This window comes from Moschus berezovskii, chromosome 21, assembly GCF_049115385.1.
Source record: "Moschus berezovskii isolate FMDL1 chromosome 21, NW_MosBer_1.0, whole genome shotgun sequence".
NCBI classification, from domain to species: domain Eukaryota; kingdom Metazoa; phylum Chordata; class Mammalia; order Artiodactyla; family Moschidae; genus Moschus; species Moschus berezovskii.
Window position 1 is genome coordinate 35,267,750 of NC_142480.1, and position 141,085 is coordinate 35,408,834.

The window sequence follows — 141,085 nt, forward strand, 5'->3', positions numbered from 1 at the left end:
CCCCAAGACAGCACCAAAATCAAAGGCCAAATTGCTTAGAAGACAAATACCTTTAGATATCCCAGACTTAACTTTTTAAAAACTGAATTGGAAAAACTGAATGCAGTTTCTAACTTGATTGGTATTTCAAGGCTTCCTAAAGCCTGAAATTGCCTCCCTGCCAATCAAGATTTTAAGATTCACTGAGGAAAGCAACAGGTAAAGACAGACAACATGGCTTCTGACCTCATGCTCTTCTTCCTTGACTTCTTGTCTCAGGCTTCCCCTCTGGGACCATCATCCCCCTTCCCTCCTGTATCACGTATGCCTCCTCCATACCCTCAATTCCCCCCACTAATTCTCTTATCGAACCTCCCTTTCCCCTGAAATCATCCCCATTTCCTTTTACTCTGAACTTATCAGAAACTGCCCCTTCAAAATTAAGCCTTCTGAGGAGCCAGAGGCTAAACCCTGAATTTCTTATAGTCCCTGGACTAAAGCTGAACTGTGAGACCAAAAGATTTTCCCAAATCAACCAAAGATCCTTACAGATTCGCTGAGAAATTTAATATAGCCCTTCAAACTTATCAACCTGGTTTCCCTGACTTCTATCAGCTATTTCATATGCTTGTCAGAGAAGGCCAGGCCCAGCACTGTATGAAAGCTGGTACTTGGAAAAATCCTGGAAGGTCTCTGGAATTGTATTAGTAACTATATATAATAGCCCAACAATTTATTATAGGATCAGACTAAGGAAATTGTTAGGTAATTTTGTCAGGCAATTCTTGGGACTTTCCCAAAGCCTGTTGACTGGAATACAATTCAGGCTTCCACACAAAAATCTGATGTGTCTCTCTCAACGGCAATTACTATTGGGTTCAGATTATTTTCTTTTTTTTTTAATTCTGATTTTCCTTCAAATATTGATTCTACCTAGGTAACCTTTAAGTCTATATTGATTCATGGGCTCACTGAGGGCCTTTCCTTTCAAGTAAAAAGAACCAGGATTGAACAGAAAACTATGTCCACTCCAGATTCAGTTAATCTGGCAAAGCATCTCTCTTGCACCCTAGATGAATCACCTAAAAAGAAGAGAACTGAAATTCTTAATCTTCAACCCCAGTAAATGAAGGCCCCGAAATGAAACCAAATCCTCCTAGTTTCTGCTATTATTGCAAAAAGCCAGGATATTGGAAAAGAGATTGTTATGAATTCACTCTGTAAGTCTGTAAGTGCTTCAGACACCTGCAGCCCTCTAAGCAGCATTTCAAATGTTCTCCCAGTTCTCAATGACAAGGCTCTGAGGGACTACAGGAGCTCTTCCCAACCTCGCTCTTCCTCACTTTAGAGAAATATTTCCCTAGTTTGGGGATGAGTCTATTCTAGTCCTAACAGATATCAGAGCCACCCTCTTGGTGCTTGACCCCACTACTAAACAATAGCCCTTGCATCAGAGTACAAAACAATTCAGGTAGTAGGAATCTCTAATGAGCCTCAAAATGTTCCTGTCTCTGAACCTGTTCTATTTTATTTAGGCCCTTTGAGAGATACACACCCCTTTCTCCTTAATTTATCCACTCCCAACCATTTATCAGACTAAGATTTCTTTGAGAAGTATCATGCCAGAATTTCTTTCTACAGAAAGGGGGAAATAATTCTAGATTGTCACAGTAGAATGTGACAATTCACCACTAGATGAATTAAATGGCCCTTGACATCTTTATTTGCTCCATCTCTGATGATACTAGAGCTGATTCTGGAAATGCCTTATCATTTGTCCCTGGTGAATCAGCTACTACCCTTCTTAAGGGGCCAAATTTCCAACTAATGTTGGCAAAATTCACAGCACAGCCCCATCATGATTCAAATAGACTCCTCAAAACCTCCTCCCAGAATTAATCAATACCCCATGAGTAAGGAACCCCTTCAAGGCATAGAGCTCATAATAGAAGATTACAAGCTTCAAGGCCTCATCATCCTTGTACTAGTTCCTATAACTCTCCCATTTTACAGGTGAGAATAAAAAGGGCTGAGTGTGGAGGTCCAGGACCTCCAAGCAAGAAACAACATTGTTCTCCCTTGACACCCGGTTACTCCCAACCCTCATAAGCTCCTAACATCCATTCCCACTAGAAGAAGCAAACCCTTTGCTGTAAGTGATTTATGCAGTGCCTTCTTTAGAATTCCAGTTGATGAAGCTTAGCCAATAATTTTACCTTCATTTGGGAAGAAAAATCAGTTCACCTGGACAGTAATGCCTCAGGGTTTTACTGAAGGTCCTTCTAATTTCTCACAAACCTCGAAGACAGATCTGGGAAAGACAAAGCTCTCTAAAGATTCTACTTTGTTGCAGAAGGTGGACAGTTTGCTGCTTTAACCTCTTACTCAAGCCTCCTCACAACCACAGCAGCCACTTGCTAAAGATTTTAGTCTTAAAGGGACATAAGGTAACCAAGGAAAAAGTATAGTTTGCCTACAACCTTGCTTCTTAGTTCCCTATGAAAGGGCCTAGCAACAAGATACATATATTTTTAACTTTAAAAAGCAATGCCAAGCGGTTTTTTACACACTCAGCAGCAATAAATGAAGAATTCCTGACACTCTACATCTTTGTCAAAGGTTGATACTGACATATTTGGAAATATTTGATTAGCTGTAAGATGGACAGGGAGGCCTGGCGTGCTGTGATTCATGGGGTCGCGGAGAGTTGGACACGACTGAGCGACTGAACTGAACTGAACTGAAGATGTGAAATGTATCTAACTGAGGCTTAGTTTTCACTTTTCTTATTATTAATGCAATCTAGTATCTTTTCATCTTCCTGCACTGGGTTTCCTATTTTCTTGCTGTTTGTTTCTCTTTTTCGGCTGCGCTTCATGGCTTTGAACCTGGGCCATGGCAGTGAAAGAGCCAAGCCTAACCACTGGACTGCCAGGGAATTCCTTTTTTTGTTGTTGTTTTAAATTTTGACCATGCCACACAACTTGCAGGATCTCAGTTCCCCGACCAGGGACAGAACCCAGGCCACAGCAGTGACAGTGCTGAATTCTAACCACCAGATTACCAGGGAATTCCTTCCTATTTTTTCCTCTTTTCCTAATCTTAATATAGTTACATTTACCAATCTTTTATCATTACTGCATTTTGAGTCTCATTACAGATAGCTACCAGTTTATCAAAACTGTGTTTCTTCTTCTTCCTGGGCATACAGCTAGACTACATTTTGCAGCTTGTGTTGTTAAATGGGGCTGGGTGGCTGAGTTCTACAATGAAATGTGAATAAACATGATGAGTGCCATTTCCTGGCTTGTCCCCCAAAGCCCTCTCACATTTCCAAATTCTTTTCTCTCTTCCAGTTGACTGGGTTAGAAAACCCCCAGGGGATTTTGGAAGCCACATTTTAAAGATGGCAGGGCTGCCAACGGATTGACTGCTTGGAGGAGAGCCACCCTGCCAGTCATGTATACCATCCTGAAACTATTACAGGAGTGAAAAATAAACTTCTATAGTGTTCGCAAATCTATATACCTTAGTTGGACCATTTATTAGAGCTGTTACATTAGGCTATCAATACATGTTTAAGATAGTCTTCATTAATCTGAGGTCAGAACAACAACTCCTAAATTTCATTACTAAAAGACTTGAAGAATTTCAATAAGGAACCAGATCAACTATTGGTCAATTAAGTAATTTTGATCCTTGGCTCATTTCCATCTGTTTTGGGCTGCATTGTGTAGTTGTGTCACCTCCCCTCCCCCACCCAGCCCCAGCATTCCGGTGTTAAAGAGTTTTTATCCCCAGTAGCTCAGAATGTGTTTTTGTATGGAGATGGAGTCTTTAGAGAGATGACTGGGTTAAAAAGAGATCATTAGGGTAGGCCCTGATCCATCACTGGTGTCCTTATAAAAGAGAAAACTTGGGTATAGCTCTATATAGAAAAAGGACTCTGAAAGCACAGGGAGAAGACGGCCATCTCCAAGCCAAGGAGAGAGACATTTGAAGGAATCAATCCTCTGGCACAGTCATGTTGGTCCTGTAGCCTACAGGACTGAGAAAATAAATTTCTGTTCCAGCTGATTTTGTTTCTGGTGAGGTTTCTAACTGGCTTATGGACAGCTGCTGTCTTCACATGGCCTTTCCTTGGGGAATGCGTACGGAGAGAAATAGAGAAAAAGTTTCCGGTGCCTCTTCTCCTAAGGATATTAATCCAATTGGATTAGGGCCCCATCCTTATGACTTCATTTAATTTTAGTTGCTGAATTTGTTGCTCATTCGTGTCTGACTTTTTGCGACCCCATGGACTACATTATAGTACACAGAATTCTCTAAGCTGAAATACTGCAGTGGGTAGTCTTTCTCTTCTCCAAGGGACCTTTCCAAACCCAGGTCTCCCTCATTGAGAGCAGATTCTTTACCAGCTGAGCCACAAAGGACGCCCAAGTGTACTGGAGTGAGTAGCCTATCCTGTCTCCAGAGGATCTTCCTGACCCAGGAATCAGATCGGGATCTCCTGCATTGCAGGCTGATTCTTTACCAACTGAGCTATCAGGGAAGCAACAATATGGATACATTTCAAAAATGTAGTTAAATAAACCAGACACAGAGGAATACATACTGAGTGTTTCCATTCGTATAAAGTGCAAACATAGGTACAACTGATCTGGCTTTCTTGAACACAAGTTAATGTTTGGGTTGAGTGACAGTGGACTGGAATGTGCTGCCAAAATCTTGGCTCTCTGAGCACCAATGACAAACAGAAATAGTGGCTTTGTTACTTTGCCAGGGGGAACACAGTAGGCTAGCACCTCAAGAACTGTGCCCCCCTTCCTGGTGGGTAGGGAAGGGTTATATAGCCAGATGGGGGAGTATGTGGTAAGGATCAATCCAGCAACAGTCTTGTATTTTTCTCTCTTCTGCCGTTTTAAAAAGGTGGGGATTGCTGACCAGATCAGGGTGTGTGCAGGGTCCTAAGTGAAAGTGTTAGCTGCACTGTGACCCCAGGCTCATCTGTCTGTGGGATTTCCCAGGCAAGGATACTGGAGTGGGTCGCCATTCCCTTCTCCAGGGGATCTTCCCCACCCAGGGATCAAACCTGGGTTTTCTGCATAGCAGGCAGATTGTTATCTTTACCAGCAGGGTCCTAGGTGGTCCATCTCCTAATGTTGATGAGCCTCTGCCTCAGGTGGTTTATTGGCTGCTCCTCCCTTGATTAGCAACTGCCCTGCCCTTTGGAACTCAGAGAAGATCACGAAGGCTGGAGTCTTGGCTACAAGGAATGGGAGACAAAAAGGCCTCCATGTTCAGGAGGCTCACAGAGCCCTGCTCGGCATCAAATGGAGAGCAAGCTGGTGGGACTTTACGGGGCTGGTAATATTTGGTTTATTGATCTGAATTCTGGCTACATGTGTATGTTCAGTTTATGAAAGTGGACTGATTTCTTTATATTGTAAATTGTACTCTATTGATGAATTTTCTAAAATGTACTGAGATCATGCTCAGAAAGGAAAAAGAAGAAAACAAACACAAATACAACTATGCACACATACACACACAGATATACCTGTACACGTTTATACATGTGTATATGTAACCATATAAAAATGTGTACAGGGGCTTCCCTGGTGGTCTGGTGGATAAGACTCCATGCTTCAAATTCAGGGGACCTAGTTTGGTCCCTGGTCAGAGGCTTCCCTGGTAGGTCAGACGGTAAAGAGTCTGCCTGCTGTGCGGGAGTCCCAAATTCAATCCCTGGGGTCAGTAAGATGCCCTGAAGAAGGAAATGGCAACACACTCCACTATTATTGCCTGGAAAATCCCATGGATGGAGGAACCTGGCTACGGTCCATCAGGTCACAAAGAGTTGGAATGACTAAGCGACATCGCTTTCTTTCAGGGAACTAGATCCCGTAGGCCGCAACAAAAGATCCCACAGCTCAGCAAAGGAGAGTGTCTGACAGGGTTCTTTTGGAATGGCTTCTCAGGTTGGATGGGATGAGATGGTTGGATGGCATCACTGACACGATGGATACAAGTTTGAGCACGTTCCAGGAGTTGGAGATGGACAGGGAAGCCGGGCGTGCTGCAGTCCATGGGGTCACAAAGACTCGGACACAGCTGAGCAACTGAACTAAAACCGAAAGATCCCACACGCCATAAGTAAAAGCATACCACAACTAAAAGATCTGCATGCCACGACTAAGACCCAGCATAGACAAATCAAAAAATAATTTTGAAAGAATAAAATAAAATTTTGAAAAGCGATGTATATAAAACAAAATGTATACACGTGGCTATTTACATAGGTATAAGTGTAGATATAGATATAGATATTTGACTTCAGAAAGCCACCCTGACACATATTTAACCCACCCAAGGAATGGTTGCTATGATTACAGGGTTCCAGAAGCCTTTACTGTAGCTTGATCAGCTTTTGTGAGATACCTACATAAGGCCCAGAGACTGGCAGTTGAGCTACATAACTGAACAGGAGACCAAGGCGCCGAACCCCAAGTCAGGTCTCTTCCTACTAAGAGACAAAGTCTCAGGGCAGCAAAATGTCTTAAAAATTATTGCATGCCCATGTCCACGTTAACCTCCTAGTCCTCCTGACTAAGGTCATTTCCAGCCTCTGTTGCAACAATACCCTGCAGACAAAGCACCTGAGAGGACATTCCAAGAGAACTCTGTCAGAACACTCTCCCTTGCTGAGCTGAAATCTGCCAGCTGTGACTTCCACCGCTTCTAAGATTGATATCGAGGAAAGTTTGCAGCTTACCAGATACATATCCTGTGTGTGTGTGTACACACACTTTCTATAACCATGTAACCTTCAGTTCAGTTCAGTTCAGTCACTCAGTCGTATCCGACTCTTTGTGACCCCATGAATCACAGCACGCCAGGCCTCCCTGTCCATCACCAACCCCCGGAGTTCACTAAAACTCATGTCCTTCGAGTCGGTGATGCCATCCAGCCATCTCATTCTCTGTCGTCCCCTTCTCCTCCTGTCCCCAATCCCTCCCAGCATCAGAGTCTTTTCCAGTAAGTCAACTCATCACATGAGGTGTCCAAAGTATGAGAGTTTCAGCTTTAGCATCAGTCCTTCCAATGAACACCCAGGATTGATCTCCTTTAGAATGGACTGGTTGGATCTCCTTGCAGTCCAAGGGACTCTCAAGAGTCTTCTCCAGCACCACAGTTCAAAAGCATCAATTCTTCGGCGATCAGCTTTCTTCACAGTCCAACTCTCACATCCATACATGACCACGGGAAAAACCATAGCCTTGACTAGACAGACCTTTGTTGGCAAAGTAATGTCTCTGTTTTTTAATAGACTATCTAGGTTGGTCATAACTTTCTTTCCAAGGAGTAAGCGTCTTTTACTTTCATGGCTGCAATCAGCATCTGCAGTGATTTTGGAGCCCAAAAAAATAAAGTCTGACACTGTTTCCACTGTTTTTCCATCTATTTGCCATGAAGTGATGGGACCAGATGCCATGATCTTAGTTTTCTGAATGTTGAGCTTCAAGCCAACATTTTCACTCGCCTCTTTCACTTTCATCAAGAGACTTTTGAGTTCCTCTTCACTTTCTGCCATAAGGGTGGTGTCATCTGCATATCTGAGGTTATTGATATTTCTCCCAGCAATCTTGATTCCAGCTTGTGCTTCTTCCAGCGCAGCATTCCTCATGAGGTACTCTGCATGCAAGTTAAATAAGCAGGGTGACAATATACAACCTTGATGTACTCCTTTTCCTATTTGGAACCAGTCTGTTTGTTCCATGTCCAGTTCTAACTATTGCTTCCTGACCTGCATACAGATATAAGCATCTGAATGCAGAGTTCCAAAGAATAGCAAGGAGAGATAAGAAAGCCTTCCTCAGCGATCAATGCAAAGAAATAGAAGAAAACAACAGAATAGGAAAGACAAGAGATCTCTTCAAGAAAATTAGAGATATCAAGGGAATATTTCATGCAAAGATGGGCTCAATATAGGACAGAAATGGTATTGACCTAACAGAAGCAGAAGATATTAAGAAGAGATGGCAAGAATACACAGAAGAACTGTACAAAAAAGATCTTCATGACCAATATAATCACGATGGCATGATCACTCACCTGGAACCAGACATCTTGGAATGTGAAGTCAAGTGGGCCTTAGAGAGCATCACTACAAACAAAGCTAGTGGAGGTGATGGAATTCCAGTTGAGCTATTTCAAATCCTGAAAGATGATGCTGTGAAAGTGCTGCACTCAATATGCCAGCAAATTTGGAAAACTCAGCAGTGGCCACAGGACTGGAAAAAGTCAGTCTTCATCCCAATCCCAAAGAAAGGCAATGCCAAAGAATGCTCAAACTACTGCACAATTGCACTCATCTCACACGCTAGTAAAGTCATGCTCAAAATTCTCCAAGCCAAACTTCAGCAATATGTGAACCGTGAACTTCCAGATGTTCAAGCAGGTTTTAGAAAAGGCAGAGGCACCAGAGATCAAATTGCCAACATCCGCTGGATCATGGAGAAAGCAAGAGAGTTCCAGAAAAACATCTATTTCTGCTTCATTGACCATGCCAAAGCCTTTGACTGTGTGGATCACAATAAACTGTGGAAAATGTAACCTTCAGTTCAGTTCAGTTGCTCAGTCATGTCCGACTCTCCGCAACCCCGTGAATCACAGCACAATGTAACCTTAGGTACATCATTTAATATCTCTGAGCCAGTTTCATTTTAAAATGTGATTAACAATAACACCCAGGCAGAAGGTGGAGAATTCAATGGGATAACATATATAAATTACATGTGCTTTGGAACATGGTAAGGTGTGGATTGTTATTAATGCTATTTGCTTTCCCTCTCCCTGATTTCCCCTACACTGTACTAATGTTAAATAAAACAAAAACAAAAACACCAGGGCTTTCCTGGTGGCTCAGTGGTAAAGAATCCACCTGTCAATGCAGGAGACATGGGTTCAATCCCTGATCCAGGAAGAGTCCACATGCCGCTGAGCAACCAAGCCCGTGTGCCGCAACTACTGAGCCTGTGCTCTAGAACTTGGGAGCCGCAACTACTGAAGCCCAAACTCCCTAGAGCCAGTGCTCTGCAACAGGAGAAGCCATCACAGTGACAAGCCCATGCACTGCCACTAGAAAGTGGCCCCCACTCATGGCAATTAGAGAAAAGCCTGTGCAGCAACGAAGATCTAGCACAGCCAAAAATGCATACATATATACATAAATTATTTTTAAAGAAACATCAAATAGCTGCAAAATATTTGAAGATCTCTATGATATGCACCCATATCCCAGTCCACTTTTTCTGACATGAGTCAGCTGGGAGTTATCTTCTCAGTGAAGACCCTCTCTTCTGGACCCTGAGCAGAACCCAGGGTGGACACCCTTTTAGGATATGATTTTCCTCCTCTTTTCTCTTTTATCCTCTACAGAGTCAAGAGCAAAGCCTGACCTCCCTGCCCCTGTAAGACAGTAGCAAAGATGAGGTTTCTGAGAGAAAGGGGTCAAGCCACAGGACACAGGCCAATGCTAAATTCACTGATTCTGGTTCCCATTATATTCTCAGAAGTTATCAAGTATCACTTGTGAATACTTCTGTGTAGGTATTTAAGGTGCTCATAGCTGCCTAGCCAAAATCTTAGCAAATGATGCCAAATGGGACTGGAACACCTCAAAGGTGGAGTTCAATGCCTTGATGTATTAAATCCTCCATCTTCAGTTTTAGAAACCTGAAGTATGGGAACATAAAATATATCTAGAGTTTTGTCGTCATATCCTGGAAGTTCTGATGAATGAATGTTAATAGAGAATACAGAGTCTAATATGGTCATTGGGCTTCCCTGTTAGCTCAGCTAGTAAAGATTCTGCCTTCAACGTGGGAGACCTGGGTTCAATCCCCTGGAGGAGGGCATGGCAACCCACTCCAGTATTCTCGCCTGGAGAATCCCATAGACAGAGGAGCCTGGCACGTTACAGTCCATAGAGTTGCAAAGAGTCAGACATGGCTGAGCAGCTACGCACAGCACACAGCACAGCAGTGTGGTGTCACAGGAAGTCATCCTGCCACGGTTCCACTGGTAAAATGTGTTCTCAGCAGTGCAGTAGGTTTCCACAATGCCTCATTTCTCTAGGGCAGACTTTGAAGGGCTGAGTGGAATACTCCACATCTTGCTTGATTCCACTGTTGCTCCCTGGCACTTGGTCATAAAGAGAGAAACATAAGAGTAGGGGGTATCTACAACTAGGAGATGACATCCCGAGACTAAAAGACAGAAGATGTGACGCAAAAATTCTTAGGTGTGAATTAGATTTTCCAAATACAACACTTAGTTGCATGTGCCCTGAACTGTGAGATAGAAAGACTGAACAGTCTTGCAGTCATACACTGGAGGTTCTGGGAAATGATTCAGCAGCAACCCTCTTACCTACCCCTAAACCAAACCATTTGCCACATCCCGTACAGACATGGTAAGAAAACGCATAACCCTAGACCCCGAGTGAGATGGGAGGAGAAAGAGACCATTCACTCTAGAAACTTAAGGTGAGAACTTTAGGTCTTGTGAGAACAAAATGCTTTTGGGGGAAAGGAAATGGTCTGGTGGGCAAAGATACTGGGGAGATAAAGATGCAAGTGGGGAGTAGAGGGTGGGTGGGTGTCTTAAGTGTGTTTCAAGGTCACATCAAAGGCACCATCACAACGCAAAACTCTCTGTCTCATTCCCATTCAGAAACACAAAAACTGGTTTTTTGGGTCCTGAGTTTTCATATTTGCCCCCCAGTTTGCTGGGGGTAGGCACACTGTTCTCACTCAAGACCACTTCTCTCCTTTCCTCTGTAATCTTCTCCCTGCTCGTCACTCCAGATATCTAACCACTCAAGAATTTTACTGAATTATCCCCAATGCAAAATCCAGACCCTACTCTTTGTTGGCTTAACAACGATTTGAGTAGGCAACAAGGAAAACTTAAAGGGTGTTCTAGTGTTTACCCAAACTCTGGAAATCCCATGGAAGTATACCTGCCCTGCTCACATTTTCTCTCCACATCCCTGCCTTCTCAATTCATTATTACTACAGAAACAAAACAGAAGTACCCCCGTCCCCACTCTATCACGTAACTTAGATTCTCCTTCACTGACAGATCTTTCCTTAAAACTGTCTTTGATCTTATACTAGCACCCCAGATATTCTATCTTCCCACACTCCTAATAGAAATGCAGGGATAACTCCTAACTGAGGCAGGAATCCCTTCTCAACAATATGAATGAGACTCATGGTCGATCAGCTGAGGCCAAGTTCTGAACCCTTATGCCTATAGGTTCTTGTTTTAGGTATAACAAGACAATGATCAGGCTCAGAGAAATTGATTTATAGCAACAGACTCAAATGTCATGCATGAATGTGAGAAGGTGATAATGTGGCAATATCATATCATTGTCACTGCCTGCAAGAAATAGCCAGGCCGACTTCCAGTAGGCACTAATTAGGAGAGGTTAAAGTCCAAGGGGATTACCCATTATGAGCCAGGCATGACATTATTTTGTGTGTTGGGGGAAAATACCTGGGTTCAAAGGATAAACTCAAAGAGAATGTATGATCCAAATGAATTCTTCCATCACAATATGGTAGCCACTGAGGTACCTTTAATTTCTAAGAGAACCAAAGTCATACATTACAGATATAGACAGAAACTTTTATTATTCAGCACCCCTTTAACATTTCCCCAGAATATAGAGGGAACAATATAGGAAAAAAACAATATAGGAAGTGGTCAAGTTTGTAGAGCTACAGATAAGTTCACAGACTTTACAATCAGATCTCTCTACTCTTTCAAGTTGAGTGAAGTCAGAAAAGCTCCTTTACTTCTCAGTGCCTTGGCTTTCTGATGTGTGACATGAAAGACACAGCCGTGGCTAGTGCAGAGGGTTGGAGTGAGGACCTATTATCAGTGATCAAAAACATTAGCCAGCATTATAGCATCAGACATTATTTCTTTCATTGGTTCAGTGGACTGAAGCACGCCTTTTCAGAGATTATTTCTTTATTATTACTTATTTTACTTAGACACAGAATCTTAAAGTTTCAAGCCACAGATGGTTTTTACTATCTCTTATTGTGGCTCCCTTTGGTCACATCTAGGAAGAAATTTAGCCTCTCCCCTGAGGCTTTTTCCAGGTAGGGGGTCTTTCTTAGGAAAGTTCCTGTGTCATGCTCTTTTCCACGTGAAAAATATTCTCAAATGGTTCTGTACTTCCAGAGATTGAGCAGCCTTCCCAGCACAACTAAACAGAGATAAGGTAACAGAGATTTCAGTGACAGCGCAAGCTAGGAATATAGTACTTTCAAAAACAGTTTGGAAAAGTCACTAGACAGATGGATGATGGCACCACTCAACAAACAATACAATCCTTGGGGGATGGAGACGATGTAATTCCCAGAGTACAGTACTGTATTCAAAATCTCCAGTTTTAGAGGGGTGGTGGGAGGGAGGCTCAAAGGGAAGGGGATATATATATATATATATATTTATAACTGGTTTGCATTGTTGTATGGCAGAAACCCTCACAACATTGTAAAGCAATTATCTTCCAATTTTTAAAAATCCAGTTTTCAATGAAAATATGCAAAACAAAGAAATAAGAAAGTAAGGTCCATTCACAGAGGAAAAAAAGAATTTGATAGAAGACATCTTTGAGGATAACTAGAAAAAGCAGAGGAACCAAAGATCAAATTGCCAACATTTGCTCTGTCATAGAGAAAGCAAGGGAATTCCAGAAAAACGTCTACTTCTGTTTCACTGACTATGCTAAAGCCTTTGACTGTATGGATCATAACAAACTGTGGAAAAGTCTTAAAGAGATGGGAATATCAGACCATCTAACCTGTCTTCTGAGAAACCTATAAGAGGGTCAAGAAGCAAGAGTTAGAACCTCACATGGAACAATTGACTGGTTCAAAATTGGAAAAAGAATATGACAAGGCTGTTTATTGTCACCTTGCTTATTTAACTTATATGCAGAGTACATCATGTGAAATGCTGGGCTGGATCACAAGCTGGTATCAAGATTGCTAGGAGAAATATCAACAACTTGAAGAAATAATGGCTAAAAATATCCAAATTTGATGAAACATAGGAATATACATAACAAAGAAGCCCAACAAACTCCCAAGTAGTCTCAAAGAGAACCACACTGAGACACACTACAACCAAACTGTCAAAAGCCAAAGACAAAATCTAGAAAGCAGCAAGACAGAAGTGATGACTTACGGACAAGTGATTTTTCCATGAGATTAATGCCCAATTTCTCATCAGCAACCATAGAGGCAGTGGCATGACATATTTAAAGTGCTGAAAGAAAAAGATCTGGCAACAAAAAATTATGTATCTGGTAAAACTGCCCTCCAAAAATGAAGAAATAAAGATGTTCCCAGATAAACAAAAGGTAGGGGAATTAATCGTTGTTACTGCCCTGGAGACCTGCCCTGGGCTTCCCTGGTGGCTCAGCAGTAGAGAATTCACCTGAAATGCAGAAGACACAGGACTTGAAGGTTTGATCCCTGCGTTGGGAAGATCCCCTGGAGGAGGGCATGGCAACCCACTCCAGTATTCTTGCCTAAAAATCCCATGGAAAGAAGAGACTGGGGGCTACAGTCCATAGTGTCACAGAGTCAGACTCAACTGAAGGGACTGAGGACAGCATGCACAGACCTGCCCTACTAGAAATGCTGAGGATCCTTTAAGCTGAAACAAAAAGACACCAGATGGCAACTTGAAGCCAAATGAAGAAAACAACATCTCTGGTCAAAATAACCACATAGCTAAGTATAAAATCTAGTAATATTTGTATTTTTGGCTTCTAATTTCTTTTTGTTTCTCATATGGTTTAAAAGACAAATGCATAAAACAATAATTATAACCTATGTTAATGGACACACATGTATAAAGATATAATTTGTGACAATAACAAGGTGGGCAATGGAACTAAATAGGAACAGAGTTAATGTATAATGTTGAGGCTAAATTGATATGTATTCAAAGTATATTGTTATAAATTTAGGGCATTAACCATGGTAACCATTAAGAAAGTAACTTTAAAAATATACAGAACAGGAAATGAAGAGGGATTCAAAATAGCATGCTAGGGAAAAAAGTGATCAGACACAATAGAAGGCAATTTTGAAGAAACAGAAAATACATAAAACATATAAAAACCAAATAGCAAAATGGCAAAAGTAAGTCCCTCATTATCAGCAATCACTTCAGTTGTAAGTAGATTAAACTAACCAATTAAAAGACAGATTGGAAGAATGAATTTAAAAATATGATCTAACTCTATGTACAGCTTGCAAGAGACTCCCTTTAGACCCAAAGACAAAAATGGTTGAAAAAGAAACAATGGAAGAAGATATGCTATGTAAATAGTAATCAAGAGGAAATTCAAATGGTTATACCAATACTAGATAAAATAGATTTTAAGTGAAAAATTGTTAAAAGAGACAAAGGACATTATATATTGATAAAAGATCAAAAGAAGACTCAACACACCAAACATCAGAACTCCAAAATATATGAAGCAACATTGAGAGAATTGAGGAGAGAAATAGTTTTATAAAAATAGTTGGAGACCTCAATACCTTACTTTCAGTAGTAAATAGTACATCTATAAACCAATTATACTATACCTACGAGTTGACTCACTGGAAAAGACTCTGATGCTGGGAAAGGTTGGGGGCGGGAGGAGAAGGGGACGACGGAGAATGAGATGGCTGGATGGCATCACCGACTCTGTGGACATGAGTTTGAGTGTACTCCGGGAGTTGGTGATGGACAGGGAGGCCTGGCGTGCTGTGATTCATGGGGTCGCGGAGAGTCGGACACGACTGAGCGACTGAACTGAACTGAACTGAACTGAACTCCTCAAGGACATATAAAGAATTCCCTAGGATAGACCATAGGTTAGGCCATAAAACATTTCTCAATACATTTTAAAAGACTGAAATAATACAAATTATCTTTTTTAACCACAATGGAAGGAAGCTAGAAATGAATAACAAAGGAAAACTGGAAAATTCACAAACATGGAAATATATGGAAATTATACAACACAATCTTAAGTAACCAGTGGGCCTAAGAAGAAATTATAAGAAAAGTTAGAAAGTACTTTGAGACAAGTGAAAATGAAAATACAACATACCAAACCTATAAGATGCTGTAAAAGTAATGTTCAGTGGAAAATATATAACTATAAATGAGGACATTAAAGAAGAAGAACTATTCCTAACCAACAACACAACTTTAAGCCTAACAAAACTAACAACAGATCAAACAACTCAAGCCAGCAGATAGAAGGAAATACTAAAGATTAGAGCCAAATAATCAAAATAAAAAGTATCAAAAACCAAAAGTTAGTTCTTTGAAAAGATCAATAGAATTGATAAACTTTTAGCTAGACCAACAAAAAAAGAGAGAGAGAAAATTCACATTACTAAAATCAGAAATTTTAAAAAAAGGACATTACTACCAACCTCAGAGAAATTAAAAGGATTGTTAGAGAATACTATCAATGTTTGCATACCAACAAATTAGACAAAAGCAAGATGAAATGAACAATTCCCTGGAAATACAGAAATAACCAAAGCTGATTCAAAAATAAGTAGGAAATTTAATCAGACTTATGACAATAAAGAGATTGAATCAAAAATCAAAAACCTTCTAACAAAGAAACTCCCAGGCTACCCTGGTGAATTCTATAAAACATTTAAAGAAGAATTAACATGTCTTATCCAGACTTGTTCCAAAAAATTAAAGAAGGGGGAACACTTCTTAATATCATCCCAAGTATTTTAAATGCATTGCCTATGATAATAATCTGTGAGACAGAAGCAAATGAGTAATATTTTTCCTTTCTACTTTTCAAATTTTCTTGATGAACATATACTACACAAAAATAACAAAGCTAATTTTATTTTAAAAGTTTCTACTGGTGGGCAAACTAAGTTCAAAAAACTAGAGGTTCGATAAATGTATTTGGTTTCATAAGGAGGATATTTACCCTGGAATTATGTCTTTTGATGCATAATACTCCCCAGAAAGCTGTAAAGTACAGAATACGTCAAGATGAACACTTAAATCCCCAGACTCTAACCACTCAGGGATTCTCTGTTGTTCCTGAACAGGGTTGGACTTGGACTATTTGGAAAGAACTGTCCTTTCTTTCCATACAGCAAGGTCTTCAGCAGAGTTTGTTCAGCAGTGTGAGCCTCTAATGTGCCTGGCCTGCTAAATCTGAAGTGTGGCCCTCTGGACACAGCACAGACAATACTCAAAGGAGAATTATTGGTCTTTGGTCACCCAGCATGCTTTCCTACTCACATGGCATGGGCAACTTAGTAATCCGAACTTCCTTTGGCTAACCAGCCCTTTCCCTGCCTTAGTTCAGGTGGTTTGGTGGAACCCACCCTAGCCTACCCAAAGGAGGAATGACCTAGGCTTACATCAATCTGTAGATTCACTTTGTAGATTCAGTTTCAACCACTATGTAGGCTCATAGTGATTCATTAGTTTAAGCCAACAAATGTCAAGTGCAGCACATTTGTTTGCAAAACATGGACAAGAGAAACGGACTCTATCACTATGAGTGTTTGTAATTTTTTAAAACGATGCTTAAAATCCCCAGAAAGGAAGTTAAGATGATGACTGGATGACTATATGGACTTAGTAGGTGGCGGTCAAGCTCTGTGCATCCCTGGACCACAGCCCTTCCCATGCTGCACTCTGGTCATGGATGTTTCTTTCTCCTCCAACAGATGGTCAGCTCTCTAAGGGAAGGAGATGCATCTCCAGTGTGTTTGGTCATAATACAGAGAAGAGCTTAAACCCACATCTGTTCAAGAAATTATCCTGTGGACTTAGCAGCATGGAAATGAGGCCCTGGCGGTTCTACCACTGGGGACTCTGGTTTCTGGGCTCCACTACCTCTATGGTCGATACCACACCCGACAGTCCCCACCTTGTACTCTTGGGTTCCTGCTCTGGGCTGGAACAAGTGGTCTGCTCTGAGTCATCATCTGTGGGTACTGGTGTGGTCACTATATGTTTCTCACACAACCGCCCAGAGAACGTCATCAGGCAGATGGAGTGGGGGCGGGGCAAGCTTTCATAGAAAGCCTTTAGGATGAAGCATCACAAAACCAGAGGGGAACACGACATCGCTGATTCCACTGACACTGCGTTTCTCTCCAAGAGGCTGGGGGATCTGAAAGAGAGCCTGGAGGAAGCGCCAGCATCTCCGACCTGGGCAGTCTTTCTAGGAAGATGCAGCCACTCCTGTTCCTGGTGGCCTGTCTCCTGACCCCCAGGGCAAAGGCAGGTGAGTGACCTTCCCCATCCCCCAGGTGGCACAGAGGTCCCACCCATTCTGTACTTCCCTGATCCAGCTATCCACCAGGCGGGAATATTCAGAACACCAGTTTCCATCCCACCTCACACCAGGGAGTATGACGCTGGATAAACCGCCAGCAGGAGCGACAGAGCAAAGCCCGCTCTCAAGAGGAGCCAGTGGGTACCAGCCCCTCCTCCAGCCCTACCTTTGCCATCTGGAAAGTGGAACTTTCCCAGAAGTGATGGCAGATGGTTGCAAACTAGAGAAAAGAAAATACTAAATTGCCCCTGAAAAGGGCAGAGTGGGTCTGGCCTCTGCTTCTAGTTCCCTCAGCATCTGCTTGGCAGACCCTGGAGTTGGTGCCTCTGTGTCTGCTCAATCCCCAGGACCCACAGGCCCTTTACCCAACTCGACTTCCCTTCCCAGACCATCAGGGGCTCCTCTCTTTCAAGGATGAAGCCAGTGTTTGGTAAACCTGAATTGCTCTGCTTCCCAGAAGCCCACCAGCACTGGCCCTACCAACAGCCCTCATCTAGAGGCCCACTGTGAGCAGGGAGGGTGCAGCAGTGGGCATGGTCACTCCTTCATGCATCCAACAAATACTCATTGGGCACTTACCACCAGTCAGGCCCTGGGAAAGAAGTTATGGCGACATCTAGGTCCCTACTCTGAACTCCTGTGCCCTGGAAAACAGGACTATCCTGAATAAAATAGGGTAATGGGCCCTTAGAAACTCACCTGGAATGAAGCACAGGTGGAGAAGGAATTTTCAGAAGCCTCTAGGATTTTGCAATACTTTGGCCACCTCATGCAACGAGTTGACTCACTGGAAAAGACTCTGATGCTGGGAAAGGTTGGGGGCGGGAGGAGAAGGGGACGACCAAGAATGAGATGGCTGGATGGCATCACCGACTCTGTGGACATGAGTTTGAGTGAACTCCGGGAGTTGGTGATGGACAGGGAGGCCTGGCGTGCTGTGATTCATGGGGTCGCGGAGAGTCGGACACGACTGAGCGACTGAACTGAACTGAACTGAGGACAGGTATGAAAAGTGAAAGTGTTAGCCGCTCAGTCCTATCTGACTCTTTGCTACCCCAAAGACTGTAGGCCACCAGTCTCCTCTGTCCATGGAATTCTCCAGGCAAGAATACTGGAGTGGGTTGCCATTCTCTTCTCCAGGGGATCTTCCCAGCCCAGATATAGAACCTGAGTCTCCTGCACTGCAGGCAGATTCTATGCTCACCTCCAATTATGTGTGGGAGACAGATTCGCAGACCCAGACAGCTGCTCTTTTCCAGAGGAGGAAATTGAGCCCCCTTCCCAGCCTCCTCCCGCCCCACCAACTCCAGGCCAGGCTGGACCCCCCCAGTGCCCAGCAGCTCTGAGCATGAAGCCGATGCCAACAAGGTACACTCAGTGGGGGCACACAAGCAGAACAGCCCTTTTCCTTCAGGGGAGATCATCGGAGGCCATGAAGCCAAGCCCCACTCCCGCCCCTACATGGCATATCTTCAGTACTGGAATCAGGATGTCCAGAGTAAGTGTGGTGGGTTCCTGGTTCGACAGGACTTCGTGCTGACAGCTGCTCACTGCTATGGAAGGTGAGGAGCAGCAAGTACCCGGTACCTTGGCAAGGGAGCCCTGCCTTATTCTCCAGGATCAGAGCCAAGAGGGCTCCTGGGAGGGCAAGAAAGAGGGCAGCAGGAGAGTGAGAGGGTGAGAAGGAGGGAAGGCCACTGCCGGAGGCATTGTTGAAGTGAGAGAGACTAGACACAGCGCGCCTGGATATCAGAATGCAAACTAATGCAACTGCACATGTTTTCCTAGGGCTAACTGCCCATGGAGAACAGGTGTGCCCTTCACAATGGCTCCAGAATCTGACCTTGGCTGCCAAGAAACAGACAGCTTGGCCCCCAGGGCCCTCCTGTTGCCTGCATTTCCCCTCAATGGCAGCCTTGCCCTGGAGTCACCTGCCCTTCATGGCTCCAAGGATGTAAACCCTGAGGCTGTGACCCCCATCTCCCGCTCTGGTCTCTGTGTAGCTCAATCAACATCACCCTGGGGGCCCACAATATCAAACAGCAGGAGAAGACCCAGCAGGTCATCAGGGTGAGAAGAGCCATCTGCCACCCAGACTATAATCCTAAGAACTTCTCCAACGACATCATGTTATTAAAGGTAAACCACCCTGCTTATCATGCCCTCCTGGGATCAGCTCGTTTCCCCTCCCAGGACCGCCTACCCCTTTCCTCCTTCCCATCCTGGCCACCTGACCAGTCCCTGTGGCTCAGGAGAGAGGGGAGACACGTCAGCATCATTGCGTGTCCAGGCTTGGGGACCACCGGCTGAGCCAGACTCTTGTCTCTTCCCATCAGCTGGAAAGAAAGGCCAAGCAGACATCAGCTGTGAAGCCCATTCGTCTGCCCAAGGCCAAGGCCCGGGTGAAGCCAGGACAGACGTGCAGTGTGGCCGGCTGGGGGAGGGACTCCACGGGCACCTACCCTGACACACTGCAGGAGGTAAAGCTGACCGTGCAGGAGGATCGAAAGTGTGAGTCCCACTTACGCAACTATTACAACCACGCCATCCAGCTGTGTGTGGGGGACCCAAAGACAAAGAAAACTTCCTTTAAGGTGAGAATCACAGTCTACCTTGCTTGGGTCTGGGGAGAAGGGTGTTGGCAGAAGATCTGGGACCTGGGGACTGCCTCACCCTGTAGACTTAGGGATTTCTCTCCAGGAGTAAAAGGGAGAACAGCCAGAGCTGGGAGTACCTAGAGCCTCTGCAAGCCACACAAGACCTGCAGTGAATCCCAACCTGGCGCTCCTCCAGAAGGGAGAATTTGCCATGCACTGAGGCTCAGGTGTTAGAAAACCACGCTTCCTGAATGGGAGGTGGTTCAGTCCAGGTGCCTGCTCAGAGCTGGAACTCACCTGCTTACTGAGCTCCCCCTCCCTGATGAGTGTCAGCCCTCCCACCTGCTTCCCTGTCCTAACAGCAGCCTGGAGCCAATAGCCCCCAGCATCTAGACAGAGAGGAAACAGAGACCTGGGGGCAGAGAAGGAGCTGCCCCCTGGGGGAAGTGAAGCAGGGACAATGTCCAGGTCAGAGCTTGGCAGCCGGGGGGCCCACAGACCTGCCTTGCTCACTTTTCTCGCACATGGAGGCCTTGCAAAGTGGCCTTCTCAGAGAGGGGTCTTGAAATGGCAGGGTGGGAGAGAGGGCAGGACCAGAAGGAGAGCAGACTCAGTCCTTCCCCTCCTGTGTCCTCAGGGGGACTCCGGGGGTCCTCTCGTGTGTGACAATGTGGCCCAGGGCATTGTCTCTTATGGACAAAAAGATGGATCAACTCCACGGGCCTACACCAAAGTCTCAAGTTTCCTGCCCTGGATAAAGAAAACCATGAAAAGCCTCTGACTGCAGGAACCAGACCGTCTTCCCTGGGGATGATCCAGAATCACACTGTAGGGTTGGGGGTGCCCATAGTTCAATAAATGTCTCTCAGCTGAGCTCAAAGGACTGGTTGCTTATTTATTCTCTGACTCTTATTCATGGGCATCTAGTCTGTGCTTAGAAAGTCAATGACAGGATTCTGCTGTTTTCTGCTTCCTCCTCTCCCCCTCCCACCATCTCTTCCCCTAAACGCCATGCAAAGCTGTCACCCAGGTCTGCTTACCCACACCTGTCCTCCATTGCCGGCCCTCCTGCCAGGGCTGAAGCTGAGCACCATCAGGGGAGAATATGAACCTCTCTGGTCCTGGGTCTCAGGGTGCACTCCTTAGCTCCTTGCTCTGGGTACATGGTAGGGGGGAGTGGGTCATGCCATGGGCCCCTGACACCAAGAGCACAGCCTGGGGCTGCAGCTCCAGGACAGAGACCCTCCTACTGGGGAGGGGGTTGCCTGAGCTGACCTTTAACCCCCACAGCCAGGGGAGCTGGCCCAGAGCTGGGCTGGTCTCCTGAGAAGCCCCTCGTTCTCACCCAGGCTGAGTGTCCTACTCTGCCCTCCTCAGAGCCCAGGACCCAGCTCTGCCTCCAGTCTCCTCTGCCGCCCCTTCTTCTCCGTCCCTGCCCATCACCACGCTTCCTCAGCAGGGACACCAGCTCCTGTCCCCTCCAGACCACACTGATCTCTGCTGACTCCTTGCTCATATCCCTCCCACCCTGCATACCCGAGTCCCATGGGGTTCCAGCAGGGCCTCACCACTGACGTGCCAGTGCAGTTTATGCCTTGGCAGAGAGGGATCAGAGGGACCAGGCCTGTGCTCTACCACTCAGGTCCAGATTGCTGGGCCCCATCTCTCACCTGGGCAGGGCCAGCTCAACCCCTCACGTGCAGCCCAGTGTCCCCCATGTGCTCAGGGTCCTCTGGCTCCTGATGGCTCAGTAGTCTGAGTCCCTGTCAGCCTATCCCTTTAGGTACTACTGGCCTCTGGGCCAAGATTCCCTGCTGGTCACTGGGGACCTTTTGAGTTAGAAAGGGATCCTGTCTTTAGTAGGAAAATCACATTGGTTTTCATCCATCAACACAAATGCTGATGGAACACCTCCTAAGTGCCAGACATTATGGTTGTACAGTGTACACAATACAAGTTCTATCATCTCAGTTCAGCTGTAACTGACAGTGTCAATATCATCCAAATGGGTTCTATCGCTGGGTTGGGAAGATCCCCTGGAGGAGGTCATTGCAACCCACTCCAGTATTCTTGCCTGGAGAATTCCATGGGCAGAGGAGCCTAGTGGGCTACAGTCCATGGGGTTGCAAAGAGTTGGACATGACTGAGTGACTAGGCACTCATACTTGTCTTAGGAGATCCTCTCCTCTCATCCTTTGAAGGCACTGGTGAACTAGCAAAGCAATTGGTTGAGCGGAGGAGGAACCCAGTGTCTCCTTGGGAGAACTCCCTCTGGGGTGAGTTCTCCTCTCATCCTTCTTATAAGCACTGAAAAAACCAACCCTTCCCAAGAGATCTTGGTGCTTACATCCCTCCACATGGCAGCATCAACAGACCAGGCTAATGTTCAAAATTACATCAGACATATATGGCATGTAGGGGAAAGAGAAGGTTCTTTCCGCTTGGTTGTGTTAAGAGATAAGGAAATGCAGGAATAAGGAGCAACTAAAAGGAAGAATCATTATCTGAGAAAACAATGATTCACATCCTGGAGGGCTAAGGGAAGAGTCCTGAGTAGTGTCCCCTTAATTAATTGAAACAACAGATTGGAGAGCATAAAAGAAACCCTTGAAGGCAGGCCCTCAGACTCTGGCCATGCTGACTCAGAGCAAAGTCCTGACTCTATTTCTGGCAGCAACTATTATCCAACAAGCTTCATGGGAGCATGCTGAAAAATAAAAAATAAAGACAGTTGATGCCATACAGCCTTCCTCCTACAGGTAAGAGAAGATCCCCGTGGACAGATTTGATTCTAAGGTACACAGAACTCTCTTTTGCTGCCCTGGCTGATGCTGATTGTTAATAGACTGACAGCACCGCGAGGTTTACTAGAGAAGCACGCCAGACTTAAAGGACTTTACCCAAGCCCATGGGAAAGGGATGGTTTGGACAGTTTCACGTGACTCCTGGACACACAGAGAGGCCGATGAGAGGAGAGGAGACAGGGCGGGGACTGACACAGAGCCAGCTGTCCTCAGGTGCACAGTGAGCCTACCAGAGAAACGAGAAAGGGAAACAAGAAACTCTGGTGCCATCACTCACCCCAGAGGGAGTTCTCCCAAGGAGACACTGGGTTCCTCCTCCGCTCAACCTTTTGCTTTGCTAGTTCACCAGTGCCTTCAAGCACCAGCACAGTAATACATACATACATACATGTGTACATAACTACAGAAAGAAAGGAGAAAGAAAGAAAACATCCTTAGGCATAAGGGAGAGAGCCTAGGAGTCCTATAACTAAGGACTGTAACACAATGGGGCTTCCCAGGTGGCGCTAGTGGTAAAGAACCCACCTGCCAATGCAGGTTAGATGTAAGAGACATGGGTTCAATCCCTGGGTCGGGAAGATCATGGCAACCCACTGGAGGAGGGCATGGCAACCTACTCCAGTATTCTTGCTTGGAGAATCCCATGGACAGAGGAGCCTGGCAGGCTGCAGTCCATAAGGTTGCAAAGAAAAGGCCACGACTGGAGTGACTTAGCATGCATGCATAACACAATGAAGGTCAGAAGCAAAGGGAAACTTTCAAGTGAAGCTAAATATTAGAAAACCACAAATGGGTTCCAGCTAAAGTACAGAAGGAACAAATTATCTATACCTTATTCTCTTCTGTCTCATTGGACATGAAGCAGGCATAAGTGTCTGGTATTCATCTCAGTGGCAAAATGAATTATGTAGACAAAACCAGTGATTTCAGGAAAGGGAATGTTCATTGCATCCTGTAACTGCTAAGAAAGATTTACCATCATGGAAAACTCCAACATGAATGGAAACTTCCAGATCAAGCCTCATTGACCTTCTCCATATTTCCATTCACTAGTCCCCATAAAGAACCCAGAGTTCATTCAGACTCTTCTTAAACATGATCACTATTGACTAACTTATTATTCTCTCAAGCAACCTATCAGCAACCTGCAGAGTGACTACCTCAGGGAAGCCATTACAGATCCTTCAGGCAAGAAAAGACTAACCTCTGAGACTGGAGGGGATGAACTGCTGTTACTGCAAAGGAGCATTGGAAGGATTTTCACGTTCTAGATTCCAGCTTCATCAGATTCTGCCCAGATACACTCCTCTCCCAATTTTCAGAATCCCAAATAATGCCTTACTTTACATAAGAGACCTACCAGGCTGGGAACTCAAAATGTATTGCAAGCCATCACAGGAATAGACATAGGTTTGGTTTTTAGAACTCGGAAGTCTGGGGGACATAGCAGATGTGCTTGAAAACTCGGTTATAATAGTTATGAGTTTTGTTATTTGAATCACATTAATGCGCCTGAGTCTAAACACTACGTGAGTAAAGCAATGGTAATGGTAATTCCCAAGGTTGTGATGGGAAAACAGAGGCAAACCTCAGATCCTGACATCTGTGTATATTCTATTTCAATCAAACGAGCTTGATTCCTCACTTGCGATTAGGAACCCCAGCACCCCTGGAACAACCATTCTTCTACATCTACATTCCCGTTAGTAGGACTCGAAATCTCTGCCTTTGATGGTACAGCAGAAGGGCCCTTCATATGAAATGAGGGAAGTCTAATTCTGAGGCATAAGCTTTGATAGCAAGATTCATAAACTAGAGATAACTCTCCCTACTTCCCAGGATTGTTATAAATGTAATACTGCATCTAAGAGAGTGACAATAATTGATATTCATGAGCTCTTTAAAGTCCTAATTCCAATCCCATTTGCTCTTATGATAATATATGTAAAGTCCAGTCATAGAGTATGACCTCTTCCTCTACCTAATATTCTTTGATCACTTTCTTCTGCCCATGAAACTTTGGTTAGGAGGGAGAGATGAAGATTAACGTTTTTCAAATTGCAGGTAACCGTGCTTGAAGTGCAGTGTAGCTTGCATTTTAATCTGGAGTGGAATAAAATGGGATGGAAAGGGGTGGCAACTCAGACTGCATTACGTGTAATTAAGGATGAGTATTGTTTCCTGAAACTTTGGATTCATTTCTTTGTTTGTGGGTTTGTGCCTTTGTACTCACACATACCTACGGTACGTGTGTTGGGTCTTTTTGCAAATGTATTTCCTACTGTGGTCATTGTCTTAAATGTGCATATGCTTTTGAATTCTCAGAGTAGAGACTCTCCCCCACCCATGTCTCTGATGGGCCTTAACCAGCTGCCCTGCCTGGGAAGGACGTGAGCCCTCCACCTCCACACCGATGAGGAACCATGGAGGGGAGCTCATCCCTGAGGCCAAGACTTGAAGTTCAGGCCTCAGCTACATCCAGACAAAACAGAGGGCATCTCTAGGGGACTTCTGATTAGAAAGACAGCGGGCACAGGATAAGGGAAGAGAAGGTGACCAGTCAGTTCCTGCGGTTACCAGCCTGGCCCTGCCCTCGCTTGTTGGGAGTTAAAAACCCAAGACTGGAAAAGAGAAGCAGCACATGCCCTGGGCAGCCTCTCTGAGAAGATGCATCGTCCTCCTCTCCCGCTGCTGCTGCTCCTCCTCTGTTGCAGAGCCCAGACTGGTGAGTCTCCCGGCCACTCCTGGAAACTGCAGGATCAACCCCTAAAACAAGATTTACTCAGAAGATTGCTGACCCTCAAACAGAACCCCAGGATTTCTCCCCAGCACCCCAGAGTGAAGGTTCCACTTGGACAACACCCACTCTCTGCAGCCTGTGGTCGCTCCCAGGAACAAGGAGCCCACCTTGACTGGGGGAAAGCCCAGAGCAGGGGGCCCCAGGGGTGGTCTTCTCTGGATGGAATGTGTGACACTGTGCTGAAAGTCCTGTGTTCCCCTCACCTTCTGGCCTTGTAACTTGCTGATGTCTGAGCAACATGGGATATGGAGGCAGACGGTGGAGACAGGAACCTGGAGAGCTGGTCATGCAGGCGGACAGTGGAGGGTTGAGTGAGGGCAGAATGGGAGTCGGGGGAAAACTTAGGTGAGCATGACTGTGAGGCGTCCAAGGCCGCCTAGGCTTCTGTGCCTGGAGCAAAGGCAGCAGACACAAGAGCCATCCGAGAGGAAGAGGGCAGATCACGGGGCAAGGGCGGATTCCAAAGACTCCTGTCCCAACCTGAAGCCAGCTGGTGCCCCCTCTGTGTTCAGGCCCTGGGGTTCTGTGTTTAGGCCCTGGGGTTCTGTGTTCCAGGGGAGATCATCTGGGGCACAGAGAGCAAGCCACACTCCCGCCCCTACATGGCCTACCTGGAAATTGTCACCTCACAGGGGAAGCAGGTAGCTTGTGGTGGTTTCCTGATAAGAAGGGGCTTTGACTGACGGCTGTGCAGTGTGCAGGAAGGTGAGACAATGGGGCCTGTTTATCTCCAAATGGGAGCTGAGCAGCAGGGGAGCAGCCAGGGACAGCCCCTGGGGGGCCTGAGGGGGAGCTCCTAGGGCTGGGTCTTTTAGGGAGAGACAACACTTGGCCTTAAGGAAATCATTCTCAGACTGGAACAGCTGTCCTGACCCTCAGCACTGTGAGCTCAGCTCTCCTCAGAGGAAGGGGGACCTCCTCCCAGCGCCCCTCTTCTAAAGCAGCTCCCCCTCCCCAACCCCAACGCAAGAGATGTGGACTCACTCTTCAGGGTCCCACCCGTTTCTTCGACCACTTGCTCTACGCCCTTTTCAAGAACACTGGCCTTTAGTTCCCGGGGACCTGAACCCACCCTTTCCATGGGAGACAGAGAGCAGGGTCCACCTGAGACCCCACCACTCCCTCCTTTCCTCAGAGAGGTGGCCTCATTAGGGCACCTTGATTAGGAAGTACCTACCCTGTCCCCTGGGTCCTCCACGGCCGGCTCACTCCCTGGCAAGTCCCGGGGCCCTGGAAATTATCTCTGTCCCTGGGAAGCTCTTCCTTGAGCAAAGCCTGAGCCCCTCCCATACCAGGAGTAGCTCAGAAAAGGGAGGTGGGAAGAGATCGCTGACCCTGGGAGAGACTACACACCCTTTCTCAGAGTGGGCTCATCTCAGGAGACACCCCGCCACCAGCGCTTCGCCTTGTCCTTCTCCCTCACATGGGTCTGCAACAGTCCCCCTCGGAGCCCAGAGCATAAAACAGAACGAAGGCACATGGTGGAGGCTGGAAGCCATAAAACAGCTCCCTCACCCGAATATGGCGCCCTGTTGGTCTCCACGACCTCATGTACTGAAGGCGCACATTCTTCTTCCCCTACCCGCTCCCTGTTCTCCAGGGCTTCCTTCCCCGCTCCCTGTCCTCCAGGGCTTCCCCTTCAGGTCCCGTTACCCTCACACTCTCCCAACCTGCCTCTCACCAGCACCCCTCAGCTCAGCCTCTGCGACTGGCTCTAAGGTGGAGCAGCTGCCCTGTCCCTCCCTGGTTGCCTCCACCCGTCCCCACGCCCATTTCCATCACTGACAGCCCTCATTTCCTTCACAGCTGAAGGAGAAAGCCAATCTGACCCTTGCTGTGGGAACACTCCCCCTACCACCCCCGTTCACCTTCATCCCTCCCGGGAGAATGTGCTGGGTGGCTGGCTGGGGAAAAACAGATGTGAAGGAACCAGCCTCCAGCACTCTGCAAGAGGTGAAGCTGAGACTCATGGAGCCCCGGGCCTGCAGCCACTTCCCTGCTTTTGAACAATCTCCAGCTGTGTGTGGGCAATCCCCAGAGCACAAAATCTGCATTAAGGTGATTCTCAGACTACAGTCTTCCCCACAAATCACCATCCAGGGAGCAGACACCTTTGGAAGGAGACTGAGTTCACAGCGTCAGCCAGTGACAAAGTGTGAGACCTCAGGTCTGATGACTGGGACTGTCCCTCTGCAGATCCTCCTCCCTCGGCCCCGTGGGGTCTCTGACCAGGGTCCACTCAGGGTCAGGGGTGCCGCCCAGGGTCAGGGGGTGCCAGGAAGGAAAGGGAACTGCATCAGGGACATATCACGTCATGAGGAGCCAGTGTTCCTGAGCCTGATGGCAGGTCTGACCAACTCAGAGCTGGACCACAGGGAGGAGGCGGTGGTTTCCCTGGCTCACCTTCTCTCCCTTTCCTTCTCTGTCCCACAGGGAGACTTGAGGGGCCCTCTCCTGTGTGCTGGGGTGGCCCAGGGCATTGTCTCCTATGGACAGGCCAATGCAAAGCCGCCCGCCGTCTTCACCCGGATCGCCCATTACCGGCCCTGGATCGACGAGGTCCTGACAGAGAATTAACCTGGAACCTGGGCCAGCCTGAGGGGAAACCGGAGCAGGACTCCGGCAGGTTCTCTGTGCCACTCACCCTGGATCTGTCTCTGCTTTTCCTCTTAAAGCCCCGTCATGTCCCTAATCCTCAGGAAGGCCCTTCCAGGTCACAGAATTCCCAATAAATCTCAGTGAATACCTGGCTTCTGGACCTGAGTGTGTGTCTCCTCTCTCTTCTCCCGGCATCAGGCGTTCCAGAAGCCTTGAAAGGGGTGAGTGTGTGTGTGTGTGACAGAGAGAACTCAGCGAAGAACAACAGGGAGAGAGAGAAGAGCAAGGGGCTCCCTGGAGTGGCCGGGCCCCGACGTCCACCCTAAACAAGAGAGCACAGCAGATCCTTCCCTGCCTTCAGCAGCATCTCTGAGTCATCTTTAGGGCTCTTCGGAATCACTGCGAACATGCTGAATCGTAGGGTGTTTAGAGCATCCCTGGCCTCTCCCCATTAGGTGCCAGTATCAACATCCCCCTCTCCCCCAAGTTCTGAACCAAAGATGTCTCCAGGCTTTGCTAAATGTCCCCCATGGGAGATGTCATGTTGGCGTTTTTTGGGGGGGTGGGCAGTGGCGTAGGCAGGGCGTTGTGAAGGAGCTGGGCAGGAGTCAGCCTCAGTTGAAAACCTTGGGTTTAGATGCATTTGGTTCATACTGCCCACCCCTGCCCCACAACCACCTCGATAAGTGAAGATCTACCATCTGTGTGGCTTTGATGTGAGATGCAGAGATGATCTTGTGTCACTGACTTCTGCAAAAGGAATAGGTGGGGCTGATAAGAGGAGGGACAGCATCACAAGTCCTGCACAAACCCCAGCCACAAACGGCTGCTCCCAACCACACTGGCCTCTGTGACCTCCACAACGTCCAGCACTGTGGGCAGCGTGGAGGGAGAGGCTCAGTCCTGTGAGGACAGGGGTCACTAACTCTGTGTCCTTCGCCCAGGAGTCGAACAGCCTTGCTGTGTAGGCTGGAGCCTGCCCCCCAGGTTCAGTGTAATTACCTGCTACTGTGAGGGCACCCTGAACTGGGTCATAGACTCATCCTTCATGCTGAGCCTGAACCCCTGCTTCCGTGTCCTTGGAGACCAGCCCAGAGTCAACAGTCCCGCAGTGTCCTCATGTGGAGCAGAGCAGGGACCTGGGGGAGGAGATGGAGCTGCCCCCTGGGTGCAGTGAAGCGCTGACAATGTCCAGGCTCAGGGCTCGGCAGCTGAGCAGCCCTCAGGGGCCTGCCCTGTGCTCTGATGGAGGCCCTGTAAGGCTCCCATCGCCTAGCGGGGTCATAAGATGGGGGGACAGGACCAGGAGTAGAGCTGGCTCAGTCCTTGCCCTTTCCTGTCCTCAGGGGGACTCTGGGTGTGACAAGGGAGCCCCTGGGCATTGTCTCCTAGGGACAAAATAATGTGTCACCTCCAGGGTCCTGCACCAAAGTCTCAAGTTTCCTGCCCTGGATGAAGAAAACCATGAAAAGCCTCTGACTGCAGGAACCAGACCATCTTCCCTGGAGCTGATCCAGAATCACACTGTAGGGTTGGGGGTGCCTGCAGCTCAGTAAATGTCTCTCAGCTGGGCTCAATGGGCTGGTTGCTTATTTATTCACTGACTCCTAGTCACAAATACTCACTGTGTGCTTAGAAAGGCAATGACAGGATTCTGCTGTTTTCTGCTTCCTCCTCTCCCCCTCCCACCATCTCTTCCCCTAAACACCATGCAAAGCTGTCACCCAGGTCTGCTTTCCCACACCTGTCTTCCATTGCCAGCCCTCCTGCCAGGGCTGAAGCTGAGTACCATCAGGAGAGAACATGAACCTCTCTGGTCCTGGGGCTCAGGGTGAGCTCCTCAGCTCCTTGCTCTGGGTACATGGCAGGGGGGAGTGGGTCATGCCATGGGCCCCTGACACCAAGAGCACAGCCTGGGTCTGCAGCTCCAGAACAGAGACCCTCCTACTGGGGAGGGGGCTGCCTGAGCTGACTTTTAACCCACACAGCCAGGGGAGCTGGCCCAGAGCTGGGCTGGTCTGCTGAGAAGCCCTCATCCCCACCCAGGCTGAGGAGGAGTGTTATTACATGTAACTCTAGAATGTCAGTCATTTTGTTTCTAGACATGAAGATAATGCTCTGCTCACTGGAACATTCTCGCCCCCTGGGGGAGGGGGCAGCAGGGAGGGAAGAGAAGGGACAGGGCAGCCTTATTTTTTTACTCTTAATGTCCTGTGTTGTGCTTAGTCGCTCAGTAGTGTCTGACTCTTTGCAAACCCATAAACCTAGCTTGCCAGGCTCATCTGTCTGGAATTCTCCAGGCAAGAATACTGGAGTGGGTAGCTTTCCCTTCTCCAGGGGTTCTTCCCAACCCAGGGATGGAACCCAAGTCTCACCACATTGCAGGTGGATTCTTTACCAGCTGAGCTACCAGGGAAGCCCACTCTTAAGAAAGCAGGTAGAAATGTCATTGCACATCCTCAAATGGTAGGAACACACATTTGAAAGGCAATTAGAATCTGACTCTAAATACTCACCCAATTGGAATGGTCTAGAAACAGGCTCCCCATCATGGCTGCAAGCTCCTGCCTGTGCAAACCAAACTGCAGTCAGCGAGGCCCACGTGGTCTGGACAAATGGAGAAACTCCTGTGCTCTTGGGCCGTCACATTACTTCTGCTCCATAGGGTCCAAGACAATCTAGACTTTTCATCCTTGGGAAGGTCTTGTTTTGGAGAGGATGTGATTTTTGCTGGGCAACAATCTCCCTTTTCTGGTCTCCCCTCACCAGTTACTTCCAGCTGCCATCCCTCCAGGGTCTTGACTGTTGTACTGAGCTGCCTGGCTGCTGAACCTGAGTTCCAGCTCTTGGCTGGTACCGCCCTTCCCCTAACTCACAGCACTGTGCTTCTCTGAGGCATGTGTCAACACTTTGGGATGGAGTTGCTCTAAAGGCAGGCCCTTTCCCCTCTGGTTGTACACAAATCACGCAGCAACACAATCTCCTAGTGACCTGGGGCACGTTTACAAAGGAAGAGCTGTGGTGACACAGCTTCTGATTTGGAGCTGAAAAAAATCCCAAGATTTACTAGGGACCCAGCTCGTTGACTGAAAATCACACAAAAGGAAAACAAAGAAACAAAAACTTACTGTTTGAAAAAGGAGCCTAGCCATATACATATTCAGCTCAAGTATAACATTGACTTTAAGGAAATGGTTCTGTGGTTGAAGAAGTTTAAGAATATTTGTTGCAGACTCTCATCCTCCTTAGAGAGTTGAGGGAGACAGAGTCCCAGGAGGGACAGTGAGCTCCTGGAGGCCCCACAGAGTTAGGACGGAACCTGGGCTCAGCCAGGCCCCCTAGAGCCAGGCCAGCAAGAGGACTTCCAAGTTTTCTTACCTGTGCCCACTGATGACTTCCTGCCATCCCTGGACATGACAGGAGCCTCTGCTCAGATACCTCTCTCCATGCACAGTTAGCCTCTGGGCTCCCATTGTAGCCATTCTCTGCCAAGTACTCAAACAGCTTCTTGGTGAGCTGGTCTGTCTGCTCATGGGCACACGTAGAAAGAGATGGATAAGCACCTAAAACATGCTGATTTCTTCAAATCTTCTCCATAGAATTATCCCCCAGCCCCCACCTTTAAGGAAACAAATCTTCCCTTGCTTAAATATCTCTGTAATGGAAATAAAACATGACACACAGTAAAACATCTCTGTAGACACCGCTGAGGAAATTTCTCTTCTCACCAAGGCCTCTCCCGTCACTTTTCCTTCTGTTCAGACTCGCAAGAAGAGTCAGGTACCAGCATACTGGTAGGGAATGGACCAGCCAGGTATGGGGGTGATGGGCCTAAAGGGATTCAAATCCTTGCTGACTTGTTTTGGGAATGTGCACTGGAATCCGCAGGGATGGCTCTGCATTCCCAGCCCATGACCACGCTGCTGCCGGTACCACTCAAGTTCTAGACCTGCAGAACATCAAGTGTTTATTTCCTATCTTCATATCCCACCCAACACTGCTTTTGGTCAACAAACACCTTGCTCCATGAAAAAATTCAGCAACTGTTTCTTTTTTTTCCAGAGGCATATTGCTAGACTACATTCCTTCTTCAGTCAGGAGGCTCAGTCAATCTGTGTTACTCAGGTAGGAAAGAAAATCACATCTAAGCATGTAGTGGTCAAATTAATGAAAGTCAAAGAGAAAGAGAAAAAGTTGAACATAGGCAGAGAAGAGAAGAAAATACTTTAGCGGAAACAACAATCACAAGCTTCTTGTCAGAAATCAGTTCAGTTCAGTTTAGCCGCTCAGTCGTGTCCAACTCTTTGCGACCCCATGAATCGCAGCATGCCAGGCCTCCCTGTCCATCACCAACTCCTAGAGTTTACCCAAACTCATGTCCATAGAGTCGGTGATGCCATCCAGCCATCTCATTCTCTGTCATCCTCTTCTCCTCCTGCCCACAATCCCTCCCAGCATCAGGATCTTTTCCAATGAGTCAATTCGTCGCATTAGGTGGCCAAAGTATTGGAGTTTCAGCTTTAGCATCAGTCCTTCCGATGAACACCCAGGACTGATCTCCTTTAGAATGGACTGGTTGGATCTCTTTGCAGTCCAAGGGACTCTCAGGAGTCTTCTCCAATACCACAGTTCAAAGGCATCAATTCTTCGGCGATCAGCTTTCTTCACAGTCCAACTCTCACATCCATACATGACCACGGGAAAAACCACAGCCTTGACTAGACAGACCTTGGTTGGCAAAGTAATGTCTATGCTTTTTAATATGCTGTCTAGGTTGGTCGTAACTTTCCTTCCAAGGAGTAAGCGTCTTTTAATTTCCTGGCTGCAATCACCATCTGCAGTGACTTTGGAGCCCAAAAAAATAAAATCTGACACTGATTCCACTGTTTCCCCATCTATTTCCCATTAAGCGATGGGACCAGATGCCATGATCTTAGTTTTCTGAGTGCTGAGCTTCAAGCCAACCTTTTCACTCTCCTCTTTCACTTTCATCAAGAGGCTTTTGAGTTCCTCTTCACTTTCTGCCATAAGGGTAGTGTCATCTACATATCTGAGGTTATTGATATTTCTCCCAGCAATCTTGATTCCAGCTTGTGCTTCTTCCAGCCCAGCGTTCCTCATGATGTACTCTGCATATAAGTTAAATAAGCAGGGTGACAATATACAACCTTGACGTACTCCTTTTCCTATTCGGAACCAGTCTGTTGTTCCATGTCCAGTTCTAACTGTTACTTCCTGACCTGCACACAGGTTTCTCAAGAGGCAGGTCAGGTGGTCTGGTATTCCCATCTCTTTCAGAATTTTCCACAGTTTATTGTGATCCACACAGTCAAAGGCATTGGCATAGTCAATGAAGCAGAAATAGATGTTTTTCTGGGACTCTCTTGCTTTTTCCATGATCCAGCGGATGTTGGCAATTTGATCTCTGGTTCCTCTGCCTATGAAGTGTTACTCTAACTTAATCTCTTAACAAATGACTTGTTCAAACATTTTTGCTAAAAGTCCTTTTTTCCCCCACGAGTCGAAATGCTGCCTTGTTAGAAACTACATCTCCATGTGTCCTTGTGAACTTTTCTGAGCTCGTCCATTTTGTTTCACTAGTCTGACTGTTCATCATTCAGCTCCACGCTGACTTCCAGAAAGAACTTCAGCAGTTTTTAAACTCCAATAGGCTGTCTCCCATACTATTCCTTTTTCTTTGTGGCATAATTTCCCTAGTGATTCTTTCATACTGATTTTTCTCAGAAATTTCAGAGATTGTCTAGGACTTGTATAACATCAAGAGAAAAATTGGATTGATTTTTAAAATCACATTATGTTATTTTATATCATACTAATGTATTATCTTTGGGAGAATCAGTACCTTTTTTGGTGTAGATCTATCCGCTCCAAGAACTAAGAACACCTTGATGTTTCTAAGTCTGTTTTTTCAGAAGTACCTTAACATTTGTTTTGTTTTTCAGAAGTACTTTAACATCTTGCACAAAAACGTGTTTTACAATTCTGGTTAAATTTGTCCTAAGCGTTGGGTCTTCCTCTGTTGCTACTATACAGATCTTCTTTTCAGTTATCTTCAAACTGGTTATTATTTGTTTAGGCGAAAGGTACACATTCCCATTTTTTTTCGATTTTATTGATTTTTGACTGTGATGGGTTCTGTTGCTGCCTATGGGCACTCTCTACTTGCTGAGAGCGGGTGCTACTCTAGTTGTGCAGTGGCTTCTCGTTGCAGAGCACAGGATGCACAGGTTTAGTTGCTCTGCAGCATGTGGAATCTTCCTGGACCAGGAAGATTGGCAGGTGGATTCTTATCCACTGAACCACCGGGATAGTCTCTGTACGGATTTCAGTTCTGAACCAATCTCAAACTTATAGAAAAGCTACAATTGCGATACAAAATCTTTTGTTTTCCAGAACCATTTGCAAGTAGAGTTACCAATATGGTGTTTCATTGCTTTTCAAATACTTTAGAGAGTAATTCTGAAAATAAGGACACTCTTATGGAACCACATTCAAACCATCAAACCCAGGAAATTAACCTCAATGCCTTCACCTAATCCTTCTGCACAGAGAAATCTGGCTCATCCCCTTTAATATATTGACTTGTCTGATTAGTCCACAGAGACTCGTATAACATCTCTCTCACCCCTCTTCCCCAAGGGCAAGACTCTGCTGCCCCCACCTAGGCTCTGGTGACCCACTCCAGGCAGCCCCTTGGTACCAACAGCCATTTCACCACACTCGTCCTGCTCTGACGTATCCTACCAGACTGCCCCCAACCCATGAAGGCCTATAAATGCCCCTTGATCAGAAACCAGCTTGCAGCCCGTCCCTTGTGTGAACACCCTCTTCACCCCACTGGGCCATCCACTCTGCACCACACATGTATTCTGATTATCTGATCCAGGCTGCCCAGTGCAGAGTAGGGTGAGAAGTGTGTCCACTCAGAAGAGAGGCCTGGCATGAGCACATTCTCACCCCACACGGGCATGGCTTGGACACCCCGCCCTGGTTTGCTGTGGCTCTCCTGCCAGAATCCCTATGGACAGTGGGCTTTGTTTCTTTAACATGTTGTTGCTTTGCGGGCGGGAGATGTGGATCAAGATGTTTAGGACCTGCAGTATTTTCAGCTCCATGACTCCCTCCACCTTTTCCATTATGCGGACATGACCAGGACGATCTGGTTTGCAAATGGTCCAGGGACAGCAGAATGCCATTCTCTGCGTAGCAGTGGGGGCATTCTGCCTTGGCTCCCTAGCATCCTTTCTCACTTCATGTGGAACTCCCTTCCCACAGGCTCTTCTTCCCTGACTGCAACGCTCCCAATGGGGGTGAGGTCTAGTGCCCTTCTTTTTTTAACTGGTAGGAGCTCTTGATTGCCTCAAGGAGTGGAATATGGTAGAACAAATGCCTTATGACATCAAAGTCTAGGTAATGAAAAGAACCCAGCCTGTGCCTGGCTCATTTCTTAGCAGATGCTCATCTGGGGGCAAAGTAACACCATGTTGTGAGGGAGACTAACAATCCCACAAATGAAGACTACTTGAGGGACCTTCATGGCGAGAAGCCAACATGCCCAGTGAACAGCCAGCACCATCCACTCAGCATATGTGAGCGAGCCTTCATGAGATTCAGCCTCCAGGCTTAAAGTCTGCCTGATGCCAAGGGAGCAGGGGGCTGCTATCCACACTGTACCCTGACCAAATGAAGATTCTTGGGTAAAAGTAACGTTTCTGTTCTTGTTTAACTACTCAGTTCTTTAGTAATGGGAATAAACCCTCTTCAGCATCCCTCTCACACCATTCTGTCCATCCCACACCATGAATCTCACCATCCTTGTCTGATCATGATGGTTTTGTCTCAACCAGAAGCAAGAAATCTTATCTCCAATGCTTCCCACAGTCTCACACACAAAGGGACCTCAATCTACAATGACCCTGGTGTAAATTCTTTTGCACAATGAAGGAAACTACAAGCAAGGTGAAAAGACAGCCCTCAGAATGGAAGAAAGTAATAGCAAATGAAACAACTGACAGAGGATTAATCTCCAATATACACAAGCAGCTCATGCAACTCAATATAAGGAAAATAAACAATCCAATTGAAAAGAGGGTAGAAGAACTAAACAGATATTTCCCCAAAGAAGACATACAGATGCCTGTTAAACACATGAAAAGATGCTCAGCATCGCTCATTATTAGAGAAATGCAAATCAAAACTACAGTAAGGTATCCTCTCGTCCCAGTCAGAATGGCCATCATCAAAAAGTCTACAAACAATAAACGCTGGAGAGGCTGTGGAGAAGAGAGAACCCTCTTGCACTATGGGTAGGAATGGAAATTGATCCAGTCACTATGGAACAGTATGCAGACTCCTTAAAGAACCAGGAACAAAACTATCATACGACGCAGCACCTCAGTACTGGGCATATGCCCTAAGGAAACCATAATTTAAAAACGTATCTATACCCGTGGTCAGTGCAGCACTACTTGCAATTGATGGGACATGGAAGCAACCTAGATGTCCATCAACAGATGAATGGGTACAGAAATTGTGGTACATACACACAATGGAATGTTACGCAGCTATAAAAAGGAATGTATTTGAATCCATTCAAACGAGGTGGATGAACCTAGAACCTGTTATACGGAGTGAAGTAAGTCAGAAAGAGAAAGACAAATATAGTATATTAATGCATATGTACGGACTCTTTCTATATAATAGAAAGACGGTACTGATGATCCTATTCAAAGGGCAGCAAAGCAGAGGCAGACGCAAAGACCAGACTTAGGCTCACAGTGAGGGAGGGAGGTGGGATGACTTGAGGGTGCAGTACTGGAACACAAACATTACCTTACGCACAATAGATAGCCGGTGGGAATTTGCTATATGATGTGGGTAACCCAAAGCCAGTGCTCTATGACAACCTAAGGGGGTGGGATGGGGAGGGAAGCGGGAAGGCGGTTTAAGGGGGAGGGGACATTTATCCCCGTGGGTGATTCATTATGACATACAGCGGAAACCATCGCAATATTGTAAAGTAATTTTCCTCCACTTAAAAATGAAATAAAATTGTCAGATAAATAAATAATGGCCCTGCTGATCTAAAGAGAACCACAGAAATGAAGACATTCTTGAATCCCTCACCATGAGCCCCAGGATTCTGGGGCTCAAAGATCTGGTGTTTGCCGATACAACCTCTCACTGCTCCTATTTGTAGCAATTTTCTTGTTTTCTGCTGCTTGATGGCACTTAGCCAGGAGCTTATGGGTGCTTCTGTGGTGACCACTAAGTACATACTCCACTCAGACCCCAAGATCTGATCAGACAGAGGTGTGAGACTTCAGAGAAATCTCAGGTGATAAAAACCACACCAGAGCAGACACTTAGGGTTAAAAGACCAGAGAGAAGCAGTAGCTATTCAGAATCTGATCAGCTTTCCTGGAGAGATGGTCCTGTTCCTGCTCCTGGTGGCCCTTTTTCTGTTCCCCACAGGGGAGGCAGGTGAGTGACGGTCCCACCCTCAGAGGCACAGACCCACCCCATGTGGCACACACCTGCTTAGATGCTGCACTCATGCATGCCCTGGCCCTGGTCCACATAAGGAAATTTATGGATTCAGGTCAAATCTGGGCCTATCTCCCCTCTCCAGCCTTTGGCTCCATGAGCACAGTGGGCAGGCTGGAATCTTTCTTTCAGGGAAAATCATCGGGGGCCGTGAGGCCAAGCCTCACTCCCGTCCCTACATGGCATATCTTCGAATACAGACTCCAGAGAACATTTTGATCTGTGGGGGTTTCCTTGTGCGTGAGGACTTCGTGCTGACAGCAGCTCACTGCCTGGGAAGGTGAGGAGCAGTGCCTGGGCCCCCACCCTCTGTCGAGCCCTCCCAGGGAACCCTCTTCTCAGGGGCTGCTGACTTTGGCTACCAGTAACACAGGAAGTTCTTCAGAGGACAGGTGAGCCTTGGGGAGAGATGGACAGGTCAACGCCAGTGATGCATGGAGAGAAGGGACTGATCAAACCTGAGAAGGAAGGAAGCCAAGGTTGTACCCTGGAGTCCAGAGTGCAAATGTGCGAAGTTCACATTTTCCTTAGAGACAGTCAAGCCTGTGCTGGATTGAACACCCTCTGTGGACTCCAGGAACTACCACCCTGCCCAGGCTGCCAGAAGCAGGCAGCACAGAGAAGCCCAGACCCAGGGTCCGTCGTCTAGAATTCTCTCCCCACCAGCCCTGCCCTGTTCCCAGCAGTGCTCTGTCCTTCAGGCTCCTGGTCTGTATCTCTTGTGACTCCCCCTCCCTCTCTGCTATGTGTGCAGATCAATTAAGGTCAAACTGGGGGCCCACGACATCAAGAGGAATGAGAGGACCCAGCAGGTTATCTCAGTAAGAAGAGCCATCCCCCACCCAGGCTATAATAGTGAGATGGATACCAACGACCTCATGTTACTGCAGGTGGGACACGTGGCTACACTGGTTCTGGGACATTTTCCTCCCAGGGTTCTGCATCCCCCATGACTCATTCCTGACCCTCCTCCTGTACCACCCCTTCCATGGTCCCAGGGCTGTTGGAAGGCAACTCCACAAATGTCCTGCAGTTTCTGAGGGCCATCAGTAGGTGAGAATGCCTTTCCTCTGCCTTCAGCTGAAGAGAAAGGCCAAAGTGACCGCTGCTGTGAGCACCATCGCTCTGCCCAGCGGCTCAGATGCAGTGAACCCAGGGATGCTATGCAGTGTGGCTGGCTGGGGACTCCTCCGTGTGAATGGCTCCACTGCAAACAAACTGCAGGAGGTAGAGCTTGAAGTCCAAAGGGATGAGGAATGCAAATCTCGCTATGAAGGTTACAACGCTGACGCCCAGATATGTGTCGGGAACCCAAGGATGAGGAAGAGTGCTATGAATGTGAGTAACACACCTTTATGCACGCAAAGCCCTGGGCACAGCCAAGCTGGGAGGATGGGGGCAGTGGGAAGGAGCCCCATCCCTGTGTCCCCAGCCTGTCCTACCATCTGGCCTCTGTCCCATATCCCTAGGGGGTGAACCCTGCCCCACAGTCACATATGGGTGGAGGCTTCCTACAGGAGGAGGGGGATTGTCAGGGCCAGATTGAAATATCAGGACCAACAAAGCCCTGATATCAGCCAAGGCCCCTAACAGAGCCCACCCACCCCAAGGTGGCAGGGAGACCAGACCTGAAGAAGGTGAGCTCAGCCCTCGCTCTCTCTGCCCACAGGGTGACTCCGGGGGCCCCCTCGTGTGTGATGGTGTGGCCCAGGGCATTGTGTCCTATGGAGAAGATATACCTCCAGATGTCTACACCAGAATCTCAAGGTTTCAGCAATGGATCAAAGAAACAATGAAAACGTACAAACTTCAGGGACCAGACTGCGGTCCCCCAGGATTGGTCTGTCCATCTTCCCTGGGATAGAGGTGTTGGGCAAAGTTGGTGGAGGAGGGCTGCCTGGAACTTAATAAAGTTTTATCTTTTGAGCAGAAATCACTGATTCCTCCTTTATCCACATATTCCTTAGGCACCTTCTCTGCCAGGGAAACATCCGTTCACAATTCTGATCTGTCACCAGCTTCTCCCTCCAGCACACACACCGCGCCTCCCACCCCCACCTTCCATCTCTGGAATAAAATCTTCTGCTGTACTGACAGCCAGCTCCCTCCAGTCACATGTCCCCAGTTCCAGCTCCCCCTCAGGCTGCCCGTGAGCTCCATCAGAGAAGGGAGACCCCTCCTCAGGAGGATAGGTCCCTCTTGATTCCCACCCTCGTGTGTCATCCATACGCCCTCCTCCTTGTCCACACCTGCTCCCCTCCCCCACAACCCAGTGCCCAGGGGGCAACAGAGGGGAATCCAGATTTGGAAAGGGGACAACCTGAGAAACTCTGGGGTTGAGGGGGGCACTTGTCCACCCTAACAGAAATGGGGGAGGTTTACAAAGGTGTGGCTCACCCCATGAATGTTCCCTCACTGCATCAGAGGAGACAGAGCTCAGAAGCCTGAGAAAGTTTCAGGAGGGCTTCAGTATTCCCAAGCTCAATTCAAGTATCTGTCACAGCCCTGTCTTGGAGTCCTGGGTCCAGGGCTCTGTGCAGCCTCTGGTGTCCTGACGGAACATCCTCTTTCAGCCCCAAATGACCTTGAGGGAGCTCTTCCATCTTGGGCTGAGATAGCTGCTCCCACCTCCATTGCTCACACATGTGTGTGTATGTGTGTGTGTGTGTGTGTAAATATATTTATCTCCAAAGGAATGTCACTGTAAAGCAATTATTTGTTTCAAGGTATCCTAAAGTTTCAAAGGTGTCTATAGCCATAGGTTATAGGATACATTTTTTCTTCTATTTTTCATCGATCTTGAGGTTTTGCTACAAGTACATATTGAGAAAACCAACCTCACTTTTAAAACATGAACCTTAAAGAGGTCTTAAGAGAAGTGGTTTCCTGAACATTTGAATGGACAGTGTCAACTATCACAAAATGTGTTTTGTGTAGAAAGTAACACGTATTCATCGAAACATATTCCTCATAAATGGAGCAGATTCATCACAGAAAGACAACTGAAACAGAACATATATATGTTAGAAAATAAAAATTACCAAGAATTTCACACCCCAGATCATCAGCATTAATGCTTAAGCATATTTCCTTCCACTGTTTTTCTATTTATTCATAAGATGCTCTTGCTTCAACTCACTGGGGGTTGGGTTGTTGAGAGCTTCTCATGCCATCCTTTCCATTCCTCTTTCTTCTGTCCCCATAATGGTGAGAGTGTTGGAGTCATCTGCACATGTTTAGGATGCCCTGGCCCAGAGACATCTGAGACGTGGCTCTCTGGACTCTGGACAGGAAATATTTAGTGGGGAGTAAGTATTAGATGACGGGCATCTGTTTCCCCTTCACCACTCAACAGTCGCCAGCATTTCTGGAGAGGAAGCCCCTCCGGACTCACAAACACCCTGATTCAGGTGGGACAGCCCCCATGTCAGCTTGAGGGGTGCTGGATACCTCAGCACAACCCAATCATGTCCCACATTGGCGAAGGACCCATTGATGGTTTGTTCTGTTTCAATGAATATCAAGTCCAGGACTTCCACTCTAAACTGTAGGATAAGAAAAACTCCCTTTGTTGCAGAATAGTTACATTTAAAGAGGTAATTCTAAAATCTCCATAAATGTGAGGGTGGAACCCTGGCAAACTAGGAAATGGGTTGATGTTAGGGCACTTGGGTGAGTCCAGGTCTCTCTGCTCCTAAAGGAAGTCCAGCCTCTGCCTCACACTTGGCCCCAAGTAGAGCCCCACGCCACAGTCCTCACCCATGTCTTCTCTACCCACAGATTCTAGGTCCCCTCCAGCCCCCTGAGCTTCTCAAGTACAGGAGCCACGTCGCTGTTATCCCTGAACCTCACCTATTGGGTAATTCTTCATGCTTTCCCCAGAATCAAAGACCCAAGAGCGTAGAAATGAAGGTACTCGATTCGGTCACTGAGGGCAGCTGGGGACCCAGCTCCTCCCCTGGCTGCACCTCAGCCTCCACTTTCTTGTTGTTCCTCTTGCTTTGTGACTCACAGCAGGAGTGCAAGCGTGGTGACTGCCATTCTCACCTATCCCACAGCAGAGAACATGGGCACACGTGGCGTGCTCACACCCAGCTGGGCGAGCACAGCTCTGGGAGGTCTGTGGGGGCACTGAGCCTCCCCTCCTTCCTTCCCCTGTGCTTTGTGTCTGGAAGGAAGAAACCCCAGCAGCTCTGACTGGGCAGACCTTCTGGAAGATGCAGCCACTCCTGCTCCTGATGGCCTTTCTTCTGCCTCCTGGGCTGGGACAGGTGAGTGACCGTCCCCATTCCTGAGGGTGGAACTCATCTCACTAAACCTCCCGCAGTCCTGACCCTTCTTCTCAGCTCCAATTTCTGAACCAGCTCCCACCCCAAGCAAGACAACAAGTCTGATGCTTGTAGACACTCAGCAAGGAGGGGTGGCAGGCAGGCAGGCAGGCAGGCAGGTTTTCACTAAGAGCTTTCGTGGATCTCAGTCTTTCTCACCACCAGAAAAGTGGGTTGTGCATTTGTTGGAGGATGTGAAGCTACAAAACACAAGTAAAATTCCTCACTCCAGCCAGGAAAGGACAACTCAGACAAACCACCCACAGTATGGGAGTTGTCAGTGGACCCAGCTTAAGAACCCATGAAGTTTCTCAGTGTCTGCCACCCCTCACTCCTGCTCAGGAGAGGAGCCCAGGGTGCGATTGATCAGAAGTGGCTAGATGACAGCACCCAAAGCTCTCCAGGTGCCTTAATTCTGCTCCAGACCCCAAGCAGCCCATTTTTGACTCAGTTGTTAGAGGTGAGAAAGCGTCCTCATGCAAAAGAACTTCATTCTGACAGCTGCTCAGTTCAGGCAAAGGTGAGAATCAGCAGCTGGCTACCCCTCCTGAGGATGGGCTCGGGCTCATCCTTTCCCTAAGAGCTGAGCCGAGGGGTTCCCTTCCTTCACCCCAGGATCCTGACAATCCAGGATCATAAGAGCTCATCAAACAAGCCATCTTAAAAGGAGGACTAGGGTGTTGAAAAGCTGGGAAACAGGACAGGTAAGTTTTGAGGTCAGTGGGTCAGAGGTGAGAACAAGAGACAGGGTTGACCCACAACGGCCAAATGAAGTATCAGAGGATGAAAGCATGCAGTGAGAGCCAAAACCCAAACTCAGAGTCCCTTCCCAGTATCGCTGAGAAAGCTCCCGGGAGCCCTGCCCTCATGTCCCTGAGAAGCACAGGGCGGTCACTCAGCCCCATGACCGTCTGTCACCTCAATTCCCCCTCAGCTGCTGCCCTGCCCTGGGTCAGCTGCCTGTCACAGCTCTTGGGCTGTATCTCCTGTGACCCCGTGATCCCCACACCTCTGCTCTGCTTTCCATGCAGCTCAATCAGCATCATCCTGGGGGCCCACAACATCAAACAGCTGGAGAGGACCCAGCAGGTCATCTGGGTGAGAAGAGCCATCCACCACCCAGACTATAATCTTAAGAATTCTCCAATGACATCATGTTAATACAGGCAAGGAAAACTCCCCACTAGCTCTGCCCTCCTGGGATAAGATCATTGCACTCCCAGGATCTCCTGCCCTTTCCTCCCTCCCATCCTGGCTTCCTGACCCGTCCCTGTGGCTCAGGAGAGAGGGGAGACACATCAACGTCACTGCCCTGTCCAGGTTCAGGGACCACCAGCTGAGCCAGACTCTTGCCTCTTCCCATAGTTGGAAAGAAAGGCCAAGCAGACTACTGCTGTGGGACAGCTCTGCCTGCCCAGGGCCATGGCCTGCATGCAGCCAGGACAGAAGTGTAGTGTGGCCAGCTGGGGGAAGGACTCCATGGGCACCTACCCTAACTCACTGCAGGAGGTAAAGCTGACCATGCAGGAGGATCAAATGTGTGAGTCCCACTTATACCACTATTACACCAACGCCATCCAACTATGTATGGGGGACCCAAAGACAAAGAAAGCTTCCTTTATGGTGAGAATGACAGCCTACTTTGCTTCGATCTGGGGAGAAGTGTGTTTGCTGAAGATCTGGGACTTGGGAACCGCCTCACCCTCTAGACACCAAGACACAGCCTGGGGCTAGTGTGTGAGTATGCTAGTGTGTGAGATGAGTGCAATTGTGCTGTAGTTTGAACATTCTTTGGCATTGCCTTTCTTTGGGATTGGAATGAAAACTGATCTCTGCCAGTCCTGTGGCCACTGGTGAGTTTTCCAAATTTACTAACATATTGAGTGCAACACTTTCACAGCATTATCTTTTAGGATTTGAAATAGTCAACTGGAATTCTTTCACCTCCACTAGCTTTGTTCGTAGTGATGCTTCCCACTTAGGAATGGGAACAACTTAGCAATGGAAACAGTGACAGACTTTCTTTTGGGGGGCTCCAAAATCACTGCAGATGGTGACTGCAGCCATAAAATTAAAAGATGCTTGCTCCTTGGAAGGAAAGTTATGACCAACCTAGATAGCATATTAAAAAGCAGAGACATTACTTTGCCAACAAATGTATGTCTAGTCAAGGCTATGGTTTTTCCAGTAGTCTTGTATGGATGTGAGAGTTGGACTGTAAAGAAAACTGATCACCGAAGAATTGATGCTTTTGAACTGTGGTGCTGGAGAAGACTCTTGAGAGTTCCTTGGACTGCAAAGTGATCCAACCAGTCCATCCGAAAGGAAGTCAGTCCTGAATATTAATTGGAAGGACTGATGTTGAAGCTGAAACTCCAATACTTTGGCCACCTGATGCAAAGAATTGACTCATTGGAAAAGACCCTGATGCTGGGAAAGATTGAAGGTGGGAGGAGAAGGGGTCAACAGAGGATGAGATGGTCGGATGGCATCACCAACTCAATGGACATAAGTTTGAGTAAACTCCAGGAGTTGGTGATGGACAGGAAGGCCTGGCGTGCTGCAGTCCATGGGGTCACAAAGAGTTGGACACGACTGAGCAACTGAACTGAATTGAACTGAAGGCCCACTTGTCTTTGTACTCCAGGATGTCTGGCTCTAGGTGATTGATCACACCATCATGGTTATCTGGGTCATTAAGGTCTTTTTTGTAATGTTCTTCTGTGTATTCTTGCCGCTTCTTCTTAATATCTTCTGCTTCTGTTAGGACGTTTCTGTCCTTTATTGGGCCCATTATTGCATGAAATATTCCCTTGAAGAGATCTGTTCAGTTCAGTTCAGTTGCTCAGTCGTGTCCGACTCTCTGCGACCCCATGAACCACAGCACGCCAGGCCTCCCTGTCCTTCAAAATCTCCCGGAGTTCACTCAAACTCATGTCCATCGAGTCGATGATGCCATCCAGCCATCTCATTCTCTGTCATCCCCGTCTCCTCCTACCCCCAATCCCTCCTAGCATCAGACTCTTTTCCAGTGAGTCAACTTGTCGCATGAGGTGGCCAAAGTATTGGAGTTTCAGCTTTAGCATAAGTCCTTCCAATGAACACCCAGGATTGATCTCCTTTAAAATGGACTGGTTAGATTTCCTTGCAGTCCAAGGGACTCTCAAGAGTCTTCTCCAGCACCACAGTTCAAAAGCATCAATTCTTCGGAGATCAGCTTTCTTCACATCCATACATGACCACGGGAAAAACCATAGCCTTGACTAGACGGATTTTGGTTGGCAAAGTAATGTCTCTGCTATTTAATATGCTATCTAGGTTGGTCATAACTTTCCTTCCAAGGAGCAAGCATCTTTTAATTGCATGGCTGCAATCAGCATCTGCAGTGATTTTGGAGCCCAAAAAAATAAAGTCTGACACTGTTTCCACTGTTTCCCCATCTATTTCCCATGAAGTGATGGGACCAGATGCCATGATCTTAGTTTTCTGAGTGTTGAGCTTCAAGCCAACCTTTTCACTCTCCTCTTTCACTTTCATCAAGAGGCCTTTGAGTTCCTCTTCACTTTCTGCCATAAGGGTGGTGTCATCTGCATATCTGAGGTGATTGATATTTCTCCCGGCAATCTTGATTCCAGCTGGTGCTTCTTCGGCTTCCCATTCTATTGTTTTCCTCTATTTCTTTGCATTGATCACTTCGGAAGGCTTTCTTATCTCTCCTTGCTATTCTTTGGAACTCTGCATTCAGATGTATGTATCTTTCCTTTTCTCCTTTGCCTTTTGCTTCTCTTCTTTCCTCAGCTATTTGTAAGGCCTCCTCAGACAACCATTTTGCCTTTTTGCATTTCTTCTTCTTGGGGTTGGTTTTGATCACCACCTCCTGTACAATGTTATAAACCTCCATCCATAGTTCCTCAGGCATTCTATCTATCATATCTAATCCCTTGAACCTACTTGTCACTTCCACCGTAAAATCTTAAGAGATTTAAGTCATACGTTAATGACCCAGTGGTTTTCCCTATTTTCTTCAACTTAAGTCTGAATTTTCCAATAAGGAGTTCATGATCTAAGCCACAGTCAGCTCCTGGTCTTGTTTTTGCTGACTGTATAGAGCTTCTCCATCTTCAGCTACAAAGAATATAATCAATCTGATTTCATTATTGACCATCTTGTGATATCCATGTGTAGAGTTGTCTCTTGTGTTGTTGGAAGAGGAAGCTTGCTAGGACCACTGCTTTCTCTTGACAAAACTCTGTTAACCTTTGCCCTACTTTATTTTGTACTCTAAGGTCAAACTTGCCTGTTACTCCAAGTATCTCTTGACTTCCTACTTATGCATTCCCGTCCCCATGATAAATAGGACATCTTTTTTTTGGTGTTAGTTCTAGAAGGTCTTGTAGGTCTTCACAGAACCCTTCAACTTCAGCTTCTTTGGCAGTAGTGGCTGGGGCATAGACTTGAATTTCTGTGATATTGAATTGTTTGCCTTGGAAACAGAGATCATTCTGTCATTTTTGAGACTGAACTGAAGTACTGCACTTTGGACTCTTGCTGACTTTGAGAACTACACTACATTTCTTCTAAGGGATTCCTGCCCACAGGAGTAGATTTAATGATCATCTGAATTAAATTTGCCCATTTGGTCCATTTTAGTTCACTGATTCCTAAAATGTCGATGTTCACTCTTGCTATCTCCTGTTTGACCACTTCCAATTTACCTTGATTCATGGGCCTAACATTCCAGGTTCCTATGCAATATTCTTTACAGCATCAGACTTTACTTCCATCACAAGTCACATCCACACTGGGCATTGTTTTCACTTTGGCTCAACCTCTTCATTCTTTCCGGAGCTATTTCTCTACTCTTCTCCAGTAGCATATTGGGCACCAACCAATCTTTCAGTATCATATCTTCTTGCCTTTTCATACTGTTCATGGGGTTCCCACGGCAAGAATACTGAAGTGGTTTGCCATTCCCTTCTCCAGTGGACCATGTTTTGTCAGAACTCTCCACCATGACCCATCTGTCATGGGTGGCCCTATGTGACACGGCTCATAGTTTCATTGAGTTAAACAAGTCTTTGATCCAAGTGATCAGTTTGGTTAGTTTGAAAGAGTACCTTTTATCCTGTCCCTTTAGTCATAGCTGGTCTCTGGGCCAAGATTCCCTGCTTGTCAACTGGGACCTTTTGAATTAGAAAGGGCTCCTGTCCTTAGTAGGACTGAAAATCATATTTTTCATTTATCAATACAAATGCTGGTGGATCACCTACTAAGTGCTGGACATTGTGATTGTACAGTGGTACAGTTGGCACAATACAGGTTCTGCTGTCTGAGCCCATTCAGGATAAAAACTCTCAACAAAGTTGGTATAGGGGAAACATATCTCATCAAAATACAGGCTGTTTATGATAGATCCACACTGGGCTTCCCTTGTAGCTCAGACATTAAAAATCTGCCTGCAATGCAGGAGACCCAGGTTCAATCCCTGGGTCAGGAAGATCCTCTGGAGAAGGGAATGACTACCACTCCAGTATTCTTGCCTGGAGAATTCCATGGACAAAAGAGCATGGTGGGCTACAGTCCATGGGGTCCCAAAGAGTTGGACATGACTGAATGACTAACACTTTAACTTTCCATGACAGACCCACCACTTACATCACATTCATCAGTGAAAAGCTGAAAGCTTTTCCCCTAAGATTAGGAACAAAACAAAAATGCGCCCACTCACCATTTCTATTAAACATCGTGTTGGAAGTTCTAGTTACAACAATCAGACAAGAAAAAGAAATAAAAGGCTTCCATTTGGAATGAAAGAAAAAAAAGTCACTATTTTCAGATGACACAATATTACATATAGAAAACTTGAATATCTCTACCAAAAATAAAAAAGATTAGAATAAGTAAAGTCAGTAGTTTCAAGATACAAGGTTAATATATGGAAATCTATTGTTTTAATTTGTTTATACATTAGTAATGAACTCTGATGCTGGGAGGGATTGGGGACAGGAGGAGAAGGGGACGACAGAGAATGAGATGGCTAGATGGCATCACCGACTCAATGGACATGAGTTTGAGTGAATTCCGGGAGTTGGTGATGAACAGGGAAGCCTGGCATGCTGTGCTTCATGTGGTTGCAAAGAGTTGGACATGACTGAGCGACTGAACTGAACTAAACTGAATGAACTCTCAGAAAAAGAAAAAAATACCACTTACAATCCAATCAAAATTTATAAAATAACTATGAATAAATTTACCCACGAAGGTATTATACTCTAAAATCTGTAAAACACTGATTGAAGGAATTTGAAGACAATACCAATAAATGGAAAGACATTGCATGTTCGGGGATTGAAAAAACTATTATTACTAAAATGAGCGGACTACTTATAGCAACCTACAGTTAATGCAGTCCATATAAAAACACCCATGACATTTTTCAGAACCAGAACAAATAGTCCCACAAATAATTCGTCTGGAACAACAAAAGACCCCATATAGCCAAAGCAGTGTTGAGGAAAAAGAACAAAGATGGGGATATCATGCTTCCTGAGGCTTCCCTCGTAGCTCAAATGGTAAAGAATATGCCTACAATGCAAGAGTCAGGGGTTCTATCCTTGAGTCAAAAGATCCCCTGGAGAATGGAATGGCTATCCCTCCAGTATTCTTGACTGGAAAATTCCAGAGACAGAGAAGCCTGGTACAGTTCATGGGGTTGCAAAGAGTCAGGCACACCTGAGCAGCTAGCACTTACACTTCTTTTCATCATGCTCCCTCACTTCAGACTACACTATAAAGCTACTGTAATCAAAATGGTATGAAACTGGCAAAAAACAGACACATAGATTAATGGAACAGAATGGAGGGCCCAGAAATGAACCCACATATATAAGGTCAATTTATATCACAAAGGAGGCAAGATATATACAATAGAGAAAAGACAGTCTTTGATAAGTCATTTTGGCAAAACGGAACAGCTACACATAAAGGAATAAAATTAAAACATTTTCTCACACCATACACGAAGATAAACTCAAATTTATTAGAGACCAGAAATGATTAAATTCTTAGAAGAAAACACAAGCAGTAAACTCTTTGGTCAAGTCTTAGCAATACTTTTTTGGCTATTTCTCCTCAGGCAAGGGAAACAAGCAAAAAGAAGCAAATGGGACCTAATCAAACTTAAAAGCTTTTGCACAGCAAAGGAAATCATTAACAAAACAAAAGAAAAACCAACTGAATAGGAGAAAGAATTTGCAAACGATATGTCTCATAAGTGGCTAACATTTAAAATATATAAAGAACTCATACAACTCAATATTTAAAAAGAAAATAACCCAACTGAAAAATAGGCAGAGCACAGGGAATTATATTCAGTACCTTGTGATAAACCATAATGGAAAAGGATATGAAAAAGGATATATATGAATAACTGAATCACTTTTCTGTACAGGAGATATTAACACAGCATGTAAATCACTTATATTTCAATAAAAGTAATTTTTTAAATGGGTAGAGCATCTGAATAGACATTCTTCCAAAGAAGACATGAAGATGGCCAACAGGTACACAAAAAGATGTTCAACATCACTAATTATGAGGTATTAGGTTGGTGAAAAAATAATTGCAACTTCAAACTGAATTTTAAATCATTATAACTAGGCTCAAACACTTCTTTATTAATCAGAATAGGAACCATTATATCAACACATTTTTGCCAACAAGAAACAAGTTTATTTATTTTTGTGAAGTAAAAATCCATGCTTCTGGATTTGACCAACTCTCAGAAAGTATTTTCTACCTCCTGCTGGTTGTGGAAGTGCTTTCCCTGCAAAAAGTTGTTGAGATGCTTGAAGAAGTGGTAGTCGGTTAGCAAGAGGTCAGGTGAAAATATAGGATGAGGCAAAACTTTGTAGCCCTATTCATTCAACTGTTGAAGAGTTGGTTGTACGATGTGTGATGGGGCATTGTCATGGAGAAGAATTGGGCACATTCTATTGACCAGTGCTGGCTACAGGCATCATGGTTTTTGGTGCAGCTCACCTATTTGCTGAGCATACTTCTCAGACATAATGGTTTCACTTGGATTCAGAAAGCTATAGTGGATCAGACCGTCAGCAGACTACCTAACAGTGAACATGACCCCTTTTTTGGTGCAAATTTGGCTTCAGGAAGTGCTTTAGAGCGTCTTCTTGGTCCCACCACTGAGCTGGTGGTCGCCAGTGTCATCTAAAACCCACATTTTGTTGCATGTCACAATCCTATCTAGAAATGGTTCATTGTTGTTGCGTAGAATAAGAGAAGGTGACACTTCAAAATGATGATTTTTTTGATTTGCGATCAGCTCATTTGGCTTGAAGCTCAACATTCAGAAAATGAAGATCATGGCATCTGGTCCCATCACTTCATCGGAAATAGATGGGGAAACAGTGGAAACAGTGTCAGACTTTATTTTTTGGGGCTCCAAAATCACTGCAGATGCTGACTGCAGCCATGCAATTAAAAGACGCTTACTCCTTGGAAGGAAAGTTATGACCAACCTAGATAGCATATTAAAAAGCAGAGACATTACTTTGCCAACCAAAGTCCGTCTAGTCAGGGCTATGGTTTTTCCCGTGGTCATGTATGGATATAAGAGTTGGACTGTGAAGAAGGCTGATCGCCGAAGAATTGATGCTTTTGAACTGTGGTGCTGGAGAAGACTCTTGAGAGTCCCTTGGACTGCAAGGAGATCCAACCAGTCCATTCTAAAGGAGATCAGTCCTGGGTGTTCACTGGAAGGACTGATGCTAAAGCTGCAACTCCAATACTTTGGCCACCTCATGCAACAAGTTGACTCACTGGAAAAGAGTCTGATGCTAGGAAGGATTGGGGGTGGGAGGAGACGGGGATGACAGAGAATGAGATGGCTGGATGGCATCATCGACTCGATGGACATGAGTTTGAGTGAACTCTGGGAGTTTCTGAAGGACAGGGAGGCCTGGCATGCTGTGATTCATGGGGTCGCAAAGAGTCAGACACGACTGAGCGACTGAACTGAACTGAACATGAGGTACCCACTCATCGAGCTTTTTCACCTTTCCAATTTGCTCCAAGTGCCGAATGACCAAAGAATGGTTGACATCGAGTTCTTCAGCAACTTCTCATGTAGTTGTAAGAGGATCAGCTTTGATGATGCTCTCACTTGTCAACTTCCAATAACCATCCACTGTGCCCCTCATCTTCAAGGCTCTCGTCTCCTTTGCAAAGCTGCTTGAACCACTACTGCACTGTATGTTCATTAGCAGTCCTGGGCCAAATGTGTGGTTGATGTCGCGAGTTGTCTTTGCTGCCTTACGATCCATTTTGAACTGGAATAAGAAAACTAATCAATGTGCTTTTTGTATAACATCATTTTCCTAGTCTGATATTAAAACAAATAAATAGCAAGTAACAAGTCATTAGCAAAAAAAGAAAACATAAAGCAAGAAATGTGCATTAAAATGACGTATGACATAACCATATTTAAGAATGTATTCCAATATCAAACAGCAAAATGCAAAAACTGCAATTACTTTTGAACCAACCTAATAAATGCACATCAAATCACAATATTACCTCACACATCTTAGTATAACTACTGTCAAAAAGATAACAAATGATAAATGTTAACAGGATGTGTTGAAAACAAAAAGCCAGTATACTGTTGTTAGGAATATAAATTAGTCCAGCCTCTAGAGAAAACAGTACCAAAGTTCCTCAAATACTTAAAAATAGAATACCAGAGGATTCAGCAATTCCACACCTGGGTATATATCCAAAGTAAAGCACTAATTCAATAAGTCATTAATATATGCACCCCAATGTTCAAAGAAGCATTATTTACAAAAGCCCCGCTATGGAATCAAGGTCAGCATCCATTAACAGATGAAAAGATAGAGAAGGGGTGGTATATATATACACACCATAGTATGTACTCAGCCATAAAAAAATGAAATTTCTCCGTTTGCAATAACATGAATGGACCTGGAAAGTATTAAGTTTAGTGAAATCAGACAGAGAAGGATAACTACTACACATTTTCACTTATATGTGGAATCCAAAATATAAAACAGTTGAACAAATTTAACAAAATAGGAACAGACTCATAGACACAGAGAACAAATTAGTGGTTACCAGAGGGGAGTGGGTGGCGACAGAGACAAGACAATCGAAGGGGATTAAGAGGCACAAACCAATAGGTATAAAATAAATAAGATACATGGATATAATGTACAGCACTGGGAATGTAGTCAATACTACATAATAACTTTATATGGAGTATAAACTATAAAAATATGGAATACTATCTTGTACACCAGAAACTAATACTGTGAGTTGCTATACTTTAACTTTTAAGAAGTGACTAAATGGAAAAGAATTTATATCAGTTTCTTACATCGATTATTGACTATTTAAGGCAAAATAGTATATAAGGCATATAGTGGTGAAATGTATGGCAAAGAGAACTCAAAGGGTGAGAAGGAAGACAAGTGAAAATGTACCATTACGAGGTTCACACAAGTGAACAAAAACTGAAAGTATTAGCTGCTCAGTCCTGTCTGACTCTTTGCAGCCCCATAGACTGAAGCTGCCAGACTCCTACATCCATGGGATTTCCCAGCAAGAATACTGGAGTGGGTAGCCATTCCCTTCTCCAGGGGATCTTCCCAACCCAGGGGTCAAACCCAGGTCTCCCGCATTGCAGGCAGATTCTTTACCATCTGAGCCACAGGGGAAGCTGAAGGCATATCCTTCAGTGTAACAACTAAAATAATATATAGATATATATAACGGAAAGCCAATAAAGAAGCCAAAATGAGATATAACAAAATAGAGCAGAAAAGCAGGGCAAAAGAACAGAGAATAAATCACACTGTGTTCCAGAAAGAACTTTCATAGTTTTTAGCTCTGATAGGCTAACCTTCTCCCTTATTGTACATTTTTCATTTGGACAAAATTTCCCTAGTGATTCTTTCATGTTTATTTTCCACATAAATTTTGGAAATTGTCTAGAACTTGTGGAACATTAGGAGAAAAAATTCAATAGGTTTCTTAAAGAAATCACATACGTATTATTTTTATAACCATATTCATATATTAACTTGGGAGAATCAGTACATTTTTGGTGTTCAGTTCAGTTCAGTCGCTCAGTCGTGTCCGACTCTTTGCAACCCCATGAATCACAGCACGCCAGGCCTCCCTGTTTTGGTGTAGATCCATTGTATTCGAGAACTAAGAATATCTTGCTGCTTCTAAAGATTTTTCTTATGTTTTTCAGAAGCAGTTTAACATTTTGCATGAATAGGTTTTTCACAACTCTGGTTAAGTTTTCCTCAGCCTCATACCTTTATTCAGTACCACAGTAACAGATTTTCTTTTCAATATATCTTCAGTTCAGTTCAGTTCAGTTCAGTCGCTCAGTCGTGTCTGACTCTCCGCGACCCCATGAATCACAGCACGCCAGGCCTCCCTGTCCATCACCAACTCCCGGAGTACATGTCCACAGAGTCGGTGATGCCATCCAGCCATCTCATTCTCCGTCGTCCCCTTCTCCTCCCACCCCCAACCTTTCCCAGCATCAGAGTCTTTTCCAGTGAAATCACTGCAGATGCTGATTGCAGCCATGAAATTAAAAGACGCTTGTTCCTTGGAAGGAAAGTTATGACCAACCTTGATAGTATATTAAAAAGCAGAGACATTACTTTGCCAACCAAGGTCCGTCTAGTCAAGGCAATGGTTTTTCCCGTGGTCATGTATGGATGTGAGAGTTGGACTGTGAAGAAGGCTGATTGCCGAAGAATCGATGCTTTTGAACTGTGGTGTTGGAGAAGACTCTTGAGAGTCCCTTATACTGCAAGGAGATCCAACCAGTCCATTCTAAAGGAGATCAATATATCTTAAAACAGGTTATTATTATATATGTGGGAGGTACAGATTTCCTTTTAAATTGGAAACAATCTTAAGCTCATAGACAAGTTGCAGTCGAGATGCAAAAAGTTTTCCTCTCCAGAACCATTTGCTAGTATAAGTTACTGCAACGGCACTCTATTGATTCTAAAATACTATAGAATGTAATTCCTACAAACAAGGACATACGTAGCCACCATCCAACCTTCAGACCCAGGAAATTAACACTGAGGCCACTGCTAAGTCACTTCAGTCGTGTCCGACTCTGTGTGACCCCATAGACGGCAGCCCACCAGGCTCCCTCGTCCCTGGGATTCTCCAGGCAAGAACACTGGAGAGGGTTGCCATTTCCTTCTCCAATGTGTGAAAGTGAAAAGTGAAAGTGAAGTCGCTCAGTCGTGTCTGACCCTTAGCAAACCCATGGACTGCAGCCTACCAGGCTCCTCCATCCATGGGATTTTCCAGTCAAGAGTACTGGAGTGGCTTGCCATTGCCTTCTCCACAATCATCATCTAATCCTCAATGAAAAACCTAGCTCAGTAACCTTAATAAGTTGACTTATCTGATTAGCATCTGCAGAGATATATATAACGAATCTCTCACCCATCATCCCCAAGTGCATCCCCTGATCCCCGCACCCCAGGATCTGGTGATGCACATCAGGCAGCCCCTTCCTACCAATGCCCACCTCACCCTATTTGTCCTGCTCTGAGAAATCCCACCTGATTGACCCCACCCCCGAGAAGGCTCATAAATCCCCCTTGATCAGAAACCACCCATCCCCCAGCGGCGCAGACGCGAGAGACGCCCGGCTCCCGGCGGCGCAGACGCGAGAGACGCCCGGCTCCCGGCGGCGCAGACGCGAGAGACGCCCGGCTCCCGGCGGCGCAGACGCGACAGACGCCCGGCTCCCGGCGGCGCAGACGCGACAGACGCCCGGCTCCCGGCGGCGCAGACGCGACAGACGCCCGGCTCCCGGCGGCGCAGACGCGACAGACGCCCGGCTCCCGGCGGCGCAGACGCGACAGACGCCCGGCTCCCGGCGGCGCAGACGCGAGAGACGCCCGGCTCCCGGCGGCGCAGACGTGAGAGACGCCCGGCTCCCGGCGCAACCGACCACGTGCAGAATCGTGGCTGAGAGGAGCTGCCCCGCGCCCAGAGTTAGGGCGGTGGCCGAGAGGAGCTGTACCACGTCCAGGAGGCGGTGGCTGCTTGGGCACCGGAGGGCCGGGAGGAGCTGATCCACGTTCAAAGCAGGAGGGGCGGCCTTGAGGAGATACCCCTCGTCCAAGGTAAGCTGCAGCGGCTGCGCCTTGCTGGAGCAGCTGGGAAGAGATACTCCACGACCAAGTGGAATATAAGAATCCAGTGTTCTGGGGAGGAAGGAACAAGACGGCGAGACCACTTTCTTCCCCACAAATTCATCAGAAGAACATTTGAACGTGGAGTAAAGTCCACAAAACAACTTCTGAATACTGGCAGAGGACATCAGGCTCCCAGAAAAGTAGCCCATTGTCTTCTAAAGGAAAGAGAAGAAATCCAGCTCCACCCACCAGAACACTGACACATGCTTCCCTAACCAGGGAACCCGGACAAGTCACCTGTCCAACCCCACACACAGCGAAGAAACTACATAATAAAGAGAACTCCACAAACTGCAAGAAGAGGGAAAGGACAACCCAAGCAAAGCAATATAAGCAAGATGAAGAGGCAGAGAAATACCCAGCAAGTAAAGGAACAAGATAATTGCCCACCAACACAAACAAAAGAAGAAGATATAGGGAATCTACCTGATAAAGAATTTCGAATTTTGATGGTGAAAATGATTCAAAATCTTGAAAGTAAAATGGAGTTACAGATAAATAACCTGGAGAAAAGGATTGAGAAGATGGAAGAAAGATTTAATAAGGACTTAGAGGAAATAAAAAAGAGTCAATATACAATGAATAATGCAATAGATGAGATCAGAAACACTCTGGAGGGAACAAACAGTAGAATAACAGAGGCAGAAGACAGGATAAGCGAACTAGAAGATAGAATTGTAGAAATAAATGAAACAGAGAGGAAAAAAGAAAAACGAATTAAAAGAAATGAGGACAATATTAGAGACCTCTGGGACAATGTTAAACGCTCCAACGTTCGAATCATAGGAGTCCCAGAAGAAGAAGACAAAAAGAAAGACCATGAGAGAATACTTGAGGAGATAATAGTTGAAAACTTCCCTAAAATAGGGAAAGAAATAATCACCCAAGTCCAAGAAATCCAGAGAGTCCCCAACAGGATAAACCCAAGGCAAAATACTCCAAGACACATATTAATCAAATTAACAAAGATCAAACACAAAGAACAAATATTAAAAGCAGCAAGGGAAAAGCAGCAAATAACACTCAAGGGGATTCCCATAAGGATAACAGCTGATCTTTCAACAGAGACTCTTCAGGCCAGAAGGGAGTGGCAAGATATACTTAAAGTGATGAAAGAAAATAACCTACAGCCCAGATTACTATACCCAGCAAGGATCTCATTCAAATATGAAGGAGAAATCAAAAGCTTTACAGATAAGCAAAAGCTGAGGGAATTCAGCATCACCAAACCAGCTCTCCAACAAATGCTAAAGGATCTTCTATAGACAGGAATCACAGAAAGAGTGTATAAACTTGAACCCAAAGCAATAAAGAAAATGGCTACGGGATCGTACTTATCAATAATTACCTTAAACGTAAATGGGTTGAATGCCCCAACCAAAAGACAAAGGCTGGCTGAATGGATACAAAAACAAAACCCCCATATATGTTGTCTACAAGAGACCCACCTCAAAACGAGGGACGCATACAGACTGAAAGTGAAGGGCTGGAAAAAGATAGTCCATGCAAATAGAGACCAAAAGAAAGCAGGAGTAGCAATACTCATATCAGATAAAATAGACTTTAAAACAAAGGCTGTGAAACGAGACAAAGAAGGAAACTACATAATGATCAAAGGATCAATCCAAGAAGAAGATATAACAATTATAAATATTTATGCACCTAACATAGGAGCACCGCAATATGTAAGACAATTACTAACAAGTATGAAAGGGGAAATTAACAATAACACAATAATAGTGGGAGATTTTAACACCCCACTTACATCTATGGATAGATCAACTAAACAGAAAATTAACAAGGAAACACAATCTTTAAATGATATAATAGAAGAGTTAGACCTAATAGATATCTATAGGACATTTCACCCCAAAACAATGAATTTCACCTTTTTCTCAAGCGCACACGGAACCTTTTCCAGGATAGATCACATCCTGGGACATAAATCTAGCCTTGGTAAATTCAAAAAAATTGAAATCATTCCAAGCATCTTTTCTGACCACAATGCAGTAAGATTAGATCTCAATTACAGGAGAATAACTGTTAAAAGTGCCAACATATGGAGGCTGAACAACACGCTGCTGAATAATGAACTAATCATAGAAGAAATCAAAAGAGACATCAAAATATGCATAGAAATGAATGAAAATGAAAACACAACAACCCAAAACCTCTGGGACACTGTAAAAGCAGTGCTAAGGGGGAAGTTCATAACAATACAGGCATACCTCAAGAAACAAGAAAAAAGTCAACTAAATAACCTAACTCTACATCTAAAGCAACTAGAAAAGGAAGAAATGAAGAACCCCAGGGTCAGTAGAAGGATGGAAATCATAAAAATTAGGGCAGAGATAAATGCAAAAGAAACAAAAGAGACCATAGCAAAAATCAACAAAGCCAAAAGCTGGTTCTTTGAGAAGGTGAATAAAATTGACAAACCACTAGCCAGACTCATCAAGAAACAAAGGGAGAAGAACCAAATCAATAAAATTAGAAATGAAAATGGAGAGATCACAACTGACAACACAGAAATACAAAGGATTATTAGAGAATACTATCAGCAATTATATGGCAATAAAATGAATAACCTGGAAGAAATGGACAAATTCCTAGAAAAGTACAACTTTCTAAAACTGAACCAGGAAGAAATAGAAAATCTGAACAAACCCATCACAAGCACGGAAATTGAAACTGTAATCAAAAATCTCCCAGCAAACAAAAGCCCAGGTCCAGACGGCTTCACAGCTGAATTCTACCAAAAATTTAGAGAAGAGCTAACACCTATTCTACTCAAACTCTTCCAGAAAATAGCTGAGGAAGGGAAACTTCCAAACTCATTCTATGAGGCCACCATCACCCTAATCCCAAAACCTGGTAAAGACCCCACAAAAAAAGAAAACTACAGGCCAATATCACTGATGAACATAGATGCAAAAATCCTTAACAAAATTCTAGCAATCAGAATCCAACAACACATTAAGAAGATCATACATCATGACCAAGTGGGCTTTATCCCAGGAATGCAAGGATTCTTCAATATCCGCAAATCAATCAACGTAATACACCACATTAACAAACTGAAAAATAAAAATCATATGATTATCTCAATAGATGCAGAGAAAGCCTTCGACAAAATTCAACATCCATTTTTGATAAAAACTCTCCAGAAAGTGGGAATTGAAGGGACATACCTCAACATAATAAAAGCTATATATGACAAACCCACAGCAAACATTATCCTCAATGGTGAAAAACTGAAAGCATTTCCCCTAAAGTCAGGAACAAGACAAGGGTGCCCACTCTCACCACTACTCTTCAACATAGTTCTGGAAGTTTTGGCCACAGCAATCAGAGCAGAAAAAGACATAAAAGGAATACAAATTGGAAAAGAAGAAGTAAAGCTTCCACTGTTCACTGATGACATGATCCTCTACACAGAAAACCCTAAAGACTCTACCAGAAAACTACTAGAGCTAATCAATGAATACAGTAAAGTTGCAGGATATAAAATCAACACACAGAAATCCCTTGCATTCCTATACACTAATAATGAGAAAATAGAAAGAGAAATTAAGGAAACCATTCCATTCACTGTTGCAACGAAAAGAATTAAATACTTAGGAATATATCTACCTAAGGAAACAAAAGACTTGTACATAGAAAACTATAAAACACTAGTGAAAGTAATCAAAGAGGACATGAATAGATGGAGAAATATACCGTGTTCGTGGATTGGAAGAATAAATATTGTAAAAATGAGTATACTAGCCAAAGTAATTTATACATTCAATGCAATCCCTATCAAGCTACCAACAATATTTTTCACAGAACTAGAACAAATAATCTCACAATTTGTATGGAAATACAAAAAACCTCGAATAGCCAAAGCAATCTTGAGGAAGAAGAATGGAACTGGGGGAATTAACCTGCCGGACTTCAGGCTCTATTACAAAGCCACAGTCATCAAGACAGTATGGTACTGGCATAAAGACAGAAATATAGATCAATGGAACAAAATAGAAAGCCCAGAGATAAACCCACGCTCCTATGGACACCTTATCTTCGACAAAGGAGGCAAGAATATAAAATGGAGAAAAGACAGTCTCTTTAACAAGTGGTGCTGGGAAAACTGGTCAGCCACTTGTAAAAGAATGAAACTAGAATACTTCCTAACACCATACACCAAAATAAACTCAAAATTGATTAAAGATCTAAATGTAAGACCAGAAACTATAAAACTCCTAGAGGAGAACGTAGGCAAAACACTCTCCGACATAAATCACAGCAGGATCCTCCAAGACCCACCTCCCAGAATATTGGAAATAAAAGCAAAAATAAACAAATGGGACCTAATTAAAATCAAAAGCTTCTGCACAGCAAAGGAAACTCTAAGCAAGGTGAGAAGACAGCCTTCAGAATGGGAGACAATAATAGCAAATGAAGCAACTGATAAAGGATTAATCTCCAAATTATACAAGCAGCTCCTGCAGCTTAATTCCAGAAAACTAAGTGACCCAATCAAAAAATGGGCCAAAGAACTAAACAGACATTTCTCCAAAGAAGACATAAAGATGGCTAATAAACACATGAAAAAATGCTCAACATCCCTCATCATCAGAGAAATGCAAATCAAAACCACAATGAGATACCATTTCACACCAGTCAGAATGGCTGCTATCCAAAAGTCTACTCCATAAGTGCTGGAGAGGGTGTGGAGAGAAGGGAACCCTCTTGCACTGTTGGTGGGAATGCAAACTAGTATAGCCACTATGGAGAACAGTGTGGAGATTCCTCAGAAAACTGGAAATAGAATTGCCATATGATCCAGCGATCGCACTCCTGGGCATACACACCGAGGAAACCAGAATTGAAAGAGACACATGTACTCCAATGTTCATTGCAGCACTGTTTATAATAGCCAGGACATGGAAGCAACCTAGATGTCCATCTGCAGATGAATGGATAAGAAAGCTTTGGTACATATACACAATGGAGTATTTCTCAGCCATCAAAAAGAATGCATTTGAATCGGTTTTAATGAGGTGGATGAAATTGGAGCCAATTATACAGAGTGAGGTAAGCCAGAAAGAAGAACATCAATACCGTATATTAACGCATATATATGGAATTTAGAAAGATGGTAACCTGAACCCTGTATAAGAGACTGCAAAAGAGACATAGGCATTTAGAACAGTCTTTGGGACTCTGTGGGAGAGGGTGAAGGTGGAATGATTGGAGACAATGGAGTTGTGGCATGTATGTTATCATAAGTGACCAGTCCAGGTTCGACGCATAAATTTTCCTCTGTTCATTTCTTTGCATTTGTGCTTTTTTAATAAAATTCTTTTTTAGAAATAAAAAAAAAAAAAAAGAAACCACCCATCCCTTGTGTGAACACCCTCCTGATCCCACTTGGACATTGAATCTCCACCTCACACGTATTCTGTTACCTGAGCCAGGATACCCAGTGCAGGGTGTAGGGTGAGAAGTGTGTCCACACAGGAGAGAGGCCAGGTGTGGGCACAGTCTCACCCCACGTGGGCTTGGCTTGGACACCATGCCCTGGTTAACTGTGGCTCCCCTGCCAGAATCCATATTGACAGTGGGCTTTGTTTCTTAATCAAAGGTTTCATTGCTTTAGAATAGACTTGAGATCAAGGTGTTTAGGCCCCATGATGTTTTCAATTACATGACTCTCTCCACCTTTTCCATTATGTGGACATGACCAGGATAATTTGGTTAGCAAATTCTATAGAGACATCAGAATGCCATTCTTTGGGTAGTGGTGGGGGAATTCTGCTTTGCCTCCCTGGCATCCATTCTAACTTCACATGGAACTCCCATCCCACAGGCTCTTCTTCCTTGACTACAAAACTCCTGCTGGGAGATGAAATCTAGGGCCCTTCCTTTTTAATCTGCTGGGAGCTCTTGATTGCCTCAAACAGAGGGATATGGTAGAATAGATGCCATAGGACATCAAAATTTAGGTAATTAAAAGAGCCCAGTTTGTGCCTGGCTTGTTTCTTAGTAGATGCTTATTTGGGAGAAAGCCAACATGTCATGTGTGAGGGAGACTGACAGTCCCAGAAACAGAGATGACTTGAGGTGCCTCATGGAAAGAAACCAACATGCCCAGTGAACAGCCAGCACCATCCACTGGGTATGTGTGAGGGAGACCATGCAATTCAGCATCCAGGCTTCAAACCTCCCTGATACCAAGAGCAGCAGAGGAGTGCTGTCCAAATGGTATCCTGACCAAAATGCAGATCCATGGGTAAAACAATGTTGCTGGTTTTTTTTTTTTTTAATACTCAGTCTTTACTAACTGGAATAATCTCTCCAGCATCACTCTCACACACCATCCTGTATATCACACACCATGGTTTACCATCCTTGTTTGACCCTGACGGTTTCACCCCCTCCACCAGAAGTGAGAGATCTTATCTTCAAATTTCTCATACAGAGAGGCCTCAGTACACAATCACCCTGGTGATCAAAGAGAACCACAGAAATGAAGACATCCTATGTCATGAATCTCTCATCATGGGACCCAGAATGCTTGGGCTCAAAGATCTGGTATTTGTTGATACAGTGTTTCACTGCTTCTACTTGTAGTGATTTTCTTGTTTTCTGCTGAGTGATGCCACTAAGCCAAGAGCTTATGGGTGCTTCTGTAGTGACCACAAAGTACATGCTCCACTCAGACCCCAGGACCTAATCAGACAGAGGTGTGAGACTTCAGAGAAATCTCAAGTGATAAAAGCCACAACATGGGAGGAGACTCTGGTTAAAAGACCAGAGGGAAGTAGCAGCCGCTCAGATCTGGGCAGCTTTCCTGCAGAGATGGTCCTGCTCCTGCTCCTGGCGGCCCTTCTTCTGTCCCCCACTGGGGAGGCAGGTGAGTAACGGTCTCACCCTCAGAGGCCCAGACCCTCCCCACATGGACAGACCTGCTTAGATGCGACACTCAAGCACACCCTCGCTCTGGCCCATCTTCAGGAACTTTTCTAACTCAGGTCAAAAACAAGCAAATCTGGACCCATCTCCCCTCTCCACCCTTGGCTCCATGAGCACAGCGGGCAGGCTGGAATCTTTCTTTCAGGGAAAATCATCGGGGGCCGTGAGGCCAAGCCTCACTCCCGTCCCTACATGGCATATCTTCGAATACAGACTCCAGAGAACATTTTGATCTGTGGGGGTTTCCTCGTGCGTGAGGACTTCGTGCTGACAGCAGCTCACTGCCAGGGAAGGTAAGGAGCAGTGCTGGGTCCCCACCCTCTGTTGAGCCCTCCCAGGGAACCCTCTTCTCAGGGGTTGCCGACCTGGACCACCCGGTAAGGTAAGAAGCTCTTCGGAGGACAGGTGAGTTTTGGCAAGAGAGCAACAGGTCAATGCCAATGACTCCTGGAGAGAGGGTCTGATCCAACATAATATGGAAGGAAGCCAATGTTGTGCCTGGAGCCCAGAGTGCACATGTGAAAAATTCACATTTTCCTAGACACAGTCAAACTTGTGCAGGATTGAACACCCTCCGCGGACTCCAGGAACTACTACCCTGCCCAGGTTGCCAGGAAGCAGACAGCACAGAGATGCTCAGCTCCAGGACCCATCGCCTAGAATTCTCCCCTCCCTAAGTCCTGCCCTGTCCCAAGCATTCCTTCAGGTTCCTGGCCTGTGTCTCCTATGACTCCCTTTCCCTCTCTGCTCTCTGTGCAGCTCAATCAACGTCACCCTGGGGGCCCACAACATCATGGAACGAGAGAGGACCCAGCAGTTCATCCCAGTGAGAAAAGCCATCCCGCACCCACACTATAATGCTAAGACTTTGGTCAATGACATCATGTTACTGCAGGTGGGACACGTGGCTGCACTGACTCCAGGACACTTCCTTCCTGGGGTTCTGCATCCCCCATGATCTCATTCCAGACCGTCCTCCTGTATGACCCCTTCTGTGGTCTCAGGGCTGTGAAGAAGGCAACCCCACGACTGTCCTGCAATCTCTGTTGGCCATCAGTAGGTAAGAAAGTCTTTCCTCTGCTTTCAGCTGATGAGGAAGGCAAATGTGACCACTGCTGTGAGCCCCATCAGTCTGCCCAGGGACAGGGATAAGGTGAATCCAGGGATGCTATGCAGTGTGGCTGGCTGGGGGCGTCTTGGCGTGGATATGTCCCGCCCAAATAAACTACAGGAGGTAGAGCTTGAAGTCCAAAGGGCCGAGGAATGCACCTCTCTCTACAAATCTTACAGCACCACCACCCAGATATGTGCAGGGGACCCAAGAAAGAGGAAGAGTTCCTTTAAGGTGAGATCCCCAGTATTATCCGTGCAAAGCCTTGGTCTTTGGATCCAGGGCCATGGGAACGAACTCTGTCCCTGTGTCCCCAACCTGTCCTCCTTTCCAGTGTCTATCTGGTGTCCCAGGGGGATGGACATTGCCTCAAAGTCACATATGGGCAGAGACTTCCTGTGGGAGGAGGTGGATTGTCAGGGTCAGATTGAAACTCAAGACCAACAAGACCCTTATATCAGCCAGGGCCCCTAACAGAGACCACCCACCCTAGGGTGGCAGGGAGAACAGATCTGAAGAAGGTAAGCTCAACCCTTGCCCTCTCTGCCCACAGGGTGACTCTGGGGGCCCGCTTGTGTGTAAGAGTGTGGCCCAGGGTATCGTGTCCTATGGAAAAAATGATGGGACACCTCCAAGGATCTTCACCAGAATCTCAAGCTTTCTGCCTTGGATCCAAAAAACAATGAAACAGTACGAACTTCAGGGACCAGACTGAGGTTTCTCCCAGGACTGATCTGTCCATCTTCCCTGGGAGGGAGGCACTGGGCAAAGTGGTTAGAAGCTAGGCTGCCTGAAACTTAATAAACTTCCATCTCTTGAGCAGAAATGGATTCCTCCTTTACTTACTTAAACACATTCATTCAGCACCTGCCGTGTCTGACCTGTGCATAGTTCTAATCTGTTACTGGCTTCCGCCTCCAAGACACCACCCTGTTCCAACTGTGGAATAAAAACTCCTGCTGCACCGACAGCCAGCTCCCTCCAGTCACATGTCCCCAGTGCCATCTCCCTCTGCAGGCTGCCCGTGAGCTCCATCAGAGAAGGGAGAGCCCTCTCAGGAACACACGACCCTCTTCTTGACAACCCTCGTGTCTCGTCCACACGCCCTCCTCCTCGTCCACACCTGCTCTCCTATCCCGCATCCCAGTGCCCAGGGGGCCACAGAAGAGAATCCAGATTTGGAAGGAGGGCCACCTGAGGTTGAGGGTTGAAGCAGGGGTGCTCTTGTCCACCCTAACAGAAATGGGGGAGGTTTACCAAGGTGTAACTCACCCCCTGAAGTGATCCCTCGCTGCATCAGAGCAGGCAGAGCTCAGAAGTCTGAGAAAGTTTCTGGAGGCCTTCAGTATTCCTAGGCCCAGCTTGAGGGCCTGTCACAGCCTTGTCTTGGAGTCCTGGGCCCAGGGCTCTGTGCAGCCTCTGGTGTCCTGAGGGTACATCCTCCTTCAGCCCCAAGTGACTTTGAGGGAGCTCTTCCACCTTGGGCTGAGCCACGCTCCCCACCTTCATCATTCCCACGTGTGTTTGTGTATAAATATATTTATCTCCAAAGGAAACTCACTATAAACAAAATCATTGGTTTCAAGGTATCCTAAAGTTTCAAAGAGTGTCTATAGCCTACAGTTATTGGGTACATTTCTTCCTGTATTTTTTTTTTAATCAATTGCTGAAGTTTTGAGGCAAGGTTCAGGAAAGCAACCTCAGGTTTTAGAATGCAGCTTATAGAGGGCTTAAGAGAAGTAGTTTGCTGAACATTTGAATGGAGAATGAGCTTCAACTATTGCAAAGTATGTTCCGGTAGAAAGTAACACATATTCATCAAAATATATTCCTCATAAATGGAACACATTCTACATGGTGCATGCAAGTGTGCTAAGTTACTTCAGCTGTGTCCAATTCTTTGTGACCCTATGGACTGTCACCCTCCAGGCTCCTCTGCCCATTCATCATAGAAAGACAACTAAATACAGAACATATGGATAAGAAAAGTAAACAAAGTGCAGTTCCACCACCCCCAGATCATCAACATTAATGCTTAAGCATATTTCCTTCCACTGTTTTTCTATTTATTCATAAGATGCTCTTGCTTCAACTCACTGGGGATTGGGTTGTTTAGAACTTCTCATGCCATCATTTCCATTCCTCTTTCTTCTGTCCTCATAATGGTGAGAGTGTTGGAGTCATCTGCACATGTTTAGGATGCCCTGGCCCAGAGACATCTGAGACGTGGCTCTCTGGACTCTGGACAGGAAATACTTAGGGGGGAGTAAGTATTAGATGACCGGCATCTGTTTCCCCTTCACTAGTCACCAGCATTTCTGGAGAGGAAGCCCCTCCGGACTCACAAACACCCTGATTCAGGTGGGACAGCCTCCATCTCAGCTTGAGGGGTGCTGGATACCTCAGCACAACGCAATCATGTCCCTCATTGCGAAGGATCCAGTGATGGTTTGTTTCTGGTTCAGTGAATATCAAGTTCAGGAACTTTGTTCAAAATTTTTGGATAAGAAAGGCTCTCTTTGTTACAGAATACTTATATTTAAACAAGAGATTCTAAATCCTCCAAAAATGTGAGGCTGGAACCCTGGCAAACTAGGAAATGGGTTGATGTTAGGGCACTTGGGTGAGTCCAGGTCTCTCTGCTCCTAAAGGAAGTCCAGCCTCTGCCTCACACTTGGCCCCAAGTAGAGCCCCACGCCACAGTCCTCACCCATGTCTTCTCTACCCACAGATTCTAGGTCCCCTCCAGCCCCCTGAGCTTCTCAAGTACAGGAGCCACGTCGCTGTTATCCCTGAACCTCACCTATTGGGTAATTCTTCATGCTTTCCCCAGAATCAAAGACCCAAGAGTGGAGAAATGAAGGGACTCTCGATTCGGTCACTGAGGGCTGCTGGAGACCCAGCTCCTCCCCTGGCTGCACCTCAGCCTCCACTTTCTTGTTGTTCCTCTTGCTTTGTGACTCACAGCGGGATTGCAAGCGTGGTGACTGCCGTTCTCACCTATCCCACAGCAGAGAACATGGGCACACGTGGCGTGCTCACACCCGGCTGGGCGAGCACAGCTCTGGGAGGTCTGTGGGGGCACTGAGCCTCCCCTCCTTCCTTCCCCTGTGCTTTGTGTCTGGAAGGAAGAAACCCCAGCAGCTCTGACTGGGCAGACCTTCTGGAAGATGCAGCCACTCCTGCTCCTGATGGCCTTTCTTCTGCCTCCTGGGCTGGGACAGGTGAGTGACCGTCCCCATTCCTGAGGGTGGAACTCATCTCACTAAACCTCCCGCCATTCTGGCGTTTCTTCTCAGCTCCAATTTCTGAACCAGCTCCCATCCCAACCGAGACTACAAGTTCGATGCTGCATAGACACTCAGCAAGGAGGGATGGCAGGAAGCAAGCTTTCACTAAAAGCTTTTGTAGCTCTTAGCCTCTCTCTCACCACCGGCAAAATGGGTTGTGCATTTGTTGGAGGATGTGAAGCTACAACACACAAGTAAGTAAAATTCCTCACTCCAGCCAGGAAAGGACAACTCAGACAAACCAGCCACAGTACAGGAATCAGCAGTGGACCCAGCTTAAGAGCCAGAGAAACTTGTCAGTTTCCCCCACCCTTCACTCCTGCCCAGGAGAGGAGCCCAGGGTGTGATTGGTCAGGAATGGCTACATGAAAGCAGCCAAAGCTCTCTGGGTGTCTTTACTCTTCCCCAGGCCCCAAGCTGTTCATTTTCTGCCCCACTGTCTTTGGCAGTGTCCCTCCCTGCATACCTGTGGTCTTAAATCCCACCAGTACTGTCCCCACCAAACCTTAGCCAAAAGCTGAGACATTTACTGAGATCCTGGGATGCATTATGCCCTAGGACATGAGGATTTTAGAAAAACCAACTCCATAAACTCATAGGTGGATTATTAGAAAATGGCACCAATCAGGATGCTAGTAGAGGCTCAGAGGGGTCCAGGAGACTCCATGAGAATGAGGGCTCATCAGGGGGTCCCATCCACGATCTTCTGGGCTCCACCCTCTGGAAGGCAGTCTCAGGCCCCTGCATATGTGTGTGTGAATCAGGTCATGGAGAACAATACTGAGGTTTGGGGTTCAGAAAAGGTTATCCCACTACAGTGAGAACCTGGGGGCTCTCCCCTAGTGAATGTCGGGCACTGTCGACCCACCTTGACGGCCACCTTCCCGAACCTCCCTTTTAACCATAGCCTCTCCCATCTCCCCATCTTTCAGCCTTTTCTTTCAGAGGAGATCATTGGGGGCCACGAGGCTAAGCCCCACTCCCGCCCCTACATGGCTTTGGTTCAGTTTCTGGGTGAGAAGAGTTGGAAGAGGTGTGGCGGTGTCCTCATACAAAAGGACTTTGTTCTGACAGCTGCTCACTGCAGAGGAAGGTGAGGGGCAGTAGACAGCCTACCCTACCTGAGGCCTGGACATGGACCCATCCTCTCCCCAGGAGCTGAGCCCAGGGGTACCCCTCCTTCACCCCAGGATCCTGGATATCAGGACCACAAGAGCTCATCAAACAAGCCATCTTATGAGCAGGACTAGGTTGATGAAAAGTTGAGAAACAGGACAAGTAAAGTTTTGAGGTCAGTGCATCGGAGGTAAGAGCAAGAGACAGGATTGAGAAGGGTTGACCCACAATGGCCAAATAAAGCATCAGAGAAGGATGATAGTGTGCAGTGAGAGCCAAAACCCAAACTCAGAGTCACTTCACAGTATTGCTGAGAAAACTACTGAGAGCCCTGCCCTCAGGTCACTAAGAAGCACAGGGCCCAGAGTCACTCAGCCCCAGGACCGTCTGTCACCTCAATTCCCCCTTAGCTGCTGCCCTGCCCTGGTGTCAGCTGCCTGCCACAGCTCCTGGGCTGTATCTCCGGTGACCCCATGATCCCCACACCCCTCCTCTGGTCTCTGTGCAGCTCAATCAATGTCACCCTGGGGGCCCACAACATCAAACAGCAGGAGGGGACCCAGCAGGTCATCCAGGTGAGAAGAGCCGTCCACCACCCAGATTATAATCCTAAGAACTTCTCCAATGACATCATGTTATTGCAGGCAAGGAAAACTCCCCACTGGCCCCGCCCTCCTGAGATCAGATCATTGCCCTCCCAGGATCTCCTGCCCCTTTCTTCCTTCCCATCCTGGCCTCCTGACCAGTCTCAGGGGGAGAGGTGAGAGATGGGGTCCATGCGGCCTCATCATGGCATCCAGGCCAGAGGACCACCGGCTGAGCCAGACTCTTGTCTCTTCCCATCAGCTGGAGAGAAAGGCCAAGCAGACGTCGGCTGTGAAGCCCCTTAGTCTGCCCAGGGCCAAGGCCCGGGTGAAGCCAGGACAGGTGTGCAGTCTGGCCGGCTGGGGGCAGGTGGCTCTGGGCACTCCAATCAGCACCCTGCAGGAGGCAGAGCTGACGGTACAAGAGGATCATGTGTGCGAATCCCTCTACCCCAGGCACTATAGCCAGGCCACCCAGATTTGTGTCGGGGACCCAAGGAAGGTGAAGACCGGCTTCAAGGTCAGTTTCCCGCATCTAAGCACACAGACCCAGGAGGTATGGGTAGGGCAGAGGCCGTATCTTCATCCTCACCTGAGAGCTTTGGCAGCCTGGTCCTAGAATCCAATGTTTTGCTTTTCTTCCCTGAGTGGGTCAGAAAGCATCAGTCATCCTACAGCTGTCTTATCACCAGAGTTTCCAGGAGAAAATTGACAGAAAGGTAGACTTGAGTCCAGCTGCTAAGAACAGTCAGAGTCAGGCTAGAGCCCCAGGACCGGGAGGTGACCAGGCCTCCCTGGGCCTGGGTCTTCCCCACAGCCCCTGACTGAGACCACCCAGCGCGGGCAGCAGGGAAGACAGAACCCCAAGGAGGCCTGCTCAGCCCTTATCTCTCTGCCCACAGGGCGACTCCGGTGGACCCCTCGTGTGTAAAAAAGTGGTCCATGGTACCTTCTCCTATGGAAAGATGAACGGGATACCTCCAGGAGTCTTCACCCAGGTCTCACACTTCCTGCCCTGGATAAAGAGAACAATGAAGCACCTCTAACAGCAGCTTGAGACTGACCTTTCTCTGCACTGACCATTGTCCTGGGGCAGCAGCAAGAACCCCATAGGGATTGGCAGTGGGATCACAGGGCCACAATAAATGGGATCTCTAAAGCGATGGTGACTGAACTCCTATTTATTCATGGAACCACCTCAATACATAACCACGCTGCTCCAAGACACCCTCTGCTGTCAGTTCTGTGTTTTACTTCCTTCTTCCTCCCTAGCCCTCTGCTTCTGTTAAGTCACTAAGTCGTTTCCCACTCTTTGCGACCCCATGGACTGTGGCCTGCCAGGCTCCTCTGTCCACGGGATTTTCCAGGCACAAACACTGTAGTGGGTTGCCATTTCCTTCTCCAGGGGATCTTCCTGACCCAGGGTTCAAACCCACATCTCTTGCGTCTCCTGCTTGGCAGGCGAATTCTTTACCACTAAGCCACCCTAGCCCTCGCTCCTCCCTAAATCCCATGCTGTCTGTATAGAATCTCATTGATTTCTCAACCACATCTCTTTGGTACTTAGCCTTCTCCCAGGGATGAATCTAAAGGGCAATTCATTAAAAAGGACAAACTCTCCCCCAAAATGGTCTGCTCTGGGTATTAGAAATGTCTAAGCCAAACACTGTCACCAACCCCTCAACAATTTAGCAAAGAACAGGTCAGAGGAAGGAGAACAACTCCAAGGACCTAGCCGGTCAGGGGGCCACGCCATGGGCACTCAGTTTCCTGTTTCCAGGGCCTCTCTCTTTCCTGTGAGGGCAGGCTGCTCTCATACCGGGACTGTCTAGAGCTTAGGAGGCTGAGATGCTCCCATGATGACCCGCAGCCTCACCCAGGTCCCATCTCCACACCCTGCCCCAGGCCCAACACGAGACTCGGTCAGCCTTGCTCCCTGTGTACCGCCCCACACCTGCCCCTCGCCAGCTCCTTTCCCTTCCAGCTCACCTGGGTCTGAGCCACCCTTCCTCTCATCCCCCTAACAGAATTCTCGTCCTCACGTGTCCCTGCCATACCTAAGCTCCCAAGCAGTCCCTTCTGCTTATCAGAGGAGCCAGGACCCACCTCCCACCTGGGAAGGGCCACCTCAGGCCCTGGGTCCAGCCCAACATCCCCCAGGGGCTCAACCACCACCAAGGCCAGTACTGAGAGGCCTCAGCCCTTTCAGCCTGGCCTGGCACTGGGTCTCTGACTCCCCCTGCTGGCAACCGGGTTATGGAAGCCTTGTGAGCCACAGGGATCCAGGGCCACTGGGCGGGAAAGTACCACACTGGCATCCATCAGTAGATCAAATATTGATCTTTCTCTTTGTGCTAGCACATAACAAGCTCTGTCTCTGCCATCAGGAAAGGTTTAGTGGCAAGAAATTTCCTTTAAATTTCCGTGGTGCCTCTCCCTCCCCAAGGAAGTTCAGTTTGGCACAGATAGACCTGTATTTGGAATCTGGAAGAAATCTTGTCTTGAAAATAATTACTTTCTCTGTGTTTTAGCTGTCTTGCACATTAGAGTTTCACATGCATAATCTTGTCTGATTCCAGAAGGGTAATGTGAAATTGGAAGAGGCTTGGAGACCCACAGGTCCTGGGGTTTCCAGTTTGTGCTCCATAGAGTCCGTGTCTGGAGTGGAGGGAGGGAGGGAGGGATGGAGGGAAGAGACCCCTGGAACAGCCTCTTTTATTATATTACATGTGGGAGCATGAACCTCCGTTTCCAAATCCACAAGATGCCACATTTAAATGGTAAGACAGTTCATTGTGAAGGTGTCTTGAATCCTTTAAACAGCACCACCAGAGAATTGAGAATGAATTCATGGTAACTGGGCAAACACTGAATCTAATGAGATCAACATTGAGAAGAGAAGAAACTTCACTAAAAAGAATAACAAATCACATGAATAGGAGAAGTAAAATCCAGCATATTGTAAACTAAGGTGACAAACAAATAAACACTTATTTTTCACACAAGACCGTCCCTGCATCCATCTGCCAAGTCTTCCCTGGAGCTCACAGTACCAGCAAGGGCACAGGTGAGCAAAGAGCTGAACGTATGCATGAAGGTAAACAAGAAAAGGGTAAGGTGTGCATGAGCCAGGGGACAACTTCGGGTCCCCGCAGTAAATGATGATACTCTTAGGAGGGATGCAGAGAGCCCAGAAAGCCAGTCATGAAGAGCTCCACAGAAGCCCAGGGAGTAAGGCAGAGTGGCCAAGGATATCCACCACCCCAGGCAAGGATGTGTGCCCTCAAGAGACAGTGCCTGATGAGTTAGTCTTCCCCCCTTATGCCTGATGGAATCATTTAACATAATATGAGATATATTAGGAAGAAAAACTATTACCTTACGATGCTATAGCATCATGATCATGAAACTGCTTGAGGCTATATATTTCCTAAAAATGATTTCCAAATATTTTTACATTATTTCTTTCTTTGATCTAGTGATTTTTATTTCTAGGACTTTAACCTACATAAGATCTAAAATGTGTGTGTGTATAGGGGGGTTACTTACATAAATGTTCATCACACCATTATTTAATAGTAGACTTCAAATTAGAATCAGTACTAATGTCCAAAATAGGGAGATGGCAAAATACGGCATGCTTGCATTATATATTATGCTGTCATTATTATCTACATTATCCACTACTCTAAGAAAACAGAAGAACAAAAACTAGGCAGAGAAAACAAAAGAAAGTAAACTAGGCTAAGAATATTAATAGGAAAATCATTTTAAAAAACTGAATAAACATTTGGGGGAAAGTGAAAGCTCACTAATTAATTAATGCAAATTGAAATATTAATAATCTTTACTTATATGATTGGAAAGGATTGACACAAACAATACTAGTGAGATTTAGAATAGACTTTGAGAAAATGCAGTTTAACACCTTGTATGCAAATATCCTTTAAAAACAAAAGAAAAGAAAAGAAGAATCTGATGTAGCCATCAACTATACCAGGAAAAGTGCAGAAGGTAATGCCCAAAAAAGTCACATAAGTCAAATCTTAATAAATACTAATTAAATGGGGATTTGCTTTTTAAAATTTTTCATCACTTTGAACAGTGGAAATTTTAAAGTCATGACAGAATTACAGTTGCCACATGAAAGAATGGTCACTAGATTTAAGTCAAAAGCAGATTAAGAGCTGTACATACTACAGTCAATTTTCTTATACATACATTTTCCTTTTAGGCTTTTTTCCTTCCTACATAACCATTTATCTAATTTTTCTACAACATTTATATATGATTTAGATAACTTAACTGTCTTTTAAAAAATATGCATGAGATTCTCAAATGATCTTCACTAACAGTTTCTTTAATAAAATGAGGAAAATGTTTGTTGAATGAACTGTAGGATTCAAAACTGAATGTATTGTAACCACACCTATAAAAAAGAAACATGTAAAAAACCTGGATGGAAATAGATCTGTTAACAGTAGTCAGTTAAATGGTGCGATTAAGGCTGACATTGTTCTTCTTTCTGCTTTTAATTTATTCACTATTTTAAAATGTATCATTCATAAAATTATTGTATTTTTTAAAAATTCCATGTTAGAAAAAGGCAGGGTTAAATAAGCTGGCAGATGTGTTAGTCAAGATAACTGACTATTCTAACAGATCAATTTTAGCATTTCATGGCTGGCACAACTGAATTCTGTCTTGCTCAGTGACAGTCCCAAGTGAATATTCCCGGTGAGCAGTGCCCACTTTCACTCTCAAGTGTCCTGGTTTGGGCAATAAATTACATGGTCAGCCCAAAGTTAAGGGATCCAGACTCGGTCCTCTAAAGATGCTTTCAAGTTCCCCATGTTCATCTGTGCCAAACCCTGAAAAGGGAAGAAACTAGATGGTCAAGCATGGGGGTTGTTACAGCTCTGGATGGGGCCCATAGCATTATTCACCTCCTATTTGCTGTGACAGTGACCGAGGCACATCTGCGCTCAAGGGAGATGGGCAGTACGGTTCACCTATGTCCCACAGAACATAGGGACATATGATCTGGCTTCGCTAAACTGCCAGATCTTCTCTACCACAGCACTTAATATTGTTTGCTGTTTAGAAGGATCATGGCCCTCAATTTTTTTCTGCTTATTTTTTATAGAAAAATCAGATTTAATTAGATAAATTTTCATTTATTTGTTTTTGCTTTTAGGTTTTTATGTCTTTTTATTGAAGTGCAGTTGATTTACATTATTTGTTTTAGGTGTATAGCATAATGATTCGGTATTTTGCAGATTATACTCCATTTAAAGTTATTACAAGATAATGGCTATAATTTCCTGTGCTGTACAATATATCTTTGTTGCATATCTATTTTGTACATAGTGGTTTGTGACTCTTAGTCACATACCCCTAAATGCCTCTTCCCTTTGGTAACCACTAGTTTGTTTTTCATATCTATGAGTCTGTTTCAACTTTGCATATACATGCACTTGTAATATTTTTTAGATTCCTCATATAAGTGATACATAGAATTTTTCTTCTAAATTATTTCACTAATCTTCACATTCTCTAGATTCATCCACATTGCTGCAAATGGTGGGATTTCATTCTTTTGATGGCCAAGTAATATTCCATTGTATAGGTATTCCACATTTTCTTTATCCATTCATTTGTTAATCAGCACTTGGGTTTCTTCCAAATATCAGCTATTGTAAGTTGTGAAGGGGTACATGTCCATTTTCAATAAGTGTTTTGTTTTTTTCTGGATATATACCCAGGATTAGAATTGTTGGGTCATATGGAAGTTCTGTTTTTATCTTTTTGAGGAACTTTCATACTGCTTTCCACAGTGGCTGAACCAGCTTACATCCCCACTTACAGTGCAGGGGGGTTCCCTTTTCTCCATGTCCGTGCCAACATTTTTTATTCGTGTACTTCTCTATGATAGCCCAGAGAAGGCAATGGCAAGCCACTCCAGTCCTCTTGCCTGGAAAATCCCATGGATGGAGGAGCCTGGTGGGCTGCAGTCCGTGGGGTCGCTAAGGGTCAGACACGACTGAGCGACTTCACTTTCACTTTTCACTTTCACACATTGGAGAAGGAAATGGCAACCCACTCCAGTGTTCTTGCCTGGAGAATCCCAGGGACGGGGGAGCCTTGTGGGCTTCCATCTATGGGGTCACACAGAGTCGGACACAACTGAAGTGACTTAGCAGCAGCAGCTATGATAGCCATTTTTTCAGGTATGGGGTGATATGTTATTGGTGTTTTGATTTGCATTTCTGTAATAATTAGTGATGTTGAGTATCTTTTCATGTGACAATTATTCATTTGTATGTCTTCTTTGGGGGAAAAATGTCTATTCAGGTCTTCTGCCTATTTCTTGATTTGGTTAGTTTTTTTTTTATATATGAGTTGTTTGTATGTTTTGGACATTAATCCCATGTCAGTTATATCACTGGCAAATATTTTTTCCCATTTCATAGGTTGCCTTTTCTTTTGTTTAGTTTGTTTCGTTTGCTATGCAGAAGTTTTTATGTTTAATTAGGTCTCATTTGTTTATTTTTGCTTATATTTCTTTTGCTTTAGAAGATAAATCCAAAAAAATATTGTTACAATAGGCAGTGTTCTGCCTATGTTCTCTTCTATGAGTTTTATGGTTTCAGTTCTTACATTTTGATCTGTAAACCATTTTATTTCCACATATGATGTGAGGAAGTATCTCATCTTACTTTTTTACATGGAGCTGTCCAGTTTTCCCAGCAATACTTGTTGAAAAGGTTGTCTTTCTCCATTGTAGAGTCTTGCCTCTCTTGTCACAGATTAATGGACCATAGGTGTGTGGGCTTATCTACTGGATTAAATGGACCATAGTTGCATGGACTCTATGTCCTGTTTCATTGATATATATGTCTGTTTTTATGCCAGTAGCATGCTTCCCAGGTGGCACAGTGGTAAAGAATCCACCTGCCAGTTCAGGAGATGCAGGAGACCTGTGTTCGATCCCTGGGTTGGGAAGATTCCCTGGAGGAGGAAATGGCAACCCACTCCAGTATTCTTGCCTGGGAAATTCCATGGACAGAGGAGCCTGGCGGCCTACCATCCATAGAGTCACAAAGAATCGGACACGACTGAGTGATTAAGCACGCAACACCATGCAAACTGCTCTGTAGTTTTGTAGAGCAGTCTGAAGTCAGGGAGGACGGTAACTCCCAACTTTGCTGTTTTTTCCTCAAGATTGCCTTGGCAATTTGGGGTCTTTTGTGGTTCCATGTAAATTTTAAGGTTATTTTTTTCTGGTTCTGTGGAAAATGTCATGAGTATTTTGATAAGGATTGCATTAAGTCTGTAGATTGCTTTGGGTATTAAGGTCATTTTAACAATATTAATTCTTCTGCTCTAAGAGCACCAGATAATTTTCCATTTCTTTTTATCATCTCCGATTTCCTTCATCAATTTTTTAGAGTTTTCTTTACTTCCTTGGATAAGTTTATTCCTTAATTTTATTCTTTTTGATGCAATAGAATTAAATCTATTCTAAATAGATTTAAATTGCTTCCTATTTTAAATAGAATTGTTTTCTCTTTATGATAATTGCTGGTGTGTAGAAAAGTAACAGATTTCTGTGTATTAATCTTGTAAGGTGCAACTATGCCAAATTCATTTATTAATTCTAATAGTTTGGGGATGGAGACTTTAGGGTTTCTATATAAAGTATCTTGTCATCTGAAGTTTTACTTTTTCACTTCCAATTTAGATGCTCCTTTTTCCCTTGTCTTAGCTGTGGCTGATACTTCCAATACTATGTTAAATAGAAATGGGCATTCTCAACTGAGTTTGTCATAAATGACCTTTATTGAGATATGTTCCTGTATACCTACTGTGCTAAGAGTTTTTATCATCAGTTGAATTTTGTCAAGTGATTCTTCATCTATTGAGATGATCATGTGATTTTTCTGTACTTTTGATAACATGGTGTATCACATCCATTGGTTTGTGAATGATGAACTGTCCTTGTGTCCCTGGAATAAACCCGACTTGATCATATTATATGATCCTTCTTATATGTTGTTGGATATGGTTTGTTAATATTTTGTTAAGGATTTTCAAATTTATATTCATCAAAGCTACTGGCCTATAATTTCTTTTTTTATTTTGTAGCATCTTTGTCTGGTTTTGGTAATCGGGTAATGGTGCTCTCAGACTTCCCTGGTGGCTCAGACAGTAAAGAATCTGCCTGCAATGCAGCAGACCCAGGTTCAATCCCTGAGTATGGCAGATCCTCTGGAAAAGGGAATGGCAACCCACTCCAGTATTCTTGCCTGGAGAATTCCATGGAGAAAGGAGCCTGGCGAGCTACAGTCCATGGGGTCACAAAGAGTTGGACACGACTGAGCAACTAACACTTTCACATCACTTTCAATGATGCCCTCATGCAATAAATTTGGGAGTGTATCTTCCTCTCTAAACTTTTGGAAGAGCTCAAGAAGGATAGGTATTAACTCTTAATTATATGTTTGGTATAATACTCTTGTGATGTTGTCTGGTCCTGGACTTTTGATTGCTAGGAGTGCTTTTATTTAGAAATTTGACTTCACTACTAGTAATCAGTCTGTTCATAGTATATTAAAAAGCAGAGACATTACTTTGCCAACCAAGGTCCGTCTGGTCAAGGCTATGGTTTTTCCCGTGGTCATGTATGGATGTGAGAGTTGGACTGTGAAGAAAGCTGATCACCGAAGAATTGATGCTTTTGAACTATGGTGCTGGAGAAGACTCTTGAGAGTCCCTTGGACTGCAAGAAGATCCAACCAGTCCATTCTAAAGGAGATCAGTCCTGGGTGTTCATTGGAAGGACTGATGCTAAAGCTGAAACTCCAATACTTTGGCCACCTCATGCGACGAGTTGACTCACTGGAAAAGACTCTGATGCTGGGAGGGATTGGGGGCAGGAGGAGAAGGGGACGACAGAGAATGAGATGGCTGGATGGCATCACCGACACTATGACCATGGGTTTGAGTGAGCTCCGGGAGTTGGTGATGGACAGGGAGGCCTGGCGTGCTGTGATTCACGGGGTTGCAAAGAGTTGGTCACGACTGAGTGACTGAACCAAACTGAACTGAATCAGTCTGTTCAAATTATCCATCTCTTCTTGATTCAGTCTTGGCAAGTTGTATCTTTCTAGAAATTTGTCCATTTCTTCTAGGCTGACCAGTTTGTTGGCGTATAGCTGTTTACAGTATTCTCTTATGATTTTTTGTATCTCTGTGATGTCAGTTGTTATTTCTCATCTTTCATTTCTTATTTTATTTACTTGGGTCCTCTCTCTTTTCTTCTTGGTAAGTCTGGATATAAGTTTATTAATTTTGTTTGTCCTCTCAAAAAAATTAGCTCTTGGTTACATTGATTTAATTTCCATTATTTGTTTTCACTGCTTTATTTCCTCTCTGGTCTTTATTATTTCCTTTCTTCTCCTGACTTTGGACTTTGTTCTTCTTTTTCAAATGCTTTTGATAATAGGTAACTTTACTTATTTGAGATGTTTCTTATCTCTTGAGGAAAGCCTGTGTTGCACTAAAATTCCCTCTTAGAATTGTTTCTGCTGCATCTCATAGATTTTGGAGTATTGTGTTTCCATTTCATTTGTTTTTCATTTCACATGTGGTGGGAAGACAGTCATGGGGGCAATGCAAGCTTATCAGTAGAAGTACCCCCAAGGAGCTTCCAAAACATCCTTCTAAGAGTGATTTTAAGGCAGCCCTGAGGATTTCCAGAATGCTTCAGGAATACACTGGTCTCCTACAAAGTCAAGACTAACTACATTGTTTTCTGACCAAAGCAGCAGCAAAAAGAGGGAAGGGGAAATGACCCAGCACCACCTGACAACTGCCTACCCAGAAGATTTGGACTGTTGGTGGTGTTTGGAGCCAGGAAGGAGATGGGAAACACCCTATCTAGTGTCCCAACATCCCAAAGAAGAAAAATAAATTGTAACTGACGGAAAGGTAATAAAACAGCCTGAAGTAGATGTAACTAGCTATGGATATTGTGAAACGTATCACCATCCTATTTGTTCAAATGTCACTTTCAGTCCAGTTCAGTCACGTTTCATTAAAATACAGAATGAAAGCATACATGCCTCTCTCTACCATCACGTATCGCCTCTCTACCCAAATGGCCTCTCTAATCCCTAAACTCTGGCTTTTGATTCTCTCTGCTTTGATGTCTAAGTCACCATTCCATTCATTAATGACTAATACTTCTGTAGACAGCATTCAAAATATTTACCTATCATATCGTTATTATTAAATTTTCAAATACACATTTGGATCCATAATCCACATAAAACAGATTATTGGGCATGGTGTGGAATAAGGGTCAAGTAGAAACATGTGTTCTTATAGGACATCATAGAGGCATTTATTGTCCTAGAACCACTTCAGTTCAGTTCAGTCGCTCATCCGTGTCCGACTCTCCGCGACCCCATGAATCACAGCACGCCAGGCCTCCCTGTCCATCACCAACTCACGGAGTTCACTCAAACTCATGGCCACAGAGTCGGTGATGCCATCCAGCCATCTCATTCTTGGTCGTCCCCTACTCCTCCCGCCCCCAATCCCTCCCAGCATCAGAGTCTTTTCCAGTGAGTCAACTCGTCGCATGAGGTGGCCAAAGTATTGGAGTAGAGTAAAAAGAAAAAAATCTTTTCCCCACTCTCTGCCATAAATCCTCCATCATAAACCAGTGTGTGTATCAGTGCCTAAATGTGTGTGGGATCTCTGTTTCTTGTCCAATAGTCTATATGTCTATGCCCCTGTCAGCACCACACTATCTTCATTACTGTGACTTCATTTGCTAGAATAAGACCTCCCATCTTATTCTCATTCTTCAAGACTGTCTTGGCTAATGTTGGCCATTGGTTTCTCCGTATCTGTTTAGAATCAATTAAGTTCTATGAAATACCTCTCAGGTGCAATGAATCTATAGAACACTTTCTGGAGAATTGACTTTAAAAAAAATTTTCTCTTTCAAACACCACCACCATGGAATATCTCTATGTTTAGGTCCTATTAAGTGTCTCTTCTTATAATTTCATACATATTTTCACCAAAGAGATCTTGCACATCTTTTTTTTTAGATTTATAGTTATTTGATCATTTTTACGATCTAAATGTTAACTTCCTCAAAATTTCCAACAGTATTATAGTATATATCAAAATATAATTAATGTTTAAGTTGGTTTTATGGCCCAGCAAATTTGTCAAACTGCCTTATTAACTGTAACAGTTGAGATGCAAGTTCTTGGGCATTTTCTACATACACAATAGCATCTCAAATATTCAGTTTTATTCCTGCTTTTCATGACCTTATGCCTTTCACTTCTATTTCCTGCTTATGTGTACTATGTAAAATCTCTAGTATAATACTAAAGAGAAATGGTGATCATGGCTATCCACATGTCCTTATATTGTTTTGCTCGCAAGTAAAAATATTGTGGGTTTCAACATTAGTATAATGATTGCTGGGGGTTTTTATGGAGACATTTTATCAGGTTAAAAACATTATTTTTTATTTATACTTCGCTAGAATTTTAATTAATGAACTTCAGCAAATGCTTACTTGTTTTATTTCAATTGAATAATCATATGGCATTTCTCCTTTTATCAATGTGTTGTTTTACAGCAATTGGGTTTTAATAAAAAGTCACCCACTCTTAGGATAAACCCAAATTAGTCCTGATATATTACTTTTCTTGTTGAATTATTTGACATACCTCAATATTCAGGTGATGTTAGCCTGTAATATTCCTTTCCCATATTGTCTTTATTGGGTTTGGCAGTGAGGATTTGCTAGTCTCATAAAGGAGATAGGTAGCATCTCCTCTCCAGAAGATATTGTGTATTGTTCTTTGAATATTTTGTTGAGATGTTCAGTGAAGTTTTATGAGCATGGGGCTGTCCTTGATAGAATGTTTTTGAAAACAGAATCAATTCATTTAATGTTTAAAGGAAAATTAAAAGTTCTTGGGTATATTTCACTAAATTTTATTCTTAGGGATTTGTCAGTTTCATGTAGATTTTCAAAATTATTGGCTTCCCAATGACATATAAGGTAACATAGATCTGACATACACACACACACACAAATCTCCCACATACAAACCCTTTCTTGGTTAAGGCAAGTATCTTCTCCCACCCTGTGGCTTTACTTTTCACTGTCTTAATAATATTTTGGATAATCAGAATTTCACTTTTATTCATACTATGCTGTGCTTAGTCACTCAATCATGTCCAACTCTTTGTGACCCCATAGACTGTAGCCCGCCAGACTCCTCTGTCCATGGGGATTCTCCAGGCAAGAATACTAGAGTGAGTTGCCATGCCCTTCTCCAGGGTATCTTCCTAACCCAGGGATTGAACCAAAGTTTCCCACATTGTAGGTGGATTCTTTACCATCTGAGCCACCAAGAAAGCCCAAGAATACTGGAGTGGGTAGCCTATCCCTTCTCCAGGGAATCTTCCTGACCCAGGAATCAAACCCGGGTCTCCTGCATTACAGGAGCTATTACCAGCTGAGCTATCAGGGGAGCCCCACCTTTACTCATATACACCCAATAAATTTTTATGTAGATCAATTTATCCATTTTTACCTTGCAATTATTATTGGTTAGCACTTTTTATATCTTAAAATTTTTCCCTTTGTTAAGTTTATAAAGAAGTTTGTCTATCTTTTAAAAGTTTTTTCCTTTAAGTAATCAAGCTTTATCTTTATTCATACTCAATAACTTTTACTAAAATTATTTTTGCTATTATTAATCATTTTAAACTCATTTTTTGTCTCCATTTTTAAAAAAAATTTGACTCTTTATTTACAGTGGATCTTTGAACAGTGCAGGGGTTAAGGGCATTGACCCTCAACCCAGTGGAGTATCCAAGTAAAACCTATAGTTGGCCCTCCCATTCTGCAGTTTTACATTCACTTATATAATCAACCGTGGATAGTGTAATATGGTAGCATTTACAACTGAATAAAAACTTGTCTAGAATGAAAAACGAGATGGTGGAGTAGAAAGACATGAGCAAACCTCCTCTAATGAAAACACCAAAATCACAACTAACTGCTGAACAACCATTTATGGAAAAAGACTTGGACATACTAGAAGAGATATTCTACACACAAAGAAGAAGAAGCTACAATGAGATGTCAAGAGGGGCTCTTTCACAATAAAATCAAACCCCATACCACCAAGTGGGCAACCGACAAACCGGAAAGTAATTATTTCTCAGAAATTCTCTCACAAGACTGAGACTCCCTAGCCCCACATCAGGCTTCCCAGCCTGGACATCTGGCATTGGGGAAAAGAGCCCCAAGATCATTTGCTTTTGAAGGCCAGCAGGACTTCAATGCAGGAGCTCTACAGGACTGGGGAAAATGGAGACTCCACTCTTGGGATGCACATACAAGGCTTCATGTGCACTGGGACTCAGAACAAAGCAGTGACTCCATAAGAGCCCAGGCCAGACCTACCTGGGGGGCCTGGAGGGTATACTAGAAAGGTGGGATATCCTATCCTAGGAAGGTGTGGCTTACTGTGAGGGCAAGGACACTGGTGCAGACACCCCAGGGAACACTCATCGGTGTGAGATCTCCTGGAGGTTGCATTTGGGCACCAAGACCTGGCCTTACTCAACAGCCTGCAGGCTCCAGTGCTAGAATGCCTATTTCACAATAAAATCAAATAACCCCATACCCACAAAGTGGGCAACAAACAAACTGGAAAATAATTGGACAAAGTCCCACTCATCAGCAAACATGTTGCCTAAAGTCATCCTGAGCCAACAACTGCCTGTAAACACATCCCTTGACATGGCCCTGCCAACCAGCAGGACAAAACACAGCCCCACCCACCAGTAGCAAGTACTAGTCCTTCCCACCAGGAAGCCTGCACAAGCCCCTGAACCGACTTCATACACCAGGGGACAGACACCAGAAACAAGAAAAATTACAATTCTGCAACCTGAGGAACAGAGAGGCAGGAGAATGAATACGTGAACTGAAAGACAGATTGCTGGAAATCACTCTTGCAGAACAGAAGAAAGAAAGAAGGATGAAAAGAAATGAGGACAGGACAGCCTAAGAGACCAAAATTCACATTATAAGGAGAAGAAACTGAGAAGGGATCTAAGAAAATATTTGAAGAGGTAAGAGCTGAAGACTTCCCTAATATGGGAAAGGAAACACTCACTCAAATACAGGAAGCACAGAGAGTCCTGTACAGGGTAAGCCAAAGGAGGAACACAGAGAGACACATATTAATGAGATTGACAACGGTTAAAGACAAAGAGAAAATATTAAAAGCAACGAGGGAAAAGCAGCAAATAACATACAAAGGAACCCCATACCATCATCAGCTGATTTTTCAGTAGAAACTCTGCAGGCCAGAAGGGAGAGGCACAGTATATTTAAAGTGATGAAAGGGGGAAACCTGTAACCAAGAATACTCTACTCAGCAAGGCTCTCATTCAGATTTGATGGAGAAATCAAAAGCTTTACAGACAAGGAGAAGCTGTGAGAATTCAACGCCACCAAACCATCTTTACAACGCTAAAGGAACTTCTCTAGGTGGAATAAAAGGCCACAACTAGAAACAAGAAAATTATGAATGGGAAAGCTCACCAGTTAAGACAAACATACAACAAAGATAGGAAATCATCCACACACAAATATGATATCCGAACCAGCAATAACGAAAAGAGGAGAGTACACAAAAGCAGGGTATTGGAAATGCATTTGAAATTAAGAGATCAGCAACTTAAAACAATATTGTATATCAAAACCTCATGGGAACCCAACCTACAGTAGACACACACACACACAAATCCAAACATGATACTAAACATAATCATCAAATCACAAGAAGAGAGAACCAAAGAGGGAGTGAAGGAAAAAGATTTACCAAAACAAATCCAAAACAATTAACAAGATGGCAATAACATACACATCAATAATTACCTTAACTATAAAAGCATTAAATGCTCCAACGAAGACACAAACTTGCTGAATGGATACAAAAATAAGGCCCATATATATGCTGTCTACAGAAGACCCACATCAGATATAGGCACACGTAAAGACTGAAAGTGAGGGGGTGGAAAAAGGTGTTCCATGCAAGTGGAGATCAAAAGAAAGCTGGAGGAGCAATACTCATATCAAGCAAAATAACTTTAAAATAAAGACTGTTACAAGAGACAAAGAAGGACACTGAATAATGATCAAGAGATCAATCTAAGAAAAAAAATAACAATTGTAAATATATATCCACGCAACATAGGAGTACCTCAATATATGAGGGAAATACTAATAGCTGTAAAAGGAGACATCTATATTTTATTATACTGATAATATTATCTTAAAAACTAAAGGGTTTTTTCCTCTTTTGTTATTTACTATTTCTTAGTCATGATGTCTGGAGAAGGCAATGGCAAGCCACTCCAGTACTCTTGCCTATACAATCCCATGGATGGAGGAGCCTGGTAGGCTGCAGTCCGTGGGGTCGCTAAGGGTCGGACATGACTGAGCGACTTCACTTTCACTTTTCACTTTCCACTTTCACACATTGGAGAAGGAAATGGCAACCCACTCCAGTGTTCTTGCCTGGAGAATCCCAGGGATGGGGGAGCCTGGTGGGCTTCCGTCTATGGGGTCACACAGAGTTGGACACGACTGAAGTGACTTAGCAGCAGCAGCAGCAGCAGTCATGATGTCTTGTATCCTTATGTGTTTGCTGAGCTATTTGTATTTGACTATATGCTTGTCACTATACTTGAAAAATAACTTTTTAGGTGTAATTCGAATTTTGAAGATAAATGAATTTCTTCTAGATTTGCCATAGATTCTGCCAGGTACTTCGGAACACAATCCATAAGTACAGTAACAGAAAAGGCTTGAGAGCCCATTAAAAAGTCCAGGTAATTGCAAACTTTCAAGAAATTATTTGTAATTACTCAATACCTCTTTTGTGTTAATTTGAGCATGTAGACTTTTAAGTTCATAGCGTATTGTGGGGAGAGTTTGACTAGACCTGTCTGTCTAGTCTAGACCTCATGATCTTTGATTTCTACACCATCATTTTAGGTGCTCTTCAAACAGAAGCTCACATTCTGTGGATTTAGCGAATTCTCTCAGCAAAATAGAGCTCCCTGTCTTGATTGCCATTATTCCTTCTGTTTTAACCTAATAATAACTCCTGCACTGGGAGTTCTCTAAGGCTTTTAAGGTTTCCATACATTTTAAACAAGTTTGTTTGGGGTTGGTTTTGGTGGGAAGATTGGTATGAAATCCTAGTCACTGTTAATGAAATCCCCTAAACATCTCTCTACCCAGATCATTCAGTTCAGTTCAGTTCAGTCGCTCAGTCGTGACCAACTCTCTGCGACCCCATGAATCACAGCACGCCAGGCCTCCCTGTCCATCACCAACTCCCGGAGTTCACTCAAACTCATGTGCATTGAGTCAGTGATGCCATCTAGCCATCTCATGCTCTGTCGTCCCTGTCTCCTCCTGCCCCCAATCCCCCTCCCAGCATCAGACTCTTTTCCAGGGAGTCAACTCGTCGCATGAGGTGGCCAAAGTACCCAGATCATTAGAAGTGTATATTTTACTTCCCTTTTTGCACATGGACTCTCTATTCTTTATACTTTCCCCTTAGTTTAAGTTAGAGTAACATTTTAAAAACAAAATAAACAATTAAAAAGCTTACATAACAATAAATTAAAACGATCCAAAGACACTACATAGTTATACTATTTTTGCTTGTCTCCCTGTTTTCTGCCTGTATCTTTTTGAGATGCATAAGGAAATTTCATGAGGTTGCAAACATTTACAGTGTAATAGGGAAGGAATTAAGTTCTTTGCAGCTCAGGACCAGGGGGTGAAGACATGCAGTCCCACTCCCTGAGGGAGAAGGAGGAAGCAGACAGGTCCCAGCCTTGATGCTTGTGAGGACAGTGTTGAATTGGGTGGGTCTGGGGTTCCGGGACACAGTGCCCATTTCTGCGGCCGGCACTGACTCAGCAGCTGTGCGGGCTATTGCACTGAAGGCTTCGGTTACTGCCTTCCCCCAGGTCCCTGGCAGTTGGTGGGCAAGCCTCTTGGGCAGCTCTGGGTGACGAAACTCATCACAGCAGCAGGAGAATGGGACTGTGAATTCTCGAGCCCCCACCCCCACCCCCCGCCCCCACCTTCACCTTCCCTTCCTCTCCCAGGGGCTCAAAGTCTGGCAGGAGGAAGTAGGGGCAGCAACCGCTGGGCAGCCTCGCCAGGAAGATGCAGCCGCTCCTGCTCCTGATGGCCTTTCTCCTGTCCCCCAGGGCTCAGGCAGGTAGGTGACCGTTCCCACCCTCAGAGGCCCAGCTCCACCCAACAGACTCTGGAGCCAGACTGCCCAGACACTTGCTAGCCCTGTATCACTGGGTAGATTGCATGAGTCCACAGTTTCTCAGCTTCAGATTCTGAGGGCAGGAATTGTACCAGGCCTACCTGGAGAGTCGCTATGAGAGTTAAGTGACGTAGTGTACATAAAGCTCTCAGAACCACCCTGGCACGTACTTAGTAACCTGCTACATAAACATGCTCTCTGAACTCAGTTTGCAGCCCCTGTGTCAGAGCCTAGGGGATCAAGATACTGCGAGAGCGGGCCCATCAGCCCATCTCTAGATCCTTACATTCATGAGCTGGACTCACAGGGATCTGGAAAGTTCCCTGAGGAAGAAAGTGCCACAGAACTTGAGGGAGAGGCAGCGCCAGAGGGCTCTGGGTTTGCCATCCCCACAGCAGAGAAACCCTCCTGTGAGGGAGGCTGCAGCTGGCCTTTGCTTCTGGGCAGGTGGGAGGGCGCTGAGGCTGGATGGAGAGCCAGCAGCACTTCCTGCAGGACCCTGGAGCCTCCCGTAGTTCTGTGCCCTGAAGATCCCATTCTCACCAACCACCAGCTCACCCTGCCCCTGGAGCATCTCTCCTGCTCCCCAGCTTCCAGTCTTTGTGAAGCCACCAAGCTGATGTCCACACACCTGCCAGTGCAGAGATAATCCTAGTGCTTCCTTCCAGGGCAGATCATCGGAGGCCGAGAGGCCAGGCCCCATTCCCGCCCCTACATGGCATATATTCAGACCCTGACACCAGCAGGTCTGACCATTTGTCGGGGGTTCCTGGTGCGTGAAGACTTTGTGATGACAGCAGCTCGCTGCTTGGGAAGGTGAGAAATTAAAGAGCTTCTGCTGCTGCTGCTGCTAAGTCACTTCAGTTGTGTCCGACTCTGTGTGACCCCACAGACGGCAGCCTACCAGGCTCTGCCATCTCTGGGGTTCTCCAGGCAAGAACACTGGAGTGGGTTGCCATTTCCTTCTCCAATGGATGGAGGAGCCTGGTAGGCTGCAGTCCATGGGGTCATGACTAAGCGACTTCACCTTCACTTTTCACTTTCATGCATTGGAAAGAGCTTCTAAGCCCCTGCAAAGCAGATCCAGAAGAGTTCATGAGAAGAGCCATTGAAGGCAGGTTTCTAGCAATGAACAGGTGAAAAAAGACCCGGAGAAGGCCTTTGTGAATGGACAGAGAGGAGGATCTGATCAGAAAGAATAGGAGGGGAAAATGGAAGGTACCCCGTGGGGCTCAAATTGTGAATTCAAGCTCTTTTCCAATTTCTTGTAGGGGAGGCAAAATTTAAGGTCATTGAATTTCCCACCACCCCCATCTCAAGGGGAGACCTAAGGCACAGAGTTCAGCCCCAGAGCCCTCCTGTCTCTTGGTTCCCTTGGCCGAGGTCTCGCTACCCTGGGCAGTCACTTGACCTGTACTGGGGACTGCAGTTCCTGCAGCTCAAACCTACCTCTAGGCTCCCTTTCCTTTGCAGCCAAATAAACGTCATCTTGGGGATCCACAGCGTCACCGCTTCTGAATGGACTCAGCAGCGCATCCCTGTCCTCAGACCCATCCCCCACCCCAGATATAATCGGTGGAACAACCAGAACGACATCATGTTACTGCAGGTACCGACCCTCTGGTTCTTCCGCTGGGCGGCTCTCTCCCAGCGTGGGGGCCTTCATGTGTCCTGGGACCATGGAGGGGGTTCAGGACTGACTCCCAGGGTGGTGGTGGGCACGGGGTGGGCATACAGTCCCTGAGTGCCTGCACACTTTCTGCCAGCTTGAGTACAGAGTCAGACAGAATGAAGCCTGAGGCTGGTAGCTCTGCCTCAGACAGAAGAAATGCTGAGCCCTGGGACCCAGTGCACCGTGGCCGGCTGGGGCCTCACCGAACTGAACAGGAGAGCAATCACACTCCAGGAGGTGCAGCTGACAATTCAGAGGGATGGAGAGTGTCACAGTCGCTTCGATTTCTACACTGGCCAAAAGCAGATCTGTGTGGGGGACCCAAGAGAGGGGAAGTCCACTTTCCTGGTAAGACAATGCAGGGTCTGCTGACAGTACCCGAGACAGGGGGTCCTGGGCAGAATGGGCAGTGGGGACAGATTCCATCTCTGTGGCTGCAGCCTGGGGTCCACACCAAAGTGACATGGGGTGGGGAGGGGTGTTTCCCCATCCATCTGGTCTCTGGGGGAACTGGAGAAGCACCAGACATGCAGGATGTTCATGCGCAGTGTTTTCCTGGGGCCGGTGAGGTACCTTGACCTGGGTTGGGCTGGAGAAGCAACCACAGTCAGGGCTGAAGCCCAGTGATGGGAAATTCAGAAGCTTTTCTTCTGCAGCCCACCACCCCCCCATCTCACACACAGCCAGCACCGAAAGGAGCTCCTTTCAACCCCCGTCTTCTCTGAGGGTTGGGAGAGGGCAACAGGAGTGGGGAGTCTTGGAAAACTGAGTGTCCCTTCCCTCCTCTGCCTGTAGGGGGACTCCGGTGGCCCCCTCGTGTGTAACAATGTGGCCCAGGGCATTGTCTCCTATGGAGACAGGGTGGGGACCCCTCCAGCAAGTCTTCACCAGAATTTCCAGCTTCCTGCCCTGGATAAGGAGAACAATGAGACGCTTCAAAGAGTGGAGACCAGAGTGACATCCCACGAGACTGACTCTCCTTCTCTGGGGCAGAGTCCAGCTCCAGAGCAGATCCCAGAACCTTAATAAACATCCTCGTCTGGAGTGGAAGTAGCTGATTTCTAATGTGTTCATTAAACATTAGTTGCGTACAACAAAGTGTGCCAGGAATGAGGGTGAACTTCATCAGGAAGATGGGGTCTCTTACCAGGACAAGTGAATCCCTATTCCCACTGTCCTGGGGTCAGCATGAGCATCTTCCCTCCTCCAAGCCATCCATTCCTCCGTGTCCCCTCTATCCACAGCCTGGGGATGGATGGAGGGACCCACCTCTCCCCAGAAATGCTTTTTATTCTCTACCCACTAGAGTATTAAAGAGACTCCACACTAGGTATTAAAGTGTACCCCCAAACCACGTACCATTGGTGTGAGAAGGATGAGTTGAACAGGCAAACCAAAGGGACAACTGAAATTCTAAACAAGGCCCAATTTAATATATGGTGAACAATTCTCAAACCACTGGGAAACAATAAACTTTTAATAGGTGTCATTGAAACAAAACAGAATCACTGGGGGAAAAAGATACAGTTGGGTCCATACTTTTTATCATAATCCAAGATAACACTCAAATGAGATCAAAGATCTAAATGTTAAAAATCAAGCCATGCAAGTACTAGAAGAAAGTAAAAGGAAGATTTACTCTCTTAAAAATATCTAACAAACACCCATATCAAAGTTGTGCTTTTCACGATGGCCAAGAGATGGGAGCAACCCAAGTGTCTATGGACAGCCAGAGTCTTTCTCCTAAACCCTTTCCCATGCCAACCCTCACTGCGCTGTAAACCACTGTTCTCATTTTCACTGTGATGAGAATCCCCTTCTGGGTTTGTTACTCGAAAATTAAACAAACCTCCACACAATATGTTGACTAAAATAAAATGCCTTCTACCCTGAAGATTAACCCATGATGAATACATCAATATTATATTGAAATAAAGGATTTCTGAAGTAATGTAATTTAAACCCAAGTTTTTAGCACCTTAAGGTAACTGTAGAGAATTATCTAGGAGGTTCTACATCCATCAAAATGTTAACTATTCCTTGCAGTGTTACATTTCCCACCTGAATTCTTGGAGTTTCCATAATCTGAAATGGAATGATCCATACACATGTATCAAATCCAACTGGTTCTACACAGATATGCTTTGGCAAGTTTGTCCGGTATGATTATGGGTACTTCTTGTCAAAAAGTCATTTGCCTAAAGTTCAGTGTATGTCATTTTCCACAAAATTTTAACAATACATCTTTGACAACATTCAGTCATTTCCTCTAAATCTGATGCCACCTACCCATAGGAATTATCTCTTACTTATATGTTCTCAGGGATAACAGTCTCATTATTAAATGTCTGCATTGCCAGATGGAAAGAATACTTGATGGTGGGGCCAGGGAGGAGAGGAGAGAGCAGTGGAAGAGCCCTTGTAAAGCCTTCCTCTCTGTGACATTTACTTTGAGCCTCAGAGCTCCAATACTTTGGCCATCTGATGTAAGAGTTGACTCACTGGAAAAGACCCTGATGTTGGGAAAGATAGAAGGCAGGAGAAGAAGGGAACAAAAGAGGATGAGATGGTTGGATGGCATCACCGACTCAATGGACATGAGTTTGAGCAAGCTTCAGGAGGTGGTGAAGGACAAGGAAGCCTGGTGAGCTGCAGTCCATGGGGTCACAAAAAGTTGGACACGACTGAGCGACTGGACAACCACCACCAGAGCACCACCTAGGTCAGGAGTGCCCAGGAAACTCCCGGACAGACTCATCTCTCCTCCAAGCCTCTCCCTGCCAGTCAGCTCCCCAAGGCAGCTGTCTGCCTCCAGCCGCCCTGCTGGAAAGATTTCTACAGCCCTCACCATGCCCATGACCAAAGGACGGTTCCCTTCACGACCGTGTCAGAAGCCAGTTCCACCACTTCTCACAGCTCAGCACGCTTCCTTATCAAGTAGACCTCAGCAGCAGAGCTTCGGCGAGGAAACATTTTGCACACCAAAAACTAGTGCAAAAGAGCACAATTCCTCTTGCTTTTTCTCTGCTTTCAGTCTCTGTGCTTTGGAAGACCTACCGACTTGTCTGGAAAGTCACAAAACCGTGATAAGCTCTAGGACAGAAACCCCACCAGGAACTTCACTCCTGACCTGATAGCTCAGGCAGACTTCCAGTCCACAGAAACCTGGTTGCCATGCCCTGGGGCAGAGCTTCAGAGTCAGGAGAAGCTAGACACTAGTGATACATCAGAACTAGCAGCATCACAGAAGTGAGGGTTGGTAACCTTGATCATGGTTGTCTGAGTTTGTCTGGGGAAAGTGGGGACCCCAGGAGAAAGCCACCTTTCTCCAACTCATCCACCAACCTCGAGTTGGAGACAAGAGGGCAGCCCAGGACCAGTCCCAATAGCGCGAAGAAAATGTCTTTCTTGTGGAAACGTTAAAAAAAAAAAAGAAAAACTCTCGGTATACAAAATCTGCCTAATACATTATGAATACATTTCAAGATTTTAGGTGGCTTGACCTCCAGAACAACTACAAACTTCACTAGACTGATACCTATCAAGACTGCTTTATCACCAGCAATCCACTCCTGGGCACATATATAGACAAAACTCTAACCCAAAAGATACATGCAATCTGTGTTCATAGCAGCACTATTCACAATAGCCAAGACACGGAAGCAACCTAAACGTCCATTAACAGATGAATGGATAGAGAAGATGCGGTACATATATACAGTGGAGTACCATTTAGCCATAAAAAATAATGAAATAGCACCATTGCAACAACATAAATGCAACTGGAGATCATCATACTAAGGGAAGTCAGAAAATAAAAGACGAATACCATATGAAATCACTTATATGTGGAACCTAAAAAACGGCACTGCTGCTGCTAAGTTGCTTCAGTCGTGTCCAACTCTGTGCAACCCCATAGACGGCAGCCCACCAGGCTCCCGAAAATACGGCACAAATGAACCTATATTCAAAATAGAAACAGACTCATGGACATAGAGAAGAGACTTATGGTTGCCACTGGGGAGGGGGTTAGGGGAAGTTTGGAGTTTGCAGATGTAAGCTATCACGTATAGAATGGATAAACAATAAGGTCCTGCTGTATAGTGCAGATAGCTATATTCATAGTTAATCATAATGGAAAAGAATATTTTTTAAAAGAATTACATATGTATATGTGTCACTGAATCATTTTGCTGAAAGAAACTAACACAACATTGTAAATCAACTATACTTCGATTTTAAAAAAAGATTGCTTTTTTCAAGTTTCCACTGAATTTTCAAAAGTATAATTTTCACAGGCTACATTACGATTCATTGTTTTATTGTGCAAAAAATTACTAAACCATTTTACATCCAGAAATTTAACAGGCCTCTCTCCAAACGCTTCCCCCCAGTACCCCACACTTGGTTTGCCCTGGCCCAAGAGAATCAGATGGTTCCATTGATTAGCATCAGCTCTGCATGCTCTGGGGCTTTCCTGAGTTACAAGGCCTAGGATGGTACCAGGGGTGCCCAGAAAGGCAAGACTCTCTTGTGCTCCTTATCTTCTGTCCCAGCGAGCCACAGTGAACATGAAGTTGTCTCACGCCAGGAACCCCCAACATCTGCTCCAGCCTTGTTTGTTGTCATAAAAATCTACAGATACCATGTTCGGTGGGCAGCGCCGTCTGACCTTTCTGCTCCGTTTGATCTCCCCTGAAAGAGAAAATTTCCCTGGAGTTCTGTCTTCATAGGAAACAGGACAGGATCTGCCAGGTGGCCTAAAACAGTGGATATTCAGAGGATGATAGTCCTCAATGGTCTTTAGGGACCCAGCTCAATGAGATGGGGGCCCCAGGCTCCCCTGCGCAGCAGGCTTGCAGTGTGACCTGTTTCCCTGGTTAGTTCTTACCTCCCCATAGAGGAAGGGGCTCAGCCCTTGTTCTGGAGCACTTCAAATACATGTGAGGGGGTGAGGATCTGTCTTCGAGATAAATCACCTGGAAGCTACTCTCTCTGACCTACTCTGGCTCTTTCTTTGTCCCTGAGCTTCTCAGACCCTCTGTGTCCTGCTTACTTCCAGATGAGGCTGGTTTCAAAAACCCAAAACTTTTGAGCTCATGGAGCAGAATACCCTGTCTTCTTTCTCCCCCATCAGGAGCCAGGCACATAGTAAATATCCCACAATTGCTTGTTGGATATGTGAATGAACAGTCTCCAAAATTGCTTTGGGTCCTAATGCAGGCTGAACTTCAGCACAGATTTATCTTTTTAAGCAATTTAACTTTCAAGCCAAGGAGGACACGTGCAAAGGATTAGAAATCAGAGTGAGGCGGGGAATGGGGGGAGGGGGCCTGGGTGGAAGCCAGCCCCCACGAGGACCATGGGATCGGCAGTGAGGTGACACTGTGAGGCTCGCCTGGGTTCTAGATACCTGCCCCGGTGGAGCAGAGTGGCTCAGGAGAGTGGGGTCAACGAGAGGGTGACATCTAGGAAACTGTGAGATGGCTCCTTCATTCTTGTTCTAGATGATAGCTCCTGGGACAAAGCAACACACCCTTAGCTTTGGAGAATGGGAAGTTACGATGCTCATTCTCAGCTTTCCTTCCCCACCAGGATCCTGTGCCATCCTAACTACAGATAACTTTCTACATGCCAGGGTGTGAGCTATGGAAGGGAGACGACCCACCAGGTCTCCATGGGAGTAGTTTTCTGTAGTCTGCACCCTGTGTCCAGCGGCAGACCTGGAGTCTAGCAAATTTCTGGGAATGGACTGAGGTGAGGAACGTCATAGCGATAGTGTCTCAGGGGCACTGGGGAAGTGGTGCTGCTGGAATAAGCCAGGCCTCTGAGGATAGAGGGGCTTCCCTTATGGCTCGGCTGGTAAAGAATCTGCCTGCAATGCGGGAGACCTGGGTTCGATCCCTGGGTTGGGAAGATCCCCTTTAGAAGGGAAAGACTACCCACTCCAATATTCTGGCCTGGAGAATTCCATGGACTGTATAGTCCGTGGGGTTGCAAAGAGTCGGACATGACTGCACGGCTTTCACTGAAGACAGGGACAGTCACTTACCTCCTTTAGCCCCAGGGGTTAGGAGATCGGCCAGTAAGAACAGGAGCAACACTGTCTTCTCTGAAAAGCTGAGCAGGTCTGAAGCGTCATAAGAGTTCTCCTTCCAGGTTTTTTCAATCCTGAGTTTGAAAGGGCAGGGTCGGGCACCACCAATTTACACCTGGTTCTATGGATTCTCAAGACATGAGATTTCATCAGAAAAGCCTGTGTGGTGAGGGTGTTGCAGGAGCTGCATTCTTAGGCCCTTGATAGCACGACCAAATTCATCTAGAGGAATTCCTGGATGGACTTTCTGAACAGAGAAAGGAGTTGGGGGGGAGGGGTGGGCTGGTGGCATTAATCAGAAATGGTGTCCCCTTCCTCTAATTTTGATCCTCCAAGACCATAAATCTGACCCCACCATGCCTCGAATTTGTCATTAGGTATCAAAAAGCATACAAACTAATCAATGATACTCTGTAGAACTTCACTATTTTTGGATAGCTGAAGAGGTTTGTTGTTATCATTATAAATGCAAAATTACCAAGCAAAAGTCTTTCCTAGAACACATTAGGCAAGAGTCTAGCCGTCCATCAGCTTCTTGGTAGTTTCAGGCAACTGCAAACTGTTGGGAATGGGGGTGAGGACCAGAGACTGCGGATGAAGTGGAGGTGGGGTGTCAGTGAGAGTACCAGGAAGATAAGGCGGTGACAGAACAGAAGTCTGAGAGGATGGGTTTGACAGACAAGTGCACCTGAACTTATTTTATGGTCCAGTCCCAGGTAGCCCTTATAAAGCCAGTATTGTTCTCAACTTGTTGATATTTCAAAGATTTAAAAGACGCCAATATTAAAGTAGTTGGGAAGCATGCAGGTAGTGACAGAAAAAGGATAAACAAAGCTTTGTCATTTGTTCTAAGTTTCCCGGGTCACTCCTGTCCCTCCTGGCCCAGGTAATGTGGGTTCCAGGAAAGACCATGATGTGGGCAAAGGTTCTGCCCCCCAAGGCTCCTTGCTCCTGGTGAGGAACCAGGCATATTTGCTCATTCAGTTCTCTGCACACGGGTGTTTAAGCGTTGTCCGCCTTAAGGGCAAGTTCCAAGCTATGATTCTACTTAGAATACATGCAGACAAACAGTTTAAATTACTCTTATTTGTTCTTTTATAATTTAATATAGATATGAGAAGACTTCTGGAATCTTCTCTCAAACTGGACATAATGTTTAAGATACTTCACATGTATTGGCTCAGGCCTTACCCTCAAGGAGGAACATGTATGTTCTCATTTTCACTCTCTGCCCCAGACATGACAGTTTAAAGGAGATACATGGCTTCTTACCTTTGATGGTTTACCTCTCCTCCCCACCACCAATTGGCAAACCACAAGTATGCTCAGAAATGCTGTAGTAATTTATTAAACCACTGTGTTGACACATTGGGCTTTAATGTACCTATAAAATATTATTTATGATGTTTGTGGAAGTATAGAAAATCAAAGAGGATAAACTATAATTTTAGCCCAAAGCAGGTGTTTATCATTTCAATGCATCTTGTCACATAGAACCATGAGAGTTTTCACAATTTCTGTAACTGGTTTCCTGTGCATTTGGCAGTGCTGTCACATTTTTCTGACAGACAGCTTTCCTCTGAGCTATTTGGACTCCACCTTGGACTCCACTTGCAGCCCACACATGGCTCAGGCCTCCCTTCTCCAGGGCTCAGCGTGGAGAATCCCAGGGACAGCGGAACCTGATGGGCTGCAGTCTATGGGGTCGCACAAAGTCGGACACGACTGAAACGACTTAGCAGCAGCAGCAGCTAGGAGGAGAATTTCCACGAGAGAGGATCCTCTAAGGTGAATGGACCCCAAAGATGAAGAGCTGGAGGTGTTAGTTTTTTCAGGAGAAGAGAGTTACACTGGCAGGACACTAGACATGACAGCTCCCCTAAATTAAGGACTGTCAGACTGCCTGAGGTGAATTTCTTCCTGTGGTTCCAGAGCTGGGACATGAGAAGTAAGAGAAAGAGAAGTGCCGACTAATATTTATTGAAATCTTTTTACACACCAGATACTTTGGAAGGGATTTGTAATGTACTGTGTCATTTTATCCTCAGAATTCTTTGGGGATTCCTTAATCCAGAGATGAAAAAGGAACTCTCACAGAGTTTAAATAACTTGATAAGTCACAGTAACACAGAGATTCCAGAAGAAACTCAAGTTAGTCAAACACTATAATTCACTGAGATGTATGGATGACTAGAAAGCCCCAGGGAGACAGATTTCATTTCAGAGAAAAAGATGGGATGACCTGGACCAAGACCTAGACCAAGCCACGGGATCAGATAGATCCGAGAGCAGCAGGCTGAATGGACCAGAGGTCAGCGGGACCGGGAGAAAATAGACTTGAAGAACAAAACCGTCTGACTGAGAGAGGGCTGGCTAGTACTTGAGAGATCAGAGTTCAGTGCCTGTGGAGAACACAACAAGGAATATTTTCCTTAAGTAAGCTTTGGACCCATGCCAAACCTCTGCTGCTGAGATTTACTTACTAGGGGAGGGTGCTAAGCTGTGAGAGGTAGTGGACCTGACTTTTGGAATGGTCAAGAAGAGAATTGTCCTCTGGAGGTGAGCATGGTGAGGTCTGTAGAAACCTTTCCAGCAGGGCTGCTAAAGGCAGGCAGCTGCCTTGAAGGGGCTCAATAGCTGGAAGATCCTTAGGTGAGGAGATGAGTCTGCACTGGGAATTTCCTGGGGACTGAGTCTTGACTTGGGTGGTGCTCTGGGGCTCAAAATAAATGTCACAGAGCTTAGGAAGGACTGTATGGGGGCTCTTCCACTGCTCTCTCCTCTCCCTTCCACCGTCAAGTATTCTTTCCACCTGGTAATGTAAACATTTAATAATGAGATTCTTTTCCCCTAGAACATACAAGCAAGACATAATTCCTATGGGTGGGTGGTAGCAAATAAAGGGAAAAAAAATGACTGGTTACTTTCAAAGATGAATCACTGGTTAAAATTTTGTTGATAAATGACTCACATTGAATATTAGGCAAATAACCTTCTGGCGAGATACATCTATAAAAATATGATCAAATTTACCAAAGCATTTTTGTATATCAGTTGGATTTGATGTGTGTTCAGTGATTACTCAAGATTATGGAAACTGTGGTGGCCTCTCGTTGCAGAGCATGGATTCTAAGTAGGCGGGCTCAGTGGTTGCAGCGCACAGACTTAGTTGCTCCACGCCTTGGGGGATCTTCCCAGACCAGGGATCGAAACATTGTTCCCTGCGTTGGCAGGCAGACTCTTAACCACTAGACCATCAGGGAAACCCAGTTAACGTTTTGATGAATATAGAAGAACCTCCAGCTGATTCTTTATAGTTACCCTAAAGTGCTAAAACATGATTTTAAACCATGTGACTTCAGAAATCTATTATTTGAATGTAATATTGATGGACTAGCCACAAGCTAATCTTTACAGTAAAAGTCATGTTATTTTGCCAACATATTTTGTGGAGTTTTGCGTAATTGTAGAGGAACAAACCCAGAAGGAGACCCTCATCACATGAGAAAATGAGAGCATTGGTCTACAACGCAGTGGGTTGATGTGGGAAAGGGTTTAGGAGAAAGACTCTGTCCGTAGACACTTGGGTTGCTCCCATCTCTTGGCCATTGTGAATAGCACAGCTTTGATATGGGTGTTTGTTAGATATTTTTAAGAAAGTAAATTTTTTTTCTTTCTTCTCTTTCTCCTATGGTTGATATTTTCATTTAGATCTTTGATCTCATTTGAGTGTTATTTAGGTTTATGATAAGATGTGGACCCAATTTTATCTTTTTTCCCCAAATGACTATCTGTTTCATTGCAATATATTAAAACTTCACTGTTTTCCAGTGATTTGCACTGCCACATTTATTCTTAAATTGAGCCTCGTATAGAATTTCCATTGTTCCTTTGTTTTTCACATCCTACCCAGGCCAATGGCATGTGGTTCTCAGGCACCTAAGGGGCCGTCTCTGGTAGTGTGGAGAGCAAGAAACCTTACTCTGGGAAGAGGTAGGTCCCTCCATCCATCCCCAGGCTGTGGGTAGAGGGGACATGAAGGAATGGATGGCTTGGAGGAGGGAAGAAGCTACTGCTGACTCCAGGACAGTGGGAATAGGGATTCATTTGTCCTGAGAAAGAGACCCCATCTTCTTGACGAAGCTCACCCTCAGTCCTGGCACACTTTGTTGTACACGAATCATGTTTAATGAACACATTATAAATCACTCATTTCCACTCCAGACTAGGAAATTTTATTAAGGCTCTGGGAACTGCCCTGGAGCTGGACTGTGCCCCAGAGAAGGAGAGTCAGTCTTGTGGGATGTCACTCTGGTCTCCACTCTTTGAAGCGTCTCATTGTTCTCCTTATCCAGGGCAGGAAGCTGGAAATTCTGGTGAAGACTGCTGGAGGGGTCCCCACCCTGTCTCCATAGGAGACAATGCCCTGGGCCACATTGTTACACACGAGGGGGCCACCGGAGTCCCCCTACAGGCAGAGGAGGGAAGGGACACTCAGTTTTCCAAGACTCCCCACTCCTGTTGCCCTCTCCCAACCCTCAGAGAAGACGGGGGTTGAAGGGAGCTCCTTCCGGTGCTGGCTGTGTGTGAGATGGGGGGGTGGTGGGCTGCAGAAGAAAAGCTTCTGAATTTTCCCATCACTGGGCTTCAGCCCTGACTGTGGTTGCTTCTCCAGCCCAACCCAGGTCAAGGTACCTCACCGGCCCCAGGAAAACACTGAACATGAACATCCTATGTGTCTGGTACTTCTATTCCCCTAGAGACCAGATGGATGGGGAAAAGCACCCCCCCACACCCCCCTGATCCAGGCCCCAGACTGCAGCCATGGGAATGTGGTCATCCCACCGCCCTGTCTGCCCAGGGTCCCCGGTCAGTGTTGGCAGATGCCGTGGTCTTACCAGAAAGGCAGACTTCCTCTGTCTCGGGTCCCCCACACAAATCTGTGTTCGGCCGTTGTATAACATGAAGCGTCTACTGCACACCCTACCCCTCTGCACCCTCAGCCGCACGCACTGGAGCGTGTCTGTTCTCGTGTCCAGGCCGATCAGGCCCCAGCCGGCCACAGTGCACCGGGTCCCACGTCTCAGTCTGTCGTGAGTCCGAGGCAGAGGCACGGGCCTCACGAACCGATTACGCTGGGCTCTGTTCGCCAGCTGACAAGAAGCGTGCAGGCACTCAGGGACTGTCTAATCTCTGCTCACCCCGTGCCCGCCACTGCCCTGGGAGTCTGCCCGGCTTCCCCGCCTCCCTGATCCCAGGACATAGGAAGCCCCCCAGGCTGGGAACGAGCCGCCCAGAGGATCGGTACCTGAAGTAACATGATGTCATTCCTCTTGTTCTGCCGACTGTATCCAGGGTGGGGGATGGGTCTGAGCACAGGGATGCGCTGCTGGCTGCTTTCCAATGTCCTGATGTTGTGGGCCCCCAGGATGACATTTATTTGGCTGCAAAGGAAAGAGAGCCTAGAGGTAAGGTTTGAACCACAAGAACTGTGGTCTGCAATACAGGTCAAGTGACTGCCCAAGGTTGCCAGACCTCAACCGAGGGGACTAAGAGACAGGAGGGCTCTGGGGCCGAACTTCACGCCCTAGGTGCCCCCAGCCTTGAGCTGGAGGTGGTGGAGGACAGAGTGATTTTGAATTTCGCCTGCCCAACAAGAGATTGCAAAAATACCTTGAAGTCATAATTTGAGCCCCAGTGCATACGTTTCATCTCCCCGTCTTGTTCTTTTTGATCAGGTCCTCCCCCATTCACGCTGGGCTGCTTCTTGTCCCCCAAGCTCTACACGGTCTTTTTTTTTTTTTTTTCCACCGATTCATGGCTAGAACCCTGCTTTCAGTCACTTTTCCCATGAACTCTTTTGGACCTGCTTTGTGGGGGCCCAGAATTCCCTCAAGTACCCACCTTCCCAAGCAGTGAGCTGCTGTCATCACAAAGTCTTCACGCACCAGGAACCCCCCACAAGCTTTCAGACCTACTGGATTTCGGATCTGAATATATGCCATGTAGGGGCGGGAATGGGGCCTGGCCTCTCGGCCTCCGATGATCTGCCCTGGAAGGAAGCACTAGGATTATCTCTGTACTGGCAGGTGTGTGGACATCAGCTTGGTGGCTTCAGAAAGACTGGAAGCTGGGGAGCAGGAGAGATGCTCCAGGGGCAGGGTGAGCTGGTGGTTGGTGAGAATGGGATCTTCAGGGCACAGAACTACGGGAGGCTCCAGGGTCCTGCAGGAAGTGCTGCTGGCTCTCCATCCAGCCTCAGCGCCCTCCCACCTGCCCAGAAGCAAAGGCCAGCTGCAGCCTCCCTCACAGGAGGGTCTCTCTGCTGTGGGGATGGCAAACCCAGAGCCCTCTGGCACTGCCTCTCCCTGAAGTTCTGTGGTACTTTCTTCCTCAGGGAACTTTCCAGATCCCTGTGAGTCCAGTTCATGAATGTAAGGATCTAGAGATGGGCTGATGGGCCCGCTCTCGCAGTATCTTGATCCCCTAGGCTCTGACACAGGGGCTGCAAACTGAGTTCAGAGAGCATGTTTATGTAGCAGGTAGTATGTGCTAGGGTGGTTCTGAGAGCTTTATGTACACTACGTCACTTAACTCTCATAGCGACTCTCCAGGTAGGCCTGATATAATTCCTGCCCTCAGAATCTGAAGCTGAGAAACTGTGGACTCATGCAAGCTGCGCAGTGATACAGGGCTAGCAAGTGTCTGGGTGGTCTGGCTCCAGAGTCTGTGGGGTGGAGCTGGGCCCCTGAGGGTGGGAACGGTCACTCACCTGCCCGAGCCCTGGGGGACAGGAGAAAGGCCATCAGGAGCAGGAGCGGCTGCATCTTCCTGGCGAGGCTGCCCAGCGGTTGCTGCCCCTACTTCCTCCTGCCAGACTTTGAGCCCCTGGGAGAGGAAGGGAAGGGGAAGGTGGGGGCAGGGGGTGGGGGTGGGAGCTCGAGAATTCACAGTCCCATTCTCCTGCTGCTGTGATGAGTTTCGTCACCCAGAGCTGCCCAAGAGGCTTGCCCACCAACTGCCAGGGACCTGGGGGAAGGCAGTAACCGAAGCCTTCAGTGCAATAGCCCGCACAGCTGCTGAGTCAGTGCCGGCCGCAGAAATGGGCACTGTGTCCCGGAACCCCAGACCCACCCAATTCAACACTGTCCTCACAAGCATCAAGGCTGGGACCTGTCTGCTTCCTCCTTCTCCCTCAGGGAGTGGGACTGCATGTCTTCACCCCCTGGTCCTGAGCCCCACCCAGACCCTTGCTGCTCCCGCATCTTTCTAGAAGTTGTCAAGCACACTGAGTAGCTCTGTTCCTGGGTGGGTGGAGGGCACTGCCAGAGAAAGAAAAGGGAAGAATGATGCTCTGCCACTGACCATTTCTGTCTCAGGTCACTTGAGCCCCAACAAACTCTCAGTGCATCATGACACTGGGGATGACTTCTATCTTTCTGCTTCCTACTGAGGTGAATGTTTTTGTGTCCCAGAAGCTTCCCTGCCTGCAGAAAAAGCCCCGTGACTTGATTTTGTTGACAACCCTTAGGCCCTGTGGCAAAACATCTCAGATCCTATTCATCCATGATAGACCCATCAACATAAACCCATCTCTGCTCCACGGGTGCTAGCTCCTAAGAAGGAAGTACCTCACTGCTGTGCTCCCTGTAATACATGAAGAAGTGGACACTCATTGTTGAGAGAAAGGCATGGCGGAGTTCTGGAGAGTAACACAGGGGAGTGGTAGACACACTTAAAATACTTGGAAGATTCTGTGTTGCCTCAGAAAGCACTACAGAATAGTTAAAGTTTTGCAAAAATGTCAGAATTGAATTCTAATACAATTTTTTTTAACTGAATGGGTTGTTTTTGTTTGTTTTTTTATTTTTTTATTTTAATTGGAGGCGAATTACTTTAAAATATTGTATTGGTTTTGCCATACATTGACATGAATCCGCCCCGGTGTACATGTGTTCCCCATCTTGAACCCCCCCTCCCCCTCCCTCCCCATCCCATCCCTCTGGATCATCCCAGTGCACCAGCCCCGAGCATCCTGTATCATGCATCAAACCTGGACTGGTGATTCGTTTCACATATGATAATATACATGTTTCAATGCCGTTCTCCCAAATCATCCCAGCCTCACCCTCTCCCTCTCTAATACAATTCTTAACCTTTTGTGGATTGTTTTAAGGCCACTTGAAAATCTTATGAAAGTTGCAGATCCTCTCTGCATATATAAATACCTGAAGGTTATTACTTATTCTCAGAGCTGCAAAGAACTTAATCCTTTCTCTAATGCATGGTTTGTGCTTGCAACCTCATGAAATTTCTTTATGCATCTAAAAAGTAATATGCAGAAAACAGGAGGGGAATAGTAAAAATAGAATAACAGCTTTATTAGTGCCTTAGCATTTGGGTAATTGAAAGCCATTGTTACTTACATTTTTTCAGCACTTCATTTTATTTTAAAAAACTTTAATGTAATTTTTTTTAGAAAAAGGAAAGATAAAGAATAACATGCAAAGAAATGGGAGTCAAATATATATAATCATCTGAATGAAGATGTTCGTAGGGGATTTCATTCACAATGACTAGCATTTTATGCCAATCTTTCCTCCAAAAACTACCAAAACAAGCCTGTTTAAAATTTCTAAAAACCTGAAAAGCCTTGAAGAACTGAGAATGCAGATGTGACTCAGGCCACAACTGAAAGAACAAGAAGTGTCCAGTTAGATAATTATTATCGTTCTGTGTAAATTTTCTGAACCCACAAAATTTGGACTTCAAACATTTTTCAAACGTCTGTGTTAACGAGCATATAATGTGAGGGGTGAAAAAATTAAAGACCAAGATCCTCATAAGCAGGTCTAATCAGGCCCCCCACCATGATAAGCTGGGAATTAAAAGTCTACACACTCAAAGTAACAAAAAAGAGTTAATGGGCTATTCCTTGCATGTAATAGCATGAAAGATGGTATCATCTAGATTTTCACACCCTCTCATACCTTGAACTTCCTTCCATTAATGTGGTTACAGACTTTTTCCCAAAGTCCCTGGCAAAATCAAATACAAATGTAGAGGAAATTCACTTAATTTCAGTGTTTGAATTACACCTAAATATTGTTTTTCAAATGTAATACGTATATATTCAAATATAAAAAGATGAACAAGCAAACAAATTCAGGATACCATGACTAAGAAACAATAGATAATAAGAATAGAGAAACAAACTTTAATTATTGGGATAATGTTATTAGCAAAATAAAATACAGATTGCAAAACAATTGGCTGAAATAAAAACTAGCTTTAAACACACTCCAGGGAACATTAATCTTAAAAAAATGACACAACATCTGAAAAAGAGCTAAATACAACTTCTAAAAGCAAAAAATATGAAAAAAACAAAATCAAAGTCACAGTGAATAAAGTTAATAACTGATTAGACAAAGATGGGAAGAGAATAACAAACCTGAAAGAGCTCAGAAAGAATTGTCCAGAATGGAGCACAGACAGGCATAAAGATAAAAATATAGAAAATAGTAGAATTAGGACAAAATCAAGTCACGGGGCTTTTTCTGCAGGCATGGAAGCTTCTGGGACACAAAAACATTCACCTCAGTAGGAAGCAGAAAGATAGAAGTCTACTATGTTGAATAGTAGAATTCAACATAGAACATATGTTGAATTAGAAGAAAATCAAGAATGAAAAGGGAAAAAAGTAATATATAATGACATACTAGCTGAGGTTATTTTTTAAGCTGATGACAAAAATGCAGTTAGAGGTTAGAAAAAGATAAATAAATCTCAACCAGAATACAAAAAAAGAAATTAATACTTAGAAATCAAAAGAAATGGCAGAAAATTTAAGGGCAAGTAGATTAAGATAAACAGATTAAACACTTTCAAATGAATGGCAGGTCAAAGGCTGAATTTTCAACAGCAGCAGTGAGTGGATGCTCCCCAGGAAGAAATATCTTCATATCATTTGTGAAGATTTTAAAACTTATCTTATAAATTGATTAGTAATGATATAGATTAGTAAAGGGCTTCCCTTGTGGTTCAGCTGGAAAAGATCTTCCTGCAATGTGGGAGAGATGGGTTGGATCTCTGGGTTGGGATCCCCTTGAGGAGGGAAAAGCTATCCACTTCAGTATTCTGGCCTGGAGAATTCCATGGACTCTATAGTCCATGGGGTCGGAAAAAGTCAGACATGACTGAGCGACTTTCACTTCACTTCAGTGATATAGAAGTTATGAATAGCTAATGAAAAAGTGAATACATAATGAACATCTTACCCAACAGAAGCAGATTGCACACTTGACAAGCACATAACAGATGTTGACCATAGATTAAGCCATAGATTAGGTCTCAAAAGTGTTTAAAGGATTTAAATGATACATCATATTTAATATGCCAAATTTAAACTAGAATTTCATAACAAGAATATGAGCAGGAAATCCTTATATATTAAAACTAAGGAAATAGACTGCTAAATACAGCGGTTCCTTGAACAACAGGGATTTGAACTGAACAGGTCTACTTATACACTAATTTTTTTCAATAGTAAATACTAGACTACTGAGCTATCCATGATTGGCTGCAAAACCACAGAACATGAGGGCCAACTACAGGTTAGTTACACCTGGATTTTCTACCAGGGGAAGTGTCAGTGCCCCTTATCTCCTATGCTGTTCAAGGGTCAACTGGAAACCATGGGTAAAATCATAATGAAAACAAAAAATATCAAAATGATTAATAATGATGAAATTAATTTATAGTAAAATTTGTTAGGTATATCAGAATAAAGATGAAACTTGACCATTTAACACTATGCCTCAAATTAATTAACTGAAAGGTAAAAATTTAAACCTTTGAATATAGAATTTCTTTATACACTCATCACTGTAAAAACAATTTTATACAGCTATAATTAGCACTAACCATCAATAATAATAGATGACTTGATCTACATTAAAAATTTTTTGGGTGTACATGAATAAAGATGAAATTCTTATTACCAAAGACACTACTGAGGTAGTGAAAAGTACAGCCACGTGGTGGGAGAACTAAGAAAGAGTTTTTATCTGGGAGATATATATACATATAAATCATATCTATATTAACTTCTAGGTCACTGGGAAGCCAGTAATTTTGTAAATTAGTGGTAAAGAATCTGCCTTCCAATGCAGGAGACACAAGAGACATAGGTTCAAATAAAAAAGAGAGAGACGTGGGTTCAATCCCTGGGTAAAGAAGATTCCCTGGAGAAAGAAATGGCAAACCACTCCAGTATTCTTGTATGGAAAATTCCATAGACAGAGGAGCCTGGTGGGTGGCAGTCCGTAGGATTACCAGTCAGACACGGCTGAGCGACTAAACACCAACACATGAAATTGACAAATCCTTAGAAAATATAACTTAATAAAACATTCAAGAAGTTTGCATTTTCCCATAAACATTAAATAATTTGATTCAGTTTTCAAAAATAGTCCATCAAGGACAGCCCCAGGCTCACAGGGATTCACTGGAGATCTGTGAAAAAAAGTTCCAAGGATGATATACAATTTCTACTGGCAAGGAGATGCTAAACATCTCCTTTATGAGACTAGCAAAACCTAGATGCCAAACCCAGTGATGACAATATAGGAGAGGAACATTATGGGTTAATGTTATTCCAGTATTGATGTAAGTCAAATCGGTCAATAAACAAAAATATTAGATCATTTCTAATTTGGGCTTTTCTGACGATGAGTTGCTTTTCATTCAATACACAATTACTGTATATATGTTTCTTCCCTTCCCACACCTGTTGCTGTTTCCTGATTATCATTTTAGTGTGTGTCTGATTAATAAAGTTGTAGCTGAAATCTTTAAACACACACACACACAATTGCTATAACAACATGTTGATTGATGAAATAAGAAACACCATATGATAATTCAACCGAAGAGGGAAAAGGCATGTGCTAAAATTCATCATTAATTATTTCAAAGGATTCTTAGCAAAATAGGAACAATAAAGAGACTCTTTATTCTGATAAAAGTTCTCTGCAAAAATCCCATTCAGTTCAGTTCAGTCGCTCAGTCGTATCCAGCTCTTTGCGACCCCATGAATCACAGCACGCCAGGCCTCCCTGTCCATCACCAACTCCCGGAGTTCACTCAAACTCATGTCCATCGAGTTGGTGATGCCATCCAGCCATCTCATTCTCTGTCGTCCCCTTCTCCTCCCGCCCCCAATCCCTCCCAGCATCACTCTTTTCCAGTGAGTCAACTCTTCGCATGAGGTGGCCAAAGTATTGGAGTTTCAGTTTTAGCATCAGTCCTTCCAATGAACACCCAGGATTGATCTCCTCTAGAATGGACTGGTTGGATCTCCTTGCAGTCCAAGGACTCTCAAGAGTCTTCTCCAGCACCACAGTTCAAAAGCATCAATTCTTTGGCGATCAGCTTTCTTCACAGTCCAACTCTCACATCCATACATGACCACGGGAAAAACCATAGCCTTGACTAGATTACCTTGGTTGGCAAAGTAGTGTCTCTGCTTTTTAATATGCTATCTAGGTTGGTCATAACTTTCCTTCCAAGGAGTAAGCGTCTTTTAATTTCATGGCTGCAATCAGCATCCGCAGTGATTTTGGAGCCCAAAAAATTAAAGTCTGACAGTTTCCACTGTTTCCCCATCTATTTCCCAAAATCCCATACCAGTCATTATACTTAGTGATGAAGTGTTGAATGTTTTTCCATTTGACAGCAAAACAATACAAGTCCACACAGATAGCCATAATCATCATTTCTCTTCAACATCATACTAGAGATTTTAGCCAGTACAGTCAAGCAGGAAATAGAAGGACAGCTTCTATTTATAGAAATAAAGACAGGAAAAGAGGAAATAAAACTGAATATTTGAGATATAGTATACATCGAGAATACCCAAGAATCTGCCGATCAATTATTATGATTAATAAGAGAGTTTGACAAATTTTCTAGGCACAAATTAATTTAAATATTAGTCATATTCTATATATGCAGTGATACTGTCAGAAAATGAAATTTGAAAAAAAATTTAAAGCATGAAAATTGTCAGATAAATAAATATAAACCTAAAGAAAAGATATGGTGAAAATTACAAAATTTTATGAAGAGACACTTAGAAGATTTAAACAGAAAGATATTCCATGTTCATATTTGGAAGAGAAAATATTTTTAAAGTGTCATTTCTCCAAAAAGTGGTCTATAGATTCACTGCACCCAAGAGGTATTTCATCGAACTTACTTGTTTCTAAACAGATATGGAAAATAGATGTGGAAAAACCCATGACCAAAAATAGCCAAGTAGTCTTAAAGAATGAGAACAAGATGGTAGGCCTTGCTTTAGTAAATGAAGTCATAGTAACAGAGATGGTGTGGCACTGATGGAGCATAGGGATATAGACTAATGGACAAGAAAAAGAGACCCCACACATATTGGGACAATGATACCCACATATCAAGGGCTACCCAGGTGGCTCAACAGTAAAGAATCCACCAAATAATGCAGAAGACCCAGGTTCAATCCCTGGGTCGGGAAGATCCCATGGAGAAGGAAATGGCAACCCACTCCGGTATTCTTGCCTGGGAAATCCCATGAAGAGAGGAGCCTAGTGGGCTACAGCCCGTGGGGTCCCAAAAGTCAGACATGACTTAGTGATTAAAGAACGACACATATATCAAACATGGTTTATGATGGAGGTTTTATGGCAGAGAATGAGGAAAAGACTATTTTTCCCCTCCTCAATAAGTGGTGCTAAGACAATAAATGTCACTATGGTGTCTTATAAGGCACATCTTTCTACATGGAAAGAAAAAGCACTTTTCCCTGCTGCACCCTCTCCTGCTTATTGAAGCTGTGGGTCCCCAGGGTGACGCTGACTGAGCTGCACAGAGAACAGAGTAGAGGTATGAGGAGCCTGGAGTCCCAGGAGATACAGCCCAGGAGCTGTGACGGGCCAGCGACTTCAAGGGCAGGGCGGCAGCTGAGGGGAAATTGAGGAGAGAGATAGCCCTGGGGCTGAGTGACACTGTGTCTTGTGCTTTTCAATGACATGAGTGCAGGGCTTCTGGGAGCTTTCTCAGGAATATCGTGAAATTAATGTGAGCTTGCACTAGGAGCTTATAGAGGTGGGTTTTGTAAAATCCTCATGTCCTTGAGCCTAATGCATCCCAGGATCTCAGTAAATGTGGTTTTTTTTGGCTGCATGAGTGAATGGCTTCCAATTAGCTTTTGGCTGAGATTGGTGGGAATAGTGCTGGTGGGATTCAAGACCACAGGGATGGGGGCGGGCACTGCTAAAGACGGTGGGGCAGCTGAGGGCCCAAGAGGCAGGGGGGTATGGCAGAAAATGCACTTCTCAGGGTCTGGGGAAGAGTCAAGGCACCTAGAGAGCTTTGGGTGCTGTCACCTAGCCACTTCTGATCAATCACAGCCTGGACTTGTCTCCTAGCAGGAGTGAAGGGTGAGAAGCACCGAGTTTTCTCTGGATCATAAGCTGGGTCCACCAAAAACTCCCGTACTGTGGATGGTTTGTCTGAGTTGTCCTTTCCTGGCTGGACTGAGGGATTTTGCTTACTCGTGTTTTGTAGCTTCACATCCTCCACCAAATGCACAACCCACTTTACCAGTGGTGAGAGTCGAGACCCATGAAAGCTCTTAGTGAAAATCTTTCTTCCAGCCTGCCATCCCTCCTTGCTGAGTGTCTATGTGGCATCAAACTTGTAGTCTTGGTTGGAATGGGAGCTGGTTCAGAAATTGGAGCTGAGCAGAGGGTCGGGACTGCAGGAGGTTTAGTGAGATGGGTTCTGCCCTCAGGAATGGGGATGATCACTCACCTGTCCCAGCCCAGGAGGCAGAAGAAAGGCCATCAGGAGCAGGAGTGCTGCATCTTCCAGAAGGACTGCCCAGGTCACAGTTGCTGGGGTTTCTTCCTTCCAGACACAAAGCATAGAGGAAGGAAGGAGGGGAAGCTCAGTGCCCCCCACAGACCTCCCAGAGCTATGCACCCCCCAGCCAGGTGTCAGCATGCCACGTGTGTCCATGTTCTCTGCTGTGGGATAGGTGAGAACGACAGTCACCACACTTGCACTCCCACTGCTCACAAAGCAGGAACAACAAAGTGAAGGCTGTGGTGCAGCCAGTGTTACCAAGTCCAAGCTCATTGCTGTACAGTAAGTCAATGAACAGAGAGATGAGTTGTTTGGGCAAGGGATAGTGACTTTATTTGGAAAGCCCGCAGACCAAGAAGATGGCGGACTTGTGTCCCAAGGAACACAAGTGCCTGAGTTAGAATTCAGGCTTCTTTTATACTATGACAAAAGAGGAGGGAGTAGCATCAAACATTTCTTGGTTCCAGTCAGCCTCCAGAGAGCATGTGTCAGTTTCTCCTGTCCTGCGGTCTTTCCTTGGTGGGCCTAGCCAGGATGTTTCCTGTGTTGTAAACATAGGCATTTTAACTTAATGCTCATTACTTGGGAGGCAGGATTCCAGAAATGGGCCATCATGTATAATTAAAACTTGCAGTCAACACCCCATCAGCAACTAATCTAATAGACTGCAAGGATTCTTCCAAAATATAGCAGCAGAGGGGCTGGACTCCAGGAGCACCTCAGTGACTGAATCAAGAATGTCTCCATTTCCCCACTGTTGGTTCTTTTACGATTCTGATGAGATCATGAATAATTACTCAATAGCAAGGTCCAGGGATATGAGAGATATAGTTCTTGCCCTTGAGAAGCTGACAGTAGGCAGAGGTAGACTTAAACTCTGTGGGTAGAGAGAAAGATGGTGAGGACCAAGAGAAGGGGGTCTGCTTGGTGCCACGTGAGAAGCCAGAGTCTGGACTTGCCTTATGAGCAGATACCCTGGACACTCCCAAGTGCCCCAAACAGCAATCCCATTTCCTATCTTGTTACCATTCTAGCCTCACATTTTTGGAGTGTTTAGAATCACCTCTTTAAATGTAAATATTTCACAACATAGGGAACTTTTCTTATCCCATAGTTCTGAACAAAAGTCCTGGACTTGATACTTACTGGACCAAAACAAACCCTCCCTGGGACCATTGGCACTGAGCATTCCTCAAGCTGAGATGGGGGCGCTTCCATCCAAATCAGAGTGCTCATGAGTGGAAAGGGGCTTCCTCTCCAAACATGCTGGTGACTGGTGAGCGGTGAAAGAGATACAGATGCTGCTCATCTTAATAATTACTCCCCACAAAGTATTCTCTGTCCAGTGTCCAGAGAACCATGCCTCAGATAACCCTGGGCCAGGCCATCCTAAACATGGGCAGATGACCCCAACACTCTCACCAGAATGAGGACAGAAGAAAAGAGGGATGGAAAGGACAGCATGAGCTCTAAACAACCCAATCCCCAGTGAGTTGAAGGAACAACATCTTATGAACAAATAGAAAAAGAGCAAAAGGAAACATGTTTAAGCATTAATGATGATGATCTGAGGATGATGGAATTCTGCACTTCTTTTAACTTTCTTATTTATATGTTCTGTATTTAACTATGATGTCTGTTGCTTTTCCATCCAAAATACATGCCACAGTCAAAACTCACTCACCATGCAAATGTTCAGCAAACCACTCCCCTTCAGCCTAGCATTCCCTAAGCTGCATGTTTTAAAAATTAGGAACTTTCCGGAATACATTCGTAGATTAAAAATTTAGAGATTATTGATAAACAGAAGGAAAAATTGAGTCAATAACCTATAGGTTATAAGAAACTTTGAAACATTAGGATACCCCTGAATCCAAAACATTTTATTACAATGAGTTTCCTTTAGAGATAAATATATTTATTAACACACCCACATGGGAATAATGGAGGTGGGGAGAGGCTGGCTCAGCCCAAGATGGAAGAGCTCCCTCAAGGTCACTTGGGGCTGAAGGAGGATGTGCTGTCAAGACATCAGAGGCTGCATAGAGCCCTGGACCCAGAACCCCAAGACAGGGCTGTGACAGGCACTCAAGCTGGGCCTGGGAATACTGAAGCCCTCCTGGAACTTTCTCAGACTTCTCACCTCTGTCTGTTCTGATGCAGGGAGGGACTGCATTCAGTGAGCTACACCTTTGTAAACCTCCCCCATTTCTTTTAGGATGGACAAATGCCCCCCTCAACGCCAGAGCTTCTCAGGTGGCCCTCCTTCCAAATCTGGATCCTCTTCTGTGGCCCCCTGGGCACTGGGAGGCGGGATAGGAGAGGAGGTGTGGACGAGGAGGGGGGCGTGTGGACGAGGAGGGGGGCGTGTGCTCCTGAGGAGGGCTCTCCCCACTCTGATGGCGCTCACGGGCAGCCTGCAGAGGGACTAGCTCTGGGGACATGTGACTGGAGGGAGCTGGCTGTCAGTGCAGCAGGAGTTTTTATTTCAGAGTTGGAAGATGGGGGTGGGGTGCGGTGTATGTGCTGGAGGAGGAAGATCAGATGTGAATATATGGTTGCCTGACAGAGTAGGCGCCTAACAAATGTGTTTAGGTAAATAAAAGAGGAATCAGTGATTTCTGCTCAAGAGATGAAAGTTTATTCAGTTCCAGGCAATCCCTCCTTCACCCACTGTGCCCAGTGCACCCGTTCCAGGGAAGATGGATGGGTCCATCTCAGGGGCACCTCATGCTGATCCCTGCCATTTGTACTGTCTCATTGTTGTTTGGATCCAGGACAGAAAGCTGGAGATTCTGGTGTAGACATCTGGAGTTGTCCCATCAGTTCTTCCATAGGACACAATGCCCTGGGCCACACCATTACACACAAGCGGTCCCCCAGAGTCACCCTGTGGGCAGAGAGAGCAAGGGCTGAGCTCACCTTCTTGAGGTCTAGTCTCCCTGCTACCCTGGGGTGGGTGGGCTCAGTTAGGGGTCCTGGCTGATATCAGGGCCTTGTTGGTCCTGAGGTTTCATCCTGGGTTTGACAACCCCCCTGGTCTTTCTGCAGGAAGTGTCTGTCCATACGTGACTGTGGGGCAGTGTTCACCTCCCAGGGGCACAGGACAGAGACCAGATATGAGGACAGGCTGGGGACACAGGGGTGGGGCTCATTCCCACTGCCCCCCACCCTCACAGCTCAGCTGGGCCCAGGGTTTTGCATGGACAACACTGGGGATCTCACCGAGAAAGAATTCTTCCTCTTGTTTGGATCTCCAGCACATATCTGCGAGATGGGGATGTAGTTTTTGAAGCGAGCAATACATTTCTCCTCACTTTGGACTTCAAGATCTACCTCCTGTAGTTTTTCTGCAAAGGGCATATTTACCCCCAGTTGCCCCCAGCCGGCCACACTGCACATCATCCCCGGCTTCACCTTCTGCCACCATCTGGGCAGATTGATGGGTCTCACTGCATCCGTCACATCAGCCTTCCAGGTCAGCTGAGGCAGAGGAAAAGTATTCTCACCTACTGATGGCCCACAGAGACTGGACGACAGGCATGGGTTTGCCCTCCTCACAGCCCTGGGGCCACAGAGGGGTCGGACTGGAAGAGGGTCAGGAATGAGGTCATGGGGGATCCAGGACCCTGGGAGGAAAGAGTCCCAGAACCAGTGCAGCCACGCATCCCACCTGCAGTAACATGATATCGTTGGCCCAAGTCTTATCATTATAGTCTGGGTGGGGGATGGCTCTTCTCACTGGGATGACCTGCTGAGTCCTCTCCTGCTCCATGATGTTGTGGGCCCCCAAGGTAACATTGATTGAGCTGCACAGAGAGCAGAGAGGGAGCATATGTCACAGGAGAAATGGTCCAGACGCCAGTAGGAAAGAGCACAGCTTAAGACAGGGCGGGACTGGAAGGGAGAGAATTCTAGGCGATGGGCTCTGGGGCTGAGCATCTTTGAGCTGTCTGCTTGCTGGCAGCTGAAACAGGATGGTAGTTCCTGGAATTCGCGGATGGTGTTCAGTCCTACACAAGCTTGACTGTCTCTAGGGAAACATGAATTTCTCACACATGCACCCTGGGCTGCAAGGCACAGCTTTGGCTTCCTTCTATTCCAGGTCTGATCAGTTGCTTCTCCTCATGCGCCACTGGCATTCACTTGTCTCTCTCTCCCCAAAGCTCACCTGGCCTTTGAAAAGCTTCCTACATTCCCCGCGAGGGCTTAACAGAGGGTGGAGACCGGGCACTGCTCCTCACCTTCCCAAGCAGTGAGCTGCTGTCAGCACGAAGTCCTCACGCACAAGGAAACCCCCACAGCTGAAAATTTCCTCTGAAACCTGGTACTCAAAAAATGCCATGTAGGGATGGGAGTGTGGCTTGGCCTCATGGCCCCCGATGATTTTCCCTGAAAGAAAGATTCCAGACTGCCTGCTGTGTTCACGGAGGCAAAGGCGAAAGAGGGCAGATGGACCAAGGTCTTTGAGAAAATTCAACCTGAGTTCAGAAATTTCCTTAGATGGACCAGGGCCAGAGTGTGCATGAGTGTAGCATCTAAGCAGGTCTGTGCCATGTGGGGTGGGTCTGGGCTGCTGAGGGTGGGACCATCACTCACCTGCCTCCCCAGTGGGGAAGAGAAGAAGGGCCGCCAGAAGCAAGAACAGGACCATCTCTCCAGGAAGGTTGATCAGATCTGAACAGTTTCTGCTTCCTTCTGGTCTTTTAACCCTGACTGTCTCCTCTGCTGTTCTGGCCGTTATCACAGGAGGCTTCTCAGAAAGTGTCACACCGCTGTTGGATCAAGGCTTGGGGTCTCAGTGGAGTAAGAACTTAACGAAAGCCTCTGATAAGTTCTTATCCGTGGGGTGGTGGGGATACTGCATCAGCAGATCTCAGGTCCCTGAGCCCCAGAAACCTGGGCCTCAGGATGACAGATCAAAGAATGTCTTCCTTTCTGTGGTTCTCTTTAGATCATCACAGTGATTGTGTCTTGGGCCTCTTTGTGTGAGAGACTGTGGGAAACTCTGAAGATAAGCTCCATTGCTTCTGGTGGAGGACAGCATACCATCATGATCAGACAAGAACAGTGAGATTAAGGATGTGGGATGGCCAGAATGGTGTGAAAGTGATGCTGAAGAGGGCTTATTCTGGTTACTAAACGACTAGTGGTTTAAAATAACACCAACATTGCTTGACCCATGAAGCTGCAATTTGCTCACGGTTCAATGTGAACAGCACCCCTCTGCTCTCATTGGTGTCAGGGAAGCTTGAAGTCCAGAAGCTAAATCCACTTAAAGGCTCCCTCACACATGTCCAGTGGTTGCTGCTGGCTGTCCTTTGGGCACATTGGTTTCTTGCCATGAGGGCCCCTTATGTCATCTCACTTCATGGGATTCTTTGGCTCCATCCAAACACACTGCCTGGCTTTCCCAGAGTGAGCATCTCCTAAAAAGTGAACCATCTAGAAGTTGTATTCTTTTCATTACCTAGACTTTGATGTCATACGACATCCATTCTACCATGTCTACTGCTTGGGGAAATCAAGAGCAAGAGCTTTCACCAGATTAAGAAGGAGGGCCCTAGACCCCACCTCGGAGCAGGAGGTGAGACACTGCAGTCACGTAAGAAGAGCCTGTGGGATGGAGACACACAATGGCAGTCATGTCGACACCATGCAAATGCGGAAAGGCTTGGAATCAAAAATATTGTTGTTTCTAAACATCTTGATCCCAAGCCTCTTTAAAAGTAACAACATCCTAGTTAAACAAAGCCCATGGTCGATAGTGATTCAGGCTGGAGAGTCACAGTGAGCCCAGCGGTGTCCTCACACCACATGTGCTCAGAACCATGCACTGCGTGGCCTGGATATCAGGCTACATGTGATGTGAGGCATGTTCAAGGATCCACTGGAAATCATAAGCAAAATCATAGTGGAAATCAAAAGAAAAGGAATCCAAAATGGTAAGTAATGATGAAAATATAGTAAAATCTGTTGACTATGTGTGAATAAAAATAAACTTGACCACTTCACACTGTTTCTCTAACTCATTGAAAGGTAAAACATGAAAACTTTGAATATAGGAGAATTTCTTTATACATTTAACCTTGTAAAAGCAAATTAATACAAGATATGAAAAGGACTATCGATAATGATGGATAAATTGATCTACATGAAAAATTTGTTGGGTATGTAAGAATCAAGATAATTCTGATTACTAAAGACACTATCGAGATAATGAAAATTATAGCCACAGGGTGGGTGAACTAAGAAAGAGTTTTATCTGGGAGATATATGTATGCGTATATACTTACATAAATCTTATCTATGCTAACCTCTACGTCACAGGGAAGTTAACAATCTTCAAAATCTACATGGAATTACAAATCCCTAGAAGATATAACTTAAAGAAACATACTCAGGAAGTTTGAATTTTCCTATAAGCATTACATGAATTGATTCCATTTTCAAAAATAGTCCAAGGACAGCCAAAGGCTCACAAGAATTCCCTGGAAATCTTTGAAAACAACTTAAAGAATGGTATACAATTTCTGCTGAGACGTGGATGCTACCCATCTCCCTTATGACACTAGCAAAATCTAGATGACAAACCCAGTGATGACAAAATGGGAGGAGAACTTTACAGGTTAATGTTATTCCAGTATTGATGTAATCCAATCAGCCCATAAGCAAAAGTATTAGATCATTTCTAATTTGGGTTTTTCTGAGGATGAGTGGCTGTCATTCAAAACACAATTGCTGTAACACAACACATTGACTGGTGAAAGAAGAAACACCGTTTGATAATTCAACTGAAGCGGGGGAAAGCATCTACTAAAACTCACTCCTTCATTTAAAACAATTCTTTACAAAGGGAGCAGAAAAAAGGGTCTTCCTTCTGATAAATGATCCCTGCAAAAATCCCACACCAGTCAGTATACTTAATGATGAAATGTTGGATGTTTTTCATTCGAGAGCAAAACAATAGAAGGTCACCCAGATAGCCATAATCATCATTTCTCTTCAATAATATACTAGAGATTTTAGCCACCACAGTTAAGCAGGCAGTAGAAGTAAAAGATATAAGACAGGGAAAGAAGAAATAAAACTGTGAATATTCAAGATATAATATAGAACAAGAATAGCCAGGAGCCTGCAGATCAATTATTACAATTAGTAATTGTCAAATTTCCGGGGCACAAAAATAACTCAAACAGTAATCACCTCTCTATCTATATGATAATAGTTAGAAAATGAAATCTGAAAAAAACATTAAAATCATGGAAACGGTCAGATAACTAAGTATAAACCATAAAGATTATTGCACATTCATGTTTGGAAGAGACAATATCTTTAAGGTGTTAATTCTCCAAAAAGTGATCTACAGATTCATCGCACTCAGGATGTATTTCACAGAACTTTACTGGTTCTAAATAGACGTGGAAAACCAGTAGTAAACATTGGAGAAGACAGGCTTAAAGAATAAGCATAAGATGGGAGCTCTTGCTTTAGCAAATGAAGTCATAATAATGAAGATAGCGGGGTACTGCACCGTCTCCTGCTTCTTGAAGCTGTAGGCCCCCAGGGTGACGCTGACTGAGCTTCACAGAGAACAGAGTAGACGTATGAGGAACCTGGAGTCCCAGGAGATACAGCCCAGGAGCTGTGACGGGCGGGCGACATCTGGGCAGGGGGGCAGCTGGGGGAAATTGAGGAGACAGACAGCCCTGGGGCTGAGTGACACTGTGTCTTGTGCTTTTCAATGACATGAGTGCAGGGCTTCTGGGAGCTTTCTCAGGAATATTGTGAAATTAATGTGAATTTGTACAAGGAAGTTATAGAGGTGAGTTTTCTAAAATTCTCGTGTCCTAGGGCATAACGCATGCAGGATCTCAGAAAATGTTCTTTGGCTGCACAAGTGGCCTCGATTAGCTTTTGGTAAGGTTGTTGGGGATAGTACTGTTGGGATTTCAGGTCACAGGGGTGGGTGGAGGGCACTGCCAAAGACAGTGGAGTAATTTAGGGCCTGACAGGCAGGGGAGGTGGTGCAGATAATGAGCTGCTTGGGGCCTGGGAAAGAGCCAAGACACCTGGAGAGCTTTGGGTGCTGTCATCTAGCCACCTGTGATCAATCGCACACCTGGCTGCGATCCTGGACAGGAGTGAGGGGTGGAAGGCACTGGTTCATAAGCTGGGTCCACTGGCAACTCCTGTACTGTGGTTGGTTTGTCTGAGTTGTCTTTTCCTGGCTGTTGTGAGGGATTTTACTTACTTGTGTTTTGTAGCTTCACATTCTCTACCAAATGCACAACCCACTTTTCTGGTGGTGAGAGACAGGCTGAGACCCATGAAAGATCTCAGTGACAGTCTTCTGCCTGCCTGCCACCTCTCCTTGCAGAGTGTCTATGTGGCATCAAACCTGTGTTCTTGGTTGAGATGGGACCTGGTTCAGAAGCTGGAGGGGTGCAGAAGGGTTAAGACTGTGGGAGGTTTAGTGAGATGGGCTACACCCTCAGGAATAGGCGGTCACTCACCGGTTCCAGCCCAGGAGGCAGAAAAAAGGCCATCAGGAGCAGGAGTGACTGCATCTTCCCAAAGGTCTGTCCAGGTCACAGCTGCTGGGGTTTCTTCCTTCCCAACACAAAGCACAGGAGAAGGAAGGAGGGGAGGCTCAGCATCCCCAAAGACACCCCAGTGGTGTGCTCCCCCCTAGTCAGGTGTCAGCGTGCCACAGATAACCACCTTCTCTGCCCTGGATGAGGAGAAAATGGCACCGTCACCACACTCGCACACAAAGACTCAGCAGATGGAATAAGAGAGTGAAGCCTGTGGTGCAGCCAGGGTTTTCTAGTCCAAGCTTGTACTAGTTGCTAAGCAATAGGCCAATAAATCACGAGATGAGCTGCTGAAACAAGGAATAGCAACTTTATTCAGAAAGCTAGCATACCAAGAAGGTGGTGGACTCATGTTTCAAAGAAACACCTGAGTTAGAATTCAGGCTCCTTTCATATGAAAGGGAATGGAGTAACGTCAAACATTTCCATGTTCCGGTAGCCTCAGGACAGTTGTTAATTTCTTCTGACCTGCAGTCTTTCATCAGTGGGCTTGTTTCCTGTATGCTAAATAAAGTTATTTTAGCTTAAAGCTCATTACTTGGGAGCCAGCATTCCCAGAGATGTGCCATCGTGTATTATTAATGTTATAGGCAATATACCATTAGTGACTAACTAACAGAATACCAAAGTTCTTCCCTATCACACCAAGAAGAGCTGGATCCCCAAGAGCCTCTCAGTAACTGAATCTCCATTTCTCCACTTTTGGTACTTTTTGACTCTGATAATATCATAAATAATTATCAATAGGGGAGGTTCAGGGATATGAGAGATTCAGCTCCTGCCCCTGTGAAGCTGAGAGGACGCAGAGGTAGACCTAGAACAGGTGGGCAGAGATCAAGCTGGTGAGGACTATGATGAGGGGTCTGCTTGTTGCCAAGTGTGAGGAAGCGGCTGAACTTGGTTTGGGAGCAGATAGACCTGGGCTCACCAAAGTGAACCAAACAGCAACCCCATTTCCTATCTTGCCAGGGTTCTAGCATCAAATTTTTTGTGTGTTTACAATTGGCTCTTCAAATGTAAATATTCTGTGACAGAAATTTTATTATCCCACAATGCTGAACAAAGTCTTGGACTTTCAATGCCATTCTTCCAAATCATCCCACCCTCACCCTCTCCCACAGAGTCCCAAAGAATGGCATTGAAACATGTATATTATCATATGTGTAACGAATCACCAGTCCAGGTTCAACGCATGATACAGGATTCTCGGGGCTGGTGCATGGGGATGACCCAGAGGGAGGATAAGGGGAGGAGGGAGGTGGGAGGGGGCTTCAAGAAGGGGAACACATGTGCACCCAGGGCGGATTTATGTCAATGTATGGCAAAACCAACCAATATAATATTGTAATTAGCCTCCAATAAAAAAAATTTAATTTAATTTAAAAAATTAATAAATAAATAAAAGATACTCCTAGGTTAAAAAAAAAAAAGTCTTGGACTTGATACTCATTGGGCCAAAACCAGCCATCACCGGGCCCTTCAGCATTCAGTGACCTGACTGGCTTGGCTTGTGCTGAAGTATCCAGCATTCCTTGAGCTGATTGGGGGCTGTCCCATCCAAATCAGGGTTCCTGTGTCGGGGAGGGCCTTCCTCTCCAAAAATGCTGGTGACTGGTGTGAGGTGATGAGATAGATGGTGGTGATCACCCTAATAGTTACTCTCCACTAACATTCTCTGTCCAGAGACGAGAGAACCACATCTCTGATGTCTCTGGGTTAGGCCATACTGAACATGTGCAATGATTCCAGCACTGTCACCACTATGAGACAGAAGGAAGGGGAATGGAAAGGATGGAATGAGGAGTTCTAAACAAGCCAAGGCCCAGTGAGCTGTAGCAAGAGCATCTTATGAATAAACAGAGCAGAAGGAAACATGCTTAACCGTTGATGATGATGATCTGAGGGTGGTGGAATTGTAGGTAATTTTACATTTCTTATTTATACGTCCTGTATTTAGCTATCTTTATATGATTATATATTTTGCTTTTACACGCAAAATACATTTTGTCATGGTCGAAGTTCACTCACCATGCAAACGTCCAGCAAACCACTTCTCTTTAGCCCAGCCTTCTCTAAGCTGCATGTTTTAAAAATGAGATTACTTTCCTAAATAGATTCCTACATGAAATTCAGAGATTATTGAAAGATAGAAGAGAAAAAATTATTAAATAAGCTATTAGGTATGGAACACCTTTGAAACATTAAGATACCTTGAATCAAAAAATGTTTAACAATGACTTCCCTTTAGAGATAAATATACACACATGTAGGAATGATGGAGGTGGGAGAGGTTGGCTCATCCCAAGGTGGAAGAGCTCCCTCAAGGTCACTTGGGGCTGAAGGAGGATGTGCCCTCAGGACACCAGAGGCTGCACAGAGCCCTGGACCCAGGACTCCAAGACAGGGCTGTGACAGGCACTCAAGCTCGCCCTAGGCGTTGAAGCCCTCCTGAAACTTTCTCAGGCTTCTGAGGTCTGTATCCTCTGATGCAGGGATGGAACACTCATGGGGTGAGCCACACCTTTGTAAACCTCCCCCATTTCTGTTAGGGTGCACAAGTGCCCCCCTCGACCCCAGAGCTTCTCAGGTGGTCCCCTTTCCAAATCTGGGTTCCCCTCTGTTGCCCCCTGGGCACTGGGTTGTGGGGGAGGGGAGCAGGTGTGGACGAGGAGGAGGGCGTATGGATGACACACGAGGGTGGGAATCAAGAGGGACCTATCCTCCTGAGGAGGGGTCTCCCTTCTCTGATGGAGCTCAGGGCAGCCTGAGGGGGAGCTGACACTGGGGACATGTGACTGGAGGGAGCTGGCTGTCAGTGCAGCAGGAGTTTTTATTCCAGAGATGGAAGGCGGGGGTGGGAGGTGTGGTGTGTGTGCTGGAGGGGGAAGCTGGTGACAGATCACAAACGTGAACAGATGTTTCCCTGACAGAGTAGGTAACTAACGAATATGTGAATAAAGGAGGAATCAGTGATTTCTGCTCAAGAGATAAAAGTTTATTAAGTTCCAGGCACCCTCCTCCACACACTTTGACCAATGCTTCCAATCCCAGGGAAGATGGAAGGGTCCATCCCAGGGGCACCTCAGGCTGATCCCTGCCGTTTGTACTGTCTCATTGTTGTGTGGATCCAGTATAGAAAGCTGGAGATTCTGGTGTAGACATTTGGAGTCGTACCATACTGTTCTCCATAGGACACAATGCCCTGGGCCACACCATTACACACGAGCGGGCCCCCGGAGTCACCCTGTGGGCAGAGAGAGCAAGGGCTGAGCTCCCCTTCTTCAAGTCTAGTCTCCCTGCCACCCTGGGGTGGGTGGGCTCAGTTAGGGGTCCTGGCTGATATCAGGGTCTTGTTGGTCCTGAGATTTCATCCTGGCATTGACAATCCTGCTGCTCCTCCTGCAGGAAGCATATACCCATTTGTGACTATGGGGCAGTGTTCACCCCCCAGGGACACAGGGCAGAGACCAGATGGCAGGGCAGGCTGGGGACATAGGGACGGGCTTTGTTCCCACTGCCCCCCATCCTCACAGCTCAGCTGGGCCCAGGGTTTTGCACGGATAACACTGGGGATCTCACCAAGAAAGAATTCTTCCTCTTGTTTGGATCTCCAGCACATATCTGCATGACGGAGATGTAGTCTTTGAAGCGAGTGATACATTTCTCATCCTTTTGGACTTCAAGATCTACCTCCTGTAGCTTGTCTGCAGAGGGCATATTTACCCCCAGTCGCCCCCAGCCGGCCACACTGCACATCATCCCTGGCTTCAACTTCTCAAAGCTCCTGGGCAGATTGATGGGGCTCACTGCATCCGTCATGTCAGCCTTCCTAGTCAGCTGAAGGTAAAGGAAAAGCATTCTCACCTACTGTTGGCCCACAGAGGCTGCAGGACAGTAATGGGGTTGCCTTCTTCTCAACCTTGGGACCACGGAGGAGTTGTACAGGAGGAGGGCCAGGAATGAGTTCATAGGGGATGCAGAAACCTGGATGGAAGTGTCCCAGAGTCAGTGCAAACCCGTGTCCCACCTGCAGTAACATGATGTCGTTGACCAAAGTCTTAGCATTATAGCGTGGGTGTGGGATGGCTCTTCTCACTGGGATGATCTGCTGGGTCCTCTCTCGTTCCATGATATTGTGGGCCCCCAGGGTGACATCAATTGAGCTGCACAGAGAGCAGAGAGGGAGGGGGTGTCATAGGAGAATCGGTCCAGGAGCCGGGAGGAAAGAGCACAGCTTGGGACAGCACAAAACTTGGGCGGGACAGGGGAGGGTGTGGCAAAATTCTAGGCGATGGGCCCTGGAGTTGAGCATCTCTAAACTGTCTGCTCCCTGGCAGCCTGGGCAGGGTGGCAGTTCCTGGAATCCACGGAGGGTGTTCAGTCCTGCACAAGCTTGACTGTCTCTAAGGAAAACATGAATTTCTCCCATTTGCACTGTGGGCTCCAGGCCACAACCTTGGCTTCCTTATGTTCCAGGTTTGATGAGTCCCTTCTCTCCATGTGTGACTTGCATTGACCTGTCCCTCTCTCCCCAATGCTCACCTGTCCTCTAAATAGCTTTCTATGTTCCATGGTGGCACAGGTCTGCAGCTCCTAAGAGGATTCCCTGGGAGGGCTCAACAGAGGGTGGGGGCCCGGGCACTGCTCCTCACCTTCCCAGGCAGTGAGCTGCTGTCAGCACAAAGTCCTCACGCACAAGGAAACCCCCACATATGTAAGGTTTCCCTGAAATCTTGAATCGAAGAAACGCCATGTAGGGACGGGAGTGTGGCTTGGCCTCATGGCCCCCGATGATTTTCCCTGAAAGAAAGATCCCAGCCTGCCCGCTGTGCTCATGGAGCCAAAGTTTGAAGAGGGGCGATGGGAACAAGGTTTCCCTGAGTTCAGAAATTTTCTTAGATGGACCAGGTCCAGGCTATGCATGAGTGTAGCATCTGAGCAGGTCTGTCCATGTAGGGTGGGACTGGGCCTCTGAGGGTAGAACCATCACTCACCTGCCTCCCCAGTAGGGAACAGAAGAAGGGCCACCAGGAGCAAGAACAGGACCATCTCTCTAGGAAGACTGCCCAGATCTCAGTGGCTGCTGCTTCCTTCTGGTCTTTTAACCCTGAGTTGTCCCCTCCCACGTTCTGGCCTTTATCATGTGAGCCTTCTCTGAAAGCCTCAAACCACTTTTCTGGAGTCAGAGTGGACTGTGAATCTGAATTTAATTAAAGCCTCTGGTAAGTTTTCATCCATTGGGTGAGGTGGGGGTCAGGGGCGGGGTGGTTGCAATCAGCCAGTCCTTAAGCTCTCAGGTGCCTGAGCCCCAGAAACCTGGGCCTCATGATGATAGATCAAAGAAAGTCATTGCATGGTCTATTTTAGATCACCAGGGTGACTGTGTATTGAGACCCCTTCTTCAGCAAGGATGTGAGAAATATTGGAGATGAGATTCCTTGCTTCATGTAGAGGAGAGAAACCTTCATGATCAGACTGTAAAGGCAAGATCCACAGTGTGGAATAGACACAATGGTGTGAAAGTGATGCTGAAGAGGGCTTATTCCACTTACTAAAGGACTCAATGGTTTAAAACAACAGCAACATTGCTTTACCAATCTGCATTTTGGTCCGGGTATGGTGTGAATGGCATCCCTCTACTCACCTTGGTATCTGGGCTGCTCGAAGCCTGGAGGCTGAATCACTTGAAGGATTGCTCACACATGCCCAGTGGTTGGTGCTGGCTATACACTCGGCACGTTGGTTTTTCTCCATAAGAGCCCCTCAAGTTGTCTCACTTCATGGGATTCTTTAGCTCCCTCGTAATACAGTGGTTGGTTTCCCCAGAGTGAGCATCTCCTAAAAAGTGAGCCATCTAGAAGGTGTGTTTTTTCATTACCTAGATTTTTATGTCATATGGCACCTATTCTACCATATTCCACTGCTTAAAGCAACCAAGAGCTCCCCTCACCCAGATTAGAAAAGGAGGGCCCTAGACCTCCTTTGTCACAGTCACATAAGAAGAGCCTGTGGGATGCAGATATGCAGTGACAGTCATGTCCCCATCATGAAAATGGGGGAAGTCATGGAATCAAAACAATTGTTGTTTCTAAATATCTTGATCCCAAGCCTCTTAAAAAAGCAATGACACCTTAGTTAAAGAAACAAAGCCCATGGTCAATAGTGATTCTGGCAAGAGAGTCACAGTGAACCAAGGGGTGTCCTCATCCCACATGGGCTTAGACACCCTGCACTGGATGACCTGGATGAGATATCAGAACACAAGTGAAGTGAGGAAGTTTGCCTTCCATAGGGAATGCAGAAAGGCATGGCAACCCACTCCAGTATTCTTGCCTGGAGAATTCCATGGACAGGGGAGGCTGGTGGGCTACAGTCCATGGCATCACAAAGAGTCAGACACAACTGAGTGACTTTCAGTACTACTACATAGGCAGTGAACATCCAAGGGCTGTGAGGAGGGTGTTTACACAAGGGTTGACCAGTAGGTGGTAAAGGAGCTCGAGGAGGATTCAGGGACTTCAACAGAAAAGGGCAGTCTGGTGGGATGTGTCAGAGCAGGACAAATAGGGCGAGGTGGGCATTGCTTTGAAGTAGCTGCCTGACATGGATCAGCAGAGCCTGGGTGGGGAGAGCAGGGGATGCACTTGGAGAAGATGAGTAAGAGATCTGTTTTATAAATCTCTGTGGGGACTAATCAAATAATTGAACATATTAAGGCAAATGACCCAGTTTCTTACTGTCTGAAGATTAGATGGTATTGGTGGCATCAATGTCAATTTTCTGGATTTGATGGTTGAATCGTGGTCACATAAGCATTTCCTTGTTTGTAGAAACTGCCCTCTAAAGTTTTTGAGAACTGATGGAACACCATGTCAGTAACTTTACTCTCAAATGGTTCAGGAAAATAAGTTTTTTTTTATTATAATTACTACTTTTTCATAAGCCTTAGGAAATCCATAGCCTTCACATATATGAACAACAACCAGTTTGAAGATACATTTCAAAAGATAATCTGTCACAGCAGCAACAAAAAACATAAAGAGCTTGGGAAAAACATAACCAGAATTGTGAAACACTATTTGAGCAAAATGTTAAAGGATTCCTGAAAAATATAAAAACAGACTTTAGAAATAGAAAGATAGTCTTAGTTCTCTGATAGGGTAGAACCACACTAAAAAGGCACTGATTCTCCCAAAATTAATATAAAAATGTGACTCTGATTAAAAAAATTTTTTTTCTCCTAATGTTTGGAAGTTTTAGCTAATGTCTAAAATGTATTTGATTCCCCCAGTTCCATTTTTCTTCCTCAAGATTGCTTTGGCTATTCGAGGTTTTTTGTATTTCCATACAAATTGTGAGATTATTTGTTCTAGTTCTGTGAAAAATATCGTTGGTAGCTTGATAGGGATTGCATTGAATGTATAAATTACTTTGGGTAGTATACTCATTTTTACAATATTTATTCTTCCAATCCACGAACATGGTATATTTCTCCATCTATTAGTGTCCTCTTTGATTACTTTCACCAGTGTTTTATAGTTTACTATGTACAAGTCTTTTGTTTCCTTAGGTAATGGAGTATTACTCAGCCATAAAAAAGAATGCATTTGAATCAGTTCTAATGAGGTGGATGAAACTGGAGCCTATTATACAGAGTGAAGTAAGTCAGAAAGAAAAACACCAATACAGTATATTAACGCATATATATGGAATTTAGAAAGATGCTAATGATAACCCTGTATACGAGACAGCAAAAGAGACACAGATGTATAGAACAGTCTTTGGGACTCTGTGGGAGAGGGTGAGGGTGGGATGATTTGGGAGAATGGCATTGAAACATGTATGTTGTCATATGTGAAACGAATCACCAGTTCAGGGTCGATGCATGTTACAGGATGCTCGGGGCTGGTGTGCAGGGATGACCCAGAGGGAGGATAAAGGGAGGAGGGAGGTGGGGGGGGTTCAGGAGGGGGAACTCACGTACACCCGGGGTGAATTCATGTCAATGTATGGCAAAACCAACCAATATAATATTGTAAAATAAAAAAAATTTTTTTAAAATTTATTTGAAATATAGCATGAAATAATAACTAGTCAGATATTCGAAAACATCCCATAAGATGTATTTTCTGAAAACAGTGTGTTGCCCACTCATGATCAGACAGACAGACCAAAGAAAAAGAAAAGAAAATCCTGAAACATTCCCAAGCACACATGAAAATGTAGTTTACACTAAGGTGACATTAAAAAAAAAAATCTCTGGGGGAAAGTAGTACTTTTCAATAAGTGATATTGGAGCAATAAGTTAGTCATACATCACATAAACCACCTGAGTAAGTGTAAAATATCAGACACAAATGTATGAAATAAAACCATAGTAATAAATCAGTTCAGTTCAGTTCAGTCGCTCAGTCGTGTCCGACTCTCCGTGACCCCATGAATCACAGCACGCCAGGCCTCCCTATCACCAACTCCCAGAGTTCACTCAAACTCATGTCCACAGAGTCAGTGATGCCATCCAGCCATCTCATTCTCGGTCGTCCCCTTCTCCTCCTGTCCCCAATCCCTCCCAGCATCAGAGTCTTTTCCAGTGAGTCAACTCGTCACATGAGGTGGCCAAAGTATTGCAGTTTCAGCTTTAGCATCAGTCCCTCCAATGAACACCCAGGATCGATCTCCCTTAGAATGGACTGGTTGGATCTCCTTGCGGTACAAGGGACTCTCAAGAGTCTTCTTCAACACCACAGTTCAAAAGCATCAATTCTTCGGCGATCAGCTTTCTTCACAGTCCAACTCTCACATCCATACATGACCACGGGAAAAACCATAGCTTTGACTAGACGGACCTTTGTTGGCAAAGTAATAAATAAATGTGGCTAAATACCTTCTTAAAATTAGAGGTCTTCTTTGGGCGGGAGGAGAAGGGGACGACGGAGAATGAGATGGCTGGATGGCATCACCGACTCTGTGGACATGAGTTTGAGTGTACTCCGGGAGTTGGTGATGGACAGGGAGGCCTGGCGTGCTGTGATTCATGGGGTCGCGGAGAGTCGGACACGACTGAGCGACTGAACTGAACTGAACTGAAGCAATGACTCTAAATACAGAAGCGACTTAGCAGCAGCAGCAATGACTCTAAATACAGAAACATTAAAAGAGATTGATAAATAAATTGTAATATGTAAAATACAGTTTTTTAAAGTTTATATCTCAAAAATCAAGCATAAGCAAAACCAAAATACAGACAATAACTCAGAAAAAAATTATTGCAACATATATCACAGAGAGTTGATCTATATAAAAACAAAGAGAATATCTAAAGAAGAGCCAAGCAGAAATGAAGAATATAATAACTGAAATTTAAAGTACACTAGAAGGAATCAATAGTAGATTAGATGATACAGTGGAGTGGATCAGCAAAATAGCAGAGAGAGCAGCAGAAATCACTCAACCTGAACAGAAAAAAAAAAGAGTGAGAGAGAGAAAGAATGTTTTTAATGAGGACAGTTTAAGAGAACTCGGAGATAATATCAAGGATACTGATAGTCACAGGTTAGGAGTCCCAGAAGGAGAAGAGAGAAGAAAAGGGTTCAAGACCATATCTGAAGACATAATAGCTGAAAACTTCCCTAACATAGGAAAAGAAAGAAATATCCAGGTCCAGGAAACATAGACAGTCCCAAACAGGATAAACACAAAGATGACCACACTAAGACACTGTCATTGAAATGGCAAAAATTAAATATTAATTTTATATTAATATGAACATTAAAATCAGTAGAGGAAAAGCAAAAAGTTATGTATAGAGGAACTACCAGCTACAAGCAGACTTTTCAACAGAAAATTTGCAAGCCAGAAGGGAGTGGCATGATATATTTCCAGTGATGAAAGGAAAAAATATCTTATAACCAAGAGTACTCCGCTGGGCAGGCTATATTTGAAAGAGAAAGCTAAAGTTTTACAACAAGCAAAAGCTAGGAGTTCAGCAACACAAAGATGGCCTTATAAGAAATGTTATATGGTCTTCCCTAAATGAAAAAGAAAAGACGACAACTAGAAGTATGAAAATTATCAAAGAAAGTCTCATTGGTAAGGAAAAATGAAGGTATGTTTGTCTGGGAGAGAGTGAAGGACAGGGAAGCCTGGTGTGCTGCGGTCCATGAGGTCGCAGAGTTGGACATGACTGAGCAGCAACAACCCTGATAGCTTCAGGGTAGCTATCAGCCACTTATAAAGTGAGTAGGAAAGTTAAAAGATGAAAGTAGTAAAATCATCTATATCCACAATAGGTAGTTAACGAATACTTGAAATAAAAATACAATGTCAAAAAAATAAACAATGAGAGGGATAAAAATGCAGAGTTGTAAGGATGTGTTAAACTTAAGAGGCCAACAATTGAAAATAATTACAGTTATAGAATATTGATGTATATATACTGATATATATATAAGCCTGATGGTAATTACACACCAAAAATCTATACGAGATACACACACAGAAAAAAGAGAAAAGAATCCAAATGTAGCACTAAGGATAGTCATCAAATCACAGGGAAAGAGAGAAGAAGAAACAAAAAAGAAGCACAAAAACAACAGAAAAACAATGAACAAAACGGCAAAAAGCACATACCGATCAATAACTACTTTAAATACAAATGGACTAAATGAGCCAATTAAAAGACATGGAATCCCTAAATGGATACGGAAATAGGATTCATACATATGCTGCCTACAGGAGACTCACTTCAGATCTAAAGACACACACAGACTGAAAATAAGGGGAAAGAAAAAGGATTCCAAGCAGATGGAAACAAAAGTAAACCCAGGGTGCAATGCTTGTACCAGACAAAATAGCTTTAAAACAAAGACTGTGACAAGAGACAAATAAGGACATTACATAATGATCAAGGGATCAATTCAAGGAGAAGATAGATAAATTTTAGATATATACACAACCAACATTGGAGCACCTAAAAACATAAATATTAACAAGCGTAAAGGGAGAAATTGACGGTTCAGTTCAGTTAGTTCAGTTCAGTCACTCAGTCGTGTCAGACTCTTTGCGACCCTATGAATCACAGCAAGCCAGGCCTCCCTGTCCATCACCAACTCCCGGAGTTCACTCAAACTCATGTCCACAGAGTCAGTGATGCCACCCAGCCATCTCATTCTCTGTCGTCCCCATCTCCTCCCACCCCCAATCCCTCCCAGCATCAGAGTCTTTTCCAGTGAGTCAACTCGTCACATGAGGTGGCCAAAGTATTGGAGTTTCAGCTTTAGCATCAGTCCTTCCAATGAAGACCCAGGATTGATCTCCTTTAGAATGCACTGGTTGGATCTCCTTGCAGTCCAAGGGACTCTCAAGAATCTTCTCCAGCACCACAGTTCAAAAGCATCAATTCTTCTGAGATCAGCTTTCTTCACAGTCCAACTCACACATCCATACATGACCACGGGAAAAACCATAGCCTTGACTAGACGGACCTTTGTTGGCAAAGTAATGTCTCTGCTTTTTAATATGCTATCTAGGTTGGTCATAACTTTCCTTTCAAGGAGTAAGCGTCTTTTAATTTCCTGGCTGCAATCAGCATCTGCAGTGATTTTGGAGCCCAAAAAAATAAAGTCTGACACTGTTTCCCCAATACAGTAAAAATATGGGACTTTAACACCCCAATTACTTCAATGGACAGATCATTCAGATAAAAAATAAATAAGGAAACAAAGGCCTTCAGTTCAGTTCAGTTCAGTCACTCAGTCGTGTCCAACTCTTTGCAACCCCATGAATCACAGCACGCCAGGCCTCCCTGTCCATCACCAACTCCTGGAGTTCACTCAAACTCATGGCCATTGAGTCAGTGATGCCATCCAGCCATCTCATTCTCTGTCATCCCCTTCTCCTCCCGCCCCCAATCCCTCCCAGCATCAGAGTCTTTTCCAGTGAGTCAACTCGTCACATGAGGTGGCCAAAGTATTGCAGTTTCAGCTTTAGCATCAGTCCTTCCAATGAACACTCAGGATTGATCTCCTTTAGAATGGACTGGTTGGATCTCCTTGTAGTCCAAGGGACTCTCAAGAGTGTTCTCCAGCACCACAGTTCAAAAGCATCAATTCTTTGGAGATCAGCTTTCTTCACAGTCCAACTCTCACATCCATACATGACCACTGGAAAAACCATAGCCTTGACTAGACGGACCTTTGTTGGCAAAGTAATGTCTCTGCTTTTTAATATGCTATCTAGGTTGGTCATAACTTTGCTTTCAAGGAGTAAGCGTCTTTTAATTTCATGGCTGCAATCAGCTATAACGCATTAGACCAGATGGATATATATATATATACACGTGCACACATATATCTCTTTCTCCAGGAGATTTGAAAGGGTCCTTGACCAAGGAGACTGGGAGGTCATCACAAGGACAGGAATTTTATCATCTGAGAAGCATACAGAGGAATCTTATCTCAAATATCTCAGCTAGTGGGATTCTTTATCTGGTGTGGTGACTCACCACTTTATTCTTGAAAGATATTAGTGGTCTTATGTTTATTGGGCTAAAGTAGCCTTTCACTGACCATCACTAATAGGAATGGAAATACCAAGTTACTAAGATGTAACACAGGGAATCTCATCTTCCCTGGGCAATTAGGATCACCCACCGAACTTACACAGTAAGTTTATCTGTCTGTCGATTGCTTTCCTACAAATTAAGGCCTCTAAAAATCAGAAGAGTCCAAGGCCATAGAGACAGAAGTAAAACTTCTGAGACTGAGCTAATAGGTTTAATAGTAGGAATGAGAGCCACTCCTATGGTCACTTCTTTGTCTCTAGAACCATGTATTCTAGCTATGAGAGAAACAACATGCTATACTCACTGCTGGCTTAAAGCATATACCACATCCTGAAAGACAGCATCCCAGTCTGGAAGGTGGTTGTCTTTCCACTATCTACATTACTAAATCTTACACAACTCTCAGGCCAGCTGTTTCTGGGTGATATGGGACATGAACTCATGGCTTCAGCGTTCTTTCACAGTAAAACACGTGTTGGCCAAAAGTCGTGTTGTGTGGGATACAGAGACATGAAGTAAACCCTGCAAGACCACTGTGAGTGGTACCAACAGCAGCATGGTCACGGGCAGAGAAGGCAGAGCCGTTCCTGTTTCAAAGCAGATTCCCAAAACAAACTAGCAAGGGCTTGACCGTTCAGGTCCATCATCCCCTGAGCTGGCCTGGCGGTTCTCTCTCCAGGTATATTGGGAACTGAATCTTCTTGTGGGTCTGGGGGGGAAACGTGGTGGGAGAGGTCTTGGTCAGGAGAGGCATTTCACTGGAGGTCATTACAGATATTTTTTAAATTGTACTCATTTATTTATTTCTGGCTGAGCAGGGTCTTCATTGCCCTACATGGGCTTTCTCTAGTTATGGCTATTCTTTGTTCAGATGTGCAGGCTTCTCATTGTGGTGGGAAGAGAAGAGAAGAGCATTGCTCATTGCAGAGCACAGGCTCTAGGCACACAGGCTTCAGTAGTTGTCCTGCATAGGCTTACTTGTTCTGAATCACATGGAATCTTCCCAGATAAAGGATCGAACTCATGCCCCCTGCATTGGCAGGCAGATTCTTATCCACTGAGTCACCAGGGAAGTCCAGGGATACTTTATTTTATTTTGTTTCTTATTTCCATTGCAAAGATCTTTAAACAACTTAAGGACTGTTTCCTCAAAAGTGGGGGATGGAGGACATTTCCACAGACCAGAAGATTTGGAGAAATCAGCATGCTTTTACTCAACCTCATCTGATTGTGCCCATGAGCAGACAGAACAGCTCACCGTGAAGCTGTCTGAGTACTTGTCAGAGAACGGCTGCCATGGGAGCCCAGGGACTCACTGTGTGTGGAGGGAGGCATCTGAGCAGAGGCTCCTGTCTTGTCCAGGGATGGCAGGAAGTCATCAGTGGGCAGGGTTAGAAAACATGCAAGTCCTCTTGCTGGCCTGGCTGAGCCCAGGCTCTATCCTAACTTTGTGGGGCCTCCAGGCGCTCACTGTCCCTCCGGGGACTCTGTCTCCCTCATCTCTCGAAGGAGGACGAGAGTCTGCCACAAATATTCTTAAACTTTTTCAAACCACAGAACAATTTCCTCAAAGTAAATGTTATACTTGAGCTGAATATGTAGGTGGTTGGGCACCTTTTTTAATCAGTACGTTTCTGTTTCTTTGTTTTCCTTTTGTGTGATTTTTTCAATCAACAAGCTGGGTCCTAGGACGTCTGGGGATTTTTTCAGCTCCAAATCAGAAGCTGTGTCACCACAGCTCTTCCTTTGTAAACATGCCCCAGGTCACTAGCAGATTGTGTTGCTGCGTGATTTGTGTACAACCAGAGGGGAAAGGGCCTGCCTTTAGAGCAACTCCATCCCAAAGTGTTGACACCTGCCTCAGAGAAGCACAGTGCTGTGTGTTAGGGGTAGGGCAGCACCAGCCAACAGCAGGGACTCAGGCTCAGCTCCCAGGTAGCTTAGCACAGTGGTCAAGACCCTGGAGGATGGCAGTTAGAAGTGTCTGGCGAGGGGAGACCAGAACAGGGAGATTCTTGCCCAGCAAAAATCACATACTCTCCAAAACAAGACCTTCCCAAGGATGAAAAGTCTAGATTGTCTTGGACCCTATGGAGCAGAAGTAATGTGACGGCCCAAGAGCACAGGAGTTTCTCCATTTGTCCAGACCACGTGGGCCTCGCTGACTGCAGTTTGGTTTGCACAGGCAGGAGCTTGCAGCCATGACAGGGAGCCTGTTTCTGGCCCATCCAATGGATGAGTGTCTAGAATCAGATTCTAATTGCCTTTCAAATATGTGTTCCTACCATTTGAGCGTGTGCAATGACATTTATACCTGCTTTCTTAAGAGTGGGCTTCCCTGGTAACTCAGGTGGTAAAGAATCCACCTGCAATGTGGATTGGGTAGACCCCCTGGAGAAGGGAAAGGCTACCCACTCCAGTATTCTTGCCTAGAGAATTCCATGGACAGAGGAGCCAGGCAGGCTACAGTTCATGGGTTCGCGAAGAGCTGGACACGACTGAGAGGCTGAGCGACCAAGCACAGCACATTAAGAGTGAAAAACAAGGCTGCCCTGTCCCTTCTCTTCCCTCCCTGCTGCCCCCTCCCCCAGGGGCGAGGATGCTCCAGTGAGCAGAGCACTATCTTCATGTCTAGAAACAAAATGACTGACATTCTAGAGTTACATGTAAAAACACTCCTACTCAACATGTGTGGGAACGAGGGGCTTCTCAGCAGACCAGCCCAGCTCTGGGCCAGCTCCCCTGGCTGTGTTGGTTAAAGGTCAGCTCAGGCAGTCCCCTCCCCAGTAGGAGGGTCTCTGCCCTGGAGCTGCAGCCCCAGGGTGTGCTCTTGGTGTCGGGGGCCCATGGCATGACCCACTCCCCCCTGCCATTTACGCAGAGCAAGGAGCTAAGGAGTGCACCCTACCCAGGACCAGAGAGGTTCATATTCTCCCCTGATGGTGCTCAGCTTCAGCCCTGGCAGGAGGGCCGGCAATGGAGGACAGGTGTGGGTAAGCAGACCTGGGTGACAGCTTTGCATGGCGTTTAGGGGAAGAGATGGTGGGAGGGGGAGAGGAGGAAGCAGAAAACAGCAGAATCCTGTCATTGCCTTTCTAAGCACACAGTGAGTATTTGTGACTAGGAGTCAGTGAATAAATAAGCAACCAGCCCATTGAGCCCAGCTGAGAGACATTTACTGAGCTGCAGGCACCCCCAACCGTACAGTGTGATTCTGGATCAGCCCCAGGGAAGATGGTCTGGTTCCTGCAGTCAGAGGCTTTTCATGGTTTTCTTCATCCAGGGCAGGAAACTTGAGACTTTGGTATAGGACCCTGGAGGTGACACATTATTTTGTCCCTAGGAGACAATGCCCAGGGGCTCCCTTGTCACACCCAGAGTCCCCCTGAGGACAGGAAAGGGCAAGGACTGAGCCAGCTCTACTCCTGGTCCTGTCCCCCCATCTTAAGACCCCGTTAGGCAATGGGAGCCTTACAGGGCCTCCATCAGAAGACAGGGCAGGCCCCTGAGGGCTGCTCAGCTGCTGAGCCCTGAGCCTGGACATTGTCAGCGCTTCACTGCACCCAGGGAGCAGCTCCATCTCCTCCCCCAGGTCCCTGCTCTGCTCCACATGAGGACACTGCGGGACTGTTGACTCTGGGCTGGTCTCCAAGGACACGGAAGCAGGGGTTCAGGCTGACACTCAGCATGAAGGATGAGTCTATGACCCAGTTCAGGGTGCCCTCACAGTAGCAGGTAATTACACTGAACCCGGGGGGCAGGCTCCAGCCTACACAGCAAGGCTGTTCGACTCCTGGGCGAAGGACACAGAGTTAGTGGCCCCTGTCCTTACAGGACTGACCCTCTCCCTCCGTGCTGCCCACAGTGCTGGACGTTGTGGAGGTCATACAGGCTGGTGTGGTTGGGAGCAGCCGTTTGTGGCTGTGGTTCGTGCAGGACTTGTGATGCTGTCCCTCCTCTTATCAGCCCCACCTATTCCTTTTGCAGAAGTTAGTCTCTGCATCTCACATCACAGCTGCACAGATGGTAGATCTTCTCTTATCGAGGTGGACTGTTGGGGGTGGGGGGAAGTATGAACCAAATGCATCTAAACCTGAGGTTTACCACTGAGGCTGACTCCTGCCCAGCTCCTTCACAACACCATGCCTATGCAACCGCTCCCCCCAAAACGCCAACATGACATCTCCCCTAGGGGACATTTAGCAAAGCCTGGAGACATCTTTGGTTCAGAACTTGGGGGAGAGGGGGATGTTGATACTGGCACCTAATGGGGAGAGGCCGCCGCCGCCGCCGCCACCACCAAGTCGCCTCAGTCATGTCCGACTCTGTGCGACCCCATGGACTGCAGCCCACCAGGCTCCTCCGTCCATGCGATTTTCTAGGCAAGAGTACTGGAGTGGCTTGCCATTACCTTCTCCGGGGGAGAGGCCAGGGATGCTCTAAACACCCTATGATTCAGCATGTTCGCAGTGATTCTGAAGAGCCCTAAAGATGACTCAGAGATGCTGCTGAAGGCAGGGAAGGATCTGCTGTGCTCTCTTGTTTAGGGTGGACGTCGGAGCCCGGCCACTCCAGGGAGCCCCTTGCTCTTCTCTCTCTCCCTGTTGTTCTTCGCTGCGTTCTCTCTGTCTCACTCACACACACACACACACACACACACACACACACTAACACACACACTCACACACACACACACACTCACCCTTTTCAAGGCTTTTGGAACGCCTGATGCCGGGAGAAGAGAGAGGAGACACACACTCAGGTCCAGAAGCCAGGTGTTCACTGAGATTTATTGGGAATTCTGTGACCTGGAAGGGCCTTCCTGAGGATTAGGGACATGATGGGGCTTTAAGAGGAAAAGCAGAGGCAGATCCAGGGTGAGTGGCACAGAGAACCTGCCGGAGTCCTGCTCCGGTTTCCCCTCAGGCTGGCCCAGGTTCCAGGTTAATTCTCTGTCAGGACCTCGTCGATCCAGGGCCGGTAATGGGCGATCCGGGTGAAGACGGCGGGCGGCTTTGCATTGGCCTGTCCATAGGAGACAATGCCCTGGGCCACCCCAGCACACAGGAGAGGGCCCCCTGAGTCTCCCTGTGGGACAGAGAAGGAAAGGGAGAGAAGGTGAGCCAGGGAAACCACCGCCTCCTCCCTGTGGTCCAGCTCTGAGTTGGTCAGACCTGCCATCAGGCTCAGGAACACTGGCTCCTCATGAGGTGGTATGTCTCGGATGCTGTTCCCTTTCCTTCCTGGCACCCCTGACCCTGGGCGGCACCCCTGACCCTGAGTGGACCCTGGTCAGAGACCCCACGGGGCCGAGGGAGGAGGATCTGCAGAGGGACAGTCCCAGTCATCAGACCTGAGGTCTCACACTTTGTCACTGGCTGACACTGTGAACTCCGACTCCTTCCAAAGGTGTCTGCACCATGGACTGTGATTTGTGGGGAAGACTGTAGTCTGAGAATCACCTTAATGCAGATTTTGTGCTCTGGGGATTGCCCACACACAACTGGAGATTGTAGTCAAAAGCAGGAAAGTGGCTGCAGGCCCGGGGCTCCACAAGTGACTCTTGCAGAGTGCTGGAGGCCGGTTCCTTCACATCTGTTTCTCCCCAGCCAGCCACCCAGCACATTCTCCCAGGAGGGATGAAGGTGAACGGGGGTGGTAGGGGGAGTGTTTCCACAGCAAGGGTCAGATTGGCTTTCTCCTTCAGCTGTGAAGGAAATGAGGGCTGTCAGTGACGGAAATGGGCTTGGGGACGGGTGGAGGCAACCAGGGAGGGACAGGGCAGCTGCTCCACCTTAGAGCCAGTCACAGAGGCTGAGCTGAGGGGTGCTGGTGAGAGGCAGGTTGGGAGAGTGTGAGGGTAATGGGACCTGAAGGGGAAGCCCTAGAGAACAGGGAGCGGGGAGGGAAGCCCTGGAGGACAGGGAGCGGGGAAGGAAGCTCTGGAGGACAGGGAGCGGGGAAGGAAGCCCTGGAGGACAGGGAGCGGGGAAGGAAGCCCTGGAGGACAGGGAGCAGGGAGGGAAGCCCTGGAGAACAGGGAGTGGGGAGGGGAAGAAGAATGTGTGCCTTCAGTACATGAGGTCGTGGAGACCAACAGGGCGCCATATTCAGGTGAGGGAGCTGTTTTATGGCTTCCAGCCTCCGCCATGTGCCTTCGTTCTGTTTTATGCTCTGGGCTCCGAGGGGGACTGTTGCAGACCCATGTGAGCGAGAAGAAGGACAAGGCGAAGCGCTGGTGGCAGGGTGTCTCCTGAGATGCGCCCACTCTGAGAAAGGGCGTGGAGTCTCTCCCAGGGTCAGCGATCTCTTCCCACCTCCCTTTTCTGAGCTACTCCTGGTGTGGGAGGGGCTCAGGCTTTGCTCAAGGAAGAGCTTCCCAGGGACAGAGATAATTTCCAGGGCCCCCGGGACTTGCCAGGGAGTGAGCCGGCTGTGGAGGACCCAGGGGACAGGGTAGGCACTTCCTAATCAAGGTGCCCTAATGAGGGCCACCCCTCTGAGGCAGAGGTGTCCGAGGAAAGCGGGGGAGTGGTGGGGTCTCAGGTGGACCCTGCTCTCTGTCTCCCATGGAAAGGGTGGGTTCAGGTCCCCGGGAACTAAAGGCCAGTGTTCTTGAAAAGGGCGTAGAGCAAGTGGTCAAAGAAATGGGTGGGACCCTGAAGAGTGAGTCCACATCTCTTGCGTTGGGGTTGGGGAGGGGGAGCTGCTTTTAGAAGAGGGGTGCTGGGAGGAGGTCCCCCTTCCTCTGAGGGGAGCTGAGCTCATAGTGCTGAGGGTCAGGACAGCTGTTCCAGTCTGAGAACGATTTCCTTAAGGCCAAGTGTTGTCTCTCCCTAAAGAGACCCAGCCCTAGGAGCTCCCCCTCAGGGCCCCCAGGGGCTGTCCCTGGCTGCTCCCCTGGCTGCTCACCTCCCATTTGGAGATAAACAGGACCCATTGTCTCACCTTCCTGCACACTGTGCAGCCATCAGTCAAAGCCCCTTCTTATCAGGAAACCACCACAGGCCACCTGCTTCCCCTGCGAGGTGACAATTTCCAGGTAGGCCATGTAGGGGCGGGAGTGTGGCTTGCTCTTGTGACCCCAATGATCTCCCCTGGAACACAGAACCCCAGGGCCTAAACACAGAACCCCAGGGCCTGAACACAGAGGGTGCACCAGCTGGCTCCAGGTTGGGACAGGAGTCTCTGGAATCCGCCCTCGCCCCGTGATCTGCCCTCTTCCTCTTGGATGGCTCTTGTGTCTGCTGCCTTTGCTCCAGGCACAGAAGCCTAGGCGGCCTTGGACGCCTCGCAGTCATGCTCACCTAAGGTTTCCCCCGACTCCCATTCTGCCCTCACTCAACCCTCCTCTGTCCGCCTGCGTGACCAGCTCTCCAGGTTCCTGTCTCCACCGTCTGCCTCCATATCCCATGTTGCTCAGAGATCAGCCAAGGTACAAGGCCAGAAGGTGAGGGGAACACAGGACTTTCAGCACAGTGTCACACATTCCATCCAGAGAAGACCACCCCCTGGGGCCCCCTGCTCTGGGCTTTCCCCCAGTCAAGGTGGGCTCCTTGTTCCTGGGAGCGACCACGGGCTGCAGAGAGTGGGTGTTGTCCAAGTGGAACCTTCACTCTAGGGTGCTGGGGAGAAATCCTGGGGTTCTGTTTAAGGGTCAGCAATCTTCTGAAAAATCTTGTTTTAGGGGTTGATCCTGCAGTTTCCAGAAGGAGTGGCCGGGAGACTCACCAGTCTGGGCTCTGCAACAGAGGAGGAGCAGCAGCAGCGGGAGAGGAGGACGATGCATCTTCTCAGAGAGGCTGCCCAGGGCATGTGCTGCTTCTGTTTTCCAGTCTTGGGTTTTTAACTCCCAACAAGCGAGGGCAGGGCCAGGCTGGTAACCGCAGGAACTGACTGGTCACCTTCTCTTCCCTTATCCTGTGCCCGCTGTCTTTCTAATCAGAAGTCCCCTAGAGATGCCCTCTGTTTTGTCTGAGGTGAAGCTGAGGCCTGAACTCCAAGTCTTGGCCTCAGGGATGAGCTCCCCTCCGTGGTTCCTCATCGGTGTGGAGGTGGAGGGCTCACGTCCTTCCCAGGCAGGGCAGCTGGTTAAGGCCCATCAGAGACATGGGTTGGGGAGAGTCTTTACTCTGAGAATGCAGAAGCACGTGCACGTTTAAGACAATGACCATAGTAGGAAATACATTTGCAAAAAGACCCAACACATGTACCGTAGGTATGTGTGAGTACAAAGGCACAAACCCACAAACATTCAAATGAATCCACAGTTTCAGGAAACAATATTCATCCTTAATCACACGCAATGAAATCTGAGTTGCCACCCCTTTCCATCCCATTTTATTCCACTCCAGATTAAAATGCAAGCTACACTGCACTTCAAGCACGGTTACCTGCAATTTGAAAAACATTAATCTGCATTTCTCTTTCCCTCCTAACCAAAGGTTCATGGGCAGAAGAGAGTGATCAAAGAATATTAGGTAGAGGAAGAGGTCATACTCTATGACTGGACTTTACACACATTATCATAAGAGCAAATGGGATTGGAATTAGGACTTTAAAGAGCTCATGAATATCAATTATTGTCACTCTCTTAGATGTAGTATTATTTTTGTAACAATCCTGTGAAGTAGGGAGAGTTATCTCTATTTTACGAATCTTGCTATCAAAGCTTATGCCTCAGAATTAGACTTGACTGGAAGGTTCCATCCATGTTGGAGTTTTCCATGATGGTAAATCTTTCTTAGCAGTTACAGGATGCAGTGAACATTCCCTTTCCTGAAATCACTGGTTTTGTCTACATAATTCATTTTGACACTGAGATGAATACCTGACACCTATGCCTGCTTCATGTCCAATGAGACAGAAGAGAATAAGGTACAGATAATTTGTTCCTTCTGTACTTTAGCTGGAACCCATTTGTGGTTTTCTAATGTTTCTGTTCGTTTCCAAGGCAAACCATTCAATATTACAGTAATCAGGCCTATGCCCCAACCAGTAATGCTGAAGAAGCCGAAGTTGAATAGTTCTATGAAGACCTACAAGACCTTTTAGAACTAACACCCAAAAAAGACGTCCTTTTCATTATAAGGGACTGGAATGCAAAAGTAGGAAGTCAAGAAACATCTGGAACAACAGGCAAATTTCGCCTTGGAGCACGGAATGAAGCAGGGCAAAGGCTAATAGAGTTTTGTCAAGAGAACGCACTGGTCGTAGCAAACACCCTCTTCCAACAACACAAGAGAAGACTCTACACATGGACATCACCAGATGGTCAACACCGAAATCAGATTGATTATATTCTTTGCAGCCAAAGATGGAGAAGCTCTATACAGTTAGCAAAAACAAGACCAGGAGCTGACTGTGGCTCAGATTATGAACTCCTTATTGCCAAATTCAAACTTAAATTGAAGAAAGTAGGGAAAACCACTAGACCATTCAGATATGACCTAAATCAAATCCCTTATGATTATACAGTGGAAGTGAGAAATAGATTTAAGGGACTAGATCTGATAGACAGAGTGCCTTATGAACTGTGGATGGAAGTTCGTGACATTGTACAGGAGACAGGGACCAAGACCATCCCCATGGAAAAGAAATGCAAAAATGCAAAATGGCTGTCTGAGGAGGCCTTACAAATAGCTGTGAAAAGAAGAGAAGCGAAAAGCAAAGGAGAAAAGGAAAGATATAAGCATCTGAATGCAGAGTTCCAAAGAATAGCAAGGAGAGATAAGAAAGCCTTCCTCAGGGATCAATGCAAAGAAATAGAGGAAAGCAACAGAACAGGAAAAACAAGAGACCTCTTCAAGAAAATTAGAGATTCCAAGGGAACATTTCATGCAAAGATGGGCTCGATAAAGGACAGAAATGGTATGGACCTAACAGAAGCAGAAGATATTAAGAAGAGGTGGCAAGAATACACAGAAGAACTGTACAAAAAAGATCTTCACAACCAAGATAATCACGATAATGTGATCACTGACCTAGAGCCAGACATCTTGGAATGTGAAGTCAAGTAGGCCTTAGAGAGCATCATTACGAACAAAGGTAGTGGAGGTGATGGAATTCCAGTTGAGCTATTGCAAGTCTTGAAAGATGATGCTGTGAAAGTGCTGCACTCAGTATGCCAGCAAACTTGGAAAACTCAGCAGTGGCCACAGGACTGGAAGAGGTCAGTCTTCATTCCAATCCCAAAGAAAGGCAATGCCAAAGAATGCTCAAACTACCGCACAACTGCACTCATCTCACATGCTAGTAAAGTCATGCTCAAAATTCTCCAAGCCAGGCTTCAGCAATATGTGAACCCAGAACTCCCAGATGTTCAAGCAGGTTTTAGAAAAGGCAGAGGCACCAGAGATCAAATTGCCAACATCCGCTGGATCATGGAGAAAGCAAGAGAGTTCCAGAAAAACATCTATTTCTGCTTCATTGACTATGCCAAAGCCTTTGACTGTGTGGATCATAATAAACTGTGGAACATTCTGAAAGAGACGGGAATACCAGACCACCTGACCTGTCTCTTGAGAAACCTGTATGCAGGTGAGGAAGCAACGGTTAGAACTGTACATGGAACAACAGACTGGTTCCAAATAGGAAAAGGAGTACGTCAAGGCTGTATATTGTCACCTTGCTTATTTAACTTATATGCAGAGTACATCATGAGGAACGCTGGGCTGGAAGAAGCACAAGCTGGAATCAAGATTGCTAGGAGAAATATCAATAACCTTAGATATGCAGATGACACTACCCTTATGGCAGAAAGTGAAGAGGAACTCAAAAGCCTCTTGATGAAAGTGAAAGAGGAGAGTGAAAAGGTTGGCTTGAAGCTCAACATTCAGAAAACAAAGATCATGGCATCTGGTCCCATCACTTCATGGGAAATAGATGGAAAAACAGTGAAAACAGTGTCAGACTTTATTTTTGGGGGCTCCAAAATCACTGCAGATGCTGATTGCAGCCATGAAATTAAAAGACGCTTACTCCTTGGAAGGAAAGTTATGACCAACCTAGATAGTATATTAAAAAGCAGAGACATTACTTTGCCAACCAAGGTCCATCTAGTCAAGGCTATGGTTTTTCCCGTGGTCATGTATGGATGTGAGAGTTGGACTGTGAAGAAAGCTGATCGCCGAAGAATTGATGCTTTTGAACTGTGCTGTTGGAGAAGACTCTTGAGAGTCCCTTGTACTGCAAGGAGATCCAACCAGTCCATTCTAAAAGAGATCAATCCTGGGTGTTCATTAGAGGGACTGATGCTAAAGCTGAAACTGCAATCCTTTGGCCATCTCATGCGATGAGTTGACTCACTGGAAAAGACTCTGATGCTAGGAAAGGTTGGGGGCGGGAGGAGAAGGGGACGACGGAGAATGAGATGGC

At 45.6% G+C, this 141,085-nt stretch overlaps 8 protein-coding genes and 3 pseudogenes across 13 annotated transcripts; 7 read left to right on the forward strand and 4 right to left on the reverse strand.

Moving 5' to 3' along the window:
- Nucleotides 1-17,158: 17,158 nt before the first annotated feature.
- Nucleotides 17,159-20,878, forward strand: LOC129550478 (granzyme B-like). Its single transcript, XM_055418179.2, has 5 exons — nt 17,159-17,356; nt 18,822-18,969; nt 19,411-19,546; nt 19,744-20,001; nt 20,642-20,878. Exons 1-5 carry the CDS (start codon nt 17,302-17,304, stop codon nt 20,783-20,785), a joined length of 741 nt encoding a protein of 246 aa, XP_055274154.1. The 5' UTR covers nt 17,159-17,301; the 3' UTR covers nt 20,786-20,878.
- A 4,597-nt stretch (nt 20,879-25,475) lies between these two features.
- On the forward strand, nt 25,476-28,350 carry LOC129550479 (mast cell protease 2-like; annotated as a pseudogene).
- Nucleotides 28,351-37,655: 9,305 nt separating this feature from the next.
- On the forward strand, nt 37,656-40,113 carry LOC129550080 (mast cell protease 3-like). The gene is made up of 6 exons (XM_055417576.2): nt 37,656-37,710; nt 37,906-38,053; nt 38,528-38,663; nt 38,854-39,111; nt 39,443-39,613; nt 39,871-40,113. Exons 1-6 carry the CDS (start codon nt 37,656-37,658, stop codon nt 40,111-40,113), a joined length of 1,011 nt encoding a protein of 336 aa, XP_055273551.2.
- Nucleotides 40,114-41,092: 979 nt separating this feature from the next.
- LOC129550079 (granzyme B-like) lies at nt 41,093-50,331 on the forward strand (annotated as a pseudogene).
- Nucleotides 50,332-62,142: 11,811 nt separating this feature from the next.
- LOC129550480 (mast cell protease 1A-like) lies at nt 62,143-64,284 on the forward strand. Its single transcript, XM_055418180.2, has 5 exons — nt 62,143-62,288; nt 62,493-62,640; nt 63,107-63,242; nt 63,435-63,692; nt 64,012-64,284. Exons 1-5 carry the CDS (start codon nt 62,234-62,236, stop codon nt 64,171-64,173), a joined length of 759 nt encoding a protein of 252 aa, XP_055274155.2. The 5' UTR covers nt 62,143-62,233; the 3' UTR covers nt 64,174-64,284.
- Nucleotides 64,285-66,400: 2,116 nt separating this feature from the next.
- On the forward strand, nt 66,401-69,611 carry LOC129550477 (granzyme H-like). Of its 3 annotated transcripts, none has more exons than XM_055418176.2 (5): nt 66,401-66,682; nt 67,681-67,841; nt 68,373-68,508; nt 68,711-68,968; nt 69,351-69,611. In XM_055418176.2, exons 1-5 carry the CDS (start codon nt 66,629-66,631, stop codon nt 69,492-69,494), a joined length of 753 nt encoding a protein of 250 aa, XP_055274151.1. In that variant the 5' UTR covers nt 66,401-66,628; the 3' UTR covers nt 69,495-69,611. The 3 variants fall into 3 exon arrangements, with proteins under 3 accessions (XP_055274151.1, XP_055274152.1, XP_055274153.1); XM_055418177.2 differs by having other exon boundaries at nt 68,373-68,439; XM_055418178.2 differs by lacking the exon at nt 66,401-66,682 and adding an exon at nt 66,691-66,942.
- Nucleotides 69,612-85,707: 16,096 nt separating this feature from the next.
- Nucleotides 85,708-88,504, forward strand: LOC129550078 (cathepsin G-like; annotated as a pseudogene). Its single transcript, XR_016035680.1, has 5 exons — nt 85,708-85,817; nt 86,543-86,690; nt 87,348-87,483; nt 87,641-87,894; nt 88,342-88,504. The product of XR_016035680.1 is annotated as a cathepsin G-like (transcript).
- Nucleotides 88,505-97,851: 9,347 nt separating this feature from the next.
- Nucleotides 97,852-100,567, reverse strand: LOC129550133 (cathepsin G-like). Its single transcript, XM_055417610.2, has 5 exons — nt 100,416-100,567; nt 99,548-99,695; nt 98,952-99,087; nt 98,542-98,796; nt 97,852-98,111 (listed from the first exon to the last, which is right to left on the reverse strand). Exons 1-5 carry the CDS (start codon nt 100,468-100,470, stop codon nt 97,950-97,952), a joined length of 756 nt encoding a protein of 251 aa, XP_055273585.1. The 5' UTR covers nt 100,471-100,567; the 3' UTR covers nt 97,852-97,949.
- A 10,601-nt stretch (nt 100,568-111,168) lies between these two features.
- LOC129550131 (mast cell protease 1A-like) lies at nt 111,169-113,339 on the reverse strand. 2 transcript variants are annotated; one of them, XM_088829782.1, is made up of 6 exons: nt 113,150-113,339; nt 112,795-112,942; nt 112,224-112,359; nt 111,920-112,033; nt 111,776-111,817; nt 111,169-111,440 (listed from the first exon to the last, which is right to left on the reverse strand). In XM_088829782.1, the coding sequence occupies exons 1-6, from the start codon at nt 113,202-113,204 to the stop codon at nt 111,279-111,281; spliced, it is 657 nt and encodes a 218-aa protein (XP_088685908.1). In that variant the 5' UTR covers nt 113,205-113,339; the 3' UTR covers nt 111,169-111,278. The 2 variants fall into 2 exon arrangements, with proteins under 2 accessions (XP_088685908.1, XP_055273584.1); XM_055417609.2 differs by having other exon boundaries at nt 111,776-112,033.
- Nucleotides 113,340-120,133: 6,794 nt separating this feature from the next.
- Nucleotides 120,134-122,264, reverse strand: LOC129550130 (mast cell protease 3-like). Of its 2 annotated transcripts, none has more exons than XM_055417608.2 (5): nt 122,142-122,264; nt 121,800-121,947; nt 121,175-121,310; nt 120,727-120,984; nt 120,134-120,391 (listed from the first exon to the last, which is right to left on the reverse strand). In XM_055417608.2, exons 1-5 carry the CDS (start codon nt 122,194-122,196, stop codon nt 120,230-120,232), a joined length of 759 nt encoding a protein of 252 aa, XP_055273583.1. In that variant the 5' UTR covers nt 122,197-122,264; the 3' UTR covers nt 120,134-120,229. The 2 variants fall into 2 exon arrangements, with proteins under 2 accessions (XP_055273583.1, XP_088685909.1); XM_088829783.1 differs by lacking the exon at nt 120,134-120,391 and adding an exon at nt 120,416-120,546.
- Nucleotides 122,265-134,472: 12,208 nt separating this feature from the next.
- LOC129550077 (mast cell protease 2-like) lies at nt 134,473-137,838 on the reverse strand. Its single transcript, XM_088829709.1, has 4 exons — nt 137,441-137,838; nt 135,172-135,416; nt 134,967-135,033; nt 134,473-134,797 (listed from the first exon to the last, which is right to left on the reverse strand). Exons 1-4 carry the CDS (start codon nt 137,522-137,524, stop codon nt 134,654-134,656), a joined length of 540 nt encoding a protein of 179 aa, XP_088685835.1. The 5' UTR covers nt 137,525-137,838; the 3' UTR covers nt 134,473-134,653.
- Between the last annotated feature and the right edge of the window lie 3,247 nt (nt 137,839-141,085).

Coding starts and splice junctions, on each gene's coding strand:
- LOC129550478 (XM_055418179.2), top strand. CDS start 17,302: ATGCAGCCACTCCTGTTCCTGGTGGCCTGTCTCCTGACCCCCAGGGCA. Junction 17,357..18,821: donor GACCCCCAGGGCAAAGGCAG/GTGAGTGACCTT, acceptor CTTTTCCTTCAG/GGGAGATCATCGGAGGCCAT. Junction 20,002..20,641: donor CAAAGAAAACTTCCTTTAAG/GTGAGAATCACA, acceptor CTGTGTCCTCAG/GGGGACTCCGGGGGTCCTCT.
- LOC129550080 (XM_055417576.2), top strand. CDS start 37,656: ATGGTCCTGTTCCTGCTCCTGGTGGCCCTTTTTCTGTTCCCCACAGGG. Junction 38,054..38,527: donor GCAGCTCACTGCCTGGGAAG/GTGAGGAGCAGT, acceptor CTATGTGTGCAG/ATCAATTAAGGTCAAACTGG. Junction 39,614..39,870: donor ACTGCGGTCCCCCAGGATTG/GTCTGTCCATCT, acceptor CTGTACTGACAG/CCAGCTCCCTCCAGTCACAT.
- LOC129550480 (XM_055418180.2), top strand. CDS start 62,234: ATGGTCCTGCTCCTGCTCCTGGCGGCCCTTCTTCTGTCCCCCACTGGG. Junction 62,289..62,492: donor GTCCCCCACTGGGGAGGCAG/GTGAGTAACGGT, acceptor TCTTTCTTTCAG/GGAAAATCATCGGGGGCCGT. Junction 63,243..63,434: donor ATGACATCATGTTACTGCAG/GTGGGACACGTG, acceptor CTCTGCTTTCAG/CTGATGAGGAAGGCAAATGT.
- LOC129550477 (XM_055418176.2), top strand. CDS start 66,629: ATGCAGCCACTCCTGCTCCTGATGGCCTTTCTTCTGCCTCCTGGGCTG. Junction 66,683..67,680: donor TGCCTCCTGGGCTGGGACAG/GTGAGTGACCGT, acceptor CCCATCTTTCAG/CCTTTTCTTTCAGAGGAGAT. Junction 68,969..69,350: donor AGGTGAAGACCGGCTTCAAG/GTCAGTTTCCCG, acceptor CTCTGCCCACAG/GGCGACTCCGGTGGACCCCT.
- LOC129550133 (XM_055417610.2), bottom strand. CDS start 100,470: ATGCAGCCGCTCCTGCTCCTGATGGCCTTTCTCCTGTCCCCCAGGGCT. Junction 99,696..100,415: donor GTCCCCCAGGGCTCGGGCAG/GTGAGTGACCGT, acceptor GCTTCCTTCCAG/GGCAGATCATCGGAGGCCGA. Junction 99,088..99,547: donor GCAGCTCACTGCTTGGGAAG/GTGGGTACTTGA, acceptor TTTCCTTTGCAG/CCAAATAAATGTCATCCTGG.
- LOC129550131 (XM_055417609.2), bottom strand. CDS start 113,204: ATGGTCCTGTTCTTGCTTCTGGCGGCCCTTCTTCTCTTCCCCACTGGG. Junction 112,943..113,149: donor CTTCCCCACTGGGGAGGCAG/GTGAGTGATGGT, acceptor TCTTTCTTTCAG/GGAAAATCATCGGGGGCCAT. Junction 112,034..112,223: donor ACGATATCATGTTACTGCAG/GTGGGATGCGTG, acceptor CCTCTGCCTCAG/CTGACCTGGAAGGCTGATGT.
- LOC129550130 (XM_055417608.2), bottom strand. CDS start 122,196: ATGGTCCTGTTCTTGCTCCTGGTGGCCCTTCTTCTGTTCCCTACTGGG. Junction 121,311..121,799: donor GCAGCTCACTGCCTGGGAAG/GTGAGGAGCAGT, acceptor CTCTCTGTGCAG/CTCAATTGATGTCACCCTGG. Junction 120,392..120,726: donor AGAGGAAGAATTCTTTCTTG/GTGAGATCCCCA, acceptor CTCTGCCCACAG/GGTGACTCCGGGGGCCCGCT.
- LOC129550077 (XM_088829709.1), bottom strand. CDS start 137,524: ATGCCCTGGGCAGCCTCTCTGAGAAGATGCATCGTCCTCCTCTCCCGC. Junction 135,034..135,171: donor AGCACAAAATCTGCATTAAG/GTGATTCTCAGA, acceptor GTCCCTCTGCAG/ATCCTCCTCCCTCGGCCCCG. Junction 134,798..134,966: donor GGTCAGGGGTGCCGCCCAGG/GTCAGGGGTGCC, acceptor TCTGTCCCACAG/GGAGACTCAGGGGGCCCTCT.